General features: G+C 37.4%; 1 protein-coding gene and 2 non-coding genes across 8 annotated transcripts; 1 reads left to right on the forward strand and 2 right to left on the reverse strand.

Moving 5' to 3' along the window:
- Positions 1 to 8,598: 8,598 nt before the first annotated feature.
- LOC150002593 (U6atac minor spliceosomal RNA) lies at positions 8,599 to 8,722 on the reverse strand. The gene has a single exon (XR_016512903.1). It is a non-coding gene; the product is annotated as a U6atac minor spliceosomal RNA (small nuclear RNA).
- A 5,885-nt stretch (positions 8,723 to 14,607) lies between these two features.
- Positions 14,608 to 102,063, forward strand: PIAS2 (protein inhibitor of activated STAT 2). Of its 6 annotated transcripts, XM_090285557.1 has the most exons (15): positions 14,608 to 14,790; positions 31,373 to 31,460; positions 36,623 to 37,097; positions 41,783 to 41,867; positions 50,377 to 50,427; positions 50,628 to 50,718; positions 55,018 to 55,152; positions 57,230 to 57,335; positions 58,642 to 58,715; positions 60,421 to 60,581; positions 66,955 to 67,088; positions 68,634 to 68,805; positions 77,747 to 77,886; positions 82,630 to 82,667; positions 85,378 to 88,967. In XM_090285557.1, the coding sequence occupies exons 3-15, from the start codon at positions 36,626 to 36,628 to the stop codon at positions 85,558 to 85,560; spliced, it is 1,842 nt and encodes a 613-aa protein (XP_090141683.1). In that variant the 5' UTR covers positions 14,608 to 14,790; positions 31,373 to 31,460; positions 36,623 to 36,625; the 3' UTR covers positions 85,561 to 88,967. The 6 variants fall into 6 exon arrangements, with proteins under 6 accessions (XP_090141683.1, XP_090141686.1, XP_090141681.1 ...); XM_090285560.1 differs by lacking the exons at positions 31,373 to 31,460; positions 85,378 to 88,967 and adding an exon at positions 101,116 to 102,063; XM_090285555.1 differs by lacking the exon at positions 31,373 to 31,460.
- LOC150002595 (U2 spliceosomal RNA) lies at positions 95,113 to 95,303 on the reverse strand. The gene has a single exon (XR_016512854.1). It is a non-coding gene; the product is annotated as a U2 spliceosomal RNA (small nuclear RNA).
- Positions 102,064 to 106,220: the final 4,157 nt, after the last annotated feature.

Raw genomic sequence — 106,220 nt, forward strand, 5'->3', positions numbered from 1 at the left:
TAAGGGGTTAGTATCCAAAATATTTTAGGAACTCCTATATTTTAAATCTAACTTTAAAATGGACAGAGGACTTGAATAGACATTTTTCCAGCAAAGAGATACGAATGGCCAACATGTACATGAAAAGATACTCAAAATCGCTAATCATAAGGGAAATACAAATCAAAACCACAGTGAGATATAACCTCATACCTGTTATGATGGTTGTTAACAAAAATAAAGAGAAATCGTGTTGATGAAGGAACACTTGTGTACTATTGGTAAGAATGTAAATTGGTGAAGCCACTGTGGAAATTTCTCAGAAAAGTTAAAACTAGAACTACCATATGATTCTGCAATTCCACTTCTGGAATCATTATTTTGAAGAGACATTTGAACCCACATGTTCAAAGCAGCATTATTTATAATTGCCAAGACATGCAAACAACCTAAGAGTACAAATGATAATGCAAATATGTTTTTAAAGTGCTGAAAGAAAAAAAAATATTGTCAACTTAGAATTCTATATCCAGTGAAAATACACTTCAGAAATAAAGGTGACTATGAAAGGGAGACTGCTAGGAGCTGAGAGGTCAGAAGGAGGCCATGGAAGTAGTCTAGATGAGGAATAATAGGACAGGGACTATGAGGACTGAGAGAGGAGACTCTCAGATGAGATCTTTGGAGATCACCTGACCACTGAGTTACTCCTAGTTTTCTAGAATAGAGATCTTATCATACTGCTACCTACAATATCCTGTGTGGTGGCCCAGAGCATCCAAACCCCTCATCTTGACATGTATGTCCCTCCAATTTTCATTTCACCCTGTCTAAAAATTAGCTTTAAGTAAATCCAACACTTTAAAATGAAAAAACAAGAGTAAAAGCATGAGCTTTTCATTTAAGAAAGGACCTCAATTTTTCTCACTGAAATTCTCCGCTAGTTAAATTTGTTGGGCTAGGGCAGGGTTTCTCAAACTTGGCACTATTGACATTTGTTGTGAGGAAACTGTGCATTGTGGGAGGTTTAGTGGCATCCCTGGACTCTATCCAGTAGGTACTAGTCGTCGTCGGCAGCCGTCCGTCTCGAGAGACGATGGTGTAGCTTCTTAAGAGTCTATCTGCACCGCCGAGAATGGCTGTGCAGTCCAACTTGGGAGTGACACGGTATCTGTCTCCTCCCGTGTTGAATCGACATCTTGCGATGACGCTGGAGTGTCCTCTCCAGTGAAGCTGAAGCTACAGAGCCTGGGCAGGGTGATATGGAGGGTCTGCTGTTGCCCATGCAGCAGACCCCCCCTCTCTTCGCAGCTGAAGGGTCCAAGGGAAAGACAGAGTCAATACAGCTTGGCTTCAGGTGCGCCGCATACCCCGAATTGTGACAACCAAAAATGGCTCCAGACATTGCCAAATGTCAAATATACCACAAGGGACATTTAGTTTAGTGCATCCCTTGATCTAAAGAGAAAGATATCAAAAGAAAACCTAATACATATACATAAGCATGCACCCCCACCCCCAAACCAGATAAAAACAACAACATCATCATCATCATCATCATCATCATCGTTGTTGTCATCATCATGGAGGCAAAGTTCCTTTTCCTCCCAAGGTCACTTGGATTTTCAGATTAACAGCTCTTATCAACCAGCCCATGAGCCCTGGTTCTTCTTTTTCATGCTCTTTAACATGGGTGCGGTTTTTCAGCATTTCAGGCAAGATCACAAGGTGGATCTTGCTACCGTGGATGTACATCTGCTCCAGCTGTGCCATTCAACATCTCTGTGGTGGACTGTGATGTTTGACATCTGGCAGTTCCTGTGGCCTGTTTCATGAGCTTTCCACTGTATACCTTGTCAGCGTTTGTCTCACATTCACGAAGTGGCCCGCTTTCCGGTGCCTAGCTGTGAGAAATGCTCACAATAAAAACCGGGACACAGGACTTGGGCAGCAAAGTGAGGCATTTATTCACGAGTCTGCAGAGTCGGGCGCACCACCAGCCAGGAGAATGTGCACGCAAAGCAGACAAAGAAAACTGGTTTTGTACTAATTCGATTAGCTCCTCCACCCCCCTCTTCCCCTTTCTCCATTACTGGTTAATCTGGGTTCACAATCTAACGTGATTAACTACTTAACTCAGGGTGTGATTAAGTAAGGGTAATCTTGTTATAGGTCTATCTCCAATTTATTTGCAAAGTTATCTAGCTACATTTTCCCATTTCTCGGTGTTTGGTGACAATAATCTTCTTCCTTTTGATCCCAGAGATATGTGTGAGGAGCTGTGGAATGTCCTTTCCTTGCCCCTTTTCCATGATTTATCTATTAATTATCTCCTACTGGTTTGAGAGTCACTGGCTTGCTTCTTTATCCCTGACAAGGGGAATCCAGGGACTGTGAAGGCACGAGGTGAGCAAATGCAGGCTTCATGCTCAGAATGGATTTTTAAACTGTATCAATTCATTGCTTGCTAAACTATCATATTAATACCTACAGAGAAAGAAAAATCTCCCCTCTAAGAAAATTTTATTTTCCCTCCTTTTATAAAACACCTTATAATTTCCTATGCTTGAGTTTTAAAAGAGTGTTTAAATAATTAGCCAAGTAACAAAGTTGTGTCTGGTGTCCACACTAATCATGCTTCTAAGCTTACCGCTGTTTCTCCAGACATATTATTTTCCAAGATATTGAAAAACAAGGATCCAGCTTGGAGAACACGAGTTACCCCACTTTTTCTTTCTCTTACAGCAAAAATGTTTTGGCGGGCGAATTCTGAATTTTTTTTAGTCATAAACTTTTTGTTCTATTGATTACTCTCTTCAAATCATATATTAATCCATCAGTCCTTACCCCTTTCTCTCTGATAGCCCCTCCCCAAGTAAACCTTCTGGAATTCTGTATTCTCAACCTGACTTAAATGTCAACCATCTTCAGCAGAGCTATTCTAGGCATGCACGAATGAGGGGGAATTTGCAAGAATGACAAGAAATGTACCTGCCTTACTGCAAACCCCAAGACAACCAACTATAAGTTTTCTCTAAATATATATTGTTAAAACTCCTTTTTTTATGTTACTAAAAAATGTATCTTGTCATTCCTGAAACACTGTCAACTCTGTCAATGGAAAAAGAAAAAGTTTTAATCATGCAGACATTCCGTGTTGGTATAAATCTCTCTTTGCCAACAGTTGTTGATATGTAAGAATAAAGAGCCTTTGTTGTTTATCCAAAAACAAGTGAAATCTGGTTTTCTCCCCATCACTGTTATCAGTGCCATTTTCTAATTTTCCCAAAATGGTATCAAAATGTTTGCCCTGTCTTGCTAACTTCATCTCCCCAATAGTCCTCTTGCTGCCCTTCCTTACAGCCACAAATGGACAGTTCAGGGCTCCTCTTGAGAGTTAGCCAGGCCAGGAGTGGCATCTTTAGTGTTCTGTGACCGTAGGAAAGGTGTTGGACCTTCAGGCCTTGTCTCCTCATCTGTAAAATGGAAACAGTAATACATCTCACAGTTTTGCATGGGAAAGACTATCTTAGGTTTCCTTGATGAAGAGATTGTTTGCTGTTTTGATCTTAGGAGAATGAATAATCAAGAAAACAAAGAAACCTATCCACATTAGTCTTAAAAATGAAAGAAGTGGATTTTATTTCCTTCAAGGACAGTTGGTAACTTACGTCATTAAGCCAAGAAAACATCCAACGAGGTTCAGGAAGGGCAGATACCAGGGCAGCCTCAAGGACCTCCGCAGCTGTTCCCTTCACTCAAAAATGTCCTGCCTTTAACATGACTCATCTTCAAACTTCCTTAACCTGCATATCTCTCAGCATAAATTTTCAAAAAACAGAATCTAATTGCGCCCCCCTGGCTAACAGATGGTTTTTTTTCAGCCAGCATTCCATCCAAATCCAATCAGTTATGTCAAGGGAGGAGGCTTCCATGACACAAATAGGTTTGTGGGGCCTGTGAGGAGAGCAAGGCTGACATTCACCCTCAAAAGTATGTGGTTCCCGTGCTTAGAAATGCCTGGACATAAGGAGCATTTAGCGTATCTTAGCTATTGTTATTGTTGAGAGTACTGTGTAATTTTCAGCCTCCATATATTTTATTACACCATTTTTTTAACCACTGAAATGTCATTCCTCCCCTTCTTGTTTCTGTTTTGTTTTTAGAGAGTGGGGAAGGGAGGGAGAAAGAGAGGGAGCGAAACATGGACTGGTGACCGGTTGCCTCTCATACATCCGCAACCCAGGATCTGGCCCACACCCAGGCACACATGTCCTGACCAGGGAATCAAACTGGTGACCTTTCAGTTGCCAGGGCTCAATCCACTGAGGTACACCAGCCAGGGCTCCTTTCCTTTTTGAATGAAAATGAAATCATTCACTTATTCATTCATCCAGGAAATATTTATTTCGTACTTAATATGAGTCAAACAATGTTCTTGGCAATGGGGGTGTCATAGAGAACAAAATTCCTGCCTTCATGGAACTTAGAGTCTAGTGAGGGCTGGGAACTATAGGAATAATTACCCATACACCATGAATTAATATAATTTGGGGTAGTGAGAAGTTTCAAAAGGAAAGTAATCAGTATGAGAAGGTACATAATGATTGTGAGGGAAGAATAAGGGCTAAATGCGGGCAATAAAACAAGGGCCCGTGGACTCTGATAAGAAGTTTGATTTTTACTTTTAGAGTGATATAAACCCATTGAACAGTTTTGAGCAGGGGGGTGGTGAGATCAGATTTATATTTATAAGATATCATTCCGATCATTCTATGGAGAACGGTTATAGAGGAACAAGATAGAAAGCAAGGAAATAAAACTAGAGACTATTGCAGTCAGCCAGGACAATGATGACAGTAGCGGTGAGGTATTAAAGAACAATCATATTTAGGATGTATTTGGTATTTTATTATGAAATAAGCATACAAATATAGACATTAATAAATTGGTATATCCAACTTCCTCCAGTTCTGTCATATCTTAACATTTTGCCGTATTTGCTTCAGATTTTTTTTAAGAAAACTTTATAAATATAGTGAAGTCCTTCAGAATAGTCCACAGATCCCATCTCTTCTCAGAGGGACCCCTGGTTTTGATATTCATTATTCACACGTGTTTTTGAACTTCTATCACGTATGTATGTATTCATACAAATACAGCATTATTTTATAGTTTGGAAAAATTTATGTAAAGGGCATATAAATTGTTTTTCAACTTTATTTTTTTCATTTAACATTGTTTTGAGGATTTGTCCATATTCTTATACATAGCTCTGGCTTATCCATTTTTTAAAAGATTTTATTTATTTATTTTTTGGAGAGAAGGGAAGAAAAGGAGAAAGAGGGGGAGAGAAACATCAACATGCAAGAGACACCTTGATTGGTTGCCCCAGGCCACAACCCAGGCATGTATCCTGACTGGGAATTGAACCAGCAACCTTTGGGTTTGTAGGCTGGCACTCAATACACTGAGCCACACCAGCCAAGGCTGGCTTATTTTTTTTTTTTTTTTTCTTATGCTATGTATAGCATTCTTTTGCAGGAACATACCACAATGCATATATCCATTTTCTTCTTGATGGACAAGATAAGTTTTTAAATTTTCACTATTATAAATAATGATGTAATAAATATCCTTGTACATATCTTGTAGTGCACATGTACATGAATAAGTGTTTCCCTGGGTTAGTGTTTCCTAACCTTTTTTAGGTCATCGCACACAAAGAAAATGATAAAATTTTGTGTGTCAAGTTATTAAACTGGAGGGGATTTACAAACAGCTCTATGCAGCTTGGTGGAAAACCTCACCATTAATTATAAGAAAAAATGAAATGCTAAAGTATTAAGTAAAATATAAAATATTAAATTTGTATAAAACTTCCAAATAAAACATTTCAAAAGTTTTAATGAAAAGCTTGAGAGCACTTCCATGAGCAGATATGTTCGAAATATCTATGCTTCCTGATTAAGACATTTTAATGACAATGTCCTCAAATTCTTTAGATACAATTGACAAGAGATTTTACATTTTTACAATCGTTCAAAAGTTGAAATTATATTTTAAAAATCTAATAGCCATTCTTTTTCTTATTAACAAATAGAATTTTGAAATTTTTTATGATAAATAAAATAGGATTTAGATTCCAATTGTGCACATAGTTAGAGAGAATTCCATATATCTATTTCTTTTGTTATTAACAACTTGTATTAATGTGGTATATATGTCACAAGTAATGAACAAATATCGATACATTATTATTAACTAAAGCTCATACTTTATTCAGATTTTCTTTGTTCTTGATTAATGTCCTTTTTTTATTCTAGGGTCTTAAGCAAAATACCACATCACATTTAGTTGTTATATCTCCTTAGGTTCGTCTTAGTCATGAGTGTTTTTCTGACTTTTCTTGTTTTTGATGACCTTGACACTTTTAAGAAACATTGCTCAGGTGGTTTGTAGAATGTCCTTTAATTAGGATTTGTCTGACTGTTCTCTCATGATTAAACCAGGGTTGTAGGTTTTTGAGTGAAAGATCAGAGAGGTAAAGGGCCGTACTCATCACATCATATCAAGGGTAAATACTATAATCACATCTGATCAAAACCTGGGAGATGATTTTTAAAAAACTTGTCTCATCACAATCTCTGTGATAGAGAAGTGAATGAAAAGCAGACTTGTAGCAGCTCCTCACAGACCTATCAGGTTGGTTTTTAGTCATTTGATCTTGTTTTCTGACATGTCTGGTAATTTTTGAGTAAATGACAGGCTTTGTGTATGTATTATATGGTAGTTTTCCTTTCATTAATTTCTTCTCTTATGTTTAATATGCCCTTCCCCTTGCTTTCCTGGGCTTAATTCTTCTCTTCTGTTTCTTAAAGTTGTTCAGATCAACTGAGTGCCAGGCTTCTTTTCTTTCATGATATATACATTTAAGGTTTTAAATTTCTCAGTAACCATGGCTTTAGGTACAACTTACACATTTTAATATGCAGTGTTTTCATTGTCTTTCAGGGAAATAGTTTTACATTTTTTATTGTAACTTCCTCTTAGAGCCACAAATTATTAAGAAGAGTATTTCTTAATTCCCCAAAATGTAGGGTTTTCTTTTTCGTTGTATACTCTTGATTTTTAACTTGAGCACAGAAATTTGTTGAAACGTGCCCTGGCTGGTGTGCTCTCAGTGGTTTGAGCACTGGCCTGCGAACCAAAGGGTTGCTGGTTCTATTCCCAGTCAGGGTACGTGCCTGGGTTGCAGGCCAGGTCCCCAGTTGGGGGTGTCAGAGAGGCAACCACACGTTGATGTTTCTCTCCCTCTCTTCCCTTCTCTCTAAAAATAAATAAATAAATAATCTTTAAAAAAGAGTCATATCTTTATTTTAAAAAATTTGTTGAAACTCAACAAAATAATAAATAGCAGATTAAAAATTGGGTAAAAGATTTGAATAGAAATTTCTCTAAAGAACGTATACAAATGGCAACCAAGCATGTGAAAAGATGTTCAGCAGCACTAGTCATTAAGGAAATGCAATTGACACTCAATGTTTCTCTTTCTCTCTTTTTCCCTCACTCTAAAATCAATAAGCATGTCCTTGGGTGAGGATAAAAAGAATGGTTAAGATGGCAAATTTTGTTATGTATATTTTATTACAATTTTAAAATTGTTGAGATTTGCACTGTTGTCAGTGTATGTTCAGGTTTTGTAAATGTTCCATATGTGCTTGAAATAACACATTTTCTGCACAATATTTATATTCACTGGGTCAAGTCTGTTAATTATGTCATTCCAAAAATCTGTACATATCTTTATTTTTTGTTTGCCTTTTATATCAATTACTGAGATAAGTGTGGTAAAATGCTCCCCTGTATTTGTGGATTTTATTTCTCATTGTAGGTTCTCTGATACATTTAGGTCATGTCATTTGGTGCATACATATTTAAAATTGCTTTAATTTACTGGTAAATTTAACTCACGCAGGAAAGTTTCCAAGTATGGCATCCTCATCAGATATTTATAGTTCATTTTTATTTCTGTTCCAAAGGCAATTTACTAGTCAGAGGTCATTTTTATCTATCATGTTTTCAGGTAAAAAGAGCTAAAAAGTTAACTGAAGCTCAAGTTCTCGTGCAGAATGGGAAAGGGTTTTGTTCATCTTTAACCTATGGTGCTTTTTATTAACCTGGAAAATCTCAGACTTGGTCTCTTCACATATTACTTCTACTTCATTCTGTTATTTTTTTTCTGTTCTGTGAAGACTCCAATTAAACATTTGTTAGACCTTTTCAACATTATTTTCTATCTCTCAAATCTATGTAACTAATATTTTCTTTTTCTTTTCTTTTTTTGATTTAACCTTTATTATATATTTTCTGTTACCATTTAGTCCCCTTACACGCCCTCCTTCTGGCAATCACCACACTGTTGTCCGTGTCCCTGAGTCCTTTTTCCAGTTTGCTCAATTCCTTCACCCCCTCATCCCCCTCCCACTGGCTGTCATCCTGTTCTCCATCTAGAAGTCTGTCTCCATTTTCCTTGTTAATTCAGTATGTTCTTTATATTCTACATATAAGTGAAATCATATGGTATTTGTCTTTCTCTAACTTGCTCATTTGACTTAGCAAAAACAGGGGTTAGATGCCATAAAGTAGGTGGCAATGCCTTAACTGTATGCATGTTGTTAGCCCCGAGGGCCTCTTCCATCCTTGTCAAGGGGAGTGCTAACCTCCTCTCCTCATACAACACTAATGTTTTCTTGTCTATTTTCTATCTTTTTTTTTCTGTGTGTCATTCTAAACAGCCTTCTAACATATGTTCTGGTTATTAATTCTTGCTTAAACAATGTGTAATATACTATTAAACCTATCAATTGAGTTCTTAAACTTCTCAATTCTAGAGTTTCTATTAGATTATTTTTTCAAACTTTTTACTTAAATTTTTTAGTGTAAGCACGTTTTTATTACAGTCTTTTTCTGATTTCTGACTGTGTGCTGGTCATTTTATTTGGAAAATTATCTGTGGGATAATTTGAGGTTTAGGGTGATGATATCTTTATCTAGGACCTGTTTATTCAATATTTAAGGCTTGAAGTTTCCTGATTACTGTAAAACCTGATTGCAGTTTGTAGAAGTGCTGATTTACTTCTGCTTTATCTTTACCCTATGCATCTTATATTAAATATGGGAAATATTTATCAGACTTTCCATCTTCTATGGCACTAGATTTATATTTATTTCTCTATTGCTCATCAATTCTTCAAAAGTCATAGCTGAGTTTATAAATTTTACTTCTGTATTGTTAGATGCCTTTAGGACAGATGTTTGGTTTAACTACCTGGAATAGTGCCTTCTAAGATTTGGCTGGATAAACCTTTATATTAGGTATTTGCTTCTGCTTTTCTAAGTACAGATTTTTTTTTTTTTTTGGGGGGGGGGTTATTCTCAGTTGGTGAGTTGGATCAAATTACCTAGTTGTTTAATATATGTTAGCATTACTGGGGTAAGATCTGTTTATAAATTAGGTAGGAAAACTAATTTTTTTCTGGGTTTGGCATCAAAGTTATAGTAGTACTTTAAAATAAGTAGAAAATGTCACTTCATTTTTTAATCCTTTCTGTAGTATTAAAAATTAGATAATTGCTTGTTTCTGGTGGGAGGTTTTACTGGGAAGGAGCAAGAGTGAACCTTCTTGGGTAATGGAAGTATTCTGTATCTTGATAAGCATTTTTCAAAACTAACTGAAGCTTTTACTTATGGTATGAGGATTTCACTCATACCATAAATTATACCTTAATTAAATTATTATTCAAATATTAAAAACTATTGACTCTAATTGGAATGTATACAGATGTTTATTGTATTATGCTTTCAACTTTTCTTAAAAACATTAAAAATTTTAGAATAAAAAGTTGGCGATATAAAATTAAAAGTTAAATTCATCATTCAGTTTCCTTAACATTAGTTTTATTAAAGGTTAAGCCAAACACTATCTGCAAAGTGTAAAGGAGTGAAGAAATATGATTAAAATAAATGTATGTGTGGCAAAAGAAGAAAGGTGACTTGAAGTTATCTAGGAGGATTGAACATAGTTATAGTCAGAGAGAAAATGAGTGGAAAGGAAAAGAGAGTTGTTGAGATCAGGGAAGATTGATGGGTTCAGAGATAGGAAGGGAAAGGATTAACAAGACAGGTACTTGGAACTAAACTCAATATTCCATGTACGGTCCAACTAGGTTGAATACTCTTCTTCTAAAGATATTAGAACATAACCTAAGGGTATATGAGTACTTCTTAATTCCTTTTTTGGTGGGTTTATCAGCTACTTACCCTGGCTGGTTTGGCTCAGTGGATTGAGCGTCGGCCTGCGAGCTAAGTGTCGCTGGTTCGATCTTCCAGTCAGGGCACATCAGAGAAGGAAAACTCTGACTCCAAAAAACCTCCGCTGCCTTGCGGCATACCTCTTCAGGGGAAAGGCTAAGGGAGTAAACCCCGACAGAAAATCCGGAGCCGGAGTCCCTAAGGCAGTTTGACATTGTAGTCAACACCGGCAACTCCTGCGGCGCACCTGAAGCCAAGCTGTATTGACTCCGTCTTTCCCTTGGACCCTTCAGCTGCGAAGAGAGGGGGGGTCTGCTGCATGGGCAACAGCAGACCCTCCATATCACCCTGCCCAGGCTCTGTAGCTTCAGCTTCACTGGAGAGGACACTCCAGCGTCATCTCAAGATGTCGATTCAACACGGGAGGAGACAGATACCGTGTCACTCCCGAGTCGGACTGCACAGCCATTCTCGGCGGTGCAGATAGACTCTTAAGAAGCTACACCATCGTCTCTCAAGACGGACAGCTGCCAACGATATCAGCTACTTAGATACCAAAAATGCATTATCTATCACTTTCTAAGTTTATAAAGTACACTCCTAGAACTTATCTCATTTACTGAGCCAACAACCTGAGATAAGGAATAATCATTCTTGTTTTATAGATTAGAAAAATTAGGTTGAGACTTGGCTAAAGTTACACAGCTAATAAGTGAGAAAGTCACTCCTGAGACTTTTAACTCTATTGTAATCTTAGGACACTTTAATTTTAATACTTAGTTTTTTAAAAATTGGAGCCAGATTAAGGTGGTGGCCCAATCAGATAATTGTCTAGAACCTCAATCCATAAAACATTTTATCATTGAAAATGATATAGAGGAGAAAATAGTAGTTAATGGAATTCATTGGGGGAAGCAGTTCAGTATGTGGCTGGAATGGTAGTTTGGTATGGGGCCTGTAGTGGTGGTGAACTTACTGTTAAGCCACATTTTCAGGAAGTTAGATCCTTATTAGTCCATATTTCTTTTTGATGAGCAGGATATACTATAAATTTGGATCAGAGCTGAATTGCTCAGGATAATAAAGTGAGAGGCATTCTTTCTACCCTTTACCATTCAGACATTCCTTTAAACAAAGACTGAATAAATATTAAGGAGTATAGTGTAGAAAATATGCCAAATTAGTAATTTGGCTTGGGGAGAAAAAATAGCATCCAGAATTCTTTTGGTAGGAACTAGTAGAAAACCCATTTCAAACTATCTAAAACAGCAAAGGAAAGGAACTGGCTCTGGAAAACAGAAATAAAATGTGTGTCAAAGTTAATTATTTTGTTGTTGTCGTCGTCGTTGATTACTGCCCATGACATGGGTTTGTCCTCAGGCTGACTCCCCTGTTGCAAAACAGCTACATCATTCTACGTTCTAGAACAGTGGTTCGCAACCTTCCTAATGCCGCGACTCTTTAATACAGTTCCTCATGTTGGGGTGTCTCCCCAACCATAAAATTATTTTCGTTGCTACTTCATAACTGTAATTTTGCTACTGTTATGAATCATGATGTAAATATCTGATATGCAGGATGTATTTTTCATTGTTATAAATTGAACATAAAGCATAGTGATTAATCACAAAAACAACGTGTAATTATATATGTTTTCCGATGGTCTTAGGCGACCCCTGTGAAAGGGTCATTCAACCCCCAAAGGGGTCACGACCCACAGGTTGAGAACTGCTGTTCTAGAAAGTCTGCTCAACTCTAATCACTGAATAAATGTCCAACACATTTATTGGCCTACTTGTAGCAAAGCCTGGAAGTGCCCTATAGTAGTTGGATTTACAGGTAGAGTTCCTATCTAATCACCAAGTCAAGGAGGACATTAGTTATTATTGGCATAGGCCAGTCTGGGGCAGCACTGAGAACTCTTCGCAGTCAAACCTACCCAACCCTACAATGAATACTAAAAACAAGTCGGTGCAGCCTTGCTTCTCTTAGCTTTGTGTTCACGTTGGTTCCTCTTATGGGTTGTATGATCCTTGGCAGAAAGGTTTGTTGTATTCTATTCATCTATTTCTCTAAAGCTCTGAGCCCATAGTGGCCTTCACTTAATGTCTGTTAACCTGAACTGAGGTATAAACCAAGGCCTAAGGAGAATAAGCTAAAATCAAGAATAAGCCAAGCTGGCTCTGGCTGCTGTGGCTCAGTGAATTGAGGCCTGTGAACCAAAAGGTTGCTGGTTTGGTTCTTGATCAGGGCACATCCCTGGGTTGCAGGCCAGGCCCCAGGTTGAGGGTATGGTAGAGGCAACCTATTGATATTTCTCTTGCACAGTCATGTTTTTCTCCCTCCCTTCCCCTCTTTCTAAAAATAAATAAAATATATTTTTTAAAAGGTAAAAACTTAACAAATTATTATATATCTAATAATCACACAGATACCTATGTAATTACCATGAGAAATATTATGAAGGAAAAGTTCAGGTCCCATGAACAGTCATAGAAAGGGATTTGAAATAAAATAGGGCTGGTGGATTTAGGAAGACCTTTTTGAAGATGTGATACTTAAACTGAGACCTGAAAGATGAACAGGTGTTTGTGAGGGGAAGAGGGAGAGTGGGAAGTTATCCTTGGCCCAGAAATCACCGTTCAGAGGTCTTAAACTCTGGTGGGGGTGACGGGTCTGATGGAGGAACTGAAAGAAGTGTATTGTTGGTGGACTGAGAAAGAATGGGTAGAGGCAGTAAGTAGGAACCATATTAAACCGGGCCTTGTAAATTATGTTAAGTGTTTTAAAGTCTTTCGTGGGAGAATTCCATCCACCTCTTCAAGGAAATTTGAACCCTGTATCTTGTCCAGCAAATTTCTGACCAGCTTGATTCAGCATCTTCTCTCATCCTTTAGCAGTCAGTCATGGATGCTCTCAAGCTTCCTTCCATCTTCTCTGTCCTTGTCATTTCACGCTTTCCTGGTTATCAGATTTCTCTGACCCCTCCACCTTTTATCAGGACCCTTCTGACAGCTTTTATTTCACTACTTTCCCAGTGTCCCCTACCCCCAAGCCTTCTCAACTTCACTGTCCATGACATTCAGCCACCCTTCAAAGTCAGAACCAGCCCGGTTAGTACTGAGGATGTGGACAAAAAGGGGCCACGTGCTAAACCTGACAAGCTCAGGGGAGGCCTTACAAACTCAGAGACCTAAAGCAACCACATAGGATGGTCTGAAATTAAACTTCCTAACTAAAAGTGAGTCGTGGCAGACAGTCCTGTCCTAGGCTGGTATCTTCCCTGACAAAGGTCCATTTTTACCTGAACTGAGGCTGTCTATTGGCTTTGCGCATCTACAATAACATACCTTTGGAATGTCAAGGTCATTTCCGTTCTCCAGACCCCTGAGGGCACAAGCTCCCATCAGAGCAGGATGCCACAGAAACCCTCATTGTTATTGTTATATGTTGTTAACTGCTAACTCTCCTGTACCCACCTGTGTAAAATAAGTACCTACTCATTTTACTTTTTATCCAATCCCAGAGATTTCCCAGTTTTGCTTTCTCCTGTCGGCCTAATCACTCACTAATGGATTTCATGTTACTGTACACCCTTCTGCCTTTTCCCTCCGTGTTCTCCTTGGATTCTAACGTATAAAAATAAGGCGCAAAACTGGCGTCCTCTGGAGCAATTTCTCAGCCCATTGAGATTTTTGCTTCCCACAATTGTCATGAGGCAGAAATAAACTCATAAAAATTCTTACAGGTTTGGACACTTAAATCCACAAGGATATTAGCAATCCAGAGGTCCCACCAATCCCGTCATTAGATGGTAAGGACAGCTAACCCAACACCTATATTTAGATTGTTCTGACACAACTACTCTGGGGGATGGTTTTATCTGTGGCTGCTTCCTCTGTCACAGCCCCCAAGTGGAGGGGGACCCTAGGACTATCCCCAAAATGTTTCCGTGAGGAGTTCTGGCTAGTTCTTCCAGTCTGCCAGTCCGCCGGGCCAGGCCCTCCTTCAGGCCCGCAGGTACGCTTTAATCACAACGGAGCTCCAGTGGGGTCAGGCCCTGGCCTCCGTGCGGACCGTGGGGCGGGAAGGCACTTCGCGGAGCTGAGAAGAGTCGGGCGACAGAACCTGGGGCTGGAAGGAGTCTGTGTGGCTGGCAGACCAAGGGCGACAACGAGATCAGATGCGAGTGTAACCCAAAGCGTGGGAGCCAGGCCGGAAGACACGGAAGGAAAGTGGGGGGCCAGGTGGGCGGGGCGCCAAGTGGGCGGGGCCGCGCGCGCCGGGGGCGGGGTCTTTGCCGGTCATGTGACGGGCCTGGTGGCGGCGGCGGCGGTGGCGGCCGCGCGTCTTCAGGGGCGCCCAGTGCAGGATGGTGCTGGAGGCGGCGGCGGCGGCCCTGGTGGCAGCGGCATCGTTGGCGGTAGCGGGAGGGGGTGCTGTGGCGAAAGCGGCGCCCGCGGGCGGTATAAAATGGCGGATTTCGAGGAGTTGAGGGTAAGCGGGCGACACGGGAATGAAGAGCGGAGGCCGCGGGGGAGGGGAGGGGAGGCGGGGAAGCCGTAACGTCGCCGGGCGCCACCTTCTTGTTACGCGGGGACGGGTTTGCGGAGCCCCGAGTCCCGGCCCGCCTACGACCCGGCGCCCTGGCGGTCTTGGGGGCGGAGAGAGGCTGCGGAGGGCCTGGGGCCCAGGGGCCGGGCCGTCCGTCCGTCGGGTGGAGGCTCCGCACACCTGACGCAGGGGGGACTGGGGCCATCCTTGGGAGGGGGAGGACACGACTTGCTCGTTATTTTAAGGGCCGAGGTGGAAAGCAGAATTTGCTTTTCCATCTTCGCGAGGGGTGTCAGTGTTGGTGGCGATTCCCAAGTCCACATGCTACTCACTTGGTGGGAGACTTGTTTTCTGAAACATGAAGTTGCGTTTAGGAATTCTTCTCTCTCCTCTTTGGCTGATGCTCCGGTTTAGTCAGATGTGTCACGAGAAGGTCCCCTTCCACCAGTGCTTTCTCAGCATCTTGGGGAGAAGCGTGGTTTTTGGGGGAAACCTGCCTTCAATATTCGGCCTTAACCTTGATATTTTCTTAGTGCCATGCTAAGAAATCTGCGAAGTCCGTGTTGTCATGAGGTTTGTTGGTACACTTGGCTTGCTCTTGAGGAAATACATTTTTCCTCCTAGTCTTAGAACAATATCACAACTTTATTGTTGATACCTTTGTATAGTAGAGGTTGAAATGGGGTGTGCTGGGGGTAGAATGGAAAGGATATTTTCCCCGGGACTGATAACCTTCCGAGTCCTCAACAAAACTGCAGTAAACAAGGCGGATATATTTTTTATGGCTCACTGAATTGCTGGCGACGGAACTGGAATACTTAAGGACGGAAATTCCAATTTTAAAAACAAAGTCAAAGTAGCGATGAATGTGAACTTGAAATTAAGTTAACTGCAAACCTTTTGCATAACATAGACGTATGATGTTAGGGTTACTTGAAATAAGAAGGGAAAGGAATCCGGTGAAAGATTAAGTTTTGTATGTTATTATTTTGACGAGGGATCGGGTCAGGGAAGGATGTTGGCTGGTTACTAGGGTGATGACGGTGGATATCAGCAAAAGAATATATTGGTGGTTGTGATCTAAAGAGAGATTGTTATAGTTTGCATAATGCCTGTTGTTTTCCCTCCTATTTAAAAACTTAATTAGTTCCCAGTAAAAAGTTTATTATGAATTAATGATCTTATGCCCTGTACTAGTTTATACAGGGAACCACGATAGTAGGTAAAAGGTGTTCATGAGGGTTTTAGTGTCTTAGATCCTTAGCTGTAGCACTTTAACACCTGTGGATCTTTTGAGGCAACCAGGCCTGAGCCTCACTTTTGTGAATTCATACATTAGGTTTAGGATGGGCTGAGAAGACCCAAGTTGAAGTTAAGTTTATTTTACCTGCAGTATTGTCTTAATTTTTGCATATGACAGATGTATACAACTTTTTCTCTTCTAAGATATTTTTGTTGATGAAAACTTTTCCAAGTCTTGTGTTATAATTTTATAGATGTTGGTCAAAGCTTAATAAAAAGCAGATAATTTATTTACTGGTATAGGGCAGAAAGGATGGTCAGCGCTTAGGTCGGAGTAGAACCAGAAACTGCGAAGTGGCTGGAAACCAAAGAAGCTTTTCTCCTTGTCTCTGCCCTCCCCACTCCCATTTCTTTTGTGTGTCAGATTCATCTTGTCTTTCTGTAAATCACACTTGTCTTTACTTCTCCCTGCACTTGATCATTCTGGTGGGTTGAGGGAAAGAAGAGGCAAGTTCTCTGTGAAGGGAAATTGTGGGCTGAACAGTCAAAGATAATTATAATAATCTGTCACATATTAGAAGCTTCACTGCGCTGGAGAAGAAATTATTCAATTCATCAGTTGCTTATTTACAGCACTTAATGTTGGAAGGAGTTTGCAGATTAACTAGTTTGCAAATTAACTACTTGTGAATTAATCTAAGAGCTGATGGCCTGGACCTCTGTTCACTGCCACCCTGCTTTCTAGTCTCGAGCACAGAGGTGGAGGTGAGGCAGAGTAGTTGGGGTTCTGAAGTCCGTCATCTCTTCTTCAGTCAGGGTGCCTTTTTCACCCTTGTCTTTCTCCTCCAGTTGCATAATTTCATGCTGGTGTTGCCCTTCAGCCTTCCTTAAAAGGCCCTTGCTGCAATTTAACCTGGTCAATCCAATTTCCCTACCTTTGCTCCACTAAAGTGTAGGGATAGAGGGGGTACTAGTGTAATAAGATTTTTTTAAAATGGTATCTCTTCTGTATTCTTCATCCCTTTTTGTGCCATTGAGCGTTTATTATCTCTGTGTGTGTCAAGAGGAGAGTGAATGTGTGAGTAAGTTTCTGGATGTGTATTTGGGCTAGTGAAAGAGCCAGTGATTATAACTTTCTTAATAGATACTGGTAAACCAGGCTTGCGTGTTTTAGTTCCTTAAACTGAGCAGGACTGGCCATCCTGGTAGCTTCAGGTGCTATTGGGTTTCAGAGGGAGAATGGGAAGTTAAGAGGGGTTTGAGGTTGGAGGTTCTCATTCCTCCTGCCCCCAACTATTGGACGAGGAAGTAGTCTAATAGATATGAATAGATATAACAGAATCTACCATGTAATTCAAGGCTACGAGTAGTATTAAAAGATAAACTGAGGCATTATTAGTTTAGGAATTTATTTGAGCAAAAAATCAGTTGGGCAGCAGCAGACTGGAAGTGGTTAGGAGCACTCAATAGGAGCTGGGGAAAAAACTTAGAAAAGGCAGAAACAAAGTAAGGAAATTATTGACTAGCTATAGCTTAAAACCCTAGTTGGCTTAGATTTTGGTTTTTTTATATACGTCCCCCAGCATTAGAGTCACCTTAATCACCTTATTTAATTAATTTAACAATTTCCCCCCTTTTGGTAATCATGTCATACATGAGAGTTTGACTAGAAACTTGGTATTAGCATCTCTTAGGCACCGTTAGAGTTAATTGCTCTGGTCTCATTGTGAAACTCATTTGTCATCCATGGAAGAATTGCTTATGCTATTTGTCCTGTTTATCTTGTTTCTGTTTCTGGGTAGTGATGAGAACATGATAATCGTCTCTTTTAATGAGGTTAGAGGGCATTCTTTCTTAGGCACATTTCTAGAATACTTACTCTTCAGGTTCTAAGTTGTGGAAGGTTTGACCGTCAGTGGGAGGTTCACAGAAAGCTTCCCTTATCTGGCAGGAAAGACCCTTTGGCATAATGCATTAAAGCTTTACAGTATTGAGTCATACCAGAATTTATGAGTACAGGAGACATATGGTTTTTTTATCATCAAAGGCATAGCTCTTCTTGTTACTATTTCATAAAGTGTTAATTTATGCTTTTGTATAGATCAGCGGTTCTCAACCTGTGAGTCGCAACCCCTTTTGGGGGTCGAACGACCCTTTCACAGGGGTCACCTAAGACTATTGGAAAACACATATATAATCCCTATGCTTTAATTATGTTCAATTTGTGACAATGAAAATACATCCTGCATATCAGATATTTACATTATGATTCATAACAGTAGCAAAATTAAAGTTATGAAGTAGCAACGAAAATAATTTTATGGTTGGGGGTCACCACAACATGAGGAACTGTACTAACGGGTTGCGGCATTAGGAAGATTGAGAACCACTGGTAGAGATGTTGGTCTAATTGCTGTCAAAACCAATGGTAGAACTTTCAGCTGGGGCAGTCCAATTCTGTTAACTTAGCTAGCTTTAGTTTAAAAAATTTTTTTATTTTATTTTTAGAGAGAGGGGAAGGGAGGGAGGAAGAGAGGGAGAGAAACATTGATGTGTGAGAGATACACTGAACAGTTGCTTCTTATATGCCCCCAACTGGGGACCTGGCCCACAACCCAGGCATATGCCCTGACCAAGAATTGAATCCATGACCTTTTGGTTTATGGGATGATGCTCTAGCCAACTGAGCCATACCAGCCAGGGCTTGATTTTGTCTTTTATATAGGTTATATATAATATGGCTAGAGTCAATCCTATAGAGTTTGTTCAAGTTGCATATTGGAGCAATTAACTACTAGCTAATGTAGCATCTGCTGGAGCATTTTCTTGAACTCAGGTTCTGTTTTTCTAGTATGAGCTTCAATTTTAATAATCACAGTTCAGTTAGGCAGTAGAATGGCAGAGAGCAGTTCATTTACTTGGGGCCCATTTTTGGTTGGGATTTCACTGGAAGTGAGGAACCCTTTCTGTTTCTTTAACATACCAAAGTCATATCTGCTGTCAGTATAAATGTTTACTGATTTTCCATTGGATAGCTAACAAGCTAAAGTGAAGCCTTGTTGTTCAGCTGGTTGAGTGTTGCTACAGCATATAGTGCTTGATCCTTCCCTTCTGCACTCATAGCATAGGACACGTGGATGAAGAGTATTACATCTGGGCTTTCCAGAGGTGTGTTTTGCAAGTGAGTGCAAGGGCTTAATAACCTTACAGCATGTCTACACAATTATGGTGATCTGTGCCATTGTCAGGCAAGGATAGCAGGGTTGAGCAGCTTGTAGTATAAAGATGGAGTTTAGAAGGTGGAAGGAGAAGGATCTCATAAGATGTTAGTCTGTTAGAACTTGATGTTGAATCTAATTAGAACTTGATAGACTCTCAACAACATGGGGTACTTTAAAGCATAAGTCATATCCTAAAATCCTGAATTCCACCAATTCAGCTGCTGTGGCTACTGCTTTCAGTTTAAATATGTTCTGATTATTGGGTCTAATTGTTAGTATAATTGGTGGGAGTTTGTTGTGGGCTAATTTTAATTGGCTAAAGGCTTGCTTATGGTTTTCTTCTCAGGGTAAGGGGTCTAGAATTGAGTTCCTTGTAAGTTCATAGAGAGGAGTTGTGATCAGAAAATAAATTGGAACCCTTGGTCTACAATACTCTGCAAGTCCAAGGAAACTCATTAACTGTCATTTACATGTGGGTCTGGGGAAGTTTCGGATACTAGTGTTCATTTTTTCAGGTGAGAGGGAAAAATGCCTTTTGCAGTCAAATCATGTCCTAAGTTGTGAACTTTTTTGAGAATTGGAGTTTTTCACTAGAGGCCTTGTGGCATTTACAAACTAATTGTTGTAATAGATGAATTGGATGTTTCCGAATCCTCCCTTGTAGAGGAACATAATAAGTTATCTACATATTGAATGAGTGTAGAGTATTTTAGGGAACTATAAAGTTGCCTGGTCTTGATGTTAAATGTGAGAAAAATAGGATGGGGCTTTAGTGTGCTCTGTGGCTTTACAGTCTAGGTGTACATACTGTTAGTTTCTCTAAGTGAAGGTAAATAAATACAGATTCTCCTTGTCAACTCGGATACTTAAAGAAAGAGCAGAACAAAGACCCACCACTGTGAACCATTTGAGTCTGTATGTACATTAGATAACAGGGTATTTGGAACTATAGGGAACCTTGGTAGCACAGTTTTACTAATCACATGCAGCAAATCCCCAACCTCACCCATCTGATTTTTAATGGGTAAGATCAGAGCTTTACAGGGACTAGTGCATGGAATTATAAGGCCTTGCTTAATTAAGTCTTCTGCAATTGGTAAGAGCCCCAGGATAGCTTCTGGTTTTAGTGGATATTGAGGGAGTTTAGGCAGGGGTTGGGAATGACCTATTTGGAACTCTTCATTTTACCTTTGTAAGAAGCCCGTAGGCATTCAGGCATTTCTGAGAGAAGAGAGCTTTCAGACTTGGTTAATTTCATCAGTTTTCATCAGTTCCTGATAGGGGACTCAAATGTTGGAAACTTTTAGTTTCAGGTAACAGCTAATAAGCTTAGTAATCAATGTGTGTGAAAAGCTGTTGGTTCAGGAACTGAAGGAATGACCCACCCTGACTCCAGGAGACCATAAGCAGTTCTACTTTTGTGCCTCAGGAGGCCTGCAAGCCATCAAGATGGTATCTGAGCCACTGTACTCCTGGGTGAGAGACCACTGCCCAGGACACAGATGAGAGAATGCTGCAGCTTTTATCTGATTAACTTTTTCCCTGAATTCCAAACCCCTTACCTACACTTCTTATAAAAAGGGTAGTTTGTAATGGAATTAAAGATGGCCTGTTAGTGCACAAATCCTCTGTCTTCTCCCCAACCATCTGAATAAAGTGCCTGTAGAGATTCAATCCCTGTCTCTGCTTATTGGGTCTGGTAGATGACAGGCAACATCTTCCGGTTTCATTACTGCGTGTAGAAATGCAGAGTAGCTCAGGTTCAGGGGAGTTAGGAAATTCTAAGATCATTTCTTCTGAGTTAAATTTTATGACTCCTCAATTTCGAAAGCAAATCTTGTCCTAACAGGTTTACTGGAGCAGAGTAACATAGAAGGAAAGTATGCGTCCCCAAAATGGCCCTAGTGTGATCTGGACTGGTTTAGACACAGGTACCCCTTTTTAAAAAATTGATTGTGTTATTACAGTTGCCCCAATTCTTTCCCCTTTGCCCCCCTTCATCCAGCATCTCCCACTCCCTCCAGTGATCCCCCCTCCTTTGTTCATGTCCATGGGTTATATAAGTTCCTTGGCAACTCCATTTCCTGTACTTGCTCTTAACATACTCATGCCTATTCTGTACTTACCAATTTGTACTTCTTAATCTCTTTATGCTTCCCCCTTCTCCTAGACCCTCCTCCCCACTGATCTCCATCCCAGTGTTCTCCATATCTATGATTCTGTTTCTGTTCTGCTTGTTTTTTTTTTTTTTGTTTTTTTTTTTAACTGTGTGGTTGCCTCTCACTTGCGCCCCCAACTGGGGACCTGATGTGCAACCTAGTAATGTGCCCTGACTGGGAATCGAACCAGCGACACTTGGCTCGCAGGCTGACGCTCAATCCACTGAGCCACAGCAGCCAGGGCTTGTTCTGCTTGTTTGCTTAGTTTTTTTTAGATTCACTTGTTGATATGTGAGTTTGTCATTTTAGTGTTGATAGTTTTGATCTTTTTCTTAAATGAGTCCCTTTAATATTTCATATAATAATGGCTTGGTGATGATGAACTCCTATAGCTTTACCTTTTTTGGGAAGCACTTTATCTGCCCTTCCATTCTAAATGATAACTTTCCTGGATAGAGTAATCTAGGTTGTAGGTCCTTGCTTTTCATCATTTTGAGTACTTCTTGCCAGCCCCTTCTTGCCTGCAAAGTTTCTTTTGAAAAATCAGCTGACATTCTTATGGGAACTCTTTTGTAGGTATTATCTGCTTTTATCTTGCTCTTTTTAAGATTCTTTATCTTGAACCTTTGGCATTTTAATTATGTTGTCTCTTGGAGTGGCCTCTGTGCACCCATCTAGTTTGGGACTCTGTGCTTCCCGGACTTGTATGTCTATTTTCTTCACCAAATTAGGGAAGTTTCCTTTCATTATTTTTTCAAATAGATTTCTAATTTCCTGTTCTTTTTTTCTCCTGGCACCTCTGTGATGTGAATGTTGGACCTCTTGAAGTTCTCTCAGAGGCTGCTTATACTATGCTTGTATTTTTTAATTCTTTTTTCTTCTTGTTCTGATTGGTGGTTTTTTTGCTTCCTGATGTTCAAAATCACTTAAAAAGATATTTGTTTAACCTCTACCTCATCTTCAGAGTGAAAAGGCAATTGAGGGATTAGTAGGTTCATAATATTCATGGAAAAATTGAAGGGAAGGCTCAGTCCCAGCAGTCAGGGTCAAGTTAGTGTATACTTTTATATTCACTGTCAGCTTGTTGCTTAAGTTTGTCGTTGGTCTTCTGTAAAGAATCTTTTAAAAGTGGTAATTTTTGTTACATTTAGTTTCTTAGAAGTTTCTGTATACCAATAAATGCATTCCATTGTTTTGGGGAAATTCAGGACCCTTTTTTCTCTAGAGCATCTCATAAGTGGATAAGCTTACCTAAGTTAGAAGTTCCCTACTGTGGCCACTGTAATTCAGGGTTATTATTATCTTTAAAGATTTTATTTACTTTTAGAGAGAGGAGAAGGGAGGGAGAAAGATGAAGAGAGACATCGATGTACAAAAGAAATGTTTTTCGTTTGCCTCTTGCATGCCCCCAACCGGAGACCTGGCCTGCAACCCAGGCATGTGCCTAGACGAGGGATTGAACCAGTGACCTTTTGGTTCACAAGCTGGTGTTCAATCTACTGAGCCACATCAACCAGGGCCAGGATTCTTTTTGGTAAGGTTTACCCACTGGTTCAGAAATTCACAGGTTTGTCCTGGCCCGTAGCTCAGTTGGTTAGAGTGTTGTTCCAGTATGCCAAAGGTTGCAGGTTCAATCCCTGCTCAGGGCACATGCAAGAATCCACCAATGAATGGATAAATAAGTGGAACAACAAATCGACGTTTTCTCTTTTTTCTCTCTTTTTGTTCCTCTCTACCCCTTTTTTCTCTCTCCAAAACCAGTAAATTAAAAAGAAAAAAATAAAGAAAAACAGGTTCTGGACTCATAGATTTTATACATACAGATAGCCAGAAGTCCCAGATGGAGGACTCTCAAGATTGTGTGGACTCAGAGGAACCCATTTTTTTCTTCCCAAGATCTTGTACTGAATCCAGTCCATTTTAAGTTGGACTGGACCCAGTCTAGTTTCATTTAAGTCTGCCAACCCCAAACCCAGTCATGAGATAGAAATGCTCAAATAAATTTGAAGAACTCATTAAAACATGAAAACCATGGAGCTCAGATTTGAGTGGTACTTACCTGTGACTTCCAGATGCACTGGGAAAGCTGTGGATTCACTGGGCTCAGTGGATACCCTCACCAGTTTGCTCGTTGCTTTGGGGGGTTGTTGGGGGGGGGGGCGGGATCTTCTTCGGGTCCTGAATCTGACACCAGAAATGTTAAAAGATAAACTGAGGCATATTAACAGTTTTGGGAATTTATTTGAGCAAAACTTGATGTGAATTGGGAAGTGCCAAACTGGAACTGGGTAGGAGCTGGAAAAAAAACTTTTTATAGAGAAAAGGTGAAGGCAAGGCAAGGAAGTGATTGCCTAGGTATAGCTTAAACCCTAGTTGGCAGTTTGTGATTGTTATCCTTAGGCTTTGCTTTCATAACCTGGAGTTGTTTAGAGGCTTAGATTTTGGTTTACTACTATAGGCGTTGCTTGCGGCATTTGAGCCACTTCAGTCTAATGGGCTCCTTGTTTAATTTAACAGTAGGTACTGGTTAATTTAACAGAAGATCTTTTATATTAAGAGTCTTAAGTAATTTTTTAATAGAAGATTTTCTTTCTAGAAAGCTTGAGTGTTTGGTTCCTTACACCTAGCAGGACTTGCGATTCTGGTAGTTTCAGGTGCTGTTGAGTTGGAGAGAAAGAGTGAGAAGTTAAGGGGAAATTTGAAATTAGAGGTCCTCATCCCTCTTATCCCCCAACTATTGGGCCAGGAAATAGTCTAATAGATATGAGATGTAACAGAATGTACCACATGATTCAAAGCTGTTAAGGGACACAATTAAAATCTCCAGGAGGACTTCAGTTGATAGAGCTCATGTCTATGAAAGCACATTCAAAACTAAATACAGTTAGTTGACTCTTGAACAATGCAAGGCTTAGGGGCTCTAACCTCTGTGTAGTTGGAACTTTGTATGTCTTTTGACTCTACAGTTTGCCCTTTCAGTATATGGATTCAACCAACCACAGATCAAAAACAGTATTTCTTTTTTTATCCATTAGTTCATTTATTCTTTCTTCCATCAATTCATTATTTAACATATTTACTGAGCACTTTAAAAATTATTTTTATTTTTCGATTTGTTTACTTTCGGTATTATTTTTTTATTGATTTCAGGTGTACATCTTTGTGGTTAGACAATCGTATACTTTACATAGTGTTTCCCTCTATATTTCCAGTCCTCGACCCCGGCACCATACGTGGTTACCATGTTATTATTGACTATATTCCCTATGCTTTACCTATATCCCCATGACTATTTTGTAACTACCAATTTGTGCTGCTTAATCTCTTCACCACTTTCACCCAGTTGGCCAATCTTCCTCCCCTCTGGCAGCCACTGTTTTGCTCTCTGTGTCTATGCTTCTGTTTCAATTTTGTTTGTTTTTTTATTTTGTTCTTTAGATTCTACATGTAAGTGAAATCATATGGTACTTGTCTTTCTCTGACTGACTTATTTCACTGAGCGTAATACACTCTAGGTCCATCTGTGTTGTCACAAATGGTAAGATTTCATTCTTTTTTATGGCCATATAATATTTCACTGTATATGTGTACCACAGCTTTTTTATCCATTTCTCTATTGATGGTCACTTGGGTTGATTACATATCCTGGCTATTGTAAATAATGCTGCAATGAATATAGGGGTGCATATATTCTTTTTAATTAGTGTTTGTTGTTGTTGTTTTTCAGATAGATCCCCAGCTGAAATCTCTGGGTCATAAGGCAGTTCCGTTTTTAATTTTTTGAGGAAATTCCATACTGCGAAAACAGTATTTTCAGTCTTTGGTTGGAAAACTGCAGTTGGTAATGTGAAAATACTGTTTTTGATCTGTGTTTGGTTGAATCCACAGATGTGAAACCCATGGATACGAAGGGCCAACTTTATTTATTGAAAAATAATTCCATGTGTAAGTTGACCCTCACAGTTCAAACCTGCATTATTCAAGGATCAACTGTATTTAAATTAAAAGGAAGTAGATAATTTCTAATAGTTAACCAGATGTTCTTACCTGTAGTAGACACTTTGACATTTGTTTGCTCCTCAGGTCTATTCCCTACCTCTGGTAAACAAACATGAATATCTTTTCTGTTAAAACTTATATTTTTCTAAGTATAGCATTCTTCAGATGTTTATCTTTTCTCAGCATATTTGCCTTTGTTTTTCCGGACTGGATGTTAGTCTTTAAAAAAAAATTTTTTTAATTGAGATGTAATTCACATACCATAAAATTCAGCCTTTTAAAGTATTCAGTTCAGCGGTTTGGTCTGTTGGCAGAGTTGTGCAGCCTCCGCCACCATCTGATTCCAGACCTTTTTGTCCTCCCCAGAGAAACCCTGTACTCATTGCAGCGACTCCCTGGACCTTCTTCCCCAGCCCTCAGTTTTCACTAAACTACTTTCTGTCTCTTTGGATTAGCCTGTTCTGGACATTTCATAGAAATAGAATCATAAACATGGCCTTTTGTGTCTGGCTTCTTTCATTTAACAGCCTTTGCAAGGTTCATTCATGTTGTAGTATACATTATTCCTTTTTATGGCCGAATAATATTCTGTAACATTTTGTTTATCCAGTCACGAATTTATGTACATTTGGGTTGTTTACTTTCATCTATAGATGTTTAAATTTTGTGTGCACATGTTTTTATTATTTTTATTTTATCCTCACCGAAGAACATTTTTTCATTGCTTTTAGAGAGAGGGGAGGTGAAGGAGGGGGAGTGGAGAAAAAGAGAGAGAAAGAAAGAAAGGGAAAGGGAAAAGAAAGGAAAAGGAAAAAGAAAAAGAAAAACATCGATCAGTTGCCTCCTTATACTTGCCCTAACTGGGAATGGAACTGTTACGGGAGAAACTTGGTTCTTGCTAATGCAGTCAAGAATTATAAATCAGCAAATCTATTTGCATGCAAGCAGGGTGTTTTGGTAATTCGTTCTCATAGAAGAGAACGGGCCTGGCTAAGGTGGAGGTGAAAGGCATAGATTCATGACAAGCAGGGTAAGGGTGGCAAAAGTAAGAGTGACCAAAGGCTGGGGCGGCAAGCACATCCCAGGTCCTTTGTTCTGAGAACTTAACTAGTTGGCGGGAGGATGGTGAAAAAGTTATATATTGATTGACAGGTAAAGGTGGTGCCAGCTTCCCTCGGTAGGGGGCGGGGGGATGTGACTATCCACACTTAAGTATGGGTGGGGGTTTGTTAGCCCAAATCCTTATCTTGCTCCAGATTCCATTTGTTCATCTTGTTGTAAAACAGATACCTGACAGGAGGCAGTTAGTTAAATTTGAGACAATCACCCAAAGTTATTTATGGGTTCTTTCTGTAAGCATTAGGGACTCCCTTGTAAAATAGATAGGACCAGAGGTAGGCAATTAACCAAGTTGTTTTATGGGCTTCTTCCTCTGGCCCTGTGAACCCTTTTCCAACCTTTCAGGCCTTGAGATGAGAAAGCACATTTTCAAAGGCTTTCTCCCAGATAGCGGAGACACTATACATAGAATTTCAAGGACTGCCCTCCTCCCGTGTTAGCATGGTGTTTCCTGTGATGTTGGAACACTTGGCAATATTATCGGACCAGGCTCAGGGCTGCTGAGTTAGTGGGTGAGACATGTGTCCCTCCTCCTCACTGTCTTGATTTGCTATCCATTCTACCTAACAGAACCCACGATCTTTCACTCTGCAGGACGACCCTCCAACCAACTGAGCCACAAGAGCCAGTACTTCATTTTAATTTTTAAATTTTTATTTATTGATTTTAGAGAGAGAGGAGGTGGGGAAAGAGGGACAGAGACAGAGACAGACATTGATATGTTAATTCACTTATTTATGCATTCGTTAATTGATTCTTGTATGTGCTGACTGGGGCTGGAACCCATAACTTTGGTGTATTGGGATGATTCTCTAACCAACTGAGCTACCTTGCTGGGGCTGGACATATATTTTTAATTCTCTCGGATAGTTACCTAGGAGTGCTATCCTGGGTTATGTGGTAGCTCTGTGTAAGGTTTTAGGGAACTTCCCATAATGTTTTCCAAAACTGCTGTACCATTTTATATTTCCACCAGCCGTGTATTAAGGGCTCTAATTTTCCCACATCCTGGTTCGCATGGATGTGATGTAGTGTCTCACTGTGGTTTAGATTTGCATTTCCCTGATGATTAATGATATTGAGCATCTTTTCATATGCTTACTGGCCATTTGTATAGCTTTAGAGAAATGCCTGTTCAAATTTTTTGCCCATTTTTAAAATTGAGGTTTTTTAAAAAATTAAGTTTAAGTTCTTTATTCTAGATACAAGTTCTTTATCAGATATATGATTTGCCCATATTTTCTCCCTTTTTGTGGACTGTCTTTTCACTTTCTTGATAGAGTACTTTGAAGCACAAAAGTTTTTTTTTTTTTTTTTTTTTTTTTTCCCCCACTGTGTGGTTGCCTGTCACTCGCGCCCCCAACTGGGGACCTGATGTGCAACCTAGTCATGTGCCCTGACTGGGAATCTAACCGGCGGCACTTGGCTTGCAGGCCGACGCTCAATCCACTGAGCCACGGCAGCCAGGGCTTTGAAGCACAAAAGTTTTAACTTTGATAAAGTTTATCTAACTTTTTTCTTTGTTGATTTTGACGTCAAGTCTAAGGAACCATTGCCTAACCCAGTCATAAAGATTTATGTCTATTTTCATCTAAGAGGTTATATTTATAGTTTTAGCTTTTTAGGTGGTTGATCCATTTTGGGTTAATTTTTTTTATGGTGTAAAGTAGGGATTAGTTTTCCCAGCCCTGTTTTTTTTTAAAGATAATCCTTTCCCCATTGAGTTGTCTTGACAGTCTTTTTATTTAGCTACCTCAGCATAAGGAATTCAAAAGGTGAATTGAAGTAAAAGTGTTAAGTGGAATCAATTAGTATCATAGTCCAAAGTATTTTCTATGAATACTCATTTCGAATCCCCTAGTAACACAAATTTTTTCCTAGACTTTGTGGAAAAATGGTTTGAAACTAAGTGTTGTTGGTTTTATTTATTTTTATTTTTTTGATTTTGCAGAGAACAGTATAAACCTAACATTTAGAGCTCTCGCATTTCCTTATCCATATAAGTCAGCAAATGCAAATCTTTATTATGTCACAGAATGTATATATATATTTTTGGTATTTGCAAGAATATTGACTTTATGACATTGAACAGATTTTAATAACATTTTGTATTGTTTCCATTTCTCTTTTTTTAAAAATGAAAGCAGTGCTTGTGAAGACAGTGCAGAAAAATCCCAAAAGTAAATGTCCTTCATTCCCCACTAAGTCCCACTCCTGATAAAACTGCCATAAACTGTTTCCATTTAAAAAATTTTTTTTAGGTTAATTCCAAAACTCAAAATACCAGCAAATCTTTCTGTATCTTAATTTTTCTTTCAACACTAAACAGTATCTGTTGCTTGACTTTCTAGTAGATATAAAGTTTAGGTCATTATGTTTTCCACTTTGCTTCTAATTCTACTCTTGTATTTTTTGTTCTGTTTTGGTATTGATTATTTTTAACTTTTTGCAGTAGTTAAATTTCTGTTTCTTGGCCTATTAGTTTTAGGCAATACCTCTTCAGTTCCAAGCACTTAACACCCATCTGTTTCTCTTTGTTTCTCCTACCTCCACACTTCCTCTCCTTCCAGCCTTAATTTTCTATTTCATTGTCAAGATATATATCACTTATATTAAGGTTTATAACTTTTCTACATTCTACATTTTTCTGTGTTTCTAAAAGGGATTCTAGAAATCCAGTACTAATAACCAGCCTTTGTAGTATAAATATATCACTGTAGAACCAAGTAGTGTGGAGCTGTAGAAGAAATTCTTTTACTAAACCTGTGCTCCTTAAAAGAGAAACATAACAGACTCCTGCTTGAGTGAAAAGAGCTCATGATGAATATTATTTTTTGAATTTGGTATTACAATGTGTTCTCATCTTGTAGCCACTGAATTTTTCTTGAACGTAGGCTTTCTGGAACCCCAGCTTTCCTTTCCTAACTTGGGCAGCTTGCTTTCTAGATGTGCTAATACAGCGGTTATCCTGGGATTACTTTACAGTGCACTCCTGGATCAGGGCTATTATTTGGATCCCATGTCTTTTTTTCTTTTAATTCCTTTTTTCTTTTTTTTTTTTACTGTTATATAATTGTGAGTAGTTGTTTTAGAAAGGGTATACTGGTGATAAACTTCGTAATTTTTTGAATGTTTGAAATGGCTTGCCTTTGTTTCTGATAGAAAGTTTAGATATAGAATTTTAACCTGGTAATATAATTTTTCCCTCTGAATTCTGAAAGCTTTGCTCTAGCAATTTAAAGCACCCAGCACTGCAAATAGAGGTCCATTGCAAATATGGTGGTTATCCTTTTGTAGTAACCTCATTTACAGTCTTCAGGATGATCTCTTTACCTTTGGTCTGCTCAGTGTGTTTAGTTGTAGGCTTTTCGTTCCTTCTGGTGGGTACTTTTTCAGTTCTAAGACTCCTCAGTTCTAGGAAATTATCTTCTATGATAATTTCTTCCCTCCTTTTCTCTCAGACTCTTGACAGGTAAATGTTGGACTTCCTAAATTGAAGCTTTATTTGTTTATTACACTCTGGGAGAGTTCCTTGACTTTGTCTTTGAACTTTTCTGTAGAACTTATTTCAGTAATTATATTTTTAATTTATAAGAGCTTTATCCTCTCTCTGTTCCTCCCTCATTCCTTCCTTCCTTTCTGAGTGTCATGTATGTCGATTGTTCATTCCCGTCCACTAGCAAAATAATAAAGTTCCAGCTGCTCCATGTCCTTTCTTGTCCACTCCTTTGGTTTTAGACATGTTGGTGAATATTTAGTAGTTTTAATTTGTTTTCCCATATTCCCCTAATAAGTAATGATATTAAACCCTTTTTGATAGATCTACTGGCCATTTGGGCATCTTTTGTGATGTGGATTGCGAAGATTTTTGCCCATTTTTATATCGGACCATCTGTCTTCTGCATACTTATTTGTAGTTCATAATATATCCTGAATACCGCTCTTACAGGTTGTTTTGCAAATAGCTTCTCATTTCCCCAGCCCTGTAAGTGTATTCAGAGCTCTGCTTGGCTTCTCAACCTATCCATTGCCCTTTTCCCATTGGCAAATATCTCCAAGGGAAAAGAGGCATCCAGTGTTCTGGGCTTCCCTTCCTTCCACAGTTCTTGGCCTCTCGGGTCCTGCTGCCTTTGTAGTACTTTGTGCCTTCAAACAGATGTGTTTTATGTTCGTTCAGTTTTTAGTTTTTCACAGGAAGGGTTGGTTTGAAAGTCTAGTCATTAGGAGACACGGAAGTGGGCCAAGTCCTCCTGCCTTGTTGTTCTTCAGGGAGCTTCTTGTCTATTGGCTTCTCCATATTATTTTAGAGTCATCTCTTTAAGTTATGTAGATATACACACAGCCTGCTGGGATTTTGATGGGAAATACATTGGAGAAAGTTAACTTTCTGTTACTAACTTTTTAAAACCATGAACACTGTAATGTCCATTTTTACATCTTCTACAATGTCTCTCAATAAAGTTTTATGATTTTCTTCAAATAAACTATTACAGGTATTTGTTAGATTTATTGCTAGGCGTTTCATGTTTGTATCAAATCATAAATGGTGTTTTTTTTATCATTACATTTTCTGTCTTGTTGGTGTATAGAAGGAAAATTTGACTTTGTATAACAATCTTGCTATAGTCCTAATTGTGATAAACTCTCTGTAGAATTCTTTTGGATTTTCTGTGTAGACAGATCTATCTGTGAATAATGACCTCTTTGTTTCCTCCTTTCCAATTCTTATGCTTTTTTTTTTTCTTTTTTTTCTTTTTTCTTTTCTTGTCTTAATGTGCTGGCTAGGATCTCCAGTACAATGTTGAATAGAAGCGGTGATGGGTCATCGTGATCTTGTTCCTGATTTTAAAGGAAATGCTTTCAAAGTTTCACAGTTAAGTATGATGCTTGCTGTAGGTTTATTGTAGATAATCTTTTCAGGTTAAGGATGTTCCTTTCTATTATTTGTTTGCTAATTTTTTAAAAATGGATTTTGAATTTTATCAGAAGCCTTTTCTGCATCTTTTGAGAGGATCGTGTTTTTATTCTGTTAATATTTTTCCTCTGTGATCTCTTAACCTGGTGAAATACATTAATTGATTTTCTAATATTTAAATCAGCCTTGTGTTTCAAGTAAAGTCAACCGTGAACTGTCTCTTTTTATTTGACTCAGGTTAAAGATAGTTAATTCAGGATTTTTGCTTCTAATAATGTATAATAATTGACTTATAATTTAAAATATATATACTTTTCCTCTTTCTTCTGGAAGAGTTGATGTAAGATTAGAATGATCTGTTTCTTAAGTGTTGGGTGGAACTCCCTTGTAGAATCGTTACTGGTGTTTTCTTTGTTGGGACACTTCTTAACCATTGTTTTAATTGCTTTGGTTGTAGGACTGTTCTTATTTTCAATTTTCAGACTGGTTTTAGTAGATTATATTTTTATAGAAAAGTTGTCCATTTCATCTGTTTTCTTGAACTTATAGCATTAATTTGTTAATCTAATTTTGTAGTAACTGTAATGTTCCTCTTATCTTTTTAAAAAGCGTTCTTTTCCTTGATCAGTGTTAAAAGATAAAAGCCTGTCAATTTTTAAAGACTTCAAAGAATCAAGTTTTTGTCTTATAAGCTCTTAAATGTATCCTTCCCCATTTTATTTATTCCTGCTCATGTTTTTCCTTTTATTTCCTTTGGTTTTATTTCTGTTCTTTCTTAAGTTGGACACCTTGCTTATTTTCAGAATTTTACCATAGACATTTAAGACCAGGAATTTCTATGTATTGCTTTCCCTGCATCATACAAATTTTATTGGGCAGTATTTTCATTATTTTCTCATGTGAATATCTATTTTCTTCTGTGAATTCTTTATAATTTATTAAAAAAATTTTTTTCAAACCAAGAGGTGTTCCTCTAGTTATTGATGTGTAATTGTGTTGTGGTGAGGCGACATGATCTGTATATCAGTCCTTTGGAATGTATTGAGACTGTGTTGTCAGTGTTTATAGCTTTTGTTTGTACTCGAAGAGAAGGTGTACTTTCTAATTTTGGTGTGAAGATTTATATATATCCAGTAGTTAGGTTTGTTAATTATCTTGTTCAAATCATATATCTTCGTTTTTAGAGAGTAGAGTATGCTAATCTTTTACTAGAATGATGTCTTTTCCCCTATAGTTCTGTCAGTTTTTAAAGTATATTTTAAACTGGGTATGTGATTTTACAGGAATGCTAGGCCTGCTCTGAACTCTGAAATGGGTAGTGGTTATGTATTGGAGTATCTTTCTAAAGTTTGCATAGTTTCCCTATGGTATCAGCTCGGTTATCTTTTGATTACATATCTGGTGGTTTTTCTTTACTCATCCCTTCTTATAAATGAAGATGTAGTTTTAATGTTACAGTTGGGACAGGCAATATTAATAATGTGATTTAGCAGTTTACTTCAGTAGCTCCTCTCCCTACACCATATTATACAGATAATAGATGGAGGATCTACAAAGTTTGTATTGGTCTTTACCATGACTTCCAGCCTATTAGAGCTTCCCCAAATTCTGGGCTATTTTTGACTATTTCCATCTCATGTTTAAGAGTTGAAGGGCAGTCTCTGGGAAATATTTTTACTCATTGGTTATCACTTGTAACTGTCATATTTACTTGTTTGACAAGTTGTTTTCTAAATGAAGCACATTTAACTTTCCTTCACTCCTATATATAATATTCCAATTACATAATGTCCCAGGTTTCAAATATTTTAATAATTTTATTATATAAATTTGATAAATAAGGTTGCTTTAAAGTCCGAGTTTTAATTTACATTGACTTTTCTTCAGAAATCCAGATTATGTATATTTTTAATTTTGATTTAATTTAATTTTTTTTAAAGATATTATTTATTTTTTGAGAGAGGGGAAGGAAGGAAGGAAGAGAGGGAGAGAAACATCAATGTGTGGTTGCCTCTTGCACACCCCCAACCAGGGACCTGGCCCACAAGCCAGGCATGTGCTCTGACCGGGAATCGAACCAGCATCTCTTTGGTTTTCAGTCCGGCGCTCAATTCACTGAGCCACACCAGTGAGGGCTATTTTTTAAATATCAAACACCAACATATTTTTTGTAGTTCAGAGATTTTCCTTAAAGTCACTTGGCAAGCATTTATTGAGATATTCCCCTGTATAGAGCATATAGCAATCATAACTGAAGTATTAGAGGCAGATCTTGGAAGGAAGCAGGATGGATTGGATAAAATCCACTTAAAAAAATTGGAGAACAAGAGCTGAAATTCATTCTTGCTGGTATCACTAGCAGGCTCTCTTTACCTGGTGACAGCTGAAACTTGGTTGAAGACTGAGTTAAGCAATTAAAATAAGCATCACTTTAGGAAGAAATGGGCTCCAGTGAGGTTTGCCAAAAAATATATTCATAGAATTTGACTTAGTAAACTCCTTAGGGAATATCTTAATAGTAAATGCTAAATAAAGATCAATTTTGTTGTTGTTGTTTGTTTTTAAATATAAATTGATGGCCAGAGGCCTTAAGTGACTTTCCCAAGGTGACCTGAGTCTTGATGCAAGGACTTGATGTGCATACAGCTACTGACAGCTGCTGTAAAGTTTTCCACAGGACACCCTTGATTCTCAAAGCTGTCGCCTTTGGGAGTGCCTTACAGTACTTTATCTTTTGCAGCATTTTGCAAGCAGACTGTCCTGTCTGCTTTTGTTTTCTTGGTCCCTTTCCAAACTCTAGGGGATTTCTTTTTTGAACAGAATCTTTGAATTCCACATTTATAGTTCTAAGCTTTTATATCTTTCTTCCTTTTTGTTTGTGTACTAATAGAGCCATTTGCATTAGCATTCTCTGCCAGATAAAGTTATCATTGTAAGTAAGTGAAATGAGACCTCCCAGAAATTCCTTTTTGAGAGCCTTCTGTCAATTCTGTAAAACAGGTTTTCTTAAAACGAAGACTACCTGAAAATGATCGGAAGAATGGAAGCAAAGCAGTAAATTCCTAGTTTGATTTCTTTAGAAAGAATCACAGATACCTTGTTTCTCATGACTGCCTTTGTTGTTGTTAGTGTTCTTCGTGATTTAATATTGCTTATATGTATTGTAATATGAGCACACTTCAATTGAAGAAATCATTAGGATTGGGGACTTTAGGGAAGATACATTGCATGCCTTTCTTGTTTGGGAAGACACTTCCTTGAAAAGCTATATCATAGTCCTTTTTATGTATTGAAACCTTGAATAAACTGTAAACGGGTATGTCATGAGATAGGCCAAGAATTTTCTTGTTTTCCAACCTTTTTTTTCCCCCCTATCATGTCCGTAACGTGGGGGTAAGATAAATAAAGTCATCTCGACACATGGAGGAAATGAAATGAGTTAAAGTGTAATGACCGTGGTATTATTATATACGTTGGTATGTGAGAGTCATTTAGAGCTGCACTGCCCAGTGTGGTAGCTACTAGCCACGTGCAGCTCTTAAGCTCTTGAAGCGTGGCTAGTCCAAAATGAGATGTGCTCCAAGTGTAAAATACACATTGGATATTGAAAGTTAGTATGGAAAAAAATCTTATTGACACTTTAAAAATTTGATTTTTTTTAAGTCATAAAAATTGGTTACATGTTGAAATAATACTTTTGATCTGTTTTGAGTTAAATAAAACATTATCAAAATTAATTTCTTTTATTTTAATGTGGCTACTAGAAGACTTAGAATTCTGTTAGACAGTGCTGATTAAGTGTGTAAAAAATGGTTGCTAGGATTACAACTTAGTAGTTCTTTTACCTGTACAATATGACATATAGGGGCATAATATATGAAATAGAATTAAGAGTTTGCTACAGCTTTTATATGCAGCTGTACTTGATATATTTAAATTTGTTTGCAGTTCAGATAATGAACAGCTATTCCTGACAGCTATTTAAAGGTCAAGAAGAGTTTTAAACAATTGCTTCTGGGCTGTCAATGAGACTTAAATATATATAGAACAGAGGAATTACCTATTATGCATCAGTGCTAGCACTAGGTATTGCGCCTGTGCATACCCGCCAGGTCGAGAAGGAGTTCCAGGTAGCTGTGGAGTGTGCTGCGTTGAGGAGAGGTGGGGGAAAGTTTTCCTTAGGGTCGTTTTCTGAAAGGGCCTCTGGTCAGCCTCAGGTCTTACTCTTCTTTCTGGCTAGATGGTGCATATGTGCACAAGTGCATCTGACCCACATGTGGGTTACTTCTGAGTTCAGAATTGACTGAAAATCACTTGAGTAGGTGGATTTATGAGCAGGGAGTGGCTAAAAGTATATACCAAGCTTTGTTGAATAAATAGATGGTAACATCTGAAGCAGGAACTGCCTGTTACTTTCATTTTACACCTAAGAACAAGTCAATAGAGAGTGGCTTGGAGTGAATCTTGTCTTTTAAGATTTGTGATGACTCATTTCCCTGTTCTTAAAAAGTCTTTTCCTCATTGGATACTCAACTGAGAACCAGTTGTTCTAGAAGTTTGCTAAATAAGATGTATGGATTTTTAGCTTTAACAATATCATTATTTTCTTACATTTCCCTTCATATTTGAGATGGTAAAAAAATTCATTGGATTTTGGATCACAAATTCTGTTGATTTTGTAGCTTTACTGCTTAGCATCAGAAATTATGCTTATACTGTTGTAAAAATTAATTATTTGGTTAATTGATGATAATATGTATTTGTAGGGCTTAGTTTTAAACAAGGAATATTTTCATTGGTATAGATTTTGTAGTCATAATGCATACACAAGTTTTCAGATAACAAGTAAGCAGATAATAAGGTGGTTAATAGAAACGAATAAACTACCAAAACTGAGTACAAGAAAACATAATTAACACCATAACTTGAATGTGATTTGGTGGGGGTGGGACTGGCAGCATAAACGGGAACAATTGTAACTGGTATGCGGGAATACTGGGTACTAGCACATGCCAATTTATAGAATGCTGGAAAAATAAGATTTTATAGTATATTTTAAATAGAGTTTTATATACTTGTGGGTGACTGTTGGCTTATGTCTTTTTTTTTTTCCCTCTTAGAATATGGTTTCTAGTTTTAGGGTTTCTGAACTGCAAGTGTTACTTGGCTTTGCTGGACGGAATAAAAGTGGACGCAAGCATGACCTCCTGATGAGGGCGTTGCATTTACTGAAGAGCGGCTGCAGCCCTGCGGTTCAGATTAAAATCCGAGAACTGTATAGACGCCGATACCCACGGACACTTGAAGGACTTTCTGATTTATCCACAATCAAATCATCGGTTTTCAGTTTGGATGGTAGCTCATCACCTGTAGAACCTGACTTGGCTGTGGCTGGAATCCACACGTTGCCTTCCACTTCAGTTACACCTCATTCACCATCCTCCCCTGTAGGTTCTGTGTTGCTTCAGGATACTAAACCCACGTTTGAAATGCAGCAGCCATCTCCCCCAATTCCTCCTGTCCATCCTGATGTACAGTTAAAAAACTTGCCCTTTTATGATATTCTTGATGTTCTCATCAAGCCCACGAGTTTAGGTAAGTGTTAGACAAATCCATTTCTTCTGGATAACAAATAAAGGAGGAGGCCTTCAATTATTGATTAATGATTTGATGTTAATATTATAAAATTGAGACATTAATGCTAAATGTTTAAATGTACAGATAAAAAACATATTGGCAACCATGACTAAAATCATTTGCGTTCTCATGGCTTAGAACTCAGATTGCTTCTGTGTATATGTGTGGGAACAGACACAGATCTTATGTATTGCCTGTGATCTTGTGTTTTGATTTTTTTGATATTTTTACAAACAGACTTAATTTCTTTTTAACATAGCTTTAAACTGCTCTCCCAGGAAATAAACCTTTTATACTTTTTTTTTTCTATAGTGGCACAGGGGATTTGACACACATTTTTTAGCTTTTTAATATCCATCAACTGCTCAGAAGATTTAATAAATTTCATCATATTACTTAAAGTTGATACATGTGTCTGTAACAAATTTTTACTTAGGTTGATGACTTCTGTGTTGTAACTGCATAATTTCTTACTGCCTAATGAAATTATGTACAGAGGTGTTTGGGTTTATTGATGAAATAAATTGTTTGAAAAGTGGTATTTCATAGGTAATTGAGGAGATTATTTTTTTGCCTATCCTTTGTGTAGGATTATACTGCCGTACATCTTGGTTGCGCCACAAGGAAATTTTGAGGGCAGAGCTGGTTAATGGGGGGTCAGTATGGCCTGATTGGTTTGGCAGACCAAGGTGGCTATACCTTTTCCAGGCTCTTTCTCCTTGCTTTGTTTTTATTTAACAATACTGAGCAGGCAGGTAGAGTAATTCATTATATCCCTTCATTACATTCATTCTGAAATAGGGATTATGTGTTTGTTCACATTTTATTATTTGTACAGAGTCTTATGAGTAGAGTCACTGCATCGAAGAGTAAGAACACTTTAGACTTTTGATACCATATTGATTGCTAAAGTAGTTTCCAGAAGAGCTGTGCTAGTTTAAATTACACGAAGTAAGATAACATTTCTCATTTCACTTTACTTTCTGCCTTTATTAGGTGTTATTAAAAACAAATCTTTGTGATTTTGATGGATAAGGACCTTGTGTCTTTTATTGATAATTGATAATTTTTATTTCTAAAATTAATAATAACAAACATTTTGTTTTATTATCTATTTTTTAGATTTTACTTATTTTTAGAGAGAAGGAGGGATAAAGGGAGAGAAACATCAGTGTGTGAGAGAAACATTGATAGGTTGCCTCTCGCACACATACCCCCAACCAGAGACTAAATACATGTGCCCTGACTGGGAATTGAACCTGTGACATCTTGGTTCCTAGGCTGGCATGCAGTCCACTGAGCCACACCAGTGAGGGCAGGAGAAAACATTTTAAATATTTATTACCCAGTTGCCTTTTTAAAAAGATTTTATTTTCATCTTTAACCCCGCCCCCATTTTTTTATAGCTTCATTTATCTAGCTAAAATGTTTCTGTAATTAATTTTATTTCTCCCTTTGTCATGGTTTTTTGGTTTTTACCAGTGTACAATATCATGGCTTATACATACGTTTCTTTCTCAACAACTATTGAAAATTTATTTCTTTGTGCGCATTTTGAGAAAGATTCAGACTAGTGATATGCTTGGCTGATCCTACCTCTTGGAGCTCCTCAGGAGTATGGGCAAGGTGAGGACTGAGAATATAAGGGCTCATGGGGCCGTGGTTACAGTGGAAAGTGTTAGAGACAGAGTTGAATGCCTCGGAAGAAAGACTGGAGACATGATGCAGCAGTGTGACTTCCCTGCTTAGCACTTAGCATCCATAGTACACCAGGGGGTGACCTCCAGGGAAGCTTCCCGCTTTTCTTTCCTTCCTTTCCTGCTTTGTTCAGAAATAGAAGTTTTCTTGCTTTTCTGTATTCTTCATAGAGTTTCTCTTTCATTAACTTCAATAAGATTAAAGAAAAGTAGACTTTTTATAAGTTTTTAAAATAAAACTTTGTATCTCATTTGGCTTAGATAAAATAATGCAAGAAGTATTTTGTGTTGAAGAGTGGCTTAGAAAACCCTGCCTTTTCCTCATAGTTAGAATTTAAGGAATATATATAACCTCAGGACTTAGAAAATACCATTTTACCCCTGAGCTAAAACCTATCTGTATATTTTCCATGAGTGCTGCCTGTCATTGTTTTTATAATAAAAACATTATAAACTGATTCTTGTATATGTTATTGATTATGTTGTTATAGTAGTCCCAGTTTTTTTCCCTTTGCTCCCCTCCTCCCAGTACCTGCCCTTCCCTCCAGCAATCCCACACCCCTTAGTTCATGTCCATGGGTCATGCATACAAGTTCTTTGGCTTCACCCTTTCCTATATTATTCTTAACTCCCCCCCACCCCCACCCCGGTCTATTTTGTACCAACCGATTATGCTTCTTAATCCCTGCACCACCTCATCGCCCCTCTCCCCCAGCTGATAACCCTCCAAATGATCCCCATACCTATGATTCATTTCCTATTCTGGTTTGCTTAGTTGGATTTTGTTTTTATTTTTTAGATTTAGTTGTTGATAGTTGTGAGTTTGTCATTTTAATGTTCATAGTTTTGATCTTTTTCTTAAGTCCCTTTGACATTTCCTATAATGATGGCTTGGTGATGATGAACTCCTTTAGCTTTACCTTGTCTGGAAAGCACTTTATCTGCCCTTCCATTCTCAATGATAACTTTGCTGGATAGAGTAATCTAGGTTGTAGGTCCTTGCTTTTCATCACATTGAATACTTCTTGCAACCCCTTCTTGCCTGCAAAGTTTCTTTTGAGAAATCAGCTGATAGTCTTATGGGAACTTCTTTGTAGTAACTCTCTTCTTTTTTCTTGCTGCTTTTAAGATTCTCTTTTTATCTTTAATCTTTGGCATTTTAATTATAATGTGTCTTGGTGCGGTCCTCCTTGGGTCCAACTTGTTTGGGACTCTCTGTGCTTCCTGGACTTGTATGTCTATTTCCTTCACCAAATTAGGGAAATTTTCTTCCATTATCTTTTCAAATAAGTTTTCAATTTCTTGCTCTTCCTCTTCTTCTGGCACCCCTATGATTCAGATGTTGGCACATTTAAAATTGTCCCAGATGTTCCTAAGCCTCTCCTCATTATTTTCAATTCTTGTTTCCTCATTCTGTATTGGTTGACTGTTTTTTTCTTCCTTATGTTCTAAATCATTGATTTGAATCCCAGTTTCCTTCCCTTCGCCATTGCTTTTGTGTGAATTTCGCTTTGTTTTATTTAGCGTAGCTTTCACTTCTTCCCTTAGGCGTTTGCCATACTTAAGCATATCTGTCAAGCCTGTGAGCATCTTTATCACCAGTGTTTTGAACTCCTCATCTGTTAGGTTGGCTGTCTCCTCGTTTGTTAGGTTGGTTATCTCCTCATCTGTTAGATTGGCTATCTCCTCGTCACTTGGTTCTCCCACTGGAACCTTGATCTATTCCCTCTTTTGGGCCATACTTCTCTGTCTCCTCATCTTGACAGGCTCCTATATTTGTATGCCTCTGTGTCTTAGGTAGAGCTGTCGCACCTGTCTGGATGAGTATTTCTTCTTTATATATTTGTTGGACTTCCATGCAGCTCGATTTTCTGGAACTTCTGGTTGTCTCTAGTTTTGAGGTAGTTGTATTCCTTCTTAGTTATGGAGGGAGATGCAGTGTGTCTGTCTAGGCCTCCACCTAGGCCAGAAGTCCCTGATTCTTGTTTTAAAACAGGCTTAAATATTTTGTTATTCTGCCTTCTGCACCAATGGAAGAAAAAAATAATTTGCTTCATGTATTTAGTCTTCTTATGTCTGATTGATAAAACCATGATCTAAGAAATGTTCTTTTAGACCTGACTGGTGTGACTCTGGATTGAGCACCGGCCTGTGGACCAAAAGGTTACTGATTCAATTCCCAGTCAGGGCACATGCCTGGGTTGTGGGCCAGGTCCCCAGCTTGGAGTGTGAGAGAGGCAGCCAATCACTGTTTCTCTCGTACATCATGTTTCCCTCCCTGTCTGCCTCGTTTCCCCTCTCTCTAAAAATAAATAAATAAAACCTTTTTTTTCTTGAAAATGAGATTTTTCCTAATGGAGACAGGCAAGGATTACGTGGTGTGAATACCAAGCAACCGCTGCCCATGGAAAGGGAGAGGGGCTGAGAGAGGTGAGGCTTCGGAGAGCGTGGAGGCTTCTGGGAGTCACTGAGCAAGAAGGAAGAAATGGGGCAAAGTTAGGGGGATCCTGAAGTTTGGGGGCTCAGGTCAGTTTGCCAGTCTGGTTTCCTGGAGCAGCAGGGGTATCTTGTTTAGGCGGGAAGAGATGTAATCAGTCTTCTGGGGCTTGCTGCTCTTAACAGCCCTCAAACCTGAGTCCTGGAACTCTTGGTCTGTGTTTTTGGGGTAGGTTCTTCTGGTAGTCTGGATGGAAGGGTAGAGGCCAGCTGGCTCAGTCTCGATGCAGGGTCAAACACACTGTGAACACCAGTGGAGAGCCTCAGGGTAAAAACAGTAGTCGGAAAAAAAAAAAGAGAAATGCTCTTGTAGACTTTGAGGTAGAAAGTTAAAAAATCAACATGATCCCATAGGAACATAATTGCTACAATAAACTACCTGTGGTGGTTGCAGGTGCTGATATCCTTGGATTTGTTATTTTAATATTATCTCTTTTTCCTTCTTTCTAGTTCAAAGCAGTATTCAACGATTTCAAGAGAAGTTTTTTATTTTTGCTCTGACACCTCAACAAGTTAGAGAGATATGCATATCCAGGTAAGAGGAATGTTTTGAATGTATTTCTCTGTGAATATTGGTGTATTAATCTGCTACGGCTGCCGTAACAAAGTACAACAAACTGGGTGGCTTAAACAGCAGCAAGTTATTTTCTCACATTTTTGGAGGCTTGAAGACTAAGGTTAAGGTGTTGGCAGATTTGGTTTCTCCTGAAGCCTCTCTCCTTGGCTTGTGGACGACTGCCCTCTTGCTGTGTGTACTCATACGGCCTTTCCTCTGCACCTGTGCATCCCTGTGTCTGCTTCTCTTTTTATGTGGACACCAGTCATTGGATCAAGGCCTCAATCTTAAGACTTCATTTAACTTTTACCACTTTTTAAAGTCCCCATCTCCACATAAGTCACATTGAGGGTTAGGGTTTCAGTATGAATTTTGGGATGTGACAATTCAGTCCATAACAGTTGGACTATTTCTCCTTAAATAAGTGTGGTATGTACCTTGATGAAGGTTACCCAGATATTTAATAAATATTCTGTTTTTGTAAAGAATTTTAACCTTTGACTAAAACCCCAGAGTATCTTTTGAATTACTTTTTGTCACATTTGGCAGTAATTTTTCAAATGAAAAATTTATTCCAAATATAGCAACATAAAAAAAGAATTTGTGGTAACAGCCCGAAGGCAGAATGCTCATACAAACTGAAGCAAGTAGACATTATTAATAATTTTTCTGGGGTAAGAATGTCATCTGGAACTGTTGTGAGCTGTATGGTCACCTGGACCAAAACATTAGTAGAAACCTGAAAACATTTATGAAAAGCACTCTTAGCCTAATCATTTAGAAAAAATAGGAGAAACTTAAACACGTAAAGAGCAAGTGAACTAAGAGAGAAGAGGAAAGAAAGGAAGTCTGTAGTATACATTTTTCCAATTGTAAATATAGTCATCTTTTGTGTTAATAGTATTTATGAGACCTTTAAAAATTAAAAATTTAGCATAAGATTCTTTAAGTTTAAAGATTTAGCATAAGAAAACTGAGGTTCCTCGAGGTCAAATGATTTTTCTGGAGTTGTAGAGTTAAAGGTAGAACATAGAGCTGAGCAAATTAGAGGTCTTTTACCTCCTTTCAGCTATTCATTAAAATACTTGTTTTTCTAGAATTGTTAATGGGAATTTTTCAGGAGAAAGGATTCTGCAGTTTTTGCTTTGTTTTTTAAATCCTCACTAGAAGATATTTTCATTGGTTTTAGAGAGGCAGTTGGGGGGAGAGACACACGACCAGGGATCGAACCCACAGTCTTTTGGAGCACGGGATGATGTTCTAAACAACTGAGCCACCTGGCCAGGGCTGTAGTCAAGTTTCTGGAATTCTTACAACATAATTACATATGTTTTTTATAGCCACTTTTGAGAGAGAGAGAGAGACAGACAGAGACAAAGAGACTCTCACAAAGGGGAAAAAGACAAAGTGTTGAAAAATAAGATTTAAAAAACCAGATAGGCCCTAGCTGGGTAGGTAAGTTGTTCAGTGTCATCCCAGTGTACCACAGTTGCAGGTTTGATCTCCAATCAGGGTACATATAAGAATCAAGTAATGAATGCATGAATTAGTGGAACAAGAAATTGATGTTTCTCTCCCTTCCACCCACCTTCCTTTCTCTCTCTAAACTCAATAAAAAAAAACAAAAAACAGTACAAGGAATACTCCAAAAAATCCAGTATTGAAATAATAGGGGGTTCAGAAAAAAGAAAATTTAGAGGAGGAAATTACCAAAGAAGTAAAATGAATGTAGTTTCATGTAGTTCATGTCCATCCAGGGCAAGGTATTGAGTGAGTTTTTGTAAATTGGAAGTACTTTGAACCTTGGGGATAGTAATAAACCAGCTAACAAACAAGTAAACAGAATAGCTTAAATAATATATGTCCAGAACTGTATCATTAACCTTAAGTTTTGTTACTCAGGGATAATCCCTTGCTTGAGACCAGCATTTACTAAGTGTGTTATTAGGTACAGAGCGCTATATTATGTGGTATGACCCCTTTCTACAAGTTGTTCATAGTCTTGTTAGTGAACCGACTTATATACATAAAATTGTCTTTGACATTGGGAGGCATCATACGAAGAGCGCCAATTTAGTAAGGACAAGTGAGAGCTGATGTATAGGAGGGGGGGATTACTTTTAACTTTGGGTGCCTGGGAAAGCTTCACTAGAGTGTTGGGTGGGCCTTTGAGGGAAGGAGATTATAATAAGTAGATTTAAAGATACAGATTTCAAGGTACATTTTTTAATCATTTTTTTTGGCATTTGAACTATGTAGCTGTATTACCTAATCAAGAAATGAATGACTAATATTTAAATAATTAATTTCAGCCTACAATTTTAGTCATGTTCTGGAGATGGATGGTGGTGATGGTTGCACCGTAATGTGAATGTGCTTAATACTACAGAACCATACACTTCAAAATGGTTAACATGATACATTTTTTAATGTATATTTAACCACTCAAATATTTTTTAAATTAATGATAAAAGTAAGGCTATTTGCAATTCTCCCTCCAAGGAAAACAGAACACACATACACGTGTACATATAAACCCCAACCTTTTCAGAGTTGTCTAATTGAGAAGTAAAACATCTTCTTCTAAGTGGAAGTAAAAGTTGGTACCCATTACTGTGCTTTCAATAATTATCAACATTTTGGTAGTCTGTATGTGACCTCCTCTCCACATTTTTTCCTGAAATATTTTAAAGCAAATCACAGACATATAATTTCATCCGGAAATACTTAAGAATGATTAATTTTTAACATACCCTAAAAATTAATAATTCCTTAATATAAAACAGTGTCTAGCCTATGTATTCAAATTTTCTGAGTGGTTTCAATATTTAAACATTGCCATGTATTACATTGGACTTTCAAGATTTTTTACTTCGAAGTAATAACATATTTACAGAAAAGTTGTAAAAACTGTAGATATATTCTTCACCCAGCTTTCCTAAATATAAACATTTTGTATAACTTCACTGTAATTATCAAAACCAAGAAATGAACCTTGCTATAATACTGTTAACTAAATAACAGACTTTATTCAGATTTTACCAGGTTTTCTGTGATTGAATTTCTGTTCTTGGATTTAGTCCAAGATCCTAAATCACATTTAATTGTGTCATTTTAGTTAATCTCTTTCAATCTTTGATAGTTTTTAGTTTTTCCTTTTCTTCTGTAACTGTTGATACTTTTAAAGAGTCAGGTATTTGTAGATGTCCCTCAGTTTGCGTTTGTCTGACGTGTTGTCATGATTAGATGGAGATTAGGCCTTTTTGGAAGAATACCCAAAGTTATATTCCCTTCTCAGTGTATCATATCAGGGGCTACATAACATTGATACATCTTATTTTTGGTAACGTTAACCTTGATCACTTGGATGAGGTATTGTCTACCAGATTTTCAGACTATTAAGTTGCTGATTTTTTCTTTGTTATTAAAAAATGGCTTGAGGGAGAATACTGGGAGACTAGGCACATACAGTTTCTTTTCAATTTTTGCCCACCAGTTGAAGTGTTCACTTGTGGATCTTGTGAGGTATTCTTTTGTAGGGAAGAGCAGTCCCCTTTCCTATTTATTTATTTATTTACTTGTATCCTTGTGGGCTCTTGGGTCCTCTCTAAGGGTTATAATTCAGTGTTATAGTAACTTGTGCTGTTGCTCAGGCTCTTCTACCCTTTGGCCATTAGGCGTTCTTTCATGTTGATTCCTGCGCCCTTTAAAAAAGTGTATGTTTGTTTACTTATTTATTTTAGAGAGGGGGAAGAGAGTGAGAGAAACATGGGTTTGAGAGAAAAACATCGATTGATTGCCTCCGTGCACACCCAGACTGGGACTGAACTGCAAGCCAGGCTTATGCCCTGACCAGAGATCAAACTGGAAACCTTTTGCTTTGCAAGACGACATTCGATGAACTGAGCCACAGCAGTCAGGGTCCTATGCCCTTTTGATTTGTCTCCATCCATTTCTGAGTAAATCACTTTTTGGTCAAACGGGTGTTCCAGGCTCATCTTGTAACTTCCCAGTTCTGGAATTAATCACTTCTGCAAGGAACTCTGGTTTCTCTCTTACAATATTTCCTGTATCACTTTCTTACACACGAAACAAAACAGCAACAAAAACAGTTCATTTGACTCAGTAGCATATCACGCCTTCTGGATTTGGATGACTGCGCTTCTTGTGGTGTCATTGAACTTCTGTCCCTGTGACTCTCGGACTTTGCCACATATTAGAATCAACTAGGGACACTCCAAATACCCATACTTTATTCATACCAATTAAATCAGAATCTCTGATAACAGAAACCAAACTAGTAGTTTCTAAAGCTCCCCCGGTGTTCCCAGTGTGTAGCAAATTTGAGAGCCACTGCAACACATCCTGTTCTTTCCCTTTGCCTCTGATAATAAATAGTAAATTCTAAATAAGAGGCTTGAATACATTCAAGTTGAGCTTTTCTGTTCTTATTGTTACATCTTATAAAATTGATTAGTGAGTTCAACTTTGTTGATGGTTTCAGCATTCCCTGTTCCTTTTGGTTACTGTTGCCTCTGATCAAGCTCTCTCCTTCTCTCACACTGACTTCTCTTACATGTTTCCAGAAATTGATCTGTGATATTCTCTTCACTACTCTGATTGTATCCATGAATATGCATTGTTATTTTTATATTAGTGGCTGCAATATCACCAGCACCCCCCTCTGGAGACCTTTCTCACGCCCTCTACTTGAATGACCCACAGGCACATCAAACACAGCACATTCAGAATTGAGCTTGCTTTCTTCCCAAACCTGCTTGTTTGTCTTTCGTTCTTTCATTTATTCATGTAGCCTCACAGCATATATTGATTTACTTACTGTCTACTATGGTCCAGACAATGTCCCAGGCATTAGGGGTGCAAGGTTGAAAAATAAACTGACCTCAAGGAGACGTTTACTTGGGGTATTTCTTTCTGTTGCCTATTTCATTAATGGCATGGGATCTGCCTGGACAGAGGCCTCTCTGTATTATCCCGCATTTCATCTACCACGTGTCAGTCGCTGTACTCCATCAGTTCTTTTCCTTGAAATGACACAACTCCCCCTTTGAGGTAGCTGGCATGGTCTTCAGAGTAATTCCAACTAGAACATGAATTCTGGGTCAAGCACTTGGTCTCTGTTCCCCTGGGTGAAAGCTCTAAAGCCCATTGAATTTTATTCACCTGGTGTATAAAATTGGAAAAATAATCACCACCTCACTCAAGTTGTTGAGTTCTGTAACTTGCTCTATCCCTTATCCTGCTGAGTAGCATCACCATCAGTGACGTTGCACCGTTCCAAAACCTGGTGCTCCTAGATGCTCCCCTTCTCTTCTACCTCCTTCTGTCAGCCAGTGAGTTGTATTATTTACTATACCTAAATATCATTCAGTGATACCTGTGAGCTTGCAAGCCCTCTTCTTTTGCCTGTACAATTGTAATGGTCTCGTAACTCACCCAGCTGACCATGTTATTTTTCTAAAGCCCATTCAGTTTTTTTCTCATTTGTGCTTAAAAACCCTGTGGTGATAACTCATGAAGTCCACACTCTATTACCTGGCAGTCTTTTCACCATCTTCCTCTGCTCATCTTGCTATCTCATCCACTGTCACTCTTCCCCAGCATCCTGCACTCTGGCTAGGCTTTCATAGCCTTTTGCGTCTTTGCTTCCCTTCTCTTCTGCCTTAAGGGCCAGTTCCAGTCTCCCCTCTTCTGGGATACCTTTCCAGGTGTCCCCAAATACATCCTTTGTCTCTCATTGTACTGTGGGCTATATTCTATGAAAACATTGTTGCATTTATTTGACTATTGCATTTACAAACTTCTTAATGAAAGAGTGGGGCCTGAGATTCTGCATTTTAATCATTTTTCTATTCCCAAAGCCTACAGTGCTTGGCATATAGTAAGTGCCTCCTTTATATTCGATAAACAAGATCAACATTGAAAGTTCCCACAACTGTGAAACTGGCAGAAAATGAATGTCAGAAGATGCTTAGTCATTACTCATAGTGTTTGTGAAGATGCTTAGCACATGCATTTCCCAGTTTATGTTAATTTCTTATTGGAACAAAGTATAAATCATTAATGAGCTATTAAAAACCATTTATAACATGCTCCATCTTTCTCTCTCTCCCCATTCATTTCTTTGTCATTTCTCTTTTTTCAAATTATGTTCCCCGACCTAACAAGATTCTGCTGTGTCGTTCTGGTTGATCCTCACCCTTTCCTTTGGATGAGGATCACTGCACTAGTGAAGCCACTGTTACTGATGTGTGTGTCTCTAAGTGGAAATGAACGGGACCACTGCTATACAAATCCTGTTTTCTAATTTGTTTGGACATTATGATAACTGCCTTGAACTTTTTTATTGTGACAAAATTAAATTTCTCTTTTTTCTACAGCACTTATTTTTCATAAGTTTCTCTTATACTTAGCACATTTTACTTTAGTTGTGTATATTTTAACTACGAGAAATATAAGACTTCTGAGAACAGAACCAAAAATGTCTTACTTACCTTTGAAGCTCCATCACCAGGACTGAAATGGTTCTTGATATGAATGAGAGAAATGATAATGGGTTACTCACAAGAGCTCTGTGTTGTCTAGCATATTGATATGTTTTGAGTAGACATTTTAGAAGGGTGGAGGTTACCACTGGCAAGGGAAACAGAGAGAGCAGAGCTAATGGTAGCCAGCTGCTCACACATGTTGAGCACTTCTTAAGCTAGGCACTTCTGTGGATTATTAACACATTTAATTTTCACGACTTCATGAAGTAGGTGCAGTAATTTTCCATCTTTAACATGTGTAGAAACTCAGGCACAGAAAGGATAAATATTCCTGACGGGTATGACTCAGTTGGTTGGGTATTGTCCTGCATAGTGAAAGGTCACCTGTTTGATTCCCAGTCAGGGCACTGGTCTCGTTGGGGCATGTATGAGAGGCAACTGATTGATATTTCTCTTTCACTTTGATGTTTTTCTTTCTCTCTTCCTCCCTCACTCCCCCTCTCTCTAAAATTTTTTTAAGAAAGAAAGAAAGGTGAAGTAATTTTCCCAAGGTCATACAATGTGAGACTGTAGGACTCAAGCTGGTCCCCATTGTGCTGTACTGCCTTCCAGTGAAGAAGAATGGCCCAGTTAGCGCAAGATGAGGGCTTAATGTACTCTGAAGAAAGACTAATCTATAATGATATCCTCTCTGACAAAGTTCAAGATTTATGATAATGGCTAAGGACAATACTTCTTAAATTGTTCATATATGCCACTTGGGGATCTTGTTAAAATGCACATTTTAATTTTGTAGGTCTGGAGTGGGGCCTGAGATTCTGCATTTCTAACAAGCTCCCAAACAGTAACAGTGCTGCTTCACTGTGGATTCTTTTTTGAGTGGCAAGGATTTGGAAGGTGTCACTGCCAAATATGTTTTATATGGGCCTTTATTAGGTTCTCATGTAGAAATTCTAAGAGGTTTTGTGTCTTAATTGGATACCAATAGAGTAGCAGTTGTCAACCTTTTTCATCTCAGGGCACACATAAACTAATTACTAAAATTCTGTAGCGCACCAAAAAATGTATTTTTTGCCTATCTAACCAAAGAAAAGGTAGGTATAATCTTGATTGACTTACAATAATAATAATAATAATAATAGTTACCTACCTTTTTTGCTCCACAGTAACTCTTTAAAAAATCAGGTGCCTGTACTTGTATATCAGGATTTTTGGCACCAGGAAATAACCAATCAGATGCAACCTTATTATGCAGTGTGACCAATAAGATGAAACTCTATTATATGACCTATATATTTATGGTTCAAGACAGGCCTTCACACTGGACAGCTATTGTTGTGGTGGCTGTTGTCATTTTTTAATTCGACAGTCTAAGGAAAAAGAGGTCAGTGCCCCTGACTAAATAGTCAAGTGTCCCATGTTTTAAAAATTCTTGTGGCGCCCAGTTGAAAATTGCTGGTATAGGGATATTGAGACTCTAGGCACACCAGTTCTTTATCCTAGTTCTATGTTATATTCACCTGAGTAGCTGTAAAAACTACTAATGTTCAGACTGTACTCCAGACCAATAAGAGCATCCGGTGAGTGGGCCTTTATATTAAAAAAAAATTAGCACGTGGTTACAATTTTTAGCCAAGGTTAAGAACCACTATAAGCAACTTAATTTATTAATCTCTTTTAGAACCTAGGGTGCTCCTTTTCATGTTAACCAGTTCTGTTGCCTAAAGAAACACATATTACGTTGTGGAAGTTTTCTGTGAAGAGAAAGTACCCTAAAATTACTGTAAAGACATGATTAAATGTTAAGCAGTGAGGCTTATCACTACAGTGTCTTGATTAAGGCTGTGATATTGGTAGGCTAGTGTTAATCTTTTAAGAAATAAGAATAAATATACTTTTATTTTTTTCTGGTGAGATTATTACTGTGAACTGTGAATTCTCATTGTGCTTTCTTAACCCAGTCTCTTTCTTTTCAACAGGGATTTTTTGCCAGGTGGTAGGAGAGATTATACAGTTCAAGTTCAGCTGAGGTGAGTTTGAAATTTTCTGTTACTTTAATAACACTTGTTAATAACTGTGCATATAGTCATGAATTTGAAAATATGTAAGCATCTTTGAGTGTACTATTTAAGAATAATCTCTTGGGACAACTGTAATAGAAAACAATTAAAAAATGCAAAAAAAGAAAAAGAAAAAAAAGGAATAACTTCTTTTTTCTTCTTTAATGCAGACTTTGCTTGGCAGAGACAAGTTGCCCTCAAGAAGATAACTATCCCAATAGTCTATGTATAAAAGTAAATGGGAAGCTTTTTCCTTTGCCTGTAAGTTGCTTTTCATTCACTAGGAGGTTGGATAGAGTAGGTAAAGACTGATTATGAGTAAATAAATTATTGATTGAATGATCAGTATATGGGAGCTCATTATTACTTTTCTCTCTTTTTGTATGTTTGAAATTTTCAATAGTAAAAAGATAAAAGACATCTTTGGGGCAGTCAGGAAATGGGAATATAAACTTCTTATTAGTTTTAAAAAATTATTGTTAATTTTGTGAGTTTGTGATATATTTTTAAAGGTCTTAATAAAGATGCTATAAAGATATCTGTGGGTCAAATAGCATGTCTAGAATTTGCATTTAAATACTCGGGGAAAAATTAAACATGTATATGTGTGAGGTGTGTATTTTGGTGTGAGCTGATGGGGGGGGCCAGAAGCAAATGAAGCACAATTAGCAACATGTTAATGATTGAAGCTCGGTGGGTACTTACTCTTCTCTCTACTTTTGTATATTAAAATTTTTATAATATAAAGTAAATAAGTCTGTGTTGGTAGTATTAAAGTAGTAGTGGTAACTGTTTTCAGAATTACAAGTAGGTAGGATGTCATCATAGCATGTAACAGAAAGGTTCCTTGAGTGTATATTTTATTGAAGTGTTTTATTGAAGTGTTAGATTGAAACAGTCTTTTCACTGGCTCTTCTGCAGCCTTTAGTTAGAAAGCTTTAGGATTTGCTCTGGAGGTCCCTCGTCAAATAAACTTTATTTTATTTTTGCCTAAGATACAGAAAATTGTTAGAAACATGTGAAGTTAAGTATATTTTACAAAATTCCAAATCTGTCCTATGCTTTTCTTTTTTCTTTTTGTATATTTTATTGATTATGTTGTTACAATACTTCTAATTTTTTTCCCCCTTTGCTCCCCTCTGCCCGGTACCCTCCTCCCCCCAGCAATCCTACCCCCTTTAGTTCCTGTTCATGGGTCATGCATACAAATACTTTGACTTCACTCTTTCCTATATTCTTCTTTTTAAAAAATATTAATTAACTTTTTATAACAATAAAAAATAGTAATTCCTCCCTCTCAGACGTAAGACCCTTTATAATCTTATAAAGGACAATGGGAGAAGGTCTCAAGCTCCTCTAGCTGCTTCAAGCTGGACATGGTCGTCGTCCTACCTACCCTTGGGTCCAGAAATCCCTAATAAGAGTGGGGGTGTGGAGGGGAGGGTGACCTTCCCACATGGGGAAGGATCATGCAGACTCCAGGTCAGTTGGCTGTCCCTGGACCACGGCATGCTTGGTTTAACAGGATGACGTCCTTGTTGTATTCGGTCTTGGTAAAGTGGCCTTTTCTGTCTCTCTGTCCTATTCTTAATAACTAGGTAATGGAGGTGATCATCAGAGGGAGAATACAAGTTGACAGATAACTCAGAATTACCAATGAAATCAGACTAGTCAAGTGGGATAGAGAATGAGTTCAAAAAGAAGGAACTCTTACCCTTTGTGACAGCATGAATGGACCTGGAGATTATTGTGCTAAGTGAAATAAGTCAGAGAAAGACAAATACCATATGATCTCACGCATAGGTGGAATCTAAGGAACAAAATGAACTGATGAACAAAATAGAACCAGAGGCATGGATGCATGGAAGAGACTGACAGATCTTAGAAGGGATGGGGGGGTGAGGGTATACTGGACGAGATTAGCTTAGTGTGTGTGTATATATATAATCTATATATTAGATTAGTGTGTATACACACACAAACACACACACACATAGCCTGTGCACACAGACAACAGTGTGGTTGGCAGGATGGGGAGGTTGGGGACATCTATAATAGTGTCAACAATTAAAAAATAGATACTTGAGGTGATTAAGAGTAGTATCATACTTGATTTTGAATTTACTAACACCTCATTCTTACAGTCATTATTATTCTCCTGTCTCCTGTTACTGCGCTTGTTCTCTGTCAGACGTTCATTGTTGCTTGGGGTCTCAAACTCCAGTTTACAGAGTTCACTGTTGAACTCATGAGTTTTTACCATCTTGGCTGACCCTGTGCCATTGCTTTTATTTGGTTAACCTACAAGTAGACACACTAGATGACAGAACTATCTTCCTGGCCAAATTAAGGCAAAATAAAGGTTTCATTCAAATTTACCCAGATATTGGTGTTGATATTCCGCATATTGCTCACTGAACCATTTCTTAGAGTCTTTTTAATAGGACTTTTTATTTTTTTATTTTTTAAAAAGATTTTATTTATTTATTTTTAGAGAGAGGGGAAGGGAGGGAGAGAGGAAGAGAAACATCAATGTGTGGTTGTCTCTCGCACGCCTCCAACTGTGGACCTGGCCTGCAACTCAGGCATCTGCCCAGACTGGGGATCAAAATGGTGACCCCTTGGTTTGCCGGCCGGTGCTCAATCCACTGAGCCATACCAGCCAGGGCTATAAAAGAACTTTTTCAATTGGTTTTTGTTCGTTTTACTTGCACAATCTTAGATGAGCATAGCCCTCCTCCACACACATGCACACACATTTCCCTTTTCCATGGTTCAATGGAAGTTAAGTTCTTTCTTTTCTTCTACTCTCCTGCACAAACTTTTTAATGATGTTTTAAGTATTGTCGCAAGTTGTAGATTACAAGTTATCATGTGAATCGTCACTTAATAATTACTACCCTGTCTGCTGTGAAACAGTGAAGGATGTTCTCTACTTGTGATAGACAGAATGTATTTATTAGCCCTGCTGTGTAATACCACCAATATGGTATTTCGTGTTTCTCCAAGGTGCGTATTTTTAACATGCCTTAAATCCAGAGTTGTCTTAATAGTTGCTGATGACCAGGTGGCAGCTGTAATGTGCAGGCATTGTCTGCACTTGTACAACCTTGATGTTATTTCCATCCTATAACCAGTTAGCTGCACTCCCTAGATTTTTCAGTCAACAAATGATTTAAGTACATTTTGAGGAAGGTTCATGAATCCAGGGTGTTGTCTGAAAACCACTGGTTCATATATTCTCATTAAGATTCAGAGTGTATCAGCAGTAAGGGTATTTGTGAGTTGGAAGGAAATCTGAGAGATCTTAGTAGACATAGAGGGTAGTTTTGTATTGAAATAAAATATATAGAATACTTTTAATTCCAGAGCTCATTGTGGCATATAGGAGAGCACTATGTGGAAAACATATCCACTGATGTCTAAGTGAAAAGGAATTTGGGAGATTCTTGTGGACATCCAAAGGGAATATGTTAGTCAATTTATTTTGCTTATAGTTCCTTGCTATCTATGCAGAAATAAATAATGATACACTTGGTTGTATCATTAACTTAGTGTTTTTTTCTTCTCATTGGTGCATAGTTAAATTACATCAGTGGCATCTTAATTTAGTAAAAAATTAGAGCTACTCTTCAATTTGTAGATATTTTCACAACTTAGAATTTTAATTTTCAAAAAAATACATTATTTTGGTTTTGAAAAGCACAAACTGAAAAGTGCGGTAGTAATTGATAATTTGGTGTACTATAAATAAAAAAATGAGTCATTTACTATTTAAAACAAATAATGATTATAAAAGTAGGATAACGCATAAATAGCAATATTATTATAGCAATCAAGTTTATTGAATACTACATATTACAAGATTTTAAAAAAATTTTTCACCCAAGGATGTGCTTACTGATTTTAGAAAGAGGGGAAAGGAGGGAGAGAGAGAAAGGGAAAGAAACATCAGTCAGTTGCCTCTCATACTTGCCCCAACCAGGGACCAAAACCACAACCTAGGCATGTGCCCTGACCAGGAATCAAACCTACAACCCTTTGGTTTATGGGATGACACTCCAGCCAACTGAGCCATGCTGGCTAGGACATCATTCACAAGATTTTAATAATCACTTTGAAATTTATTAATTTTCTTCCTCTTTTTTTTTAAATTCCCAAAACTTATTTTCCCTTTTGCATTCTCAGTACTTGAAGGCATTTTAAATGGGAGTTCTAAGATGAAGCGGAACAAAGAGGGTGCAACATTATTGTTTGTAAAGAGAAAAAAGAATTATGGCCCATGTGACAAGATGTCACCATCTTTAATGGTGGTACATGGATTTTTTGGGGGGGAGGTGGGTACTTTTCTGAACTTGTGAAATATTTTATGACTTTTTAAAAAAAGGTCATTTTCCTCTTTCGGATTGATGACCTTTTGGTGAGACTGTGTCATTTCCACTATAAAATAAAAATAATCAGTGCAACTGAAATTAGATTAGGCAAGATCCTATAATTACCTTGGAGAAAATGCTTAATTGCTTATAGAAATTTAATTTAATATCTTCCTTATGGTTTTAGGGCTATGCACCACCACCTAAAAATGGGATTGAACAGAAGCGCCCTGGACGTCCTTTGAATATTACATCTTTAGTGAGGTTATCTTCAGCTGTGCCAAATCAGATTTCCATTTCTTGGGCATCAGAAATTGGGAAGGTAAAGACTCTGTCCTCTGGGCAGCATGAAAGTAATCCCACTATGAGATGATTTACTTTGTTTTTTTTCTTAGACTACTAGTTCCAGCTTGTTTCATTTTCTGATTGTAATTTCTAAAAAGCAGTGATTACCAATTCAGGGGTGGAGGTGTGAATTTTTTTTTTTTTTTTTTAAGGTTCTATTTGTTTAGAGATAACAGAAGGGAGGGAGACAGAGGGAGAGAAATATCATTGTGTGGTTGCCTTTTGCGTGACCCCTAACTGGGGACCTGGGCCACAACCCAGGCATGTGCCCTGACTGGGAATCGAACTAGTTACCCTTTGGTTCTCAGGCTGGTGCTCAATCCACTGAGCCGCACCTGCCAGGGCTGAGGATTCTTAAGGTTAAAAACTTGTAGGTTTCCTGAGTATCATCTCTTGACTTTCCTAGAAAGGAAATAAGTATAATTACAGTATTTCTTAAGGTAGTTGTTTAATCATAATTGTGTTTAAATAGTATGTTAAGAAACTGGAAACTTGGGGTGATATGTATTCATGAAGAAGAAAAAAGCTTTATTTAGCTTTGGGGAAAATGCTTAAAGACTCATGTTGTGATGAGAAGTAATCTGTCTCAGCCTTTATATAAACAGCTGATACCTCAGAGAACGTGTGGGCATCTCATGAAAACATGAGGGCATCATTTCCTTTATATCTTTAGGTTGATGAACTGTCTTTCTGCTGATTCTTAGTCTTGAAATGCATTATGTCAGTTATGAGATACTGCTTAGTATGAGAAGGGATTTTCATATTAGAACTACTTGTTCATATGAATAATAGAATGACCAAAAATTTCAGTTAATTTCTGAACATAAACTCTAATGTTGCTATTTTATAGGGAAAAAAGATAACTGTTTCCCATTTTATGGATAGAGAAGTTGAGTAATATGTTTATAGCAAGAATTTTTTTGGGTTTATTACCAAGGTAATTTCATAGCTAGACAAAAAGACTGTATTTTTATATTAACTTTTGAACTATAAAGCTATTTCTCTCTTTAATGATTGTTCTCTTGAGCTCTCATTTCTGAATTTTTATTATAACTTAATCAGTATCACCATAGGTCACTGGTTTCTAATATTTTTTATTTGCATGAATGAATGTGCAGTGGTTCACATCCAATGTGCACTGTATAAGGGTTCTGAAAATCTTGGCTCAGTCCCAAGTTGGTCATTGTTTAATTATGGCAAAGTTGCTTAATTCTGTGAGGCCTACTTGCTATAAAGAACAAGAATTGATTGAATTTATATCTGTAGTAAAATAGTAAGATAGATTTTTAGCATTTTGGTAAAATTATATTTCATGCCTTTATGGCTTTATAAATAGCTAGTGAAGGTTCCTTAGTGCCAGATCTAAGCTGCATGGGACCGGATGCTCTTATATGCTGGCCTTGTCTTCTTCATTTTTCTCATTCCTTCGAGTGTTCCACATACTCAGTAGAGGCCCCTTTCATAGTAAAATTCCCATTTCGAAACGAGTTAATTTTTCAGAGTTTCTCTCAGAAGAAAGGTGATTTGGGGTTTATTTAAGTGATTGCTCAAGGCCATGAAGCAAGTGGTCTCTGATGCCAGGATCAGAACTTTGGAACTCTGGATTTGAAGTGTTAATTCAGACCACTGGTGTCTGAACTTTCTGCAGTAGAACCCATTTTTCAGTGAAAATATTATGAGAGCTCATTACCTAAAAACAGAACAGTTTAGTTAGAAGTTGGCATGGGAGGGTGGATACATTCTCATTCATACCATGATGGTCCCAAAGGTACCAGTTTTGCTAAGTTAGAAACAGTTTGAAAGCTACTGATCTAAGCTATGTTATCTTTCACATGGATGTTTTAAAGTGATATGTGATTGGGAAATACCTTTAATATGATTGAACTGTTATCTTTCTTAAAGGAGCTGAGTTGATTTTGTTCACTTAGCTATCATTGGCCTTCCTGTGGAACTTATTTTGAATATTATTTTTTGAAACAGAGGTTCTTAGACAAGTATTTTATATAAATAGACTTTTATCTCTCGTCTTTAATACAGATTGTCTTTCTTTGTAGAATTACTCCATGTCTGTATATCTTGTACGACAGCTCACATCAGCCATGTTATTACAGAGATTAAAAATGAAAGGTATTAGAAACCCTGATCATTCCAGAGCACTAAGTAAGTAATGTTTGTAAGATTGAGCATATGAGATGCTTTAATGGAAAAGAAAAACCCTCATGTATATATCAATTTAGGAACAATTATTAGAAACCTAAAACGAATGTTGAATTAAAAATACTCTTAAGAACACAACCCTATGCATTGGAAAAACCCTTTTTAGAAACCACTCCTTTAGAGAATCTATTTCAAATCCCAACTAATCTGATTTTAGGCCGCCTTATGAAAACTTACTTAAATAAACATCAGGTGTATGGTAGTTTTGATGTATACATTGGCTTGAGAAGAGGAATGCAGGTTTTCAAAACCTCCATTTTAAAAAATTCTAGATAATAAAGATCTCTGCTAAAGAAAGGTTGATATCCACCAACAATATTTGCCTTCTGAGATGTTTTGTTTTTTTATTTGTCATAATGTATAATAATAGGTAAATAGAGAAAAAACCCTAACCCAAAATGTAAATAATTCAGTTCCATAAGTAAATTTAATTGAACAAGACATTTTTCTGGGAAAGAGAATATTTCCCCTCCGATTACCTCCCATACCATTGAATGAACCAGAAAGGAGAAAAGGTTGAAAAGGGAGCCAAGTAAGGCTTTTGAAATGATATGTTGTTTCTTAAACTCAAACCATTTCCCATCTCCTCAAACAGCATGGTATTGATCTTGCCTAGATCTGGAGGCTCTAGAAGCTAGGGAACCTCTTTCCTAGTTTTTCTTGCCCTGCTTCAGTTCCACTGTCTCTGGTTCCAGTCCCATTCTCCCTTATAATGGTTTTGAGAATTAGACATCTGGAGGCGATGCATGTATAACTCGTATACATTACCTGGTGAATAAAATCGCAGACACATACCACATCCATATTATTTTTTAGTTGTCAGAGGAAGTACCTTTCTGTTTACAAACTTAGTAATTGTTGGAACCAACCAATACTCCCTAATAAAAAGTAATGAATGTGTGTTACAACAACACTGAAGCTTAGAGTAACTGCTGCTTTCCAAGTTCCTTTCCTAATTGTTTTGTTCTTAAACCTTAAATAGCTTTCTGTTTTGAAACTTCTTCCCCATTATTTTACTTTAAAATTTCAATTAAAGATGTGATATAGTTTGTAAGTTTGAAATTCTTTAACGTAACACTGAAAGTATGATTGTGTTTTCAATACATTAATACTTAACATTTTGTTTGTTTTATTTTTGTAGTTTCTTGACCTATTCAAAGTGGTTGAAAAACTTTAAGATGATATATATTTCTATAATTCTGTTTGTATACCACAATTAAAAAAATTTTTTTTCCCCTTCTTTTTAAAGTTAAAGAAAAACTTACCGCAGATCCTGATAGTGAAATTGCTACAACTAGCCTTCGGGTATCCTTGATGTGCCCTGTAAGTAAGGCAACAAAACATTGTGGGGTGTCTTACTTTTTATAACTTAATACTTTTCCTATAAAAGCAAGGGTGGTTAGTGACTGATAGAATTCTGAACTTTTCTCATTTTTCCACTCAGGAATCTTCATTATTAAGCATTATAATTCCAAAGAATGCAGACATTTTTCAGATGGTGACTTCACAAGAAGAGTCTTGAAAGGATATTATTGGATTGGTCAAAAAGCTTGTTAGTTTTTTTTCCTAAGATAACTCTAGTAGTACTTAGTTGTCTTTAATGTCATTCAAAACAATTGTGTTAGATTGTATTGTGACAGCTATCATATCAGCGTGCATTTTTTAAAAACTTATCAAAATTGGTGAATTTTTGCGTAGCCATTTTTCTGTTGAAAATGGAAGAAAATTGCAACATTTTTGGCATATTATGCTGTATTATTTCAAGAAAGGTAAAATACAACTGAAAAGCAAAGAAAGATTTGTGCAGTGTATGGAGAAGGTGCTGCGACTGATCAAACATGTCCAAAGTGGTTTGTGAAGTTTCATGCTGGAGATTTCTTGCTGGTTGATGCTCTGCCCGATGGTAGACGAGTTTTGCCCCACCCTGTACATATTTTTAAATGGAGAAAGAATTGTTCTGGAGAGAGAGAGTGGAATAATTTGTCAAGTTCTTATTAGGTGCTCCTCATTTAACTGCCTTAGCAAAACCTGTATGGGAGTTGTTTCCATTTTGCAGATGAGGAAACTGGGACTGAAAGATTCGCTAACCCAGATCACACAGTAGTAACTAGCAGAACAAGGATAAAAATTTTGGTCGTCTGGCATCATTCCAGTTCTCTTAACAGTATATCATATTGCCCCATTGGGCTAACATACAAATACCCTGATTATAAGTCCACCTCTCTACCAACCTGGAAAGCAGTGTTTGCATATATCTTTCTTCTGAAGCTTTTTAAAAAAATCATTAACTTTAACTTAACCTTTATTGAAAAGGGATAGAAGTACATGAAATTGTGATTGCTTAGAAATTGAGAACCTGTGGTTTTAAAACCAGAAAGAACATGTGTACTTCCAGCAAGGGAGGACATTAATGCCCTGTGGTGATGGCAGAGGCCTTATAGGGCATGTGTTTGGACCCAGGATCTTCTCTCCTCTTAAGCTTTGTGCAAACCTTCAAGCATATGTTCTGATCCTTCGTATCTTATACTTCATGTCAGTTATGATATCTTCACGTAGTGGTAGCTTTTTTTGTACTGATACATGTGAAACAAACACCAAGTTATATTATGTGATAGGAGGTTCAAAATTGTGTGTTGCTTGCCACCATTTGTGTGAAAATGTTTTTTAAAACACACACTTGATGATGAATAGGACATCTCTGAAAGGACATGAAAAGATGGATCTGTGGTTCCCTCTAAATAGGGGAACAGGTGAGAAAGACATGTTTTTGTTGTAGATGGATTTTTTCCTACCTGTGAATTTACATGTTACCCATTTTCAACAAGTGAAATGCTCTCAAAGATTATAGGGCAATCAGTGAATACTAATAAAATTACAACAACCTTTATGGAAGTAAACTCTAGTTTGAATTTCTTTTTCATTTTGATCTTCTTGTATGACTTCTTCAGACTTTTATGACTGATTGTTCCCTTTGAGGTTATGTTCTCCTTTCTGAAATGGTTTCCCATGTTTTCTTTCCTGCCTGTAGTTAGGAAAAATGAGGCTGACAATCCCATGCCGAGCAGTGACGTGTACACATCTACAGTGTTTTGATGCTGCTCTTTATCTGCAAATGAATGAAAAGAAGCCCACCTGGATTTGTCCTGTGTGTGACAAAAAAGCTGCCTATGAAAGTCTAATTTTAGATGGGTAAGTATGTGCCAACATAAATTATTAGCTTTGTCTCCATTCAGTACAGCCTCATATAAATTCTCCTGTAGTATAAAGTCCAGATGTTTGTTTTCTGCTTTATAGTTATACTCAATCTTATTTTTAAACTGTGATTAGTGGACCTTTTACCTTTATGATTTCTGTTGGAGGCAAGAGGGAGAGTAGTTTCCTTTTCTTTTTGCTTCCCAAGATCACATTTCATAGCTTGTACGAAAGAGAGGAAGGTGTACTTCGTGCTTTCATTTTGCTTACCTAGAACTGCGTGAAGAGCAGCTAGGGGTTCTGAAAAAATGCAGAGCAGGCTATAGGGTAGATAGATTATGCCGTGTAGCCAGTAAGTTCAGAACTGTGACTCACACCCAGGTTTTTCTGACTCTGGAGTCCAACTCTTAAGCATTATCTCGCATATCATACTGCATATCTCAGAATTAAGGAAAATGATATAAATAATTAGTAATACGTGAGGTACCCTTTTTTTAAGTAACAGTTTTTTAAAAATTGCATGTATTTTTTATTACTGGAAGTATAAGATTTAGAAAATACAGTTAATGAAAAGATTAAAATCATTAGGATCCCATCCTGTAGTGGTGATTTTTGTTACTGATGTATTTAAAAGATTGAAATCATACTTTACATAATGACTTGTATGTACATATGATTTTCACTCAGTATAGAGTGAAATATATCCTAGATCTTTAAAGATACTTGTACAACAATTTTTTTTTTTTAAGTTTTAAAAGAGTATTACAGTAAGAGGAATGAAGCAATGAAGTGTGACTCAATATAAACTGGATTAGTGCATTGAAGTTGTCATTGTTCACACATGTGCATTCTAGTCCGGTCTCCTTGGCTGCCAGGTTACACTGATGTTGTGCAAATGTTCTCATTATATTAACAATGGCTGGACTTTTTCCAGACAGACCTCATATGTGTATATACACATTTTTTGGTGTGTGTAGAAAGGAAGAGATAATTATTACTATTTGGAGAATTCTTCTGAACCACTTGAAAATAAGTTGCATATGTCATGCCTCTTTACCTGTTAATATTTTAGGAAGTTTCTTAAATACTTGATATTCTTTTATATGGGTATACTATCAATCATTTAAACATTTTTGTCAATTATTGACCATATTGTTGGCTTCTACTTTTTTTGTTTTAAGTTGCTTTGTGATACGAACATTTTTGAAGCTTTTGTTTATGTGTCTACGGATTTTTCCTTAATTTCTTAGAGATTGAAATGCTGAATCAAAGAGAATATATAATATTAAGGCATTTACTATTTATTAAGTTGCCTCTCAGAAGGAGTAAACTATTTTACTGTCTGATCAGTAATGTATAAGAAGCCTGCTACTTCTCAGTCTTCTTACTAATCTTATCATATTAAATTATATTTTTTAAGTGCTGTTGGCCAATTTCCTAGTGAAAAGATACCTTATTTAATTTCTGTTTCTTGTAAGGATTATCAGGCATTTCTTCATCAATATATTGGATGCTATATTTCATTTATGAATTGCCTCTTAATATTTCTCTTTTCCTCCATTTTTATGTGGTTGTTTTTCTTTCTCTTACTGACTTATAAGTGGTCATTATATTTTGAGGATACTAATTTTTCTGTCTACATGTGCCTAATATATTTTCCCAGTTTGTCTTCTAAGTGTATTTATTATGATATTTGTGTCATTCTAAAACTTTGAAATTTTATTACATTGTCCTTTCCTTTTGAATTTGTCTTTAATTTCTGACATTAGAGGTTGTATATGAACATTCACTTGTTTTTTGTCATGTACTCTTAAGATTTTGTTGTTTTATTTCCTTTCTTTTTAAAAAAAATTTTTAATTAAAAAATTTTATTTTAGATTTTATTTATTTTTTAGAGAGAGCGGAAGGGAAGAAGAGAGGGAGAGAAACATTGATTTTTGAGAGAAGGTTGCCTCTTGCACACACCCCAGTGTGGGACCTAGCCTACAAACCAGGCATGTGCCCTGACTGGGAATCAAACACCTTTTGGTTCGCAGACCACTGAGCCACACCAGCTAGGGCTTTATTTCCTTTCTGTTGTGCAGGTCTTCATTCCAACATGTATTCCTTCATGAATTTATTCAACACAGTGCTTGTTAAATACCTGCTATTTGTTAGATACTAGGTCTAAAATAGTGAACAAAGCACTTTTAGTGTGGGAGATGGTGAGGAATTACATATGAAGTGTTAAGTAATATGCTGCTAAAGAATGGAACTATGTGAGGAGAACTGGAGACAGGAAGAAAATTTAGGGTAGGTAGTAGATGATCTCATTAAGATAGGATCACTCCGCCCTGCCACCCTGATTGTTAGTCATTAGTCTCACCAACATTTATTGAATAACCTCTCCCATGGATTTAAATACTGTTTTATCATTTAATACCTTCTTCTATACACTAGTGTTAATTTCTGAACTGCTACTTGTTTCACTGACGAAGTATTAGTGGGCCAGTATTAACCTACTTTAATTATTGGAGTTCTGTTATATTTTAACATCTATAAGGCCATACAGTTCAGAATTTTCTTGACTGTTGTCACAGTTTGTCCTCAGCTTGACTGTTGTCACAAAAATGTTCTCAAATTACATAAAGCAGTCCTGTTTGGATTTTTATTGGAATTATGTTTTCAGTATAATTGGGGGAAATAAACACATTTAAGTATTCCATCTCCTAATAAAAGAAGTATTTTTTCCTTTTTATTCATTTTTCAGCTGTAGTGGGGTGTAACAATTCCCTGTATGTAAAATGTACAATTTGCTACAGTTTGACCTGTACACACACCTGTATCATCATCCCGACAGTCAAGAAAATGAACATATCTATGACATCCGAAGTTTTGTCGTATATCTTTCTAATCTTTTCCGCTCACTATATCCTCAGACACTTGATGTGCTTTCTGTTTCTATAGATTAGTGTATTTTTTTAGAATTGTATTGAATGGCATCATATAGTATGTGCTTTCTTATTTTATTCAGCATCCTCATTTTGAGATTCATCCATGTTGCTGCATGTACCAGTGGTTCATTCATTTTACTGAGTAGCATTCCACTCTATAGATATGCCAACGTTTCTCAGTTCACTTGTTAATAGGTTTTTTTCTGGTTTGGGGCTATTGCAGGTAATGCTATTATGAACATTTATGTCTTAAGTCTTCTGTGTGGACTGATGTTTTCATTTACCAAGGAGTAGAATCTCTGGTCACATGCTAGGTGTATGCTTAACTTTTAAATAAATTACTCAGTTTTTTTTCAAAGTGGTTATATATTTTTATATTCCCACTAGAGGTATATGAAAGTTCCAGTTGCTCTACATTTTCAACAATGTTTGGTATGGTTAGTCTTTTTAATTTTACACATTCTAGTGGTATATAGTGATACCCCATTGTAGATTTAATTTGCATGTCCCTTAAGACTAATTATATTGATCATCTTTTCCTGTGTTTATCCACAATCTATGTATCTTCTTTGTTGAAGTAACTTTAAACTTTCGCCATTTTTTAAATTAGGTTGTTGAAAATATACATGTTATTGGATTTTGGTAGTTCGTTATATATTCTGGATGCAGGTCTTTTATCAGATATGTGTTTTGTGATTTACAGATGTTTCATACCATTTTATCTTTTCAATCTCTTAGCAGCTTTTTTAGTTAGCAGTTCTTAATTTGGATGAGGGCCAATCTGTTGAGGTTTTCTTTTATATATTGTGCTTTTGGTATCAAAAGACATTTTCCTATAACCCAAGGTCACAAAGATTCTTCTCGCTTCTTTGGTTAGGAATTTTATAACCTAATTTTACATTTAAGTCTGTTGTCCATATCAAGTTAATTTTTTTATATGGTATGAGCTAAGTAATGATCAAGGTTGGGTATTTGGGTTTTTCTTTGGCATATAGCTACCCATTTGTTCTACCACACTTGTTGAAAAGATGGTGCTTTCCTCCCTGGCCAGGTGGTTCAGTAGGTTGGAGTGTCATCCTGTACACCAAGAGGTTGAGGGTTCAATCCCCAGTCAGTGCATATTCAGGAGGCTACGAATTAGTGTTTCTTCTCCCTCTCAAAACAATCAATATGTCCTCAGGCAAAGATTAAAAAATAAGTAAAATAAATAAAAAAGATTGTGCTTTCCTAATTGAATTTGTACCTTTTTCAAAAATTCAGTTGTCTGTATACAGGGTATGGGAAATGTAGGTTTACAGTTGTTCATATGGAAAATAATACAATAGTTAAAAAATAATGATACAAGAATAAACTGTGTTTGCGTACTCCAAATAGTAAACTTACGTTTGCCCCACACTGGGCAAACCACATATGGGTTTATGTCTGGACTATAGTCTGTTCCATTGGTTTGTCTATATTTTTGCCAGTGCTGCACTGTCTAGAAATCAGGGCAAGTTGGGTCTTCCAACTTTTTTTTTCAAAATTATTTTGGCTTATAGATCTTTTGCATTTTATTAGACATTTTAGAAACGGTTTGCCAATTAAAAAAAAACACCTGCTAGGATTTTGATTTGTATCACATTGAAACACCTGATCAGTTAAGGGTGACGTAACAATATTCAGTTTTCTAATCCATGAACATCACGCATCTCTATTTAGTTAATTAGTTCTCAATAGTGTTTGGTAATTTTCAGTATGTAGGTCTTAATATGCCTCATGTCAAATTTATCCCTAAGAATAGTTTTTTAAAAAGATTTTATTTATTTTTAGAGAGAAGGGAAGGGAGGGAGACAGACATTGATGTGAGAGAAACATTTACCGGTTGCCTCTTGCAAGTGCCCTGACCTGGAATCAAATGGGCAAACTTCTGCTTCACAGCATGACACCCAACCAACTGAGCCACACTGGTCAGGGCAGAATAGTTTATATTTTTGTTGTGGTATTGTTTTTTTGAAAAATTCCTGGTTGTTGCTAGTATATAGAAATAGAGTTGATTTTAGTTTATTGCTCTCATATTTTGAAACATTACTAAAACTCACTTTGTAGTTCTGCTAACTTTTACATTACATAGGATATTCTGCATAGAGAGTAATGTTTATTAGTAAAGACAATTTTCCTTCTTTCTAATCTGGATGCCTTTTATTTCTTTGTCTTGATGTCTTGCACTGACTAGTTTGTTAACATTATGGTTTACATTGATTGACTTTCAAGTATTAAACTAACCTTGCATTCTGGGGTTAAGCCCCACTTGGCCATTATTTGTTATCCTTTTTATCTGTTGTTGGATTTGTTTGACTAAATTCATGAGGAATATTGGTCTTGTTTTCTTGCAGTGGCTTTGTCTGGTTTTAGTATCAGAGTAATGCTGGAATTATACAGTAAGTTGGAAAGTGGTGGTATTATCTGTCCTCAGATATTTGGTAAATTGCCTAGTGACGATGTTTGGGCCTGAACCTTTCTTTGTGGTAAACTTTTAAACTACAAATTCAATTTCTTTAACAGGCATAGGGCTCCTTAGGGTATTTATTTCTTTTTAAGTGAGCCTGATGGGAATTTCAAAAATTTTATTGACCTTAAAGTACCAGCTTTTCGGTTTCATTGATTTTTCTCTACATTTTTTCTATTTTATTTATTTATTTTTTATCATTTCCCATTTCTTGTTTACTTTCACTTTAATTCGTTCTTTTAACTTCTAGTTTCATTTACATAGAAGCTAAGCTTATTTATGTGCTCATAATATAAGAAGATTAATGCTAAAAATTTTCCTCTTAAGTACTGCTTTAGCTGCATTCCACAAATTCTATATGTTTTCACTTTCATAAAATACAAAATACTTGCTAATTTTTTATGTTTTCTTTGTCTCATGAGTTGTTTTTAGTTTCCAAATATTGAGATTTTCCCAGATACTTTTCTGACGATGTTTTCAAATTTAATATCATTTTGGTCATAGGACATAATTTGTATGCTGAGTTATTTTAAATTTATTGAGACATATCTCTTCCTTTTTTTTTCCCCACCCCTATGATCCTTTTTCCTTGCGAACAAGCTTATAGATTATTCTTTTGTCTAATAACCTTTTTGTTTGCTTATATGTATTTTATGTGTTGTGTTGAAGGTTGCTCTTTACTGCCAATCTCAGGAGTCTCCAGGTGTCTATTTCTGTTCAGCCACTAATTTTTTAGATTATTCAATAAGTCACTTAACATTTTTATTGCCCATTAAATATCTAAAAACCTAGGAGGAAGGGAGTATAATACTTGTCCTAAATTCTAAAGTATTGAAATACCAGAATAGACTGAAGTCAGATAGCATTACTGTTGTCTTCAATGTAGTATCTCTTTGTTACAACCCTTTGTACAAAGACATTGATTACATTTATGTACTTGATTGGTTTACAGGCTTTTTATGGAAATTCTCAATGACTGTTCTGATGTGGATGAGATCAAATTCCAAGAAGATGGCTCTTGGTGTCCAATGAGACCGAAGAAAGAATCTATGAAAGTATCCAGCCAGCCCTGTACAAAAATAGAAAGTATGTGCAGAATGGCAGCAGAGAGCAAAGCAGTGAAACTCCTGCAGCATTAACTTGATCGTTAGCATTGGCCACTAGAACTACATTTGGAGTTCAGTTTGCTAACTTGATCTTTTGATCATCTATTACATATGTAATTTCCCCCAGCTGATTTTTATTCTTTCCTAAAGAAATGTGCTAAAGTTCATACCATCTTATAATCAGTCTTTTTATAGATATTTTTCATATAAAAGTAAATGAAATAATCATCTAAAATTGTTTTAATATGTGGTGTTTATAACAAAATAAGAAGTTATAAATGACATTTCTATGGACATTTTTTCAGAATTGTTTTTAGAGTACCTGTTGAGGGAACCCCAAGTAGAAGTGTGGTTAGGGGAGGCTACTTTATCCATTAATGGGGGGTAGGGGGAGGTGGTCACAGGTTAGTTGCCAACAAAAGTGGAAAAGCATTTTACTGTCACTTTGGTTACTTAGGATGTGTACTCAGCCTTCAACTCCTGCACCTGTCCACAGTGAGTAGGGAAACTAAGAGTAGTTTGAGTGTTTGAAACCCATAGGTGAACTTAAAGATTTTTTTTATTTGACATAGTCTACTCACTGCATTTGAGTTTTATGCTGACTATATTTGATGCTGTAACAATGTAATGAGTAACAGTTGTTCAGAGTTAGAAGAGAGGAAAAGTAAAGGATTAATGCCAATATTAATCATTCTGCTTGTGATTATTATGGAACCTGTGAGCAGAATGATTAAAGTTTCCCTCATCTTTGAGAAAATAGTGAGTTAGTTGATTAGTTGCTGCTGCTTTTCTATTATCAACTAGCCTTTATTTGCTACTAAATAGATTGCAGGGCATAGTATACTTTCTATGAAATGGTGAGTTAACATAGTGTATGAGACTATCATAGTGGGCAGAAAGGAGAACCTAGATGATTAGTAGATCATTGATAGTAGATAATTAGCAGTAAGAAACATTTTAAATATCTGAATAACAAAGGAGAAGTTTGGGGTCTTTTTAAGGTGAAAATTTTTATCAAGTTCTGGCTCATGGTGAAGAGCCTCTACATTCTTTGACATGAGCACCATTGCTTTGCTGGAATGGAAGTATTTGATTCTGACTGAACACTACCTGCCACATACCTGAATACATAGTCAGTGAAACAACGTATTCTTGTTCATGGCTGGAGATAAGCGCCCTAACATCAGACGTCTGTCTATAAAATGACTGCTTACTCTCAGAGACAGAGTGAGCAGCAGGATATGTGCAAATCCATTGGTAGTACCGGGGAGATAACTAAGAGCATGTTTGAAGGAGGCTTTTGGCTTTCTGTCAAGGCATAGAGCTCATCTTGTCTGCTCAGGTTAGTAGTCATTTTGCAGACAGATGTCTGGAGTTAGGCAGTTGGTCTCTTTCCATAGGACATAGTATGTGTCTTTACTGGCTGTGTGTTTTCCCAGACATGCTGCACAATTAAGATTCCTGTGGCTAGAGTCTGTCACACCTTTGAGTTTTTTCGTTTCTTTTTTCTGTTCCCTACGTGCAGGTCCAAGTGTCCTCAGTAAGCCTTGTTCAGTGACTGTAGCCAGTGAGGCAAGCAAGAAGAAGGTGGATATTATTGACCTAACAATAGAAAGCTCTTCTGATGAAGAGGAAGACCCTCCTGCTAAAAGGAAGTGCATCTTTATGTCAGAAACACAAAGCAGCCCGACTAAAGGGTTTGTTAATTTATAGTTCACTATTGTTTATTACACTTGAAACTAACTTTACTGGGATAGGTTTGTAAATGTCTCTTTGAAAGTTACATAATCATAGAAGGCTGTTTTAATTTGCCTTCAGTTCAGTTGAAATATTTTCGATATTTTGATAAAAGAAATATTCCCATCTTTGGAAAGTAAGAGTTGAAATCTTCTCATGTGTAAATATTTCATATAAGTAGCAAATTTGGCATCACAGACCAGCAGGAGGAAGCCTAGTGTAATGGAATGTGGAATTAGGAATCTGACAGGTGTGGATTCCAGTTCTGATACCATTGCTTACTCTTTCTGTGATGGTGGATGAAATACCTAACTTGCTTGAGCTTCCTTTTCCTGTTCTGTAAGACGGGGTTAAAAAATGCCTACCTCATAAAATTATTTTCAGGTTTCAATAACATCATAAAGAGCTTAACCTCAGCATTAGGCATATCAATAAAGATTGATTGCCTTCTCAACCTCTCCAGGGCAAAAATATGGGCAAGTAAAATGCCTTCTGGTATGCATTTTTCTTTTTTAATCAGTTGGATTTTTAAAAAATTATTTGTTTATTTTATTTTTAGAGAGAGGGGAAAGGAGAAAGAGAGGGAGAGAAACATCACTGTGTGGTTGCCTCTCACTCACGCCCCCAACTGGGGACCTGTCGTGCAACCTAGTCATGTGCCCTGACTGGGAATCGAACCAGCGATACGTGGCTCACAGACTGATGCTCAATCCACTGAGCCACAGCAGCCAGGGCCTAGTATGCATTCTTTATGATTTCATCTGGCAGAAGCAATTGCTGACCTATAATAAATGACAGGTTTGCGTATTTATCAATATGTGTTTCTTAAAGATTTTGAAACCTGCAAGAAAGTAGCAGAGGGTTCTCTTGACATCCTATGACACATTCTTTCAAACTTGGGTGTGCCAATGTTGTCTTTTTGACCTCTCAGTGTACTTATTTTTCCTAATGACTTTATTGGGGTGTAAATTATTATGTCATAAAATTCTTCCATCTTAAGTATTCAGCTGCATAATTAGTAACTTCAGAGAGTTGTACAATCATCATCACGATTCAGTTGTAGACTTGTTTCAACACCAGTAACTTCTCTCATGTGCACCCTAAATCCAGACAACCATTGATCTTCTTTTCATCTATAAATTTGCTTATTCTAGATGTTTTAATATAAATGGGGTTAACTTGTCAGTGTACTTTTGCAACATTCTTGTTTTATAGTTACTTTTATAACCGGGAGAATTCAACCTGTTGTGCTGCCTTCTTCACTATTAAAATAATTTTATTTCTAGGTATGACTTACACATCGCAGTAAGAGTGCATGTATTTTTTTACCTATTTAATCAGAATGCGATTTTTCTTTTTTTAGTGGAACAGAAAGTAAGAATATTTCAAGTGAGTTTTTTTTTTTTTAGAATCCTGATCATTTATTTCTCCTTTTAGACAATTTGGTTGGCACTTCTACAATTTAAATGTTAAATAAAAAAATAAAATTCTGAAATGTTTACTGGAGTGGAGAATCATGGGACTGAATACTTAGATGTGATATTTTCATATTCTCCTTTCTAATGATGTCCTTTAGAATACGCTGGACAAACATGGGTCTCACAGTGTTGTAGTTAGATGAATTCATGCCACGTTGAAGGGTTGTGCACAGTGATGCTGACTCACGAGTTGATGTGGTTTTGGAGGTTGTCTAATGTCATGTTATATAATGGTCTTCTATCTGTCTGTCCTTTAGCATTATTTTTACCAATATTTGGTAGGGACACGAAACTGGAGAACATTGGGTGACAATTTGAAATGGCTTCAGAGGAATAAGGATAGTTCACTCCCATGGTAAGCTACCATAGAAATAGATGTAAGGCTCCTCATCTAAGTTAAAAAGAAAACAAAAACTAAAATTGTAAATATAAGGCAGAAATTTGTGACTAAACTAGAAACATATAAAAATTGCAACTGCCCCTCTCATTCCATGAAGTCAGTATAACTCACAGTACCCAAAGTAGATTTACACATTAATAGCCATACAGAAAAACTTATGAAACAGGCTCAGGGAGATCAATGAAAATTTTGAATTCAGTCTTTGGAAATCATTTAATTATATATTAAAATTACATCCATTCCTACTAAGTTAGGTTTATCCAGGAATGCTTTATTATTAGGAAGTATGTTGATAAAATGGATTTTGCCATAAGGATGACTATGTAGTTGTTTTACTTTTGTTTATTTATTTTTAATTGAATTTATTTGGATGACATTGGTTAATAAAATTATGTAGGTTTCAGGGTTACAATTCTGTAATACAACATCTGTATATTAATGTGTGTTCACCACCCCAAATCAAGTTTCCTTCCATCACCATTTATCCCTTCTGTTCTCTTTTATCTCCCCCCATACCCCGTTTCCTCTGGTGACTATATAGTCATTTTATTTTATTTTATTTATTTATTTTTTTAATTTTTTTATTTTGGTTTTTCAATTACAGTTGTCCCCTTTTCCCCCAATTTCTCTCCCCCACCCAACCCACCCCCTCTCCCACAATCATATCCCTCCCCGTTGTCCATGTCCATGAGTCTTTCATACAGGCTCTTTAATTAAACCCTTCCCTTACTTATCCCCCTTCTCTCCCTCTCCCCTCCCCCCTATTGACTGCTATTCTGCTCGTTGTTCTATTTAGTTCCTTTGTTTGTGTTGTTCTTTAGTTTCCTGTATTAGGTGATATCATATGGTATTTTTCTTTCTTTGCCTGGCTTATTTCACTAAGCATAATTCTCTCTAGTTCCATCCATGTTGTTGCAAATGGCAGGAGTTCCTTCTTTCTTTCTGCTACATAGTATTCCATTGTGTAAATGTACCACAGTTTTTTGATCCACTCATCTACAGATGGGCACTTAGGTTGTTTCCAGCACTTAGCTATTGTAAACAGTGCTGCAATGAACATAGGGGTGCATAAGTTCTTTTGAATTGGGGTTTCAAGATTCTTCGGGTATAATCCTAGTAGTGGAGTCATTGGTTCAAAAGGCAGTTCCATTTTTAATCTTTTGAGGTAATTCCATACTGTTCTCCATAGTGGCTGCACCAGTCTATATAGTCATTTTAATAGATGCTGGAAAGGCATTCAGAGAATTAATAGCCATTCTTTTTCTTTTTTTAATAATCTATTTATTTATTTTATTTTTTTAGGAAGAGGGGAAAGGAGAAAGAGAGGGAGAGAAACATCACTGTGTGGTTGTCTTTCACTCGCGTCCCCAACTGGGGACCTGACGTGCAACCTAGTCATGTGCCCTGACTGGGAATCGAACCAGCGACACTTGGCTCACAGGCCGACGCTCAACCCACTGAGCCACAGCAGCCAGGGCAATAGACATTCTTGATAGCAGCTTTTAGAAATGTCAGAATTCACTTAATGGTTTGAAGGCTTTACTACTTAAGCTGATTTTGTCCTTATATTGCATTAATAAAAGAAGTATAGTGTCCAGGATGCACATACATGCCAGTTTTGTTGAATTTTAGGTTAGGTGACTTTCACTTGGACCATTTTAGTCAGTGCTGATCATCAGGAAAGGTATTAACAAATGAGAGTAGTCAGAGTTGGGGAACAGGGTGGTGAAAAGTGGGACTATAGCATGATGTGTGAACGGGTCTAAGGACTGAAGCTGTTGAACTAGGAGAAGAGAATATGTGAGCGCTCTCTTGTAGTCCTTAAATGGGAGACATCGATTAACTGGATTAAGTTTATTCTTTGTCCTAATATTTGGTAGAGCAAAGTCTAATGGAGGAAGGACCCCTGGGAAAACTGGAGCTTTCCGAACACTAAGACAGTTGATGATTTGTGCTAAAATCACATGTTCTGTGTTAAGCTAGAGTGGGTGCCAACTGTCCCAGTGTCATAGTAGAGACTCATGCTATGGTTATGTCATCTCTAATCCTTCTCAACTCTTAATGCTTTTGTTCCTGATCATCCTTTTCATATCTTCTCTTGCGGCTCAGCATCTGGAAGTTTTGTGGTTTTCCTCTGCCATGTACGTTAATCACAGAACTTCTTGGTCAATAATAGTAAGCAAATGAGAAAGAATAGTGAATGAAAAACCAGGAAAACTTAAATTTTAAGTTATAGTCTAGAAATTTTGTGAGCAGTTATTAAGAGGTATTGTTTTAGTAAAATTTATAAACAGTTTTACAGGGCATCAAAAATAAAAAGCATTCTGCCTGCCGAGAGATAACCACATTTTGATGGTGCTCTTTTTCCTTGCATACCTACTATAGTCCCTAAATGCAGTCATGTAGTGCCTATCAGAAGAAACTGGCACCTTAATTTAAGACTTTTTAGAAAACCTCTGGTATTTTTCTACATTAAATGATAATGTAGAAAAGATAATTTTAAATATTATATCCCTGCCTCATTCCCTGGAAATTGAATGTTGCTTTGTCATTAATATAGAGGTATTCTAAAGACAGGAAACAAAGAATAGACATAAATATGTATTTCTCTGGATTTAAGGATCATTAGGAATCGGTTGCAAAATTGAAAAGAAAAAAAGTATATATATGTATTTAATCCTCAATTGAAGATATGTTTTTTGATTTGAGAGAGAGAAACATCAATCCGTTGCCTCCCCTATATAACCCAACTGAGGCTCAAACCTGCAACCTAGGTGTGTGCCCTGACTGGGAAACGAACCCACAACCTTTTGGTGTACAGGATGATGCTCAACCAACTGAGCCACCTGGTCAGAGCTCTTTTTAAAATTTTTTATGATCATAAAGTGAGAGAGAGCATATGGTGAATTTCAGGCTATGGATAACAATTCAAGTTTTTGACCTTTTGGTTTGCAGGCCAGCGTTCAATCCACTAAGCCACACCAGCCAGGGCTACAATTCAAGTTTTTTAATTTGTTAACCCATTTTTAGATATTTAAGCCTGAACCAAATATGATAAATTCAATGATCCAGCACATAGTCTTAAATACTAATATTGGCTCTCTAACAGCATTCTAGCAATTTGGCTTTGTGCTGTGATATGTGCATAAAGCTATAAAATTTAAAATATATATTTACTCATTGATAATGTATACATACATATGCCTGTGTATTTGCCAATTCTATGAGGAGGCAGTAACAAATGGTGAAAGCTTTTTAAAAATTATTATTTGATATCACACTTCTGTACTCACACTTTCACCAGGCATAGCTGTTTACACTTCTCCAAATTCCCTGTTATTTTATATTTGTAAATCAGGGGGTGTTTTTTTGCATAGGCATTAGAATCATTCACCTTTCTGAATGCGGTCCTTATGAGGATTTGATTAAAACAAAATCTATTAGTACATAATTTGATAATCCTAACAAATGACTAATTTCACCCATTCTGTATGAAGATGAATTTGTGTTCATGGTTGTAAAGTTCAGATGATAGGAATTAACCTATAGTAAAGTTTAGTTTCTCAGATGTTTGCTGACATTTTAGATATTGATTTAATAATTTATACCCTCACTGGTTTTGACATTTTCACGTGGTTATAACAGTCGACATTTTGTACTGCAGAAACCAGGAAAGTTAATCATTTAAAGTAAAGTTTCATGTTATGAGAACAGATCATATGCTGTAATTAGATGTGGCTTTGGTGACAGTGTATTGATCCGACTCCTCTACAGATATAAATAAGGGGCAGGGAAGGAAAGTGAGTCCATCGTTTCTTGAAAATCTGATCCAAGTTGAAGGGTCAGTTTGGTCAGTTTGGGATCAAGACAAAAGAAAATCTCCAGTGTGAGATACCAAAAGAAGAGAAGGAGGCACAGGAATAAGGCGGGCTCAGGAATAAACCTGAGCATTTTCTTTTTAGTTTCTTTTCATATCACAGAAAAAGTAATAGATTAAAATGTGCTTTTAAGTAGGAACTTTTTAAAATAAATGAAATCATATATGTGTAAAGTGTGTATGTGTATTGTGTGTGTATATACAGGGAGGGGGCAAAAGACTTTTCCCCTCCCTGTGTGTGTGTGTGTGTGTGTGTGTCTTCAAAAGCTTGCCTCATAAATATTTTAACAATACAATTAAGATATTAATACTGTGAGGTAGCCAGAACAATCAAAACCACGTTTTAAACTTCTCTCCCCAGCGCTAACATAACAGTCTTTCTTCTCACCTCCTGTGCCCCCTCCCCCAATTTCTGATAGGCATTACTGTGTGGGAAGTAGGATCATGTGTAAATTGAAGCCACTTTTGGCAATTTCCTGTTCTTCTACTTCTGTAGAGCAGCAGTCCCCAACTGTTTGGGCACCAGCGACCAGTTTCCTGGAAGACGGGGGTAGGGGTTGCTTCACTTGTGGCCTGGTTCATAGCAGGCTGCTGACCAGAGGTTGGGGACCCCTGCTGTAGAGGATGACTTTTTTCAAGCCTCCAGAAAATATGTGCTGTAATACAATATAATTTATTTGTTCTTATCCTTAGTTCTTTCTTTTCCCCTCCATAGTCTGCCTTTTCCAGCATTTTTCACCTTCTGCTTGTGATGTTAGGTCTCCAAGTGTCATTGGAGGCCAAGAAACCTGGTTCTAAGCTAAGCAGGCTGCTCTTGGGAAGATGACTTCTTCCATCTTCACCTACCTCTGGAAAATGCTTTTGCAATACTAAGCTTATTGTCTCAAGCATATTATATTTCCTATGTCTCCTAAATAGATCTGTTTTTAAGATTTCTGAACTCCGAACTATGCTGTTTCCTCATTCTTTTGAGACTAACTCAGTTTTCAACACAATCATATATGTACTCTCAGGATGACTTCATTTTGTACATTTTCTGGTGACATCTGTATGTTTTATATACTACAGAATAACAGCTAGACATGATCCTCATGTCATAATGCAAATTAGTTTTAGAAGGATTGCAGTGTCTAAATAGGTTGTGATTATTTAAGAAGTTTGAGATTTAAATTAAGGTTATGAAATAGTTTTTTTAGTTGTTTGTAGGATATACAGAGTGTCACGCAACTATGCCATCATTTTTTAGTAACTAGTATTTAATAATCTGAGCAATAACAGGAAGTGTTTTAACCAAGAGAGAGGACATTTAGAGGTCCTCGTCATCCCAGTCTAGCTTTGTGACCATGGTCCTACTTTTAGTTTCTGTCGATTTTACTTTCTTCACCTTTGTTGTGGGCCCTCCCGGCTGTGGATTCCTGAGCCCCATAAAGCTTAGTTTTCTGGTAGCACTGTGAGATGCTAACCTACTGTTCCCATGTCCCCAGCCCCACCCCCTTACTTAATAAAGTTTTCTTTTTCAAAATGTACAGTTGGTGGGATCTGTTTATGACTGTTTACTAGCAGCTGGGGTGCCCCCACCCTTGGTGTCTCAGGCGTAAGTTACTTGAACTCTGTACTTTGAAACCAGTTGAGTAAGTACTTTACTGAAGGGCTGCCCTGGCCAAGGAACGGTGAATCTCAGTGTTCCAGAGACAGCAACTAGAGTTAGGAGTTTATGGTTGGGGACGTCCTTGCAGAGTTTGTCATATGTGGCTTTGTCAAACAAGACTTGGTTATTGTGCTTGTCCCAAACTTTGCCTTTGGACCAGTTCTTTTCGGCTTTGCCCACGGATTGTTCACTGGGTCCTTGTCTTTCCTGGCTAGTGGCACCTATCTCTTGTCATCCCTGGGGGTACCACGACACGCAGAGCAGCTAGCTTATTGTTTGGCTGGAGCAAAAACAAGATGAAAGTTAGCTGGAAGAGCGCAGAATTGTCTCTTTGTTTCTGAACTTTAAAAAAAAAAGTTTAATTATACTAATTCTTGAAATTATAATTATATACAGTATTCCCTCACTTATTGCAGGTATTCTATTCTAGATCCCCCACCCCCACCCCCCGGTGATAGGTGAAAACCCGCGAAGTAGGAACCTTACATTTATTTTAGTATATATATATATTTTAAGACTTTATAAACCCTTCCCACACACTTGTAAACCGTTCCCAGTCCCTTATTAACCTTTCCCACTCCCTTATTAACCTTTTCCACACTTTTATAAACACTACTTATGTTCTTAAACATATTCTACAATCTTAAACCTACGTAACTTTAACAACATTTGTGTACAGTACCGCAAAATCCCGTGAATAGCGAAAAATCTGCAATAAATAGTTAAATATAATATTTTTTAAAAATCCCGCGATACAGTGAGGCCACGGTAAGTGAACTGCGATATAGAGAGGGACTACTGTATAGTACTATATCTATATAATGCCATTTATAAAGTGTTTCTTAAGTCTGTTTAATTTTAAAATCATAAACCTTCTTAGAAGAGTAGATGGTATCCTGGTAGCCAACATTTTATTTCTAGATATTGTATCTTAAATCCTGAATAGTCATCTTACTTTAATTTATGATTACCGTCTATTGTCATCAAGTTGGCAGCCTTTATAATTGGCTTTCTTTGCGTAGATGGTTCCCAGGTAAGAGTGCTAATAAATAACACAATTCAAGTTAGAATGGAAGAAATTCTGGTTGAACTATAGTACGTAGCTTCGCTTTTAAAGTTGCCCTGATTTAAATCAAATCTTAGGAGTCTTCTATTTCTAAATTTTTTTTATAACTAAAATGACTAAAGTCCACATATATTACACACAAGAAAAGCATATTCAAAGTATATTTCTATTTATGGATGAACATTTTATCACTCCAGCGCTATACATTATATTTTCATGCTGACTTGCTTTTACATCACAACTTCTGTTGAGAGTCCACATATATTCTTTCTTAAATGAAGACTATTAATGAAGGAGGAGAGTGGAGTGCTGTGGAGTGAGTAGCTGCCATAGAGTTGTGCTGAAACTTAGTGAACTTACTGCTGAGAATGCCCTTCTGTCTTGTGAACTAACAGCCAGATTGTTTGTCATTTCCCATGCTATTTAAAACAGGGTTCTCATGTATCAGCCATCTTCTGTAAGGATGCCCAGTGTGACTTCAGTTGATCCTGCTGCTATTCCGCCTTCATTAACAGACTACTCAGTACCATTCCACCACACGCCAATATCAAACATGTCATCAGATTTGCCAGGTATGTGAAAAGTTATTTTGTTTTGTTTTTTTAATCAAGTTTTATTTATTTTTAATCTTAATCTGTGGAGCAAATAGTTTTAAAATTTCAAATAGAAATGTTTAGGAAATTTGATAACTTCATGTAAAGGAGTGTCTGTTTTAATATATGATAGTCAATTCCTGTCATTTTAACTACAGAGCAATCTATATAAATTACTGATGATAGAACATTTAGTATGATATTAGGAAATTTTTATAGACTTTATTTGCCCTCAAACGGTTTGTACTCAGAGGCTTTTTCTGGTTTATTTATTGAGCAGGCTTCACAGGTTAGGAGGAGAGAGTATTTCCTCATACTCCTCGTGGTAGCCCATTACAGCTTCTGCAGTGTGAGTGTTGCCTATAGCTCTACCCTGTGGATTTTTTCCTCCGTAAAAATAGGATCTACCAGCTGCTGCCCTAGAGCATTGCTTAATATTTGGGGATATCTTTTATATGTATATTAACTCAACATTTAAAATATTCAAGGTTGCTTGAATTACCTTAGTATCAAGACTGTGCAACCCAGACCATATTATAAATTTAACCCCCCACCCTCAACTCTTCTTGCCTCTGTATAGTTATTGTTTTTGCTGACATTTTTTTGTCTGTCAGATGTGAGCAAGTTAGAACCAGTGCTGCTTAATATTTGTGACTTCGTTTCTCTCTGAAAGGTGCTTCTAGTGTACTGTAATACAATTCCCTCCTTAGGTTATTAATTTTCTAGATTTCTGAAGTTAATTTTGACCTATGATTTATTCTTCTTATTCCCCTTAGTGAGGTCTTTATTTTAAGAACAAAATATATTCTGTTGGGCAAAATTTGTGCTGTTTAAAACAGTTGATAGTTGTTATCTGGCCCAATTCAAATAAAATTTAATGGAAGTGAATAGACTACAAATAGTATCCATCAAAAAAAATTTACATATCTCTTGCTTCTTAAATATGTTTAGTCCATATATGTATTTTGGGAATTGGTACTTTTAAAAAATTGTTTGTAAACCCAGCTGTCATCAGTTATAAAGTATTTGTATACAAAGCTTGATGCTAAGGTAATAGATAGGTGAGGTTTTATGGTCCATAAGAGAGACAGAAACTTGGAGATCCTTAATTCCTAACTGCCACATTTTGCTAATTTATCCTTGGTTGGTTTTAAGTGAAGTTGAAGAGTGTCCATACATCATCATAGTATATGTTATAAACAAACATTCCAGAAGGATTTGTTTCCTAAAGACTTTGAATTAAAAGATGATCCTGAAAAAAGATAATAAATGTTCCATCTACTAAAGTGACCCTGGCCATTTAACAATATAATAGACACAATTTACAAGTCATCTGCTCTGTTAGTTTTCAAATTATGTGATTCTGGATGAATTTTTAACTTTGGAGAATTTACAATTTTTAAAAATTTGAGCATAAATTGAGACTATAAAATGTGCACATTTGAGAAAAATGCAGTTAAATATGTTAATTGTATCTTTTGTAGAATACACTTCAAGCCTGATATTAAGGAACTAAGGCTAATATCCAGGATTGGTATTTAGCCAATATAAACCAATATGGTGGTGCTGGTTATTGAAATGTTGAAATGCTTTCTACCAGTTGATAAACCGAATAGAATAGAATCTGTTGTATTTTATAAGAATTACCAGTTTATCATCATCTGTGAATCATGTGGCAGTTACTACATCTAAAGAGCTTAATTTTTACTTTGGTTTTATTGTGAACATACTCTTTTATAATTAGTAATTACTTTGGTTTTATTTTTGTGCATAATTTTTATGTAGTCATGCTGTACAGAGTTGATATTTATAAATTTAATAATTTATAATAAAATATTAACTAGAACACTAAGAACAGAGAGATGACATAGTTTTAATACATTTCTTAACATTCTTTTTAAACATCATAAACATGAATCTTCTGAATCTGCAGGGGAACAAAGAAGAAATGATATTAATAATGAACTGCAGCTTGGAACATCTTCTGATACTGTGCAACAGTGAATTCAAAATAAAACATAATTTGTATTTATGGAATGGAAAACAGCTTGGTTATTTCAAGAAAAGATATGACTGCCTTATTATTACTAGTGACATATTGTCAGGTGTGAATGGTGCTCAAAAGTTGTGTCATTAAAATTTGAAAGTGCTAAACATTTACCTATTCAGTCATGTAGCAATCATGTTTTGTAAGTTCATGACTCAAGTAAGGAAAATGTGTTGTTATTAATAAGATATGTAGAGTTAGTTTCACTTAAGGTCACATTTAAAATCTAAAAGCTACAATTTTATCAGTGTTAATAGAACAGACATTTAGAATGTACCATCAGAATTTTTAACATACCTGCTTTTTAGTTAAAAATAATTGAATGCATTTTGAACCATGAAATATTTAGGAGGGCATAAATATATATTAATATAACTGATTGTTGCAATTGAAACTTACAGTGAAATAAACAAACAGTATTTTGCTAAACTTATAAGACCAGGAAGTAACATTAATCACTATTCATGAAACTTCAACTATATATGACTTAATAGTTACTTAAAATGTAAAATGCAAGACTTTGAAAATGAAGTTTGTTAGAAGGAATAACATCTGAAATAGTATCAAATTTTAGTGATAGTGTTGAAGAAAATGGTTTCAGTGAGAAATATTTACATTAGAACATTTTTGAATTTTGTATAGACAGCATCTGTGTAATGCTGAGAAGACAGCCTAGAATTTCAACTAGAATTTTAGAAATACGTCTAGGTGTTTCACTATGCATTGTGTAAGTCATCATTTTCAGTGATCCCTGGATGAGGTGTCAGAAGATATAGATCAAGTAAATCTTAAATCAATAGGCTGTATATATATACTGGCACACATGGAGTTATGAAGACTTACAGTGCGTCTGAAGATCTGGGAATTGAAAAAATGAAAATAGGAAGTCTTTGTACCTTAATGGGCAGCCTTCAGTGCTAGAGCTGCAAAAACAGTTTGAAAAATTACGTCAAGCCTGTGTTTTGATTTAAATTGAAGTTATGAAAATGGGAATAGTTAAACATTAAGAAAGTAAGTACTTTTGAGTTTCTTGGCTTCAATACAGATATTCCAACAGATAGCAATACTTAGCTTTATTTAAAAAGTTTGTTCAAATGGACTGAGTGATTCAACAAACATTAAAAGTAATTGAACACGTAAAATTAAACTATAAAAGCAGAAGTTATTATAAAAAGAAAAATGTTATACCATTTGAAGCAAAATAAAATTAATAAAATTAAGCCAATAAGTTAAATGACATGCAAATAAAGTATTTTTTGTGACTTAGTAATGAAGATGTTGAATATATAAAGCTTTTGGGGTGTATTATAAGGGTTAGACAGGTTTTGAATTAGTGTTCATCAGAAGCAGAGAATGGATTTACTGAACAAGATCATTAATGTGAAAAGAAACTGCTTATTTAGATGATGTTGCCTACTGACTGCCAGTGTAATGGGGAAGTTGTTGGAAAAGTCTGTTGTGATTCCCTTTGTCCATTGTTGACTCAAACCCTGCTGTATTATATAGATAGTGACAGACATCCAAAATAAAAAATCATATCAACATTTTTTTACATGCTTTAGAAATGGAATAATTTTTTTTCCTAATGATTGGTGCTACAGTTTCTTATCACTTGATTTTTTTATAATACCTTATTTAGAGATTATAAGGGACTAAATATAATTTAAAATGTTGAGTTACAAATTTTTCATTGTTTATTAAACATTTTAAATACCATTCCCATTAATATTCTCTATTTTGAGTAACAGTCCAGTATCAGACTTTTACTCTGTATGATTGTTATTTAAGGCAACATTGAATACCAGCAAATAAAAAATGAATAAAATTGAATAGAAATTGACCTTAGTGACCTATACTTAGTATGTTTTTTTGTTTGTTTGTTTTGTTTTATGTTTTGAAATTTAGTCAAACAGAGTCACCTAGGGGAACTGACTTGGGAGTTTATTGTTAGACTTTTCAGACCTGAAGTTTTTATTATTTATTGTTATAACTATAATGCTTCAAAATGGTATTACTGGGTAACCTTTTCCTCATTCCTGTTTCTAAAGCTTAACTGGAGAATCTCAGATCTTTAGTTTGGAAAACCGCATTGGCTTATAACCCAGTAAGCCTTGATAAGAGTTAGCTTCTAAGTGAGCAGAAATGAGCCGAGTGCTTGCTTTGTGCAGAGCATGGAACTGTGTACTGCTCCTGTTTTGGGAACAAGGGGACAGAGTGTTAAGTGAAATAGACATCTGTTTAAGAAGTAGTATTTTAGATGAAGCTCAATGTGGTGTATTTCTAAAAAATAAACGTGAAGTATCTTAAGATCCAAAGTATTTTTTTATGGTTTGTATCCAGATTATTATTCATCATTTTTATTGCTTCTCATTCTGTTAAGTGATGAAGTGAAGAAATGTTTGCTTTGACTAGTCCTCCTTCTCCGGAAATTTTTGGACTCCTCCCTTTAAGTGTCTGGGAAGAGATTTTTCCAGATGTTTTGTCAGGGAATGTGTTCATTTTGGGGTTTTATATATGTTGAATATCACTGCTTCTGGTATAGAACTTTTCTATTGCGGAATGGTAAGCACTTACCCCAAATGTTTTATGGCTTATGATAAATATAAAATGATTTTGGAAAATAATTTTTGTCTCCAAAATATGAGACAGCTATTAACAAAGCATTTTTGTTTTAGGTTTGGATTTTCTTTCCCTTATTCCAGTTGATCCCCAGGTATGTATCCTGAATTTAAGCAACTAATTTGTATTTGATTGTTGCTTATGTCATACTAACTAAAAATGACCAGTTGCATAAAATCAGGACAGTCAACTTTCAGTTACTTATATTGATGAAAAGAAAGTACTATATAAATATTTCACAGTTTTATTTGAATAAAGTAAGTCGCTGCTTTTCAATTTATGATGTTTTGGCCTTAATACCTGAATTTTTAATTTAATTTTTTTTAGTTTAATAATTAATTGGAAATTAGTATAAACATTTGAGTGGTTCAAATGAGGGAAAGCAATACCAGATGACTAGAAGTGAGAATTTTACAGAAATTATGAAACACTTGTTCTATACAGAGAAAATAGCTAAAGCTGATTAAACTGACCTGAATCATCTTGATTCTTGTTAATAAAGGCAATCAGATTCAGACTTTGGGGATGGCCCAACCTAAAGTTGCTATAAACCAGTTACTCCTGCTTTCTCTGTCAGAGATAACAAATTCTAGTGAGCCAGGGTCCTAACACAAAGATCTTGCATTGAGCATGGACTCCACTGACAGACTTAACAGCAGATCAGCACAGGGGAGGAAAAAGCCTGGGAAAAGCCAAAGGGGAAAGTGAAATAGAGAAAGAGGCTTTACTAGTAGGAAGGGAATAGAGGAAGAACACGGACCACCGCTTCATAGGCTACTCAGAATCAGCTAACTACAGGTCTTGTATCAGCCTTATGTTTGACTGCTCTATCTGATCACCCAAGCAGAACCAGAAATTTGGGCCCAACTTAACATGCATAGAATGAGGAATTTCTTCTTCTCACCCTGAGTCGACTTTGTGGCATCAGTAGAGTCTATATATGGAAAAAAGTATCTCTGTATTCTAGGAAATGGATTCTTCAGGCTTAAAATATTACTGATATATTTTTAAATGTGAACCACCCTTTAAAAAATTACCTTCGAACCTAGAAGACTCTTATTTCATAGTGTTATTTGGCGTGCTTAGTGTCAGGCCAACTTACTTGATAAGCCAATAGAAGGGTGAGGTTGTGCCTTCAGTTTTTTTTAGAATCCTTAGATTTGTTATACTTTACTGCCTATATTGCCCCCTTTTATTCTTATGCAGATATATGTTAATTACACATAAAGGATACAGAGTTAAGAGGTAAATGGCTACAACTTGAGTGATATAAAAATTCAGGATGTAGAACCTATAGTAACAAGGCAGCACCATAGTATCTAGCATTCATTTTTATAAATGAAGAAGAGTACCCTTTTTACTACTAGGCAGTCATGTTTGCCTGAGAGGTAGGAGAAATAAAATGTAAGTTTCTGGCTTTTTTCCCAGCTTCTTTCTGCAATTATAGTGGAAAGTAGGAAATTGATGTGCTTTTAAAGAAGTTTACTACCTAAGAGTTAAACTTTTTTAGAACTCTAAGAACATTTCATTTTCCCCCTTAACCAGTGTCCCAAGGCATTCATTTTATTGGTGAATGGAGACAGTTATCCGTGCTAAGCATTAAATTACTTTTTTGAAAGGCAGCCTGAATTTTAGTTTTTCTTCCACTGACTAGCAGCTTAAACCTGGGGCTGTCATCCCTGTATCTTTCTGAAGATCATGTAGTCTAAACTTCAGTTTAAAATTCCTGTTCTGTAACTTACTAACTAATTATAGCTGACCATGGAACTGATGATATTGATCTGATTTCCTTATGATCTTCTTTCATACAATATGAAATAAACTTAGGACATCTCTTGTATTATATACTGGACCTCACTTATTTTACTAAAGTCAGTGCAGTTTCTTACATAAACTAGTCTGCAATTATATTAAAATAAAGCTTTTAGCTCTTGTCTGTGTCTCTCTCTCTCTCTCTCTCTCTCTCTCTCTCTCTCTCTCTCTCTCTCTCTCTCTCTCTCTCTCTCTCTCTCTCTCTCTCTCTCTCTCGGTCAGTACTAGAGTATTAAACTCAGGTTTGAATTTGTTTAGGAATCAGCAACCAGCTGGTAAGCAAACAAAATACGATCTCTGGGAGTGGTATCAAGATTAGATTACATTAGCTCTCCTTTGAGATATATTCTGAAATTTTGTGATTACATGAAATAATCCTCTGTTCTGAGCATTGTGTGGTGATTAGCTATCATGTGTCTATTTTAGGATGGACGATGTCTTTGAAAATTACACAGGTATTGTTACATGTATGTACAAAGGAGTCAAATGCCACTATTTAGCTGATCAATCTTAACATTATTCCTAAATGGTCTAATACTGAAGTTTGAAAGAATTCTTGAATTTCACCTTAGCATTTTTGCTCAATACCATTAAAAATAAGTATTTACTAGCCTTTTGCAGTGTGATTTAAACCTAGTGTAAATGCATTCAGTGAGCAAAGTCTTTTTGGGGTTTTAATTATGAATCGTGATTATGGGTCCCGTACTTACTATTAAATACTGTTGACGTTTTTGTAATTGTACCTATACATTTTGGTCAACACACAAATTCTATAAATTTTGAGAGAATCAAGAATGTGCTGCATTCACTAAATAATGTAAAATAGCTAAATTCATGCCACCTTTCCATCCAAAGACGGGAAGTTTTGAGAAAATTTTAAGTCCCATTGGGATTTAAACATGTGGCTCTCACTTGTGCATACCTAACAATTTCTAGTCTCTATTTAAAATCAATGTAGCCTCTTCCTCATCAGCATCATTGTTTGTTTCAAGCAGTACTGTCCTCCTATGTTTTTGGATAGTCTCACTTCACCCTTAACAGCAAGCAGTACGTCTGTCACCACCACCAGCCCCCATGAAAGCAGTACTCATGTTAGTTCCTCCAGCAGCAGGAGTGAGACAGGGGTCATAACCAGCAGTGGAAGTAACATTCCTGACATCATCTCATTGGACTAACGGAGGACTCCCTCAGTTCTAGGAATCTTTCATCAAAACTGCTCTTTCTTGGATCTCTGGTCCGTGGAAGCTATTTTTTTTATATAACAATTACTTTGATATTTATTAAAACGTCAGATGGATTCTTCTGCTTTCTGAGAGATGAACACATGACTGCAGCAAGAACCAAATGACACACAAGACTTTTCTTATTCATGCTGTGCTCTGAGCATCAGAGGCGTTCAGCCAGAACTGTACCTTCTTGGGAGATGGATTTCAATTTCATGTTACTGGATGGATTCTACAAATCAGTTAAACATTTTTTTGTTGTAATAAACAGCAATAAAATTATGTAAACATTCAAGTAAACATTTTTCTAATTTAAAAAAGGATGTAATCAGTGATTCTAAAATGACAGCAACGTGTGTTTAACCTGATGTGAAGGAAAAATATATGGAAAGAAAGTAAGCTTGCCAAATGAGTCCCTAACATGGAGGTTTGTTCTCTTTCGATGAACCGATGACATCCTGATAAGTGGCCAAAGCTTGGGTTCCACTTTTCTTCCTGATTCCATCAAAGAAAAATGAGCTTTGTGTTATGCGTTTTTTTCCTGATCATCATTTACACTTTGATATTGTTTGCTACTGAATGCCGAGAGAAGTTCTGGGATTTGGCTGCTCTTTATTAGCAATTATGTTGAAGAACACTATACAGATTCTATCCTGACATAATGTGTGTTATTTTGGGTAATTGAACATTTTCATTTTAAGAGATTTCTATATATTTTGGGCTTGCCTTCTCAAAAAAGAAATTCTGTGCAGCCACGGAAGGAAATGTTTTTGGAGGAAGGTGCCTGAATGTTTGTTCACACCGTCCAGGAATGCTGAGCGCTTGGAGGCAGTGGAAGAGCAGATTTGGGGAGGTGGGAATAACAAAGTTTAATTTGTTTCTGAGAACTTCTTTTGCTCATTTACTCTATGGAATAATATTCAAGTCTTTGTTGAAACTTTTCAGATTTTCGTAACACTGAGCAAAAACTATGTTTTAGATCTCTGATTATGTTGAAAGAAAAAGCAAATAGCAAGAGATAGGGATGGCATCAGATTTCCTTTTTTTTCTTTTTAAAGGAAATCTTTTCTGAAATCAGGAAAGATAAAACAATTAGAAATGTTGGAATTTAAGAAAGGAAGCTGTTAGGAGGATGAGCCTGAACCCCACTTGGAAAACCACTGTCATAGTGTGCATTTGATTTTCAATCCCTCGAGACACTTGAGTTTTACCCTTAGAAAAACATTTTCATCTGAATTCTGTATTTTCTTTCTTTTGCTTTGTTTGGCTTCCTGAATAACTTTCGAGTTCTCAAGGAGTTAATACGTGCCCCATGCCTAGCTTTCTCTCCCCAATCTGTCTCTACTTTAAAGAAAAAGCCCTTTTTTTGTAAAACAATTAACCTGATTCTCAAACTGCAGTGCCCAGGTGAAGAATATCAATTTCAGTTAGAATAGAGCTGACTTGTCAGTGCTTGGTTTTTACACCTAAAATTTTCATGGCCTGTGTGTACCTTTTGTACTGATTTAAATTCATGTGATTTTCTATATTATCCCTTTGACTACATCGTTCCCGTACCTAATACATTTGCAGTAGTGTGCCATAGTTGCCAGTTCTATCTTGTCATTAGATTTCCAATCCATGTTACAATCCTTTCGTCCAAATACAGAATTTCTTCATGGTAAAGTTTTATGTTGCTGCTTTAAATACAGATGTAATTTCTGTTAACTCTGTAATCAGATAGAAAAAGTAACCTGATTTGTGTGGTATAATTTGTTAATAAAGAGATGAAGTATATTTGTTACCATTTTGTTACCCTTTAGATTCTCAGAGACTCCCCTCCCCAGTTTAACCAACAGAGTTTTTATAAGGTAAATGAAAATGTTAATAGAAATTAGTTTATTTACTTGGTTCTTGTACTGGATACCTCTGCTTTTGTAGTTGTGATTTGTTTCCTTTTTGATATTTTATGTGAACAGCTTTAGTATTCATTTTTGGTGCTTTCCACTGAAATTACATACACATTTTTTATTTATTTCATGCAAGCAGCTTAACATTAAAAAAAAATCACTTTTAATCTTAAAATTGGGGTTTTGTCCCTGTCTTTGAGGGTGAGCACTTTTCTTCATGCCGTTGGCCTTAGGATAACTGCCTGGTTATTAAGCCATTGTCCTCTTTTCAGTATGGTCACTAAATGTTTTTACCAAGACCTCTGTTTTTAGCAGTTGACTTTGCTAGCCCGGGTTTTTTGTTTAACCAAGTATAATGTGGTTTCAGAAGGGGTTGTCCTAACTGTTGCTTAGACGGCCAACCGGTGATTAGGTAGAGTATCTTGTTTAAGGAGAAGACCCGCAATTACTCATCTCTTACAGATACCTGCCAACCTGTAGTGTTATCTTCAACCCCACAGAAATGTTAAGGGCTTTTCTTGCTTTGGTAACTTCTGACAGTGTACTTGGTGCTGAATGTAGCTTCACACCTAAGGCCTGCTTACAGTCACTAATTTCTGAGCCTTAGGGGAGCCACTGTTGGATTTTACTTCCATTTCTGCCCAGAAGGTATAAATACCTGGCCCTGGTCCTAGGACAGTTATAAAGGCCTAATGAAACAGTAGCAGTAAATTTAGGTTATGTGGCATTTATCTACTGTGTTTCTGGAAAACTAGAATGAAAATACCGTGATTAGAAATCATGAATATAAATAAGTTTATTTATAACTCTTGGTATAAAACAAGTTTCCCTAGGGTAGAATCTTAAAGAATTTGAAGGAAGGTAAGATGCTGCATTTTAGTTGGAGTGTTCCAGAGAGACTGCTCTGCCTCTGAGATTCAGATCTCTCAGACATTCTGCCTTGAGACCAATCCTGGACACTCATGATTTAGTGACCAATTGTCTGTTTTCCTTCTGCCAATAAAGTATTAGTTACATTTTGTCTTTTTAAAATCGATTTTTACAAAGCAGTTTAAGTCTCAAATATGCCGTTCATTTCTAGCCCCCAGTTGGTCAAAAAGCATTAAATTTTTTTAGTAAACATTTTTTTTTCCTCATTTTTTTACATCCTGAAACATGTAGAGCAAGCAGTGTGCCATTTAAACTTAGGTTTAACGTTATATTTAGTGGCCCTGGGTCCATGTGCTGTGGGAGCTCAGAGTCGTTCAGATGGGTGATTAATGATTCAGTCGAATTCTGATTCACCATCTTTTTGCTACAGTTTTCCAGAAATGTGGTGAAACTTGTGGAAAGGACTAAGAGTTTCTCTGCTTTTTAAAAGAATCTTATGCTACTGTCAGATAAATGACTGGTTTGTTGCTGTTGCCAGGAACCACACCAGTTCCCGGCGGAAACAAATAAAGCTATATAAAAATGCCCGTTCTTCTTTAATGCTTGCCTGATTCAATAATGTGTTTGTTTCATTTAACAAAGTAATGCATTCTGATTATGGAAAGTGAAGACAACACAGAAAAGTATAAGGGAAAATAATGCTTGCCTATAAATTCTATCACCCAATGTGGGGAGAAAGCACTTTAGTGCATATTTTGCATATTTCTTGCTAGTCTCTGCTACATGGTGCTTGTTAGTACATAGTTTTTTTCATTCTCAGTATAATTTGTGTCTTGGTTTTATTTTCAATCTGAAGACACTGTTCCGTGTCATAAAAAACTGTGTCCACCTTTATTAATTGCATGATATTCCATCGTATGAGTGTGCCATGATTCATAGCACTTTCCCCCTTTGGACATTTCAGGTTGCATCTCAGGTTACAGCTGAGTGTATTTGTGTGCAGTTTTTTCCTTAGGAAAAATTCCTAGAGGTGACTTTCTGGGTCACGGATATGAACGTTTTGTAGTTCTTGCTTCACAGTCGCCTTTCCCAGTGGATATACTAATTTATACTCCAGCCATGTGGTATGAGAAGAGCTGTCTGTATTTTCTGAGAACACTCACAACTTACCTATATGCAGGTGCCTGAGCTAAGACCCTCTTCCCTCTGACCCTGGTGAGGTGGGCTAACTGATTTGGAGGTAGTTAGCAGAGATTTTCCAGGGCTTTCTCAGTTTTACATATATCTGACATGTTCCACAAACACCTGTATGTAGATAGCCCGATGATTTTTTATATAGTTTTATTTGCACTGTGTAGTAGCCCATTGCCAGACTACATTTTCCCATCTTAGTTAGAAAATATTGACACTTAAAAAAAAAAATCATGTGTCTAGGCCAGCCGTTAGCAGCCAGCTCTCCTTTCCTCTTCCTGTAGGCTCCATTTTGGCCTTTCTGAGCTCCCTAAAGCCAGTAGATCTCCTGAGCCAAAGGCAGTGCAACCCAAACTGGAAATGTGATAAGGCTAAAGCAGCAGCTGGGCCAAGCTTTGTGTATTTCATTTTGTATTCTTTGATGTTTCCAATCAGATCTTGGTGTTCTAAGGGCAGCTGTGGAGATAGAAAAACAGATTGCTATCTTCAGCTGTTTGTGTGTTAATTCTTGATCAGCATACCACATTGATTATTTCCCAACTGCTTTTTATTTCTCAATGGTTTTTAAAGCTTATTTTGAATTCTCAAAGCTTAACTCTTAAATGAAGAGTGGAGTGTTGTGTTATAAAATAGAATATCTTCTTATTTTGACCTTCATCAATCTATTCAACAAATATTTATTCAGTATGTATTGTTAAGTATATGTGGGGTTCAATAGTATAAACGATCTGGTCCCAGACTTCAAAGAGTTTATAATCAAGTTATCAAAAATCAAGGCTCTTAACCTAACAGACAATGTGCTAAGAACTTCACAAAAATGTCTTAACTATAGCACTTCAAAGGAAAGTGGTATTGTCCCCATTTTACAAATGAAATAAGTTAAGTTTTGTAGTGGACTTGGGAGTCTGAAGTAGACCAAGCCCAAAAGCCCTCTGACTAAATGGAAGTGGCATTAATTAGGTACACTATCTCGGAGGCTGATAAAAGAAAGGCAAATGATGAGAACTGATTTCAGACATGGACACAGGAATACGGAAGGGAGTGGACACCGGAGTCATTTCAAAGGATTACTCAAGGTTCATTGTCTGAATGGGTATAGAACTAAGGGCTGAGTCCTAAACAACCGGTATAATGTAAACAACCTCCTGTTAGAGCGAACATTAGACTTTAGGGGAGACTATGGTTAAGCTTGATATTAACCACGAAATTTCAGAAAGGAAGCATCCATGAAACATTTTTTTGCTGCACTTTTACGAATTGCAAATTTTCCTTGTCTTCCATTTTCACCTTCACTGTCTTCATTCTGTGTATATTGTAGTCACTCCCAGTTGACCGACCATCCTCTCTCCTCCCTAAACCATGCTTGGATGCATCTCAGTCTTTTCATAACATGTGGTTGTTGCCGGAAGTGTGGCCATCTCCTGCAGTGCTCTCCAGTGTGATCTGGGTTCATAATCCACGTACCGCAAGAGGTGGTCGTTGGCTGCCCTTTCTATTATCATTTCTAAATTTCTCCCAAGGCCTCTGCCAAAAATCTGTCCTTTTGCAGCCCATGCCAACAGGTTTTACTATCAGCTACCCTTAGCAAGTAACCTGCTCACTTCATGACTTGATGAGGTTTCACTTTCTGATTTGTGGTGGTGGTATTCTCAGTATCTTCATTGTGGATGGTCCATTCCACAGTGTAGCCTGTGAGATTTTTGATTATCTCACTTCCAACATTTTCGTCCACTGAAACTCCCTATGGCCATTTCCCCTCTTGTTTTCTCTACTTTAGACTGCTCCATCATTGTCCTCGGACTGCTCCCTCATAGCCACCTCTCAGTCCCTTGACTTGGTGTTACATGGTTCTTTTGCCCATTCTTACCTATTCTGTACATTACTCCTTCCATCAGAAGATCCAGTACTTCAGCACGATTTCCCTCACCTATGCTCACCTTCATCCTTTATGACAGTGTCACATGATACAGGCCTTTGACCCGTTTCTTCCTGTCATCTTCAGGACTTTCTCCACCAGACTTGCCCTCTTCCCTCTATGTCTTCTATCTCTCCAGCTTTTTGCTTACAAAAGCGTCCTCAAGTTTTTGAGGTCTCTATGCGCCAGGCATTGTATCACGCACTTGGAACACAAGATGGATACATACTTGCCGTCACCGAAGTTGTACTGTGGTAGAATATGCACAAGAGTGAAATGGGGAAATTAAAATGAGACAGTAAAAGGCTGGAGTTGCCTACAGTAGCCCATAGATGAGACGACTAACTGATCTTATGGGAGGAACAGGGGAGTTTGGAAGTTTGTCAGATAAAGAGGACTAAAAATATTTGCAGTGGCAGGACATTTGCTCAGGAATATTAAGTATGTGAGAAGTGAAGGGCTCAGTTATTAACAGTAATGAACATCTATTGAGTTTGGTATGACTATCTCCATATTATAAATGTGGAAACATTCTGAGGGTAAGTTATTTGCCTAATGTCATGCAGCCTGTAAGTGGGGAGCCAGGCTTCAAAGCCAGCTTTTAACCACAAGAGAGGCCTTTCCTGATCATTGTATCAAAAAAGTAGGCGTTGCCTAACCATTCTTATCACATCACTGTGTATATCGTATATGGCACTTATTACAACCTGTGTTTATTTTATGTATTAGTTCATTGTGTACTGTTTTCCCTACTAGACTGTAAGCTCCATGAGGGCAGGGGGTGATATCCTATTTCATTTGCGTCCCAGAGCCCAACATGGTGTGGTGCATAGTAGGTGCTTAATAAATATTTGTGAATGAAAAAATGATGGGTAACTACTTGACTTTTGCTGTCTATGGAAATCATTTGACACCTGAGTAGCAGGTGTTCACTAAGAGAGGAAAACAAGGAAGTACATCTTTGGGGCAGATGATGGTGATGAAAGGTGCTGGGGAGTTGGGAGGAAGTCAGTGCACTGACCTAGGGTCCAAGATCTCCTGGGGCAAGGGCTGGGGATGGGGAATTGGTGTGGCATGCGCACAGTGGGGCTGATGTGCGAGTAGGTGTGTTAAACCCGAAAGCCTCGGTGACCACTTTTAGACCCAGTCTACTGTATATATAAGCCTGGGGAAATTCTGCGTTAATCTACGTTATACTGAGGACAACTCATCTGGGTCAGGTACATTACACTGAGTTACACAATACAGCTGTAGGTGTAAACATTCTAACTTATCATCAGCCTCAAGGCTAACAGCTTTACCCAAGTGATTAACTGGACCCAGTACTTTGGAACTGTAACCTGATGACTGAAAGTCATGGCCACATACCATTACATGAGCTACAGGCTTGTCCTACAACACATGGGTTGTTGCAAGACCATGAAAGTACAATGGTCCATCCAGAGAAGTCAGAGAGTAAGAAAAAAGAGCTTGAAAATTAATAGAACAAAGACATTGAGAAGAGCAATTGAGATAGAAGGGTGTGGTATCAGAGCGGCCAAAAGAAGAGAGTAGTTCAGGAGAGTGAAGTTAAAAAGCTTTCGATATAATGTAAAAGTTTTTTTTTTTAGAGTACATTTTATTATGTTGTTACAGTACCAATTTTTTTCACTTTTGCTCCCCTCTTCCCAGTACCCCCCTTCCGTCCAGCAATCCCACCCCCCTTAGTTCATGTCCATGGGCTGTGCACATAAATTCTTCGGCTTCACTCTTTCCTATATTATTATTAACTTCCCCCTGTCTATTTTGTACCAACCGATTATGCTGCTTAATCCCTGCACCATTTCCCCATTTCTCCCCATTTCCCATTCCAGCTGATAACCCTCCAAATGATCCCCATACCTATGATTCTGCTCCTATTCTGGTTTGCTTAGTTAGATTTTGTTTTTATTTTTTAGATTCAGTTGTTGATAGTTGTGAGTTTGTTGTCATTTTAGTGTTCATAGTTTTGATCTTTTTTTAAAGTAAGTCCCTTTGACATTTCATTTAATAATGGCTTGGTGATGATGAATTCCTTTAGCTTTACCTTGTCTGGGAAGCACTTCATTTGCCTTTCCATTCTAAATGATAGCTTTTCTGGATAGAATAATCTTGGTTGTAGATCCTTCCTTTTCATCACATTGAATACTGCTTGCCAGTCCCTTCTTGCCTGCAAAATCTCCTTTGAGAAATCAGCTAAGAGTCTTACAGGCACCCCTTTGTAGGTAACTCTCTGCTTTTCTCTCTGCTTTTAGGATTCTCTCTTTATCTTTCACATTGGCATTTTAATTACGATGTGTCTTGGTGTGGTCCCTTCTGGGTCCAGCTCGCCCGGGACTCTGTGCTTCCTGGACTTGTATGTTGATTTCCTTCTCAAAATTTGGGAAGTTTTCCTCCATTATTTTTTCACAGAAGTTTTCAATTTCTTGCTCTTCCTCTTCTCCTTCTGGTACCCCTATGAATTGGATGTTGGCATGTTTAAAGTTGTCCCACAGGTCCCCAAGCCTCTCTCCTCTTTATTTTCAATTCTTGTTTCCTTATTCTGTACTGGTTGACTTTTTTTCTTATGTTCCAAATCATTAATTTGAACCCTGGTTTTCTTCCCTTCACCATTGGTTTTGTGCGGAATTTCCTTCATTTCACTTCTTCTCTTATGTGTTTGCCATACTCAAGCATATCTGTCAAGCCTGTGAGCATCTTTATCACCAGTGTTTTGAATTCTGCATCTGTTAGGTTGGCTATCTCCTCGTCACTTAGTTCTCCCACTGGAATCTTGATTCGTTCCCTCCTTTGGGCCATACTTCTCTGTTTCTTCCTCTTGACAGGCTCCTGTGTTTGTTTGCCTCTGTGTCTTAGGTAGGGTTGTCACTCCTGTTATGTTGTAAAGGGCAGAGCCTTAGGTATTCATCAGTACAGGGCGACCTATTTCACCACGTTGTGGCGCTGTACTTGGGGGAGGGGTCTGAGAGGGAACAGTGCTGCCTGCCCAGCACTCGCCCCTTTTCCAGGCACTTCTCCCACTGCCGTATGGGACTGGTGCCTCTCTAGCTGTTGCCCTAGCTGTCATTCCCAGAGTGGGTTGGTCTGTGGATGTTCTAGGACCCTGGGGGCCTTTTAAACAAGCGGACTCTGCTGAGAGACTGGCAGTTTCTTCCTCCGCCCCAACCCCCACTGGTTTGCAGTCAGAAGCAGTGAGGCTTGATTTTCCCTGGTGCTGGGACTGTGAGCTGCGCAGTCTGGTGAGGAGCTGGGAATGCTCCCCAGGTGTCCCTCCTGACTTTAAAATGTGTGATTGTGCTTTCCATCGGCCTGCCGCTGCAGCTGCTGCTGCCACCACGACACCGCATTCTCTCCACCCCGGCTCTGCCCCTCCTACCTGTCTGGATGAGTATTTCTTCTTTATATCTTTGTTTGTTAGACTTCCATGCAGCTTGATTTTCTGGAACTTCTGGTTGTTTCTAGTTTTGAAGTAGTTGTATTCCGTCTTAGTTGTGGAGGGAGAAGCAGCATGTCTGTCTACGCCTCCATCTTGGCCGGAAGAGCCTAATGTAAAAGTTTTAAAAACATTTTAGGAACAGCATTTTATTGAATGTACCTGAACTATGACCCATTGCTTTTTTGTGTATATGCGCTATTCCCCAAAGTACTACAATGCCAGGTTATTGTGCAGAGTGGACAGAGGAAGCTCCTATTCCATCTCACTGCTCCAGAAACCCATTTAATAAATTGTCCATGCAAAGAGGATGTATCAGACATTAAACTGATAAGAACAGATACTACACGTGACCTTCGCCAAAAGGCCGAGAAGCTATGACCCGTTGTTTTCATTCCTATTTCTTGTAATGTAGCACATTAAAATGTAGGAGAGGCGTGAATAAGCATCTTAGAATTTAGGAATTACGGTAGCCTAGCTCTTCCTTTGGCTTTCCCAGCTGGGTTGTAGCTAGTAATTTCCTCAGCAGTTTCAGTGGAGTGATGAAGGCTGCATCCAGGGTGCAGCGGATGAGGCCTACAAAGTAATGGGGAGGGCAGGTACGGACGACTCAAGAACTGGCTGTGGAGAAGGGGGCGGCTGTAGCGATGGAAGTGTGGCTGACAAATGTTAAGGACGGGAACATCTTGAGCCTCATGTTTAAATGCTAATTGGGTAGTGGGATGGAGTCAGTGGGAGAGGTGACAATACAGGGAGTGTGGGAGGGGTTGGCTAAGATCATCGGTACACTTAGGTTCCTGAGCCGGAGAGAGAAGTTGAGATCCATATCAGAGGCAGATGAAGGGATGAGTATGGACACAGACATGTGTCTTTAGGGTGGCAAGAGTTGAAAGTGCTCATCTAATGGTCCTTGCTTTCGTGTCTGAGCATCAAGTGATGTGGCCAGTTCATGAAGTGGGGGCCGGATGAGGATGGAGACACAAAGACAGCAAGGACGGTTTGCAATAGTGGTCCTAGAGAGTGGGAAGTGAATGGACTGGAAAAGGACAGCAGCGGGTTGGACACTCACTGCTTACAGTGGCATCCGTTTATCTGGGGGACTTTCCTTCGGCAGTGCTCATTGTTAAAGCCTTTGTATTCAGGGTTGGGATTTTGTCAAGTGGGTGAATAGAGGAATGACAGGAATAGCATCTTGGGGATGCTGGCAAGTAGTTGACACAATGGCATCACACTCCTGAAAGCATTCTTGCTGGAGTGAAAATGCACACGGAATTGTCAAGTTCCGTGGACTTGACTTTCACTACCTTGAAAATCTTCATTTGATACACTCCCATTTCCTGATTTTTGTGACAGTTTTTTTTTTCTGACTTGTCAAGAGCTCCTTTTCTCTCATTTCTCCCTGGAAATGTAAATGTAAGTGTAACCTTGCTTGGTTAGCTGCCTTTCCCCAGTCACTGAACCCACGTTTTGTGGCACATGCAACCATTGTTCTAAAACACCCAGAAAGGCTAGGATTGTTTTGTTTCTGTTTTTGTTGACCATACTATTGCAAATGTCTGGAATAATTTTTACATTCAACCTAACTGTTATTATATTTGAAATGAATTTCTTGTAGACACCATGTCATTTGTTTTTTTGGCAGCACCTTTATTGAAGTATAATTTATATGTTGTTGTAGTTCGTGAGGGCTGCTGTGAAAACGTTCCACAAATTGGGTGACTTAACAGAAATGTATTTTCTCATGATTTGGGGGCTGCAAGTCTGAAATCAGGAGTCGGTTCCTTCTAAGGGTGCCGAGGGACGGATCTGTTCCAGGCCTCTCTTTTTGGCTTATAGATGGTCATCTTTGCCCTGTGTCTCATCACACTGCCTTGTCTGTGTGCTTCTCTGTGTTAAAATTTCCCCTTTTGGCGAGGATACTACTCATACTAGATTAGGGCCTGCCTTAATGTTAGGTGCACACACCTTAAGGATTCTTGTCTTCTTGGAGAATGACCCCTTAATCAGGCTTCTCCTTATCCCTGATACATTTTCTAGCTTTGTCTGAAATTAAACTTTCTTCAATTAGTGTTAGCATCTTTCTCCATTCCTTTTCGTTACCTGTGACTTTATGTTTAAAGTGGGGTTCTTATAGACAACATATGGTTTGGTCCTGTTGTATTTGATCCATTCTGACAAGTTGCTGTCTTTTTAATTGGTATATTTATACCATTGACATTTAAAGTGATTATTGATATGGATGGGTTAATCAATACATACCATATTTTTTCCCGTTTTCCATTTCTTGCCCATGTTCTTTGTTTTTCTTCCCTCTACTCGTTTTCTGCCTTCTCTAGTTTTAATGGAGCATTTTATATTATTTCATTTTTCTTCTCAGCATATCAGTTATACTTTTAAAAATCTTTTTTAGTGGTTGCTCTTGAGTGTACAACTAATCCATGTCCTCTCAAATAACACTGTACCACTGCATCCTGTAACAGAACATTCCCAACTCTTCCTTCCTTCTCTTGTGATATTGCTGTTAATTTAACTTATTCATAGCCGTAATCACTGAATATTTTGTTGCTGCTATTATTTTGAACAAACTGTTCAAATAAGAATAGGAAATACAAAATATTTGACTTTACTTTCATGTATTCCTTCTCTCATGCTCTTCCATTATGCAGATCCACATTCCTGATCTATATAGCATTTTCCTTTTTCCTGAAGAATCTTTTCTAACATTTCTTGCTGGGCAGGTCTGTTTTTAATTAATTTCCTTTAACTCTCTTATGTTTGAGAAGGTTTTTATTTTTTATTCACTTTTGAAGGGTAACTTTGCTAGATCCATAATTCTGGGTTGGCGGGGTGTTTGGTTTTTTTTTTTTTTTTTAATAACACTTGAAATATTTCACTCCATTCTCTTTTTGCTTAAATAGTTGCTGAAGAGAAGTCCAATGTAATTTTTATCTTGGCTCCTTTATAGAGAAGATGTTTTATATCTTTGGTTTCTTTCAAGATTTTCTCGTCTTTGATTTTCTGAATTTTAATATGATATTCCTAGGTATAGATATTTTTAGCATTTATCCTATTTGGTGTTCTCAGAGTTTCCTAAATATGTGATTTGGTATCTGTCGTTAATTTTGGGAAATTCTCTGTGATTATTGTTTCAAATATTTATTTTGTTTCGCTTTTTCTTAACCCTCTGGCGTTCCTATTATATGTATGTTATAATTTTCATAACTGTCCCACAGTTCTGTTTTGTGTTGTTTTTTTTTTTTCTTTTTGCATTTTTGTTTTGGAGGTTTTTATTGACATTTCTTCAAGTTCACTGATTCTTTCTTTGACTATGTCTAGTCTATGGATGAGCCCATAAAAGGCATTGTTCACTTTTGTGACAGTGTTTTTGATTTCCAGCATTTCCTTCTGATTTTTTCATAGAGTTTTTATATTTCTGCCTGTATTTCCCATCTGTTCTTGTTTATTGCCCACTTTTTTCATTAGAGCCCTTACCTAATTGATCATAGTTGTTTTAAGTCTTGGTCTGATAATTTCAACGTCTCTGCTGTATGTGAGTCTGGTTCTGAGGCTTACTCTGTCTCCTCAAAATGTGTTTTTTATGTTTTAGTGCGCCTTGTGGCCTTGTGTTGAAAGCCAGACATGATGCACCATATAAAAGAAGCCTAGCGCTGGTTCCTTCAAAGCTTCTGCCTGTTCATCTCTCTGGTTATTTGTTGCAGTGGTTTGTGCTATGTTATCAGTTATCTGCTGCATCTAAGAAGAGTTATTGGTTTTCGTTTTGTTTCGTTTTTATTAGGGTGGGAAAGACAGCTTCCAAGATCCTTTCATGCTGCCCTGGACTCTCTCTAACTTTTGAAGGAGACTCTTGTTGGCCTCCTCCCACACCCCCACTCCTCGTCTTGTGGCCTGAAGATCTTTTGAGGAGGAAAGATGGGTCAATCTACAGCTCATCTGCTTTGGTTTCCCCTTTCTCTGGGTTCAGTTCCTTCACCGCCAAATTTTCAGTATCTTGAGAACTACTATTTCATATATTTTGGTTGTTTATTGTTTCAGATAGAAGATCAAATCTGACTCCTTAGTCTGAAGCAGAAGCAGCAGATTTTATTATCAATAATATTTAATGCCAATTTTCCTCCCACGCACTATTTTTAGCTGTATTTCTTGGACATGTTGAATACTTCCAGTGAATAAGATGAGAAGTAAAGAAAGCACCATTTCTCTTTCCCAGTGGAGCCTTGTATGGGCCAAATGTGGCAACATTTGTCTTTGGTTATCCCAGCCTCCCTGGTCTAAACCCTTGCCTCACTGTTTGTACCTCCTCTTGCCCAGGATATCGGAGCCCACAAGCCTTTTCTCCCGTCTGCCCTTACCTCACAGTCAGTCCCTTTATGTCATCAAATTATATCTCAACTCAGAAGCATCCCACCTATGTCTTAAGTTAAAAAAATAAAGCCCTAGCAGTATGATTAGTTCCTTACAGGCATTTTATTTTAATGGGGGAAGAGGTGGCAATATTAGCATTCTAATTCTATTTCATTCAGACCATTGTCATAAAAAATTCACATTCCTAACAATGTTAGGAAGTATGATAGTGATAATGTTTTAAGTCTTGTTTTTTTACTTGAAAAATGCTACCTTTAATAAGTATTCTTTCCGAAAGACAAACTCATCATAATCGAAACTGTCAGAGTATTGACATGTTTACCAACAGTGGGATTGTATTTCTATGCACTTAGCTTAATTAAGAGCAAACTCTATTGATATAATACTCAAATAATACAGCCATCACCCACCTATTAGTAAATTGACCTCCATATGCCAGAAAATTAACACCATTCTACAAAGGATTAAATAACATATTCCACTTCATGTATTTATCACATGTTCTTCACTGTTTTGTAATATTTCCTATAGAGAGAACAGAAAGCTAATGCAGTTTTCTAGAGCTGATCGGAATTTGATACTACTGATACTTGGGAAGCATAGAGCATGCAACTTCAACACATGTGACTGCTGTCTGCAGTACCACTGCAGGTTTGTGCTTGAAAAGCAGGGGTTCTGATACATTGTACTTTTCACAATCCTGGTTTTTAAAAAATCATCATGCATTTATACTTGCATATGTTGCATTATCTGCAAATTTTACAAATGCATATGACCAGGTGAACAGATTATTAGGGTCCTCCTGAGGCTCCTTACAGGGGTCCTGGAGCTTCAGCTTCTTCAGCGTCATGGTGAAGCCCCATCTGAGTTAAGGAGTTATTCACTGATACCCTACCCTGGACTCAGGACAGTGCTCTGTTTTTATGGAAGCATCTGAAAGGGAACTGCACTGATCCCTTCTTATCAGGTGACACAACCCTCTTAGGGAGATTCAAATATAAAACACACATAAGGAACACAGAAGTAATCTCAAAATTGACTTTCAGGACCTCAGAGATCTTGGAAGGTGTCTCAGTCAGTTCAGGCTGCTATAACAAAGCACCACAGACTGGGTGTCTTATAAACAACAGAAATGTGTTTCTCACAGCCCTGGAGGCTGGAAGTCTGAGATCACAGGGCAAGCGTGGTCAGGTTTTGGGGAGGCCCCACTTTCAGGTTGCAGACTGCTGACGTCTCATTCTATCCTCCTGGGGAAAAGAGGGAGCACTAATCCCATTCATGGGGCTTCTCCCTTGACCTAATCACTCCCAAAGACCCCACCTCCTGGAACCATTACATTGGGGATTTAGGTTTCAACATGAATTTTTTTTTGAGGGGACAAAAATTCAGTCCATAGAAGCAGGTCTGTGAAGCTGTCTCTTTGAGGCACCCCCCCCCCTTTGGAGCCCAGATCTCAGATTGAGCTATGACACAGGATCATTTAGGATCAGAGGAAGAATTGGGGGACAGCTGATAAAGTGACAAATCAGGAAACTTTTATTACTAAAAGAACGAATTTATAAAATTAAATATAAATTCCTACTTAGCATGTGTAGGGTTTTTTTTTAACAAAAATTATTTAGTAAGAAGATTGAAGGTTATAGTATGAATACTAAAGTCTATTATGTAAAGCTATCAAAAATAAAAAACACTGGTCTGTGAAGTAATGAATAGAATAAATGTAAAGTGCTTATATTTTAAAATCAGGTTTAAACTAATAAAATCTAACCTATTATAAAGTTGTTTACAAAAAAAAAACTTTTTTAAAGGTGACTCACAAGACAATGTAAACAGCTAAGCAGTGTGTTTAACATGAAGATACCAAATGGAATAGATGGCCATTTACAAACTACCTCCCTGTGCCTTCCTGAGAGAGAAGGTTGTGAAGAGGGAAGCAGAGAAAGTCACAAGCCTCAGACCCTGGCTGGACAGCAGGGATGCTTCTTTGCTCACGAAACCTCGCTGAAGAATGTTCAGGAGAGACCCGCGACGTAGTGTTTTGCAACAGTAGAGCTGTTAAAAAAACAAAACAAAACAAAACACGGAGGAGGTAGGTCAATCTGAAGTCAGTATTTGCCACAAAAGGCCTCACCCTGCTCCCCAGCACAAATGCGAGCATCCCCAGGGATGGAAACCACCTTCACCCTGCTGTCCCCACCCCAAAGGTTCTGATGACACTAAAGGATAACATTTAGGCAACATCGTAGCTTAAAAGTACTTTTACTTTAATATGCTCTCATTTACTCACGCATCATCAGAGACGGATTGACCAGAGTTTATGGGAAGAAAGATACCTTACAATTTAAAGTGGCTAGCCTCACCCTTAGCTGCACAGTGGACACACCAGAGGAGTTTTAAAAATCGTGATGCCCAAGCCACATCCCAGGCCAATCAGAATTCAGGGGCCAGGAGCCAAGCACAGCAGTAGCCACACACACAGCTGCTTTCTTCTTTAATGTCTACCGGGGCCCTGGCCTGCGTAGGGGGTGGGAAGGGCCTCTAGCTCCGGAAGACCCTCTGCATCACTGCCCAGGACCAGCTAGCCCTGCAGTGGGAGGGACACAAAACCTGAGGCAGGAGGGCAGAGTGGAGTTTGGGGGTGACTTTGGTGAATAGAGATTTAATGAAGCAGAAACTCAGCCTGCTGTCCAGCTGCCCCAAATTATCTGAATTTAAAAGGGAACACACAGTCATGGTGAGTGCTATATTTTATTTTGGCTTGGGTCCCTATTCAGAGCCTACCTCCTTCAAGAATTGTGATTTCTCATTTGTCTCCCTCTTAAGGAGCAGTTTATAATTCAGAGCAGCTGTTCTTCATTTTTCTTCAAAGCCACCTTCACTGTTGCCAAACTTCTGTACCTGGTCTATTTCTGTACTTTCTATTCTGCTCCATTAGTAATTTATCCATTCAGGTGTCACTGCCACACTGTTTTAAGGACTGAGGCTTTATAATGCGTTTTACTATCTGGTCAAGCTCTTACTGTGCTGCTTTTTCAGAGTTTGAGAAAAAGGTTTAGTCGAAGGCACAAGTTTATCTAACCTAGACTTAATTTTTCATGTCCATAGTTTGCAAATTCTTGCCTCCCTTGCTCCTGGCCCTATTCTCTTTTCTTCGTTTTTCAAATTAAACCTTGTAAGTAAACAAAGAAGAGCGGCCCCGGTGAGGTGTGGTGGGCGCTGGAGCCTGTAGAAACCGATGCTTTAGAAGAAGGGTGTGAAAATCACTGACTCATGTACTTATTATCATGCTGCATCATAATTTGCTAGAAATGGTAAGCAGTTCTCCTAAATACCTGCAATTAATATTATTTTTATATTGACAGCGAACATTAACATTTTTTCTCTGTAAACACTCTAATGACTGTTGATAGTGTTCTGTTACTGGATGTCTCCCTTGCCCCTCCCCCCATCTCATACTTACTCTCTGTCCCCTCGCCCCCATTTCTCTGAGCACAGACCCAGACCTTGCTCTATTCTATACTCCCTCGGGACTAGTGGTAGGCATGGCATGACATCAAAGAAACTGTCAAGCAGTCGTGTGAATAAGCTTTACTCCAAGCACATGAATGCTTTCTTCCTTGGACAGCCACCAAGCAAAAAGATAGGGAAACCATGGAGGCCATCGAGGAGGTCACAGTCGTAGGAAAAGGAGGGGAGGTTGCCCCAGTCTTGTAGCAGTCTCTTGTTTTCATCTTTCTGCCTGAGTGTGTGCAGAGAAAACTGTGGGCTGGTGTGTGCTGGGGCCAGAAGATGTGGTTAGTCTCTGATTATGGAAGCTTCGTTTTTACCTGAGGGTAAATGGGCCTGTTCAGCTATTATTTTATTGAGCATCTGTATGCACAGGTGCTGTGGGGAGTACAGAGATTTTTTTTTAAAGATGCTTTCCTCGAGGTTTTTATGATTTCTTGGACAAATAGACACAACCGTACAAAGAACAAAATGAATGATAAAGTCACTAGATGATAACATAGGTGAAAATTGGAAGGACCTTGGATACGATGATGACTTTTAACATAAAACACCAAAAGTATAATCCATGAAAGAAGTAATTAATAAACCGGATTTCATTAAAGTTAAAAACCTCTGCTCTGTGAAAGATCCTGTCAAGAAAATGAGAAGACAAGGCACAGACTGGAAGAAAATATTTGCAAGAGAAATATCTGATAAAGGATTATTGTTCTGAATCACAAAGAACTCTTAAAACCTCTACAATAGCGAAACAACTAATTTAAAAAATGGGTAAAAGGCCTGAACCGACATCTCACTGAAGAAGACACACAGATGTCAAACAAGATTTGACAAGATTGAAAAGATTTTTAGCATCATTTGTCATGAAGGGATTGCAAGTTAAAATAACATATTAAATGGACCCGAATCCAAAACACTAACAGCACCAAATGCTGCCAAGGACGTGGACCCATAGGAACTCTTTGTTCATGGCTGGTACAGCCACTTTGGAAGACAGTTTGGGTTTTCTTACAAAATTAAATATACTCTTACCATATGATCCAACAATCACATTCCTTGGTATTTACCCAAAGGAGCTGAAAACTTCGGTCCACACAAAAACCTGTCCATGGATATTTATAGCAGCTTTAGTGGTGGTGGCCAAAACTTGGAAGCAACGAAGATGTCCTTCAGTAGGTGAATGGAGAAAGAAACCGGTACATTCAGATAATAGACTATTACTCAGCACTAAAAGGAAATGAGCTGTCCAGCCATGAAGAGACATGAGCAACCTTAGATGCATATTAATTACTGAGTGAAAGAGGCCAATCTGAAAAGGATACCTACTGTGTGACTCCAACTATATGACATACTGGAAAAGGCAAAACTATGAAGACAGTAAAAAGATGAGTAGTTGTCAATGGTCGGGGAGGGAGGGATGAACAGGCAGAGCACAGGGGATTTTTAGGGCAATGAAACTCCTCTGGATGATAATGTAATGGTGAATATGCCATTATGCATTTGTTAAAACTTATAGAAGGTATAACACCAAGAATGAACCCTAATAGGAGCTGCAGACATCGGGTGATAATGATGTGTCAGCGTAGGTTCATTGATTATAACACATGGGTCACTCTGGTGGGGGATGTTGATGCTGTGGGAAGTGTGTATGTGTGGAGGGTTTGGGAAGGGAGTATTTGCTGTGACCCTAAAACTGTTCTGAAAAATAAAGTGTTTTAAAGAGGCAGTGTACACAAGCAAATAGTTTAAACTTTATCAGCTTAAAAAAATGCATGGAAATATGTCAACTGTCAATAGTTGCCTCTAAAGAACGGAATGTTGGATAAGAAAAATGAATCATAGACCTAAAGGTAATACCTAAAACTGAAACTTATAGAAGAAAACAGGGAAAATGTCTTTATGGTCTTTGTTAGGCAAAGATTTCTTAGCTCAACACGATAAACATTGAGTAAGAAAAAAGATACCTTGAGTTTCAGCAATAGAAAGTTCTGCTTTTAAAACACAATGTTGAAGAAAATGAAAAGATGAGTTACAGACCGAGAGAAAATATTTGCAAAAGGCATATACATATCCAGAAAAAAATGTCAATATATATGTGTATATATAACCGAGAATAAGAAAACAAACCATTCAAAATAATTTGAATAGAAATATCACCAAAGAATATATGGGTGGCAAATGGTCACATGAAAAGATGGTCAAGATCATTAGTCATTAAAAGTGCAAGTGAAAGCCACAGTGAGACATCATTGTACATGTGTTAAAATAGCCAGAAAAAAAAAATGACAATACCGTGCTGGCAGGTTCAACACTCATACATTGCTAGGGGGGATACAAAAATGTAACAGCCACTTTGGAAAACAGTTTGGGAGTTTCTTATAACATTAACCATACACTTAGAATATGATCGAGCAATCCCACTCCTAGGTATATAAGAGAAATGAACATTTGTAGTCTCACTAAAACCTACACACAAATAGTTATAGCATTGTTATTCATAATTGCCCTAAACTTGAAACAATAAAAATGTCTTTCTACTGGGGAATGAATAAACTGTGTTACATCTGTACAGTGGAACACTTAGCAATAAAAAGGAAATACTGCTGATACACAAAATACTATGGATGAATCTCAAATACATTGTGCAGTGAAAGAAACGACTCAGAAGATTGCATAATGTATAATGCCATTTATGTGACATTCTGGAAAGGGCAAAACTATGAGGGAGGAAAGCAGATCAGTAATTGCCAGGGGATGGGGGTGGCAGGAAGGATTGACAGCAGGGGGTCATTTGGACTTTGGAGAGCTTTATTTAAATTTTTATCATGGTTACACAACCCCACTTTTGTTAAATCTCATAGAACTGTATATCTACTTGGGGGCAGGGGAGTAAGATGACTGAAAGGTAATGTAAAAAATGCAATAAATATTAAATTTAAAAACAAAATAAAAGAGTAATTACAAGGTAATATAAAAAAAGAACTATATCTAAAAGGGTAGATCTTTATGTAAATGTGATGGTTAATTTTATGTGTCTCCTTGACTGGGCTAAGCGGTGTGTTTGTGTGCGTGTGTGTGTGCGTGTGTGCATGTGTGTGTGCGTGTGTGCGTGTGTGTCTGTGGAGAGAGAGAGAAAGAATTTAAGGAATTGGCCCTGGCAGTTGCAAGGGTAGGCAAGTTCCAGATCTGCAAGTAGGCTGGCAGGCCAGAGACCCAGGGAAGAGCTGATGTTGCAGCTCCAGTAGGAAGGCGTCCTGGAGGCAGAATCTCCTTGTCCTCGGGAGGTCAGTCTTTTTTCTCATAGGTCCTTCACCTGACTGGATGAGGCCCACCCACATTATGAAGAGTCATCTGCTTTACTCAGAGTCTACTGTTGTAAATGTTAATCTCATCCTTAAAAATCCCT

This window comes from Furipterus horrens, unplaced genomic scaffold, assembly GCF_987537825.1.
Source record: "Furipterus horrens unplaced genomic scaffold, mFurHor1.1.pri manual_scaffold_8, whole genome shotgun sequence".
In the NCBI taxonomy this organism is placed as follows: domain Eukaryota; kingdom Metazoa; phylum Chordata; class Mammalia; order Chiroptera; family Furipteridae; genus Furipterus; species Furipterus horrens.

Excerpts from the sequence above, each read along its gene's own strand:
- PIAS2 (XM_090285555.1), top strand. The coding sequence starts at position 14,767 with ATGGCGGATTTCGAGGAGTTGAGG. Across the intron at positions 37,098-41,782 it reads CATCAAGCCCACGAGTTTAG|TTCAAAGCAGTATTCAACGA; the intron begins GTAAGTGTTAGA and ends CCTTCTTTCTAG. Across the intron at positions 50,719-55,017 it reads GGAAGCTTTTTCCTTTGCCT|GGCTATGCACCACCACCTAA; the intron begins GTAAGTTGCTTT and ends TTATGGTTTTAG.